Raw genomic sequence first — 144,179 nt, 5'->3', positions numbered from 1 at the left:
TGCATCCAACATTGCTATTTTGTGTCCATGAAGGCTAAGGGGACATTTTAAATCCAAGCCATTACCTCTACTTGTGGGCCTTTATACCTTATGGCTACCTCACAATGCAAAATACATTTACTCCATCTACAAGAGTTTCTATAATCTTAACAGTTCCAGCATGACTCAAAAGTCTCAAAGTAAAAAATCTTCTCTGAGATTCAAGGTAAACTCTTGGCTGTGAGCTCCTGTAAAAAACAAAAAGCAAATTTCATACATCCAAAGTATAATGGCACAGAGTAAACATTTGCATTCCAAAAGGGAGGAATAGGGCCAAAAATGAAGGAATGAGACCAAAATAGGATCAAAATTCAGCAGGGAAAGGATTTCATCCTGCAACTCCTCTTCTAGCATCTGGGTTGATTGCAATGGGCAGCGTATTGGCTCTTCCAGCCTGGCTCCATGGTTCACAGCTTGTAGTCTTTTCTCACAGACATTCTACATTTCTGGCATTTGTAAATCTCAGAGGTTTTCTTACAATTTTGGCTTCACCCTCACAGTTTCATAGATTGCCCCATTGTACCTGCTTGCAGGAATCCTGCCACATGATACCTTCCCAGGTCTTCCTTAGAAATTTTGGGGGAAAACATCATGACCCCTCTTTTCCAGCAAAGCCAGCATTATATGAGGACTGAGATCATCTACCAGCAGACTATATAGCACATGGGACACATCACAACTTCAGGAACTCATAAGAATTTGCTTGGACCTGCCGATTGTATAGAGAATGGGACATAAACAACCTTAGAAACTCATTGAGCAACTTGTTTGGACATGCCAGCATCTGGCTCAGACTAAAACACCAGAGCAGCAGTTAATAACATATCCTTGGATTGTAAATCTCTTTCTTAGTCTGATGGACTTACCTCATTAATACATTTGTGGTTACTGATAAGTATCTGATAAGGTTTAATAAACCTGCCAAGGATACTTGAAAGCGCTTATAGAAACCGTATAAAAGAGCAGCCTTTTCAACATGCAGCAAGCTGAGCTATTGCTTATGCTATAATGAGTCCACCATGTTTACAACTCCAATCCAGTGACTTTGTGCTGGTCTTGCTTTTCATTAACCAAGGATCAGTGCAACTCTTGAGCCTTTGTGGTGACTGGGCCAACTTCATAATCTCCTCTTCCATTCATGGACTTGGATCATTATCCTCTTCCTCCTGTTTGTAGTTTGTTGTTGGCTAATTATTTGAAGTGTTTGCATTATAGAACTTGTATATTGTTGGATATACTTATTCAACATAAATTGTTATATTTGCTAGTGTACTATATTGTTTGATGCTCATTCGTAGTTAATTGGCTTTTGGCAACACAGCTCTCCAGAATCCCAAAACTAGCCTAACATTGCTTTGAGAATTTTGTAATATTTTCCTGTATGCATAACCTTCAAGTCTTAAATAAACCTTAAGACATTGTAGAAAGACATAAATTTTGTGTGACATGACTTACTGGTTTTAGGATCTTGTAACTGTTGCTCTCAACACATACCGTCTTTACAGTTGCAGGTCCTTTCAATCACTGCCACTGGACTGGCCCCTTTTTAATCATGGTTGCTGCTGTGCCTGTCTTAATCCTGGAGGCTCCTGGTTTATCTCAATCCTGGCTGCCACTGGCTCTGTTTCAATCCTGGTTGCTTCCAGGCCCTTTTCAATCACAATCACTATTGCTGGGCCCTTGTTTTCATGGTTCTATATTTGGAATTACCCTGACCACATTCCTTTCTTTGTTCTTCTGTAAAACATTTGACCTCCATTCAGCCATCTTGCTTTCCTTCTTAGCACCAACTCTCTGGGACTCAGACTTATACAATGAATTTCTGGTAAAACTGCAAATCTATAAAATCTAATTCTTTGCCAGAATGCAACAAGTGTGACCTCTACTCCATTTCCCTATGGAGATCTTTGTCCTCCAAAATTTCCTGGGCATAGTCTCTACTATCTGCCTTCTGATCAGTTTTTTTTTTCCCTTTAAACTTCCTCTCATAAAGCAGTTCCAAAGACTCACAAAACACATGGTCAGACTTAGATAGAGTAATAACTCCACTTCTGGTATCAATTTCTGTCTCAGTCATTCTCACTGCCACAATCCAAGACAACTGACTACATAATTTAGAAGAAAGAAGATTTATTTGCTCACTTTTTTTGAGATCTCAGCATTTCAGTCTATATCAGGCCAGTTTACATCTACAGGTCTCGGGGCATAGTGGTAAGAAGCAGGTAGAGAGGAAAAGCAAGGGCTCTGCTTTCACATCATGGAGGTGGAAAGGAGAGATAGAGCAGGGGCAGGAGGAACTTACAAATCAAAGACCACATTCCTAGGAATCAGGGATACCTCCTTAGCAACCAATACCCCGCTTCTGACATTGCTACCTTGTTTCTTTGAATTCTAGGGGGCTTTCTAAATCCAAACCATTATGCTGACCTAGTCTAATGGCTACAAAACTGAGGATACTGACTGGGTCTGTTCTACAGAGTTAGTAAATGCTATATTTTATTGAATCACGTTCAACATGTCTTTACAGTATATAATGCAGTAAGTGAAATCTTTATTAAACCAGGCCTGGACAGTGTACATAGCCCTTAATCAGAAGGATCAGTAGACACAAAGTCTCAAGCAAAAGACAATGGCTCTAAGTCATCCCCAAAGGCACCTCATAAAGTATATTTTTAACAACTACTGTGATTATAGAGAGCTGGACCATGGAATTAGATTGGGTGGATCTGAGTCTTCCAAATTCCTGTTTCCTCTGCTCATTTACTTTTGCCTTTTACTGACCTTTACTTTATAGTTCCTGACTCTTTACTGGACATTTGAAGACTTATATTTTGGTACCTACATATTAATTTATGAAGATTTTTAAGATGAACCACAGAATGAGGGCTAGAAAAAAATAGCTTTAACATTATTAACATATACACATCAACTCATGCTTTGTGGTAATTGGGAAATAAACCCACATGTAGTAGATGTAACATGTTATCAGGATTTTATCAGAGTGTGACCACAAAATATGGTTACATTTACTTTTAGTGGCTAAGTTATGGTAGTTAGAAACATTGCTGATCAGCTGCCTCAAATTAGCCTCTTCTAAATTCCTACTGGTTATTTCTGTGAGACTCAGATATGCCCACAGACCAGTTTGGTATTTGGAGAGGACTTATTGACAGGCCTTGTTATCATATGTCAGTATCACTAACATTCTCAAAGCGCTTCATGTCTTTGGCATGCCAGGGAATGTCTGGATGCTCTGTTGAGCAGGGAAGTCTAGCACATACTGATCATCACACTTTGTTGCCAGGTTCTAGGAACTCTCTATTGAACAGTTCCTGATGTGAGACCTTTAGCTGTGATTTAAAAAAATCTCATACAAAATAAAAAGTTCCTTGCTGGGCATGGTGGCGCACGCTTGTAATCCCCACGCTTGGGAGGCAGAGACAGGAGGATCGCGCAGGTTCAAAGCCAGCCGTGCGCGCTGGCTTAGGAGACCCCGTTTCCAGATAAAAATGTAAAAATAGGTCTGGGAGTGTAGCCCGGAAGTAGAAGGGCTTCCAGGAACCCCAGTACCACCAAAAAATAAAATAAAAAAAGCTCCACCTGTTCCTAATGCTCTTCACTCTTTTCTCTTTTCTCATCTCTTTAAGCCATCAAATGCTACTTTGTACCCCAACTTTAAAATAAAGCTGTTGGAGAAACAAAACAAAAGAAAATAAATACCCAGAGGGATAGGAAGTATGGGAAAAGAAAGGTGAGGTACTGTTCACCTTAACAATATCTGGCCTCCAACTCAGTGAAACAGAAATGCCCTGACAAGCTAACAAAAGGGACTCGGTAAGATATAAACCCACACCTACATTAAAACCTTTTCTTTCCTTTATTTTCAGCTTTTCTTGGTTGCTCTGTTTCTTTAGAGCTGACCTTTGCAGCAGGTAGGCTAACAGCCACCATGAAGTGACTCTAGGAGAGGTGAATGTCAGGGAGATGGATTTACCAGATCCTTGCATCTCTGGAGCTGAGGGCACAGTGCACTGCAGAGATCAGGCTGTTGTGGACATTATTGATGTGCTTCTGTGACTACCTTTGCCCCAGTAGAGAGGAGAAGCCAGTTAGTTGGGAAAAAACAAGAATGAGAAATTAAGAGAGATAACACTAATGGGAACAGAGGTCCCTTAACTATCTGCCTGAAATAGGGGTTTCACAAAACAAAATGAACCTTTTTTTTTTTTCTGTAGGGGATCAGATGTGACATGATTGGAGTCATATCTTCTATCCTGCTTGTGAAGGGTGATTGCCAGGGTAGCTACTTGTGAGTCTTATTCTCACAGTGGCTGGATGTGTGTATATAGCTAATCTAATAACTTGAACTAGATTATCTTGTTTCATGAGATTAAAATTATGAGATTTCAAAACTTTTGTATCTGTGCTAATAGTTATAGAGGCACATATGAATGCCATGTGGCATGTTTAAATACACATTTCACAGAGAAATTACAGATTTGGACAGCACACTCATAATTGAAGATTTGATAATATAAGATGATTTGGAAGGCCATTATCCTTTCCTATGTTTTACAAGGTAATCATGAATCTCATATAAGGTCCTGAAGCTAAAAACACAAATAGTATATTTCTGTGAAGTTTAACTTGAAAACCCTTCCTTCCTTCCTTCCTTCCTTCCTTCCTTCCTTCCTTCCTTCCTTCTTTCCTTCCTTCTTTCTTGGCACTGGGAGGAATTGAACCTAGGGTTGTTCTGTCTCAGAACTACATCCCAGCCCTATTTTATTTTTTATTTTGAAACAGTGTCTTATTAAAATTGGTGAGGGCCTCTCTAAATTGCTGAATCTGGCCTCAAACCTGCAATCTTTCTGTCTCAGTCTCCTAAATATTGGGATTACAGCTTGAAAACATTTTTTCATTAATTGAAAACTCCCAACTTATATAATACAGTTGAAATTTTATCTTTATTACTGAAAGATGTCTATGCCACTCACTTCTTTAAAAATGTTCAAAAATCTTGCAAATGAAAATATAGCAATTCTAAATTTAATGCATACTGTTTTCCAACATAAAAATTTATAGAAATTGTATAGTTATTTTATACTCAATTGAAAAATTAAGTTGTAATTATTATATAATCAATAAAAGACATTTTAGTTTTTTATTTATTAACATACCTAATTTTTAAAAGGAATTTCATTTATGTTTTTAAAATTTTTTATTGGTGCATTGTAGTCAGACATCTTAATGGGGTAAGAGATGCTAGAAGCATACACGCAGCATGAACAACATTTATTAATATGGGTAACATTAAGACTTCCCAATTTTATACCCAATATTGTTTGTATTTTAGAACTTGTGACGAAGGAAAATGTTTTTTTTTTTTTTAGTAGAGAAACAAACTATGTGGTATGGCTAACAAGATTGAAACTCATCTTGACTCCAAGAAATAAACAAATCAATTTGGTTTTAATTGTAATTACTGATTGTCTTTTTCCTGCTACCAATACCTCAATTATTTTTCTCTAAAACTTTTATAGAAAAGTTTCAAGAAATGCTTGTATTTGCAAGTTATCTGGTATGCAATATACCATAATGATTTAGGCCATAGGTTTTTATAGACCTCACACCTGGCTTTGAAACCTGACTCCACAACTTACTGTTTGAAATAGGCAGTTTCCCCCCACATTTCTGAGTCTCTGTTTTCTTATTCACAAATTAACATTTACCTCAATGGATTTTTGAAAAGAGTGGGATATTCTGCAGAGCACATCTTAAGCCTTTGTTAAATGGCAGCTATTTTTATTATGACCAGGTATCTCAAAACCAAGCCACTAAAATGGGACTGAATGCTGTTTTCTTCAATGTTATAAAATCTGCAAAATAACCTAGAGTTAAACCTCACTCATTTTGAAATATAAGTAATTGGAAGAGAAATAATTTTTATTCCAAGAACATATAGTGGGTTCATACTATGTTTAGGTGGTATGTATCTATTCCAGGTGTAATCTATCACTGGTTCTTGTCTACTTTGAGATATTGACCCACTACTGCTTGATTTTTAACTACATATATCTCCATTGCTATCTCCTTTTAGATTACAACATAGTACTTTTAGCTTTCTCCTATTATTAAAAAAGAAAGGAAAAATAAAAAGATAAAACACTTCCTTTTTGATTTTCTACCTTTTAACTGTACATCAGGTTTTCTATGAAAGAAATATGACATCCTAAATCTGATTCCTTATCATCTTCAGCATCCAGCTGATCAGTTAATTACTATCTTCTCAGTGCATCTTCTCTTTATATCATGAAGGCATGGCTTTAGGATATGACATTGATTGCCTAGCTACTGTGATAATTTCCATTGCAGTGCTGTTGAACATTTCATTACAAATGCATATCTGATTCCAATTACCTTTCTTTAAATCTCTCAGTTCTCTAGGATAAAGTTAAAATTCCTGGAGATAGGACATAAGACACTGTACAATTTGGGCCCAACTTACAAAGACCTTCTTAATCTTTTTTCATCTCTTTTTTCCCATTGTATCTGAATTATACTGTCTTGTTTGGTTCTCTCATGGTGTCTGAAAACATCCTGGTTAGTCGACCAATCAAGATAATTAACATATGTGTCACCTCTATAGTCTCCATGTTATACATTAAGTCTCTAGAACTTATTTTTTTTCTAATCTTATTTATCTTATAAACTACAAGTTTATACTATCAACATGTCTCCATGATCCCTGCTCTTCAACCCATAGGGCTTCTTATGAAATTTCTTACTTATTTCATTTCCAATGACTAACACAAGTGAAAAATAAACGACAGTAGCCAGCAAATAGGTACAAACTGAATCTTACCAGGCCTTGTTCATTCTTTGCTGATAATTTCATAGTGAACATTTTTTGAATGATGAAAGCTAAAGCAATGATGGTATGCAATGTAAATTTCTGACATGACTAAAGAAAAATTCCCAGCAGATAGACATCTTGCTATTTCATCAGTGTTTATAGTTGGCAAATACCTCGTGTGTTTGGTATACTATGGTGTTACTAACAGAATTTTACTTTTATTATGTAACATTAAAAACAGAAATAAAAACAAAATTGAGAGGCCTAAAATTTTAATATAAGGTGACTATATGGGAAAAAACAATCACATTTGAGCTCCAAGTGTTCAATGTAGTAAATTATCTTGAATGCATTAAAATATAAGCAAGCTGACTGTGAGCAGTGAAATTTAATTAGCAAAAGAGTTAAAAAATTCTTTTCTAGTGGAATTCTGGACTGGATTTTGTGTCTTGACAAAGATATTTACACCCATAGGCTAGATTTCTAAGTGATCTGAAATAAATAATAAGCAGAGAAGTACTGAAATGAATTAGTTTGTAATATTTTATTGATTAGGATACTAGTTGGATACTTTAGGAGGGATAAAAATACCTTCAACAAAATAGAAAAATTTTCTCTGATATAAAAGTCTGAGCTGGAATGCAGTACAGGGTGTCCAGGCTTGTTCTCCCCAACATCCCAGGGACCTAGCATCTTCTAACTCACGACTTCATGATCTAGGGTATTTACTTTGGCTGCATGTTCTAAGCTGGTTCTCCACCAACACACCTGAGTTCAACACATCAGAAAGGGAGAAAGGAGATGTGAAATGTGGATGGCTTACATTGCCTTTACTTCATTTTTGGGCATCCAATTGGTTACAGAGGATGATGGGGAATACAAAGTTTAGTCCACACCTAGCTTCACACAGGCTGGGGGAATATAGTCTCTAGCTGGAAAGCAAATGCCCACCTAAAATTTGGGGGATGTTAGTAGTAAAAGATAAAATGGAATAATGAATATGGAAGGGAAGTTAACAGTCTGTTTGTGCAACTTCAAAGACATCAGGATTTTTGTTGCTAAACAAATCTTGTCTGTACTTCTTTGGAGTAAGTAAATCTTTAGTTCTGAAGTCTAGGAACAATTCAGAACTCTTTCCTATCAGAATTAACAAGATGAGGAGAATAGAAGCATCTTGCCCACTGTTGGATGATTTAAGTCTATAGTTCTTAGGTAGCATTAACAATGGAAAGACAGGATAAAGATGAGAAGAAGCAATGGTAGCGAGGTCTGGCTTATTAAATCATGATTAGATGCAGTACAAATATTTGTCTTCAAAATGCTCAAATGGCAATGGCAATGCCCACGTGGATTCCTCATCAGCTACCTGCAGTGCTTAAAATCAGGGATGCAAACCTCTCTGGAAGTATGCCTCGAAGAGAAATAGCCTGTGTTGTTTGGCATTACTCATCATCCCTCATAGTCACTTCCTAACAAACTTTCATGTCTCTCCCAATTTCATTGTAGTTGGTCTTTAGGAAGAGAAAACAACTCCCGGGAAAATAAAAAATTTCAAGTTCTCTAGCAAGCTTCTGTTGACCTAGTTACTGCTGACCAGGTTTTCCTGCCTGTTGGTACACATTCTCCACCACCTGGTGACTAAAGCATCTTGTCTGATATTTCACATAGATCATTAGAAACACCTTTAGGCAGTGAGTGACATCAGAATAATTTATATGAGAAATCCTACTATTTACTGAGATTAATTAACAGTATGGCATTCAGGGAATTAGCAGCACAACTCCTCCTGATGCTAGTTGCAGTTTCTGTCCCCTGCAGGGATGACACGGAATGAGATCTTGCAAGCCATTTCAAAATAAAATAACTCTCGGTGAGAAGTAAATGTGCACTGAGCCAGTCCCAGAAAATGTTTAAAAATTGCTTGCAAAGCTCCCTTGTTTGCATGTGTTAGATTTTGGTTAGCTTTGCTCTAATTATAACTTTATAACCAACCTGAAAGTGAGAGAAACTGCATTGAGAGCTGCATACAAAAACATTTTCTCCTAAACTCTGGCCTCGGTAAGGAAATGCATTTGTGAACTCCTGGGAATGTAGGTCGTATATTCAGTCACATGGCTTAGTTTGCCATGGTCATATCTGGTTTATGCCTGTTGCCTTAGTATAATTATTAAGAGTGTCCTCTTTAACTCTTCAGAAATTTTCCAAGTTCATAAATTATATGGTCTCATTAACTAGAGTGGACTTTAAAGTTAAAGATATTTCTCTTTTATAAAAAGCACATGTTCTAGCTAGACATGGTGGCACATACCTGTAATCCTAGCAGTTGGGAGGGTAATAGGAGGATCGCAGGTTCGAAGACAGCCTCAGCAAATAGATTTTCATGAACCTAGGGAGACACTGTTTCAAAATAAAAATAAAGTAGAGCTGGGGATGTAGCTAGAAGGTTTAAAAAAAAAGGCTAGAGGAGCCCCTCAGTGGTGGAGCCCCTGGGCTCCATCCCTAGAACTGTAAAAAAAAAAAAAGTACATGGTTTTGGATAAGTTTAGTAATAATCAGATGCAGTAATAGTAGTTTTAGATTTTATCACTTGATGAGGAATATGAAATTTGAGCAGTGGGAAATGTTCCTTCCTCTCTCCAAGCCCTAAGGGGGATTCAAGCCTATATTTGTGAATTTAGATTTTTATAAATTTGACATTTGAAGATGTGTGGCATATAATGATTTATAATTTTTGGTGAGAATCACACAAGAATTTTGCAGCTTTGAATCCGTGCCACAGCCACATTTTAGTGAAACTTAGTTGCTATGAACCTCCCTGAAGTCTCAAAAACTTTCATTTTTGTTCAAAGAAGTTGCCCCATATTGATATCACCAGAACTTGGAACTTAAGAACTGAGGTGGTATGTCTGTGTGTACTAGATTCTCAATAAGTATTCTTTTATTGTGCTTATGGGTGACAAATTATTTAATTTGTAAACTATATTCTGATAAGAACTGTGAAGGGCCTAGTGTGGTTGCCCGAACCTATAATACCAATACTTGCAAGGCTAAGACAGGAGCATTGTAGGTCAAAGCCAGCTTCAGCTATTTAGTGAGGCCATCAGCAACTAAGCAAGACATTGTTTCAGAATAAAATAGGACTAAGGGTGTAGCTTGGAGGTAGAATATCTCTGGGTTCACTCCCCAGAAATGTGCTCATGCAAACACACACACACACACACACACACACACACACACACACACGACAGGTTTGAGATATTGTATTACTTGCAGATTAACCAATTAGCCTGCCATCACTTCACAGGTATCAACCAAAGGCATGAGACTTCTTAGAAAAAACAAAACACAAGAAAACAACACTTTCTCTTGGTACAATAGGAACCAATAGGGCATGTAGAAAAATATCTATTATGAAGGATTGGCTTATGGGCTTATGGGATCTGAGGATTTCTACAACCATCCATCTACAAGCTGTAGGTGCAGGAGAAGCCCATAGTATAGTAAGAGTCTCAGCCCAAAGGCCAAAGAACCAGAGGAGTCAACAGTATAAGTCTCCAGTGCAAGTCTGAAAGCCTCAGAACCAATACCATCAATGTCTAAGGAGAGAAGAAGATGGATGTCCCAGCTCAAGAGAAAAAACTGAATTTTTTAGTATTCCACTTATTTTGTTCTATTCATGTCTTCTAAGGATTGGAAGATGCTCATTCAAATTGTTGATGAATATCTTTTTTATTCATTCTTTTGATTCAAATGTGACTTTATTCCTGAAACCACCTCACTGAAACACCCAGAAATAATGTTTTACCAGCCACCTGGGCATTTTTTTGTCCGAGTCCTGTTGACAAGTAAAGTTAATCATCACAGAATGCCTCACAGCTAAGAAACTCAGAGCTGAGAGGATTCCAACCTCATATGGCAAAACTGGCGCAAACAAAACTGTCTAATCTTTATATTGGAGGGAAACATTCTCTTTATTATACTAGACAAAAAAAATGGATTGTGTATATATACCATATTTTCTTTATCCATTGACCCATTAATGGACAATTTGTTTCTACGTCTTAGCTATCGTAAATAATGTAACTCAAGTATAGAAAGCTATTTTTACATATTTATTTGATTTCTTTTGAATTATTACTCAGAAGTGGAATTGTGATATAAGATAAATATGTTCTGGAGACCAAATGTCGTGAATATAGTTGACGTGAATATAATTAGCAATACATTGACATGAGTATAGTTAACAATAATGTATAGTATTCTTGAAATTTATTAAGAAGATAGATCTTAAGTTTTTCCACAGTATGCATGGTATGCCTGCACACTAGAAAGAAAATGGCAGCTATATGAGGCAAGCAGTATACTTGGTTGATTGTGGTGATTATTTTGCAGTGTATATATACATATCACAATATTCAGTTGCACATCTTAAATATAAATAATTTTTGTTTGTCAACTTTACCATATGGAAAAAGAGAATAAATATGGAAAAAGAGAAAGTGCTGAATTATTTTTAAAAAACATTGGAAAAAGTAGTCTTAAACAATAGCTATTAGTGCTGGTGGTTATAAGACATGCAGAAACCTGAGACTCATGGAGAAGTTTCTTCCAACATTTGTATGTAATGTATTTTTGAGTTTCTAAATACATATGTAATTTTATGTATAACATTAACTGTCTAATTGCTAAATTTTCACTTTCTAGTTAGCTATAGTCAGAGACTGAGAAGTTATTCTTTTCTCTTGGCTGTATTTTTATTTTACTTTACAAATAAGAATGCACATAAGAGCTTGCAAGACATTATATCTGTTTTCATTTCTTCCTTTCATATTATGTGCCTACTCTTTCAAGTATTGCATAGACATGTGGGAAACATGGGTGCTATTTCTGGGTAATTTATGTACCATGAGGTAAAATAATAACCACTGTAGGCATTTATTTAGCTATGGAGTAATTTCCTTTGCTTGCATAGTGGGAAAGGAATGTTAAAGATGATCATGATATTTTATGCCTGGAAGAAGCCTCCAGCAGGAAGCATAGCTCAATGAATATTTTCATTCGATGACTGAGGTTGCCAGATGTCTTTGAATCCTTCATTTCCTTATACATTTTCTGCTTTATCATGTTTTTGCTTCTCTTCATTTCCTCAAAACCTGTAAACTCCTATTGATTTTGAATTCAAATAATCAAAAAGCCCAAATGCTGAATATTTTTAGGGGAAAGGGTTTTTAGGGGAAGACGTATACAAAGTTTATACTATACATTTACAAGCAAAAGGAAAAAATAGACAGTATATAACAAAGCAGTCACAGGAACTTAAAAGCATAACTTCTCCAATATATTTTAGGGTCTGTGCAGATGTAGTTCAGTTAATTTAATGTTAACAAATGCAACAATTATAACTGTAGTAAATATCATTTATTAAGGCAAAATATTTGCAAGGTATGCACTAGGTACTTTTCTATGTTTTTTTCTAATTCATAAAACAAGCCTTTAGGGGAGGCTTTATCTCCATTTCCAGATCAAGAATTGAGTCTCAGAGGTTAAGGGCATTGACCATAGGTAATAACTCAAGGCCTTTTATGATCTTGCCATTTTCTTTGAATTGTCAAAGATAGAGGTCATGCTTAGAGTGGCCCTTGAAAACTAATAAGCTGAATTATGCTATACCTTACTATTTCTGTTCTAAAATATTCAACTCATTTCTACATTTTAGGTAAAAATAAGCTTAAATTATGTATTTAAAATAGATAAGTCAGGCATGGTGTCTCACGCTTGTAATCCCAGCATTTGGGAGGCTGAGACAGGAGGATCACGGTTCACGGACAGCCTCAAGTACTTAATGAGGCCCTCTGCAACTCAGTGAGACCCTGTTTAAAAAAAAATAGGGCTGGGGGTATAGCTTAGAGGTAGAATGCCCCTGGGTTCTACCCCCATTACTGCAAAAAAAAAAAAGATAAACTATGATGTATGTAAACATATATGTATGTATGTGTCTCTAACTCTACTACATATTTGCATATGCTATATGTATATATCTATATGCAATTTCAGCAGCAATTAATTGCATAGATTTTTTTTCTTTGTGGAAGCTTTCTCTGACATGTTTTGTACACTATTGCTTATCCTTCTATGATAAAGCTTTATTTATATTCTACTAGAGCACACAACACATTGCCCTATAATTAATCTTTTAGGTGACAACTCTTTCTTTTTTTAAGCTCCTGGAGACTGGGACTATTACTTTTTTCTTTTTAATTTTTTTGTGGTATTGGGAATTAAACCTAGGGGCATTCTACCTTTGAGCTATACCTCCAGTCCTTTTAATTTTTTATATTGAAGCAGGTTCTCAATAGGTTGTGAAGGATCACCCTAAGTTGCTAAGTCTGTCCTTGAACATATGATCCTCCTGTCTCAGCCTCCCAAGTACTAAGACTACAGATATGTACCACCACACCCAGCACCTATTTACCTTTGTATTTTAGGGATATAGCCAAATGACTTCATATATTTTTTTTTCTTGGTACTGAGGATTAAACAAAGGGGCATTCCATCTCTGAGCTAGACCTTTGGCCCTGTTTGTTTTGAAATGGGGCCTAAGTTGCTGATATAGGCCTTGAACCTGTGAGCCTCCTGTCTCAGCCTCCCAAGTACTGTGATTACAGATATGCCACAACACCTGGCTAATACATATTTTTCAGTACAAGAAAAAGTGATTAGTTTACTCAGTATACATTTGATACCTCGTTGGTCTTTCAGTTTTTCAAGTAATTTCTAGAAAGGGTGGTTATAATTCACCAATGTTTCTTTAGTAGTATTGAAAAGTCACCATTAATCTTAAAATAACTAACATTCTGTAGACATTGCTGACTAACCTAGAACATGAGCCATATTGTTTCTTTCTGTGACCTATTTCTTTCCAGCCATGGCATTATTCTAAAGAATGTAAAAAGGCCTGGAGGAAACTCGAGTAGTTATGTAATCTATTGTCTTATCATTAGGCAGCTTGAAACCTCAACAGGGTTAGACACTATTCTCAAACACTGCACAAAAGACAATTCCATAGCTTTATGTGGCACCACATTCTGTGTTTTGTTGCTGAGAAAATGTTTCTGAATACATAATCTGCATCTTCTTATTTGGAGTTCAAACACTATCGGTCAGGTCAAATATCCTGCAGGTGAGTAGGAACCCTTTAGTGTCTGTATATTGGTCAAGGTAGTTAGTGCATGCTCCTTCAACAAAAAAGCCCCAAGTCTCTGTGGCTTGAAACCTTAAGAAGTATATTTCTCATTCATCATATGTGTCTGCCAGGGGCAGCTTAGTGTGTAGTGTGTTTTGTGTTGCTTTGTTTGGGACCCATGTTGGGGGGTAGTGGCTATCTGGAACATTATCATTAGAGCATAAAGAAAGGTGTGACATGTGCACTGGCCCTTGAACCTTTCATATAGGAATGGCACATGTCATTTCTCATATTTTTTTTTATTGTTGCATTGTAGTCATACGTCTTAATGGGGTACAAGATGGTAGAGGCCTCCATGTACATGTCACTCATTTAGCCCTTCCCCACTTCCCACTCAATTCCCTCCCCCCTCCCCCTTTTCATCTTTGGCTTAGTGATTGACATTAATGTGTTTGTTAAAGAACATTATGTGCATTAGAGAATGTCCCTCTTTCCTCCTCCAATCCCCTCAGTTGACACCTTATTTACTCATCTAAAGTTTCTGCTTCTTCATCTAGAGTTCTTCCTATGACCCATTTTCTCTCTAGCTTCCTCATATTAGGGAGGGCATCCAATTTCTTACTTTTTGTGACTGATTAATCTCACTTAGCATAATGTTTTCCAGTTCCATCTATTTTCCTGTAAAGGACATAATTTTGTTTTTCTTTATGGTTGACTAAAATTCCCTTGTCTATATATCCCATAGTTTTGTAATCTATTCATCTATTGATGGACATTTTGGCTAGTTCCATAGTTTGGTAATTGTGAATTGTGTGGCTATGAACATAGATACATATGAATTAGTTTAGTAGTTTGTTTTCCCATATCATCCAGCAATACCAATTCTCATATTTTATTGGCAAAGGCACATGCCACTCTTAAATTCATCAAGTCATAGCACCTAACTTCAAGTTGGCAGGAAAGTATGTTGTTATATGCCAGGAGAGTAAGCTGGTATGTCTGTGACAGGCCTCACTTAAATTTTCTCTAGTCTATTGTGAAATGAATTTAAAGTAAAATATTTTTGGTTGCCCAGATATAAAGACTAGCTTTAAGAAAATATTTTTATAGTATACTTGAGTATTCTAAGACATTAAATGATGTAGAATAAAGTAGTTCTAGTTTTTCTACCTTTTTAATTTTAATGACTTCAAATTCTACTCAATTTCAGACAGAGCATAGCCACCAAATAGATCCATAATTATTCAGATCTATACTAGCACCGTGGTATCCTGTTCCATGCTTATAATTCCAAGTTTGGTTTTTAGTTATTTAAACATAACATATTTATAGTCATGATTTATATTTATTAATTATTATATCAAAAATATTGAAAAGTCTGATGATTCTCAGTGTTGATACCTTGCTTATTTTAGCTTTCAATGATACTTGAGTGTGAGCCTTTCATCTTTTTTATTTTTATTTTATTTTGCAGCACTGGGGATTGAACCCAGGGGCAGTCTATTGCAACCTATATTCCCAGCCCTATTTTTAATTCTTTTAGTCTTTTTTATTTTTTGAAAAAGAGTCTCACTGAGTTGTGAAGGGCCTCGCTAAGTGGCTGAAGCTGGCTGCACACTGTGACCCTCCTGTCTTAGCCTCCCAAACGCTGGGATTACAAGTGTGTGCCACCATGCCTGGCTCCTTTCATATTTGTTGGAATGCTAGGACATCTTAAGCTTGCATATCTGCCTGCATTACAAGTCCAGGATTATTTGAGACTTTTGTTTCAGGAATTTGCTACCACCTTTCAATTAGGTAAAATGAATGAAAATAAGTTAATAAAATTTTTTTGCAATAGTTTCCTCTTTCATATAGAATTGTGGTTAACATGCACTTTAGGTCTGTAAATAATATCAAAATAACTTTGTATTTATTTATTTATTTATTTATTTATTTATTTATTTATTTATTGTGGTATTGGGGTTCCTAGAAGCCCTTCTACCTCCGGGCTACACTCCCAGACGTATTTTATATTTTTTATTTGGAAACAAGGTCTCTTACGCCAGCGCGGCTGGCTTCGAACCTGCGCGATCCTCCTGTCTCCGCCTCCCAAGCGCGGGGATTACAAGCCTGTGCCACCACGCCCGGTGGTACTTTTGTCTTTAAATTTCACAAAAAAATTTAAAATACAGTCTAAATATCAAAACTGCAAGAGCGACAGTGTTTCTATGTATAAATTTTTAGAGCTTTATCAAAAGAAGAAAAAATAAGCTGTGCGTGGTGGCGCATGCTTGTAACCCCAGCATTTGGGAGGCTGAGACAGTAGGATCGAGTTTCAAGGACAGCCTCAGCTACTTAGTGAGGCCCTTTGCAACTCAGTGAGACCCTGTTTCAAAATAAAGAATAAAACATAGGGCTAGGAGTATAGCCCAAAGGTAGAATGCCCCTGGGTTCCACTCCCAGTACAGCGCAAAAAAAAAAAAAAAAAAAAAAGCATATATGCTCGGTTAACAAAGTTACCTAATTATCTAAAAATAAAATTGAATATCCAAATTATTAACATTACTTAATATCTTTACAACTTCAATAGTCACTTGTTTATTGACAATAAAATGGTACAGAGACAAGTGCTCCAGGGTCTGGGAGTTGAAAATGTTGCTGCAGACTAGTGTTTCCTCTTTTTCCTATATTGTTGTGTGTGTGTGTGTGTGTGTGTGTGTGTGTGTGTGTGTGTGGTGTATCTTTCTCACTGCACACAATCCTTTATATAAAGCAGCAAAGCAGCAGCAAGGAAGAACAATAGTAAAGTGAAACAAGCTAATTCTTTCTCTTTGGGATATATTTCCCTCTCTGTACATGAAATATTCAAAACCAACATAGGAAAAGGAAAAGGTTTGGAAAGAGAAAGAAAAATAATAGTCTCTTTTGTATACTCACTGAAATAGAAAGTGTGACCTGAGTTTACAGGGCCAGATTTCTGTGTCTGAGTCTTCATACTGTTCTTTACAAGTGCTTCTCCAAGGGAAGAGCAAGATAGAATCGCACTTTCACTTCAGTCATGGTTTCCAAAGCCATTTTTCCTTAACTGATGTCTCCATGTGGAGCCCTCTGAGCTCATCCTCTGCATGAAGAAGGCAATTTTTATCATTTTCTGGCTATTTCTGCCACCACATTGCTTTGCACAACCTGTGTGGCTTGTCCCCCCCCCCCCCCAGAGAGGAAAAGAACTCCCTTCCCAAGGCTGTTGTGTCAGTAGCTCTACTACTGTGCCTTCTACTTGGTTGCTAATGTCCATGAAATTTCTCAGCTTGTGACAATCTGCTCTCCAAGAAGTCTCCTTATGAACACCCTTTAGATTTTTAGAAATTCACTCTCTCTTCCTGTTAGAGGAGAGTAGCTGATCTCAAATGCAAGAATGGCTGGAGGGTCTCTGTCAAGATGTTAAAACTGGCCACTAGCCAGTTCAACTGACTTGGTCATAGAGATCAGACAGGTAAGAAGCATCCTACTTTTCTACTTATTATGTTAGCTTTTCTCACTCTGGAGTTGGAAGGTAGTGGTGAAGGCATAAGAAATAGGCTCTTATAGACCATTGAGGTCATTTTGTTGATTTGCTCCCACTTTTCCATTTGGCGAGACTCTGGTCAGGTAAGGTAGCAAAGCAGGTGCTGGCGGGACTCTGGAAAGCTTTTGGGTGATATATTAATCAAGGTTCTTGTTTTATACTTTTATTGGTGCGTTGCAGTTGTGCGTCATAGTGAGATTCAAAGTGATACATTCATACCTGCACACTTGATATGTCTCCTTCTGCATCTCATCCTGCTCCGCCCTCTTCTCTCCCATTCATGTCAGTGAGAAGTCAGAGTGTTAGATAAAGAGAATCAATATGATCTACCTATCAACCTATCTGTATAATCTTATCTCATATATCATATACATACACATACTATATAAATTTATATGTATGTTTTTAATTTTTAAATTTTTCTGTGGTGCTAGAGATTGAACCAGCAATTCACACGTTAGGTAAGTGAGCTACCACTTCTCTCTCTCCTTCTGTGCCTCTCTATCTCTTTCTCCATATCTATCAAGAGACTTTAAGGAACTGTCTTATGTGATTGTAGGAGTTGGCAAGTCTGAAATTTCCAGGGCGGCTCAGCAGGTTGGAGACTCAGGTAAGAGTTGGTGTTGCAGACTTCAGTCTAAATTCCACAGATCAGCAGGCTGGGAACTTAGGCAGGGTTTCTATGTTGTGGCCTCAAAGAAAATTCCTTCTCTTTGCATAATTTAAATCTTTGCTCTGAAGGCATTCAACTGATTGGATGACCATCCCCCCCGCTATGGAGAGTAGTATACTGCGCTCAAAGCCTACTGATTTAAATACTAATCACATCTGGAAAAGTACCTAGAGCAACATACTATTGGCATTTTGCCAAACACCTGGGTACTTAGCCTAGCAAAGTTAACAAATACAATTATCCATTAGTGGGCAATGTTTCAGAAGGTTGTTTGGCACTACATAGGTTTTTCACATTCTAGAAGGAATACTAACGGGTTAGCTCAGTGGAGTTTGTTTACTGGTTTCTTTGCAGTATAACATTCCCCCCTTTAATATTTTTCTTCTGATTTCTGCGTGCATTTTTTTCTTAAAAGGCAGAACTCTTTGGGGAAGGATAGATGCCACAGCAGTGTTGAAGCATCCCACTGAAATCCCTGTCATACTGGGTTATGAGCCTGCAAAGGATCACTCCCCACATCCTGATTCTCTGGAGTCTAGCACATGATTCTTCAGAGAAAACGGAGTCCAGAAGTTTTAGCAGAGCATGGAGATCAGGACAGAAATGTCCCACTCTTAATGAACCTACCACTCTGAATTTACCTGTTCTTTAGGACGAGCTGTTCATATTTTTCTATGGAGACTGCAGATGACAATATTACTTAAATCCAGAGCAGTTCAGCACAAAAAATATTATGCTGAACTATTTAGTCTTCTTTTCTAGTGAGATGAGGCATCTAGCCCCATGCTTATGAGCCCTGAATGCAACCTCTGTGCTTCTGATCTGGGGGTACCTTGCATTAGCCTGGGGAATCTTCCAAGATGAAATTTTCCAGCTGAGTGTTTGATGTGGCAAAGCCTGAGGAGCCAGCCTCCTTGAGACAGCTCTGTCAGCTCCCTCAATTACCTACTTCTGACACTTTCCTAATTAGGGGGAAGAGAAACAATAATGGTATCCAGTCTACATTTTAAAAGGAGGAAGAACTGTAACTGTGTGCATTCCATTCGATTTCCTTGTTGAATGGCTCTATGGTGTTGCTTAATTAGGCAACACTTGGATATTTTCCAGGTGAGTGGAAACTTGACATAGTAAGGCCTTAAGCAGTAAGACAACTGGGCTCGTGTTTAGGAAACTGAAGTAGTCACACAACAAGAGAGTATATCAAAATGTATTTTAAAGGCATATAAAAATATTAGCCATTTTCAGTTGCAAGACTTTCATATGACCATGTCCTTAAATATCTTATTATTCCTTAATCCACAGCTGCTCAATTTAGTATGCATCTATGTACATAGAGTTGTTGAGAATTTGAGGATACAGGCATGAGGCTTTCTGCTCCATCCAGGTGCCGTGAATTTAGGATGCAATCCTGTAGGAAATTCAGCTTGTGGTTGCAAATAGATCTGGAACAGCAGTGGTTTTAAACCACTAAGTTAGTGGTCATTTTTTTTTTTTTTTGCCAGCCAATAGGAAACTAATAGAATACCTGTGCTTTTGCCTGCATGTCTTCACTTCCTGGAACTTTTTGCCTTCTGCTCCAGCCATTCTCTAAAAGAAAATGTGATTTAGCCATCAAGCCCTAGATCTAGTGACTTCTTGATGGTGTCAAAAAATGTGAGGTCTACTGTCTCCAGAGAAGATTTTTTCTTCTTCTTTTTTTTTTTTTTTTTCTGTACTGGGGATGGAACCCAGGAGCATTCTATGTCCGAGCTACACCCCCAACTCTATTTTGTATTCTTTTATTTTGAAACAGGGTCTCACTGAGTTGCAAAGGGCCCAACAAAGTAGGTGAGGCTGTCCGCAAACCACGATCCTCCTGTCTCAGCCTCCCAAATGCTGAGATTACAAACGTGCACCACCATGCCCAGCTTAGAGGAGGTTTTCTTGGGGGCTGGTCACAAACCTGCAATCCTCCTGTCTCAGCTTCCTGAGTAGTGGGATAACAGATTTGCACCACCACCCCTAGCTTCAAGGGGCTTTTGATTAGCATTTAGGAACATTTACAAATTTAGTTAATTGAACTCACATTTCAAACTATTTATAAACTTGATATATATTTTTATAACTACTATAATTACCATTTTTATGAACAAAATCTTCTCAAGCTCTTAATTTGTTCTATAAGTCTAGAAAAAGTATAATTATTAAAATAGTAAAGTTTTATTTCTCCTAAGAGTAAGATGCCAACTAAATTGCCAGTCTAAATTCAACTACCATTTTAAATTGGAAGTCTGAAGTATTATTTGAATAGGTCAATTTTTTTTTTTGTGGTACTGGGGATGGAACCTATGGGCATTTACCTCCAAGCTACACCCCCAGCCCTATTTTTTATTCATTATTTTGAAACAGGGTCTCACTGAGTTGCAAAGGGCCCCACTAAGTAGCTGAGGCTGTCCACAAACCATGATCCTCCTGTCTCAGCCTCCCAAATGCTGGGATTACAAGCCTGCGCCACCACGCCTGCTAGCGAGGTCAAATGTTTTTAAGATACATGTGTATAAAACTGATGTGCACAGAAATATTATGAAGGTTTTGATTCTTTTAAACATCTCTGATTTTAAGTGTTTCTGAAAATGAACAATGTTTACTCATTTGGGAAACAAGCATGTTTTCTGAAACAATTTTGGGAGACTACCTTTCAACTGGTTGAAGTTGCACAACAACAGGGGATTCTAGTTAAGATACAAACGAGATCTTTGTCATTGATACTGATGAGATAAATAACTGTAATTTATGGTCAATAATAGAAGTGTTAAACTAGCTCTTTCTCACACTTAGACTGTGAATATGAAGAGTCAATTTTCACTTGTTTTTTCTTCTTTTTCCCATCTTGGTAGAATCTCTTGCAAAATCCTTCACATTCATTGCGTCTTTAATATGGTGCCTCACAAGCTAGTTTTCTGCGAAAATTCACTTTGATAATTATTCCATTAAAAAATTCTGTTGAAAACAACATGGGCAATGCTTGCTGCTTCTCTCTCCCTCTGGGAGATTCTTAGCTAACATTAGTATAGTAAAGGCTCTTAGAAATCCTATAGTGAAGACATTTGGTTTTCTTGGTTTAATGTCGCATTTCCAAAATTGAATAAACGGAAGCCAGTTTCCCCCTTACATCATTTATTAAAACCCCACAGAACTATTGGCTTGAGAAATGCTGCTCAAATTTGTCTGCCGCTTTCCATTCTCATTACTCTCACTTTAGCTCAGGCCCTTATTATCTCACAGCTAGATTAGTCTATTAGGTCTCCTAAATAGAATCTCTGCTTCTTTTCTTTCTCATTTTCAATCTGTTCTTTAGATGTTGCTAGGGTGATCTTTGCATAATACATTTCTGAATGTGTCTTGGAGTGGAAGGAACATTGCGTTAGGAGTCTGAAGACTTTTATTCACTTCTTGGCATTGCCACTAACTAGAAGTGTAATCTTAGGAAATTCACGCTATCTGTCTGGGCTTCTGTTTTTACAACTGAAAAATCAGCAGGTTGCTCTTAGATGGCTTTATAGTTCAACTATAAAACTCCATACTTCTGTGAAAATACAAATTCCTTCTTTTGCCTCCCATGAAATTGCTTTGGCCTATCTCTTTCTAATTTAATTTCCTATTTTTTTTTCTCCTGAACGCCATAGTTCAATCAAATAAGACTGTTACTGTTCCCTCTATACCACATGCTATTGAAATGCTTTTCTTTTTATTTCACCTAATATCTTAGATTCCTTTTGTTTCCCTCTATAATTCATTCTTCTAAGACACATCTCAATTATTCTTTCCTTCAGGAAAATCTTGATTTCCTGAATCAGTTGGAGTTTCTTCTAGCTTTAATGCCTAGGGTACTTTCTACCTCCATTCTAGTATAATTCTGTCTTGAATCAGTGGCTGTTCTCTTTTTTATAGGCTCTAAAAAAAGTCAGTGGCTTCTATCCTATATATGTTTATTCTCCCTAGTACATCTATTCGTGGTACTTGAGATATTTTAGTGCTACTTTTATAATGTTTAATCAAAGAGTAAACTTGGATTCATTCGATATGTTCTGGAGTAAAATCTGAATGCCTAATGAAAATATTGATTTTTTAATTTGGAAATAAGATATCAAGTGAAGAGGACATTAAAAAATTAGTGGGGGATCTGGATGTGGTGGTGCATTCCTCTAATCCCAGTACTTGGGAGGCTGAGACAGGATCACAGGTTCAAGATTCACCTCAGCAACTTACGGAGACCCTGTTTCAAAACAGAAGAGTATTAAAAATGGGCAGTGAGGGTATGGTTCAGATGTAGAATGCCTCTGATTTCAATCTCCTGTAACACACACATACACACCATCACACACACAAACACACACAAATTGGGAAGTATATTTAATTAAAAACAGCTTTTATTGTCAACTGTACATAAAAGCACAAGTTTGAAAAAATACAGAAACTGTTGGGGATTAGGTGCTTCTATTTCTTCATCTTGTCTGGATGGCAGTCTCTTTTGTAGAAGCTCAGAGCTCTCTAATTTTCTCAATGCTTCCTTGAAAATAGCAAGTTAAGTAAATAAAGGCCCCTCTCTTGATAGGAAGAATGTAGGTGGGGTAATCTCATCAATTTGGCTATTCCATTACCTCCAAATTTGTCTTTGTCTGAGATCTGAGTCCTTCATTTGAACTTCATTTTGAAGGCACTCCTTATATATTACATTCCAAGTCCCACAGTGCTCAAATTAAGACAGAATAATTGCAATTCAGTGCCTAGGTTCTACATATTGCAATCGTAACAAAATAAAACAAAAGATTGAAAGCAGCACTTTCTTGTGTTTTATACACATGTGTATACGTTAGAGAAACAGAATCCTGCCACCTTAAATTTCTCCTCATAGATTAAACATGATTTTCTTTTTTTCCAAGAGCCCTGGAATAGCTTCTGTGAGAGGATGGCTGCTGTGATTAGAGAAGGGAACAGTGCCGTGCCTGCCATTTGAATAAGGATTTACTGAGCTCTGTAATGCTGAGCCAGTCAGAGGAGAAGCTTGAAATATACATCAAAGGGAATTTAATCTAGGCAAAGCTAAAAATAAAAAAGCCCATTTCATGGAGACATGCTAGTAAAAAAAATTGTGGGATGTGAAAAAGAGACTTATCTGCAAAAAACAACCTGGAAAAAGAGGACATAATGTTAGCTGGTGACAAACAATGTCCAAGTCTTCATGTGTCTCAAAAGACTAGTGTTCACACTGAATTCACACTGTAGATGTATGTGCTAAGTTAATGTGCTTTGTTTGGATCTTTTAGAAGCTATCAGTGTTTATTGGTCACTAGTGCTATGGAATTTAATTTTTAAGTAAGACAACTGTGATTATGATATTGCTATCATTGGGTACCCACTGGTACCACCGGGAGCATCTATGATCATGCTTTTGAGATCATACAGGGGTATCCATATCTCACTCAAACTTGTGCATTCAAAATGCAGTCTGTTGAGTTTTGAATAGTGCTTTAGATTGTTGTGTACATTACCCCAAATTCATATATTGAAATTTAAATCCTCAACATGTGGTATTTGCAGGTGAGACATTTAGGTGATAATTAAGCCACAAGGGTGAGGCCTTTATGAATGGTTTTAATTCTCTTATTTAGAAAAAGACCTTAGCTGAGTATGGTGGTGTATACATGTAATCTTTGTGGGGCTGAGATAGGAGAATTGCAGGTTTGAGGACAGCTTAGCAACTTAGATCTTCAGCATCTTAGTGAGGGGAATAAAAAATAAATAGGGCTGGGTGTATAGCTCAGAGATAAAATGCTCCTGAGTTCAGTTCCCAGTAACACACAACACACACACACACACACACACACACACACACACACACACACGAGAGAGAGAGAGAGAGAGAGAGAGAGAGAGAGAGAGAGAGAAGAGAGAGAGAGAAAGAGAAGAGAGAGAGAGGAGAAAAAGGGGAAAGAGAGAGAGACCGAGACCCAGAGAGCTACATCATCCCTTCTACTGTGTGAGGACACAGAGAGAAGACTTCTCTCTATGAACCAGGAATTGAACCCTCAAAAAAACCCAATTGTCAATATAGGGAAGAATTTAGCTCTAGGCTTTTATTTAACTCCAATGGTTTATATATCTGCCTTTAGAACAGTACTACACTGTTTCAATTATTGTAGCTTTATGTGGTTTGAAATCAGAAAATATATATCTTCTAGCTTTGTTCTTTTTCAAGATCGTTTTGGGTACCTAGAGTCCATATTCCATATTAGGATAGAGTTTTATTCTGAAAAATAAATATATAAATATATGATAGTTTCACCTAAAAAATAGAAAAAAAATATTCTCTGGTAAGAAAGAAAGTAAAAAGAAATATTGAAATGTTATCTTTAAGTCATCAAAAGCTTGGTATCAGACAAATGAAACTGTTATGTGAGATTATCATTTTTAATTTTGGATAAATTGCTATATTACTAGATGTCAACCACTAAACCAAGCATGGGAGGGAGGGATGGGGAGAGAATGGGGTGGGGATCGGGTTGGGGCTGACTGGGCGATGTGTGCATGTATGTCTACAAAAGTTTGTATCCCACTATGATGTATGAATACAGTGCACCAAAAAAAAAAAAAAAACCAATTGGCCAGTACTCTGGACTTCCCACCTGTGAAAAATAATTGTTTTTTTATTATGCCATGCAGTGTATGTTGTTTTTATTATAGCAGCCTGGATGAACTATGACAGTATATCTTTAATGGCAGATATTTGGTTGTAACCCACTATTCATAGGCATCAACTCTATTCTCTCAAATCTCTGTTCTTTTAGGCAGAAAAAAAATCTCTATTATGTGGCTATAGAAAATGCTAGAGTTTTAGGTGGGTCACTTGCCACTGACCATGGTTGTCTAATAGAAAACCTATTTTCTTTCTTGGAATAACAACTCAAAGTGCAAGTCACACTGTTAGCAGCTTAATAGTTTCATTTTCATACATAAACTAACAATGCATGCCTTATTATGGAAGGCATTTTAAATCATAATATGGAGAGTCGGCTAATTGTGCATAGGACATACACAGTTCATTCAAATAAAGGGGCTTTCTATTATCATAATATTTATTACTAGATGTTATATTTTAGCACAATGTTAAGGAAAGACCATTTTATGATAACTTGAAAAATATATATCTAGTATATTTAAAAATTAAAGATGCATAGCAAGATTGAGAAAGGATAGTGTTTGTCCCTTTAACATGCATATTAATTTTACTTAAACAACTGATCACTAGCTAGTTGTTCAAGTGATTTTCAACAAATGGAAATGTGCACTTTTAGAGGGGTTTAACTCTGGAGGGCATTTAATGAAATATGTATGTGTTTTTATAGCACAAAATGTCTGATATTGTAAATATATTCTTAACTAAATTCCAATTTGATACAAGAAAAGTAAGTTTTATTGCAGTTCCAGTTGAGTTTGGTGTGGGAGTATGGGATACTACCATACCTTTTGTTTTAAAATTCTTGGAGTGTTTGTTTGGTAACAGTTACAGCTAAGATCATTCCTTGTAAATTACATGACAGCAACTTAAAATTAATTCTGGCAGAAATAACAAATGCTGATGCACCACATGTTCTGATATTAAGGCTAAAAATCTTTATCATTGCGTAAGATAAATCTTATCTCTAATACAATGGAAATTGATATGAGACATTTTAAAATATGAAGAATGTAACAAATTAATAAAAGTTAAATTATATTTTATTTCAGTTTTGGAATTGGTGTATTTGATTGTATTCTGTTTGACAACTGATTATTTATGTGTGGTGAAGGAAGCGACTTTCTATTTCCCAGAATAGAGCCTATAAAACTTAGGAACAGATTGAGTTCACAAAATATATTTGTATATCAATTTTTTTGGAGCTAGAAAAATATGTTTCTATGAAAACAATGTTATATTGTTTATACAGAAAAGTTTGTTGTGTATCTATTATGTGCCAGGCAGTACAGGAATAAAGAAAAGATAACTAATACTTAAAGGCCTTGCAATCTCATGGAAATGAGAGAGAAGTAATAGGGATGAGTGTGGTAGAGGTAAAGGCAGAATGTTTTGGGATACAGACTAGGTGTATATAAATCATTCTAGGGCCCACGAGTGGCTTTCCTCAGAGGGCAATGCCTATGTAATTTTATAGAATAAATGAGTATTAGCATATTGGTTGTGCAGGGAAGAAGGAGGTTGTGCACGAAGAAGGGACAGCTGTGTGTATTCATGGTGGCATAAAACAGTTGGGTATATTAAGGTGCTTGCCAGTAGTTTTAGGTAGCCAGGGCATTTGGATACACAGAAAGAGTAGGATAGCAAGTTGGATGTATCTCTTGAAAATTATGGGCAGCTTTTTGACATTTCACTTACAGGGAATGAAATGATTCTGTTAATGCTTTAGAAAGACTACTTCTAGTAGCTGTTTGGAGGGTGAAATGAAGTGGTATTACCAGATATAAAATCAGGTCATAGATAAATGCAAGTGTCCAGCATGAAGTGGTGAGAGCAGAACTGAAAAGTCTTGTAATCACCTTCATTAAGGGAGCATTGACCTTGGGGTTTCTGCTTACATCGTTCTCTATAGAGGTGTCGCTCTGTCTCTTTGAAATGCTGGGAAAAATAGATACCATACTGCTCTCAATTTCCTTGGTATTTCACCATCTCACCCGAGTCCTGGCATCCCAAGTCCTTCCTCTTTCCTTTAGCCATAAAAAGCCTCCCCAAAGTTTAAGAAAAATAGATTTCCATGTGTGTAGGAAGAGGGGAGAATGTGGGATGGAATAGAATAGAGTTTTACTCCTGATATTATATTTCTGATGGGCTCTGCTTGTTTACTATGCTTTTATTGGTACATGGTAATTATACATCATAATGAAGTTCAGAGTAATAAAAATAATATCCACGCACACAGCATTTGGTGTGTTTATCTCCACATCTCCAAGATTTATTTCCTGAATGGATGTTTGGGAAGTGGGAGATAGGGAAAAGTTCAAGAAAATTTTGTTTTTTGGCTCAGGTGATAAAGTGTTATTTATTGGTATCATTCTTACAAGAGAGGTATAAAATATAAGGGCAAGACAATAAGTTTGGATATGAATCTTGGGGATAGCCAGAGAGGCATCCTAGTAGGCAGTTTATGATACTAGAATTTAGGAGAGATGTGGCCAGTGGGGCAATCCTATATGTAGATGGAAGTCAGTATCTACATGACTCTCATCTACATATAGAGTGTTGTTGAAAACAGATCTACTCAGACAACTAAAGTAAACATGGGAAACTAAGGAAGGAGACAAAAGCAACTATGAAATTTAAGAGGGGAAGCTGGAGAGGCTTAATGGAGATGCATTCCCTTATTGAAATAGGAGAGATAATATACCAAGTCTAATCCAAATATTTGAAACAAATTACCTTGAAATGAAGTAAGGAAACACAAAATAGTCTTTACTCCCTGATAGGGAGTAAAGTATATAACTGTGCATACGCAGTATTGTGCTTACTGTGACTTGACATATGATCCATAAATTGCCAAGTAAATTTAAGATGTAAGAAATAAGCCCATGAATTTGATGCAATAAATACATAAGGCCATGTCTGTTTTGAGAGCTATTTTGCCCAAAGTAGTCAGAACAATTTCAGCTAAACTGTAGATAAATGTGCAAAGAGAAACAGCTAAAGTTAAGAGAATTCCACGGAATAAATTCACTCCTTGTTAAAATGTTTTGTTCTAACAATCACAGGATAGCATGAAATATTCCAAAGTCAGCATTTCCCGAAGATGCCTTGCCATTTTGTTCTGAAGGGCAGATTTCTTCCTGTCAACTATAGCAGAACAGAGTAATATATGCGGAAAAGAAAAGAAGATAACAAAGTTTTCCTTTTGTGCCAATTCTCTTCAGTCCTTTGCTATTTGATAAAAATCCTTTCCCTGTGTAAATAAATTTGTATGGCTGTGTTTACAAAAGAAGTTTGATGTAAACCAAGGGGTATAATACTTATTGAGGGTGAGAGTCAACTCAGAGAATCTTTGCTGTATCCTGGGGCTTGCTAATATTTCTCATTTTAGAGGCATGTGATAAACAGGATGGTTTTACTTGAGAGGTAAAAGCTAAGAATGTTTTATGAAATCTAATATTGTAAGGTTTATTCTTCACATATTTCAGTGCTTATATTTTAAGTTTGGAGGTCCATTGGATGGTTAAAAAAACTACTAGCTAAATAACTTCTACAGAAAGCTAATCATTCATAATTAATAGATAAATTGTTAAATGGTACATAAGCTTGACAACTTTTTTGACCCCCACCTCCCATGATTGAGGGTTTATGTGACAGAATCATGATCCATATTGTTGATTGGTAGCGTTCGGTATTTTATATGGCATTGTTGGCATATAACATTCTCTTTGGCAAGCTGACAGCCTTCCTTTGTGAGATATGATCAGCCCAGGAAAACACTGCTGACGTTAGTTTCTATTCTGCTGATGTTACACAAAACTGCAAGATTTCAAACATGGCATTGTTCCAGAAATACATGCTATTTTTCATAGACGGTGCAAAGTAGCACAATAAAAAGTCACATCTGGTATTGGTTGCCATCTTATTTATCAGTTCACTCCTTCACCACCACAACAGGAACTTTTAAAGTGTTACTATAAGCCTAGAATTCTATCATTTAGGTAAGTTAAGGAGTAAAAGTAGTCCCTCCAATACAGGTTTGTGTTTCAAAAATATTCATAAACCAAATGTTTGGCACATGGGGACATATTTTCTCATTGAAAAACTATCTTGTAAGTGACAGTTGCATTCCCAATCCCATTTAGCCCATAATTCAGGTGAAGTTCCAAACTTATTAAATAAATGTAAGATGACATTGTGACATAACTTTTTAAGTATCATAAAGTGTATATACATATAAGATGGGTTAAAGCTAAGAAAATATTTTTCTGGCATTTTCATGATCAATAATGAATATATTTATTTACTTATATGTACAGTGATTTATTAACTATGTCTACATAATTTATTGATAGAGTCCATATAACTCATGCCAAAAAGGAAGAGAACAAATAACACAGATAAGAGTTTAGTATTTTGTTCTTGAATCCAGTCATGCTCTCTAATTTATGCTGCTCACTTTGTTAATAATCAGTGCATACTGTTTAAGATTTTATCTTCTGCATTATCAAATAGCATATCTCTTCAATGTAGCTCTTGGCATTGGTGCTGTGCTTGGACAAGAAAGGGTCATAATTTCTAATTTCTAAAAAAAAAAAAAAAAAAAAAAAAGCACAGTAGAGAAAGCTGGGTTTCAAACTTTTCCACATGTCATTTCCCTAGGCCACATCTGACCGGGTAGGTGGTCTGGTCTCAGTCTGTTGCTGAGTTCTTCCAAAAGATACCTTAGAGAATACAAAGGACAGGTAGACTGAGAGCACAGGCGAGGTGCCTGGGAAAGGCATGGAGCCTCAGCGCCCCCTGGAGGCAGTTCTTCCCAGAGCCTACCCTGGTCAACACAGGCTCTGAACCTTTTTTGTTTTATTTTGAGACTTCATTGAATAGCCACAATGTATTATCTTTGCTCATTGGTAATCAACTCAACCTTTAGCCTCTGTCGCCTCCCCAGTGGTGTGGAGAGTAGATACTTAGAAGAAAGCTGGGTGTGGTGGTGCACGGTTGTAATCCCAGCATTTGGGAGGCTGAGACAGGAGGATCGTGGTTCACAGACAGCCTTAGCTACTACTTAGGCCCTGTTTCAAAATAAAGAATAAAAATAGGACTGGGGGGCTGTATCTTGGAGGTAGAATGCCCCTGGGTTCTATCCCCAGTACTGCAGCAAGAACAACAAAAACAACAACAACAACAATAACAAATGAGAGAGAGAGAGAGAGAGAGAGAGAGAGAGAGAGAGAGATAGGTTTAAAGTTGTTTTTACCCACCTGAACTGTATTGCTTATGAGAAAGCAGTTTTGACTAGAAAAAGAAGAGGTGGATAGAGATGCTTGAGATTCTGAAAGGCATTTCAAAAGGAATTTGAAAAAAAATGTACGGTATCATTTCTGTATGTAATTCAACTTCAGTTTTTACTTCTTAATAAAGATAGACCATTATCACTTCTCCCATGCATAGAATTAGGTGTGTGTGAGAGAGGGGGGATTCATAAGTGGAATAAATCTACAATTCTTGAATTAAGAAGCTAACAATCTTTCTTGTATCCTTATACCAAACTTCATTAATTTTTGATTGTTTATATTTTAAACCCATGGGCTCTTTTCTCTCAGTAGGTTGACTCTCACTGTATCTCAATTGTAGTTCACTTTCTCCCCCTCTTCTCTCTCCCTCGGTCGGTTTCTGAGAAGACAGTTATTATTTTAACTTTCTTAGACTAACTCCTTATCTTCATTCCTTTTCTGTACTAATATCTAAATCATTACAATATTTTAACTTCCTTCCTCCCTCCCTCCCTTTATCTCTCTATCTTCTTTCTTTCTTTCTTTCTTTCTCTCTTTCTTTCCTTCTTTTCTTTCTTCTTTCTTCTTTCTTCTTCTTTTCCTTCTTTCATGGTATTGGGGGTGGAACCCAGGTCCCTTCTACTGCTGGGCTATAACCCAGCCCTATTTTTTCCTATAAATTTGGAAACAGGGTGTCACTAAGTTGCTGAAAGCCTCCCTACTTTGCTGAGGCTGATTTCAAATTTCCTGTCTTGTCTCCCAAGTACTGAAATTATAGGCTTGTACCACCATGCCTGGCTACAGCCTTAAATTTTTTTTTTTGCATTTTGTTTTGTAAACATAAATAGTGTTCAACACTTTATTTTATAACTACTTAACATTCTTTAGCTTTCTTCCTATTGTTATCTTCCAAATTCTGCTACCTATATTATGCACACACTCGTGTATGTATATGTCTATGTGTGTTTGTGTTACTAGTGATTGAATTCAGGGGCATTCTACCTTTTTCTACAGCCCAGCCCTTTTTATATTTTATTTTCTTGAAAAATAATTTTTCTAGATTGATACGAGTCTCACTAAGTTGCTGAGTGACCTTGAACCTGCCATCCTCCTACATCAGCCTTCCAAGTACTGGGATTATGGTCATGTGCCACTACATCTGGCACTGTTACCTGTTCTTTTAAGTTGTCAAGAAAAACATGTAACAAAGACCAATAATTGTCAACCAATATTTATTTTTCCCTTCTTCCTGAGTAGTGAAATCTTTATTTACTTGGACACATGGCTGCGCAGAATAGAACCTATCTTTCCCAGTTTTTTTCTTCCCATGACTAGGTATGGCTTTGTGGTTAGCCAATAGGAGATAAGTAGCATTGATTGTGAATTCCAGGAAATATCTCTAAAGGGAGGAACTGCATTTCTTTTCCACATATTCCTCTTTCCTATTATCTGAAATGGGAGTCTTATGGTTACTATTTGTGCCTCCTGATGTGTCCAGGGCCAGACTACTACAGGTTCTGTTCACACAGTAGGACAATAAGCCTCTATCACGTTAAGTCACTTATTTTGGGTTTTCCCTCACAGTTGAATCCAATTTGACCTAATAATAGTTACAATCTGTTTTGAAACCCAGATGAATTCTTCTACAATTAATCTATACGTTGATTTAAAAAGTTGAAAGTTAGTAGTATTCACATAACTATAATTCACATAACTACAAAGTCAAGAAGTTCTTTTTATGTTTACAAAGTTACCCTACACCCTACACACACACACACACACACACACACACACACACACACACTTGTCTCAATCTTATTCCAACTTCTCCAAAATATCATCTGATTTTTTGTCCCCTTTCTTCTCGAACTCTCTGAAAACCCTCCTTTCCCAGAGCCCTGTGTCTCCCTGATCCAGTTTTGAATGTGATACTTTCTCTACTTGCTGAACAGCTGTCACACTGGGACTTCCATTCAGTGCTTTCAGGAGAAGTCTATTAAAAGGCCAAATGTGGCAACATCACATCTGCCATTCATCATCTGACAGTTCATTGTGGAGGAGCAGCTGATACATGGGAATTCCTTTTTTATCTATAGGACACTGTAATGGGGAACCCCCACATTTTTTTATCAGCAACCATTTCTAGGTTGTGTCTAGTTTCTAGCACAGTATTAGGCTGATGCCATTTATAGATTTTCATTCTTGATTTTTTTGTCTTAGATTCATGGACTCCATTTCTTCTGCAGAAGTTGTTCTATCTCACTTTCTCTGTATTTCTGAGCTAGTGCAATGAAATGGTCAAGTGCACAGCCTTGTGGTCTATGGCCTTGGTGTTATTTGAGCTCTACTACTGACTATATAATCTTAAGCAAGTTAATAATTATTTACCTTTACTCAGAGTCTTAATTTACTCATTTGTAAAATAGGGATAGTTAGCCAGGTGTGATGGTGCATGCTTATGTAGCCAGGCGTGGTGGCACATGCTTGTAATCCCAGTACTTGGGAGGCTGAGACAGGAGGATTGCAGATTTGTGGCCAGTTTCAGCTACTTAGTGAGGCCCTCTGAAACTTAGTGAGACTCTGTTTCAAAATAAATAATAAAAAATAGGGCTGGGGGTGTAGCTTGACAGTAGATTGCCCCTGGGTTCCATCCCCAGTAGTGCAAAAAAAAAAAAAGTCTGAGATAGGAAGATCACAGGTTCAAGGGCAGCCTCAGGAATTTAGGGAAACCGTTTCAAAATAAAAAAAAATAGGGGGCATAGTTCAGAGGTAGAATGCCCCTGGGTTCAATCTCCAGCACACCACACACACACACACACACACACACGCACACACACACACACACACACACTCACAGGAAGATAATAATTGCATTTACTTTTTAGGTTTGTCAAAGAATTAGGTGAATTAATTCATGTAGATTAATTTAAGCGAATTAATCCACAGTGACTAGAATATAGGAAACATTCAGTGCTACTTGTGATCATTACTATTATCAGTAGCATAAAATCTACTGATAATAGTGTCTGAGTTCTCTCATACAGGAGTCTGAGTTCAAAACCAAACTGATGCCGGGCGTGGTGGCGCACGCTTGTAATCCCCGCGCTTGGGAGGCGGAGACAGGAGGATCGCGCTGGTTCGGAGCCAGCCTCGCTGGCTTAAGAGACTCTGTTTCCACATAAAAATGTTAAAAAATAGGTCTGGGAGTGTAGCCCATGGGAGTGTACACCGGAGGTAGAAGGGCTTCCAGGAACCCCAGTACCACCAAAAAAACAAACAAACAACAAAACAAAACAAAACAAAACAAAACAAAAAAACCCAACCAAACTGACTCCACCATTTTAAAACCAAAGTGACTCCACAATCTTGAGTTTTTGACAACTGTGCTATTTTGTTTCATGTAGAACACAGCCTTGAATGATTCTATTAGGGAGGAAGCGTCTACCTAGAACAGTGATTTGTGGTTGCCTGTGTGTATGGTGTTTGGGAGGCAAGGGCTTGATGTGATATGGAAAGCAGAATTCCCTGGCCACTTGGGAACCTTTTTAGAGTACACATCTAGCATCCTTTCTAGGACAGTTTGATAAGCCTTGCAGGGTGGGCTCTGGCAGGGATATTTATTCTTAATAAGCTTCCCTGTCCATCTGAATCACCCTCTGGTTGAGGAGAAATCTGCTTGGGAAGAGGTTGTTGTATTTTGCTTAAGTGAAATAAGTCTACCAACAGAAATCTTAGGAAATTATCCAAGAAGGGAGTCAAACAAAAAGAAAAAAAAATATTCTTAGGTTCAGTCTGTGGGCCCTCTAGAAACATTCATAACAGTTGATATCTTTTTAATGTTTTCACTACTGTGACTCATATTTTTAGCATGCAAAACACATTCTAGCAGTTTCATCATCACTATTATTATTTTTAAAAATCAGCCAGTTTTTGTTCGGCTAGGTTTTTCTTTTAGGAGCTTCAGTTAACTCTGACAGTCCCAAATCTTTATTAAAACTTCACACCCAAAGATTCTGATTTAGTGGCCTGGAATAGGACCAGAGAATTTGCATTTTTTTTTTTTTCAGAATTGGGAATTGAACCCAGGGGCATTCTACCTCTGAGTTACACCCCCCCAGCCCTATTTTGTTTATTCTATATTTGGTCTCACTAAGTTCTGGAAGGCCTCACTAAGTAGCTGAGGCTGGCCACAAACCTGCGATCCTTCTGTCTCAGCCTCCTAAGTACTGGTATTACAAGCATGTGCCACCATGTTAGGTGAGAATTTGTATTTTTAATAAGTTCCTGAGTAATTCTGATATAGCTTACCCTATTGCACTTGGAGAAATATCAGCCTAAACCCATGGAGATGAGAGGGTAAAACATGAAAGCTGTGTCTGATTTCTAAGATAAGGATCATGAGAATTTTGTAAGCAAATAAAAATATTTAAAGATTTGCATACTGTTACACCTATCCACAGGACAATTTGTTTGATGTTAGTTGCTCATCTCTTTCTTCTTTCTTTCCTCTTCTGCTTCATACCATCATTCCATTCCTGCTCATCTCCTTTTTGCCCATTCTCTGGTCTATTCTTCCCCAAACCAGGTTTCATTAATAAATTTAGTAACTGTTTAGTGAACATGAGGATCACATTTCTTGACTTTCCTCCAGAGATCAGGGCTCATACTCTGAGAAGTTATATCACTGGAGCCCGGCTCTTGATGGGAGGCTATGAGATATCAGAGATATTTGGATGCACAATGTTACCTTTTTACTGAGATTCCACTAACAATACAGGAAAGGAATAAGAAAAAGCATAAGCTATAAAAACAAAGAGAAGAGGAGAAATGTTTAGTGGTAAAAGATTTCAAAGCAGGTACATAGCCTGTACTGCCTAATGCTAATGAGCAGAGATGAGGAAGCCCAACCCAGAAAACATTTTAAAAAGGGTTTGCAACCACAGAGTGAATAGATTATTTGTTTGAATAACTGGAGAGACCTAAGATCTAGAAACACCAAGTATAAGAGGTGAGATTATGATGTGGGATCAAATGAAATTCTATAGACAGAAAAATAGACATGCCTTTCCAGCCCAGCATACTGCAAAATACAGAGATCTTCAACTGAAGAAAAAAATAAAATAAATGTGGTACATATACATAGCTGTACAAAAGATGTAATCCTGTCCTTTGTGACAACATGGCTGGAACTGGAGGTCATTATGTTAAGTGAGATAAGCCAGGCACAAAAAGACAATGCCACATTCTTGCACTCATATGTAAAGTCTAAAAAATTTGATCTCAATAGAAATTGAGGGTGTAGTTAGATAGGAGCAAGAGGTCCTGGTGTGTTGTTGTGCATCAGGGTGACGATGGACAACAACAAGGCACTGTATGTTTCAAAAGCTAGAAAAATGATTTTAAGTGTTTTCACCATATGAAGTTATAGATATTTGAGGAGATAGACATGCTTACTTTTATTTAAACATTTTGTAATGTACACATCTATTGAAACATCACATGGTACCCCATTAATCTGTATAATTTTTAGGTATCAGTTTAAAAAACTTTCAAAAGATTATAAACAGGAATACTTTCCTTATTTCTTATAATTGAACACACTGGGGAAAATTAAGGTAGTGAGCAAGCCCCCCTGTATTCAAACTATCTGACCACTTAGGACCTACAGTCAGCTTTTTTCTTGACACATTCTTAAATAACTGTAGAAATCAAAGGATCTCTAGAAATTTGTGGGAAACTGGCAAACTGAGATATAATAAGCAGAGTGTATAAATAGTATCATGTTGGTCAATCTTGCATCTTGCTCCAAACCTGTAGCCTCCTACTCTCTCTAGCCTCCAATAAAGTTTCCAATAACCAACATTATCTTACCAGAGACTAATCATGTCTTCCGGCGTCTGTGAAGTCCTCTCCTCCCTTGTCTCATTGTCCTGTTACATTTACCAGCTTCCACTGCATATCTGAGTCCTGGTAGGAATGACAGATGCTCCTTCTACAATAAGACTCTAACATCTCCTGTGAGATCCTCCAACAATAGGTTGCTAGAGAGAATGCCATAAAAAATTCTGAAGCTTCAGGAGACATTGGCAGTCAGCAGATGGGAGGAGCCTGGGTCCCTGAGTCACTGATTGGTACAGACCCTCTGCCACCCTTTAGGCTGTTAGCTGTCTCCTTCATCAACCCACATTAGGTTGTCACAAGGCTAAGAAATAAATCCTTGTTCTGATGTATTACTAGATTTTGAAATTGTTAGAGCATTTCATCTATCATGTTAAAATACTATTGACAAAAAACAGTTCCAGAAAGAAAAGGCAGATAAAGAATGGGAAAACTACTAAAGAAATAATAGGAGAGAGTTTCCCAGAGTTGAAAGACACAAGACCAGAAATCTGATGGTAAAATTTTAGAATACCAATTTCATGAACTGAACTGTTTACCTGTCCCTAATTTCATCTGTTGATGCCCTGGGTCTGCATATAGCAGAATATGAATATATTTAAAAATAGGTCCTTTATAGAGATAATTAATTCAGATGAGCAAAACATCTGAACAAAAGACTAAGAATCATAAGGACCTTGGGTTTTTTTTTAACACTAATACTGGATGGTAGAAGACAATGAAGGAATGTTTCAAAATTCCAGAAATTTTTTATTTCTCCCCTAATTTCTGATCTTACCCCCTCATCATTCAATAGTGTATCGTTCAATCTTTCTTTCTTTCTTTCTTTCTTTCTTTCTTTCTTTCTTTCTTTCTCTCTTTCTTCTTTGTTTCTTTGTTTGTTTCTTTCTTTCTTTCATGGTACCAGGGATGGAACCCAGGGGCATTTTACTTCTGAGCTACACCCCCAGCCCTATTTTTTAAAATTTTGAAACAGGGTCTCATTGAGTTGTAAAGGGCCTCACTAAACAGCTGAGGCTGGCCATGAACCATGATCCTCTTGTCTCAGCCTCCCAACTGCTGGGGTTACAAGCATGCACCACCACACTTGACTTCAATCTTCATGTGTTTAAATAGTTTCTTTTTTTTGTTAATTTCTACTTTTATTTCATTATTATCTGAAAATATGCAGGGAATTATATTACATCTTTTGAATTTGCTGGTGTTTGCTTTGTGGCATAGGATGTGATCTATTTTGGAGAAGGTTCCATGGGCTGCTGAGAAGAATGTGTATTCTATTCTTCCTGATTGAAATATTCTGTATATATCTATTAGGTCCATTTGGTTTATAGTATTCTTCAGTTTTGAAGAGTCTTTACTCATCTTTTGCCTTGAAGATCAATCTTGTGATGTGAGAGGTGTGTTGAAGTTTCCCAATATTATTGTATTTGGATCTATTTGAGATCTGATGTCCAGAAGGGTTTGTTTTACTAATGTGGCTGCCCCCACATTTGGGTCATATACATTTACTATTATATCTTCTTGGTGGATTGTTCCATTAACAAAAGGAAGTGACCTGTTTTGTCTCTTCTGATGTGTTTTAGCTTAAAGTCTGTTTTGTTGGATATCAGCGTTTCTACCCCTGCCCTTTTTTTTTTGTCTCCATAAGTATGATATATCTTTTTCTGTCCTTTTACTTTCACTCTGTGAATATCTTTGGCTGTAAGGTGAGTTTCTTGCAAACAGCATATATTTGGATTATGTTTTTTAATCCACATTGCCAGTCTATGTCTTTTGATTGGTGAGTTAAGTCCTTTGACATTCAGAGTTATTATTGAAATATGATTTTTGTTTCCTGTCATTTTGTGTTCTATCTTCTGTTTGGTATAATGTTATTTCTTTTTTACTTAGATGCTCCGCTGGTCAACTTCATCTCTTCTCTGGTTCTGAAATTTGTTTCTTTTATCTTCTTTATGCTTTGATTAAGTATTTTCTCTAGTGTTGGTTTTGTATTCATTAATTTTTTAAGATTCCACTTATCTTGAAACACTTTTGTTTTTCCATCAATTTTGAATAATAACTTTGCTGGACATATCAATTTTGGTTGGAAGTTGTTTTCTTCCAGGTTCTAGATCACATCATACCAGTCTCCTGGCATTCACAACTTGTGTTGTATAGTCTGGGGTGATTTTTATTATTTTTCCTCTATATGTCACCCATTCTTTTGTTCTCACTGCTTTTAAGATTCTTTTCTTGGCCTCTATGTTCGTCAGTTTGATTATTACATGACATGTGTCGGGGTCCTTTTTTGATATTGTCTTAACGGTGTTCTTTATGTCTCCTGCATGTGGAAGGCCAAGTCTCTTTCCATGTTTGGAGAATTCTATGAGATTATTTCTCTGAACAAATTACGAACACCCTTGGTCTGTACCTCTATCCCTTCTTCAATGCCTTTTATCCATAAATAGGACATTTCATGTTGTCTAATAATTGTTGGATGTTTAGATTTTGTTGCTGTAATAACTTGTGTATGCTGTTGATTGTACTTTTGGTTTTGAATGAACTGTATTCTAATAGTGTATTCTGTTTTATATTTCTAATCTTCTAGAATTTTTTTCTATTGTTGTCTTCATTTCATTTATTGACTCTTTTCATTTCATTCCAGAACTCTTTCTGATTCTTTCTTAGTGTCTTCATTTTCTCTTTCATTTCCTATACACTTGCTTTGAGGCCTTTCATCATATTGAAGATCAGGATTTGGAATTCTCTTCTTGCATTTTTTGTAGGCCATTATTCGTGATTTCCATTATTTCTTCACTGTTCCTGTTCGTATATTTTCAGGATTCTCAGGCTTGTTTTTTTTTTTTTATCTTTTGGCATCTTGTCTTTTGTGGATATTATGTCTGGTCCAATTTTAGTAGTAGGAATTTAGAGGTGTCAGCATGTAAGCAGAGGAGTCTCTGTTTTCCATAGCTAAAGCTGGGCTGGTCTCACTTCTCCCTATTCACCTCAACTGGGAGGTCTATAGTGATCCAAGAGATCCTAGTAGTTGGGTCTAGTGTTAAATGTAGTTCTCCCCCACACTTTCCACTGATCAGAGCCTGAGTCTGTCTGAGCCTCTGCTCTGTCCAACAGCAGACTTTATTTCCATCTCTCCAGGTTGTAATGCAAAGTCTCAGATCCAGGGAGTTTATTGGGACTGCGGGAGATCCTGGGGGTGCCTGGCTGGATGATTTCCCATGGAACTGCGACTTCACTTATGGTGTTATCGAGAGCTGCTCTTGATATATGGAGAGTGTGGTACTCTCAGCCACCATTACTCATTCACTGGATTGAGCCTCAAAATCTCAGACCCAGGGAGTTTATCATAGCTGTGTGAGTCTCTGGGGGCGCAGCAATGGGTATTCTCCTGTGGGGACCGCAGTTTTACTTATGATTTTGGTGTGCACTGGTCTGGATCTCTGGTGGGTGTGGTGAGCTTGGCTGCTGCTGGTAAGATGGCACTTCAGTGGTGCCCTCGGCCCTGAGGGGTGAGGATTTCTTTTCTGGTGTTGAGCTCTGCTTTGGATCCCTGGAGGGCTTGGTGAGTTCAGCTGCTGGAAGTTGTAGCTGGTATTTGTGCAGGAAGAACTGATGACTTATAACCCGTGGATCTGCAGCTGCTCACTTCAGGTCCTTGTTTTCCTTTTAGTCTCTGGAGTCTGAAGCTGTGAGGCAAGATGGCACTGGTGTGGCACCCGCTGCCACAAAGCAGGCGGGCTTTATTTCTGTTCTGTGGTCAGTCTTCTAATCTTCTCATTCTCTGTCCCTTGTATTTATTGTTTTTATTCCTCTACTGATAGTATTTTCTGGCTTTGTCAAATGTTGATTTTGAGGCAATGGAGATTAGGTGTCAGCAGGACTCATAAGTACTGCTTCTCTTGGTCGCCATCTTCTCAGAAGTCCCCCTAAAAATATTATTTAAAATTAAACTTCAGAATATGTGTACATGGTGTGTATAAAACATAATTAAATTTTGTGTTTAGATTTAATTCACATCTCCATGGTATCTTATTATACATATGCAAATATTACAAAATGGAAACATGATGATTCCAAGCCTTTGGATCAAGGGATATTCAACCTGTATAAGGATAATGTAGGATTTAAAAATATTTCCACTATAAACTGTAAGGAACTTTTGATGAATTTAGAATTTTTAGCTATTTTATGTTTCTATATAACTTCAAAGCTAGAACATGATCTAACATATCTCATAAAATTCACATTTGTTTATTCATATACTTTTATCATTAAACATTTTAATACACACTGAGTCCATATATATTGTATTTGTTATTTGCTCTAGACCTAATATTTATGTTTTACAACTTTATAACATTGACTTTTACTTTTGGAATTTCAGTTGAAAATACATTTCTTGTATTGATTCGTTTTCTCAAGATAATTTAAAAGTACATGTGCTCTGTTACATGAATTTGAAAGTTATGCATGAAATTCTAGCCTACTGAAAAAGGAACAAGAACAAAATTTATTGATCAGTAGGGCCTAATTTTGGTGCATTATTTGGAATTACTGCAGTTTTATTCTTTAGAGATATGTATAACAATAGAAACTTACTGTGTTTATCCTTTGGAAATAAATTTCTTGTTTTTATTACTTGTTTGAAGATGTGTTAAAGTGATAAATTAAAATTCACAGCTTATCAGTATGGCAGAAGATTAAAAATAGAAGAATTTTAAAATAAATCTTTACATTTCTAAAAATACAAGCATTTCTTTATGAAATTTGTACAGTTTGTTTTTTGTTTGGGAAAGCCCATATTTGATATGCATATGGTTGACTGCAAGGCAAAAGTCAAGTTGGTCTAATTTAAAGTGACTTGCTCTTATCATACAATGTCATCTCTTATTTTCAGCAGATAGAAGAAATTGAGTGAGGAAAACTGAAAAATCATTTTAATGCTCCCCAAAGAAATTTTAACATGAGCTGGAACATATGGGTAATTTGCGAGGTAAAGTCAGAGATAGAACTTAATCATTTTCAATATAATTTTTTTTTGTGACTGAAATGTTCTAAAGCCAAGAAAAGCTCTTTGTTTTTTAGACAAAACTCTGATTACAGTTTTTCAAACTTTTTGTTTCATCTGTAATTGGAGTATTGAACAAACATGACTCATGACATATGATAAAACGCAACTTTACTTTTGCTTCCTGTTGCTCCTTTAAGATCTATTTAGTAGAATATTTTCTTTTTCCTCCTGTTTGAAGCATTATTTCCATTATATTGTTTTGCTCACATTCAGGTAATATACTATACTAAAGTCACTTTTGGTCAAAACCAGTCTCAATTCAAATATTAGCCTGTTTACTTCTCAACGATGGTTAAAACATTAGTGCTAAATTTTTCTATCCTTCCCTGCAGGGTTATTTTATTGGAATGGAGAGGACCTTTTTTCCTCACCCTGCTGATTCTTCTCTCTTAGCTTGCTACTGCATTTTGTTTCTCCACTGTTAGGGTCTTTCTCATCTCCGGGAGGGTGGGGGGAATTAGGAGGAAAAATATTGTCTTAACTGGTGGGTAGAGTTGGAATTAGCCATATGGTTTTTAGTAAGTAAAAGTCAGGGTACCTTGTTTAAAAAGCAAGGAGGAAAATATTTCAAAATGCTACAATAGAAAGCTTTTTCCTCTCAGTTTCTGTTTTTATTTTTCTATTCAATATTCATTTTAAGAAAAACGTTAAATTAACATGATTTCATTGCTTGGTTTTGTATTTTGCAATGCCAGTTTTCAAAGTAAATACTAACAGCATTTAACTTAGAATTAATGAAGGAAACACTTCCACTGACATGTACATATGTGAGAATATCAATGCCAATCTAAAGATCATGGTTCAGAAAGGAGGGAGTGGGGAGGGAGCCGGGGAAAAGCTCACCAAGTGCTGTGTGTATGTATGTCACTATCATTGTGATATATAACTATAATGCACCAATAAGTGTGTGTGTGTGTGTGTGTGTGTGTGTGTGTGTGTGTGTGTGTAACTAGCTATAAGGTATTAGGGGAAACAGCAAAAAAGTATTTAACTTGTGTGTACAAGTTCTGAAATTACACAGCTTGTAATAGCTGGGCCTATATGTATAGAATAGTAAAAATTCTGGACAAAACTAACTCAACTGTTTTATCTCAGGTCTTGATGACCTTGGGCTTAATTGTGAGCAGGGAAAGCTTGAAAGATGCATGAACTCTTAGTAGCTTTTTTGCCCCTCTACTTTGTTCTCCCCCCCCCCTTTTTTGTGTGGTGCTGGGGATGAAACCGAGAGGTTTTCTACCTCTGTGCTACACTCCCAGACCTATTTCATATTTTGTTTGGAAACTGGGTCTCACTAAGTTGCTGAGCACCTCACTAAGTAGCTGAGGCTGGCTTCTAACCTGTGCAGTCTTCCTATCTCAGCCTCCCAAGTGCTGAGATTACAAGCGTGCACCACCACGCCTGGCTATGTTGTCTTTCTTAGTGTTAATGATTTCCTGACTGAAAGAAGTAGAATGAGTAAAAATATAATGGACTTCCTTAGTTGTATTCTTTTGAATATCATTGCTATCTTCTGTTTAAAGCAAATTCTATTTTGCATGTAGAGCTTGGCCTCTGGGATCTGTTAGCAACCTTTGCTTGCTGGGTGAGAGGTTCGAGACATATACATTTACCTTGTCCTCATTGCAAGTGTTGCTAACTCCAACTCATTGGGACTCCATTTGAATTCTGTGTCATGGCCCATCACAAATATTGTGTGATTGTAGCAGAAGGGAATGGCAGACACACATTGTCCCATTGAAATTATGAAACACAAGTTCAAAGTTTGAATTGGGAATACCCCCCGAAGGCCCATTTGTTAAAGGCATGGTCTCCTATTGGGAATGTAAGAAACTATAAGAGCTGTTGACTACTGGGAGATCTTTGGCAATGTGTCCTCAAAGAAGACTGTATCCATCTATTTCTATTCAAATCCCAACCATAAGGTGAATATTTTTTCTCTACCATAAGGCATGCTCCCCCATGGGATGCCTAACCACTGAGCCCACTGGATCATGGACAGAAATCTCAAAACTGTGAACCAAAATAACTCTTTCTCTTTGTAAGTTGATAAATTCAGAGTTTTATAACAGTAAAAGAAGCTAACACACATTGCTGAGAATTTCAATAAAAAGAGCATTAAACCAAGGATTGGAAGTGGCTGGAGAGCTTCTAAGTGTGGGGTCCTGTGTGACTGCTCAGGTTATAGCCATGGAGCTGATCCTGAGCACAGTGTCCCTTTTGCACAATTTCTAGCTTTAGAGTTCCATTGACCCCTCCAGTTAGTTGGATTAGGCATGGTTTCAGCTAGTTCCTGTGAGGGCCACCTCTGATCTACAGTCAATTCTCACTCATGGGCTGAATGCCAATGAAGCTACTTATACAGCAACAAACAGCCTTTACCACCAAAGCAGCTTCCTGGTTTTCTGGCTCTTTAAATGGTCTCAATGGAGTTGGAGGTTAAGGAGCAGAAGCCTCTCCATCCTTTTGTGAATTGACAGTGAGAGCTAAAAGCACAGCATCTCCATTTATTCAGTCCTTTTCTCAACCTAATGTTCTCAAATTCTTTACATCTCCCTATGGGTACAAACTAACTTCAGGCTTTGATCTGGTCTTGAAAATCCTTTTATGGTTTTTCTTTCTCCTCTCTAAAATCACTTGGTATGTGACATCAATCCTATCTTAAAGCCTTAGCTGAAACTTCCAAATGAAACATTCTGCTTAATGTAAATTATCTAAGTGCTAAGAATGATCCAGGGCATAGGGATCCAGGGTGCTAAATATTAGGGTTTTCTTTTATTTTAAGTTCTTAAGGTGATAGAGAATTTGGATGTCTGTGAGGGTGCTTCCTGAAAACAATGTGCTACTAAGCTTTTGTTTTGAAACACATAAAATAAGTGCTTGATTAAAAACATGCTCATTATACATTGATCTGAGCAGTTTAAGCATTTTCTAATGCTTTGCCTAATCCAAACTATTTGTATGGAGATAAGATTCTGTAGGAAAAAAAAAAAACCCAAAAACAACAGTGCTCTACTTTGGCATCAGACACTCAGATAGGATTTCTGTGTTTTCTGCTTCTTATTTTATTATCTCTGGAAGCCATGTGGCCTCCAATGTGAAAATTCTAGGAACTTGGTGAAAGCTGCTTGCCTTTATGAACATAAGTAATTTGGTGGAGGGTTTTACACTAGTTTGATAGAGGGAACAATTACTATTTAAATTTCAACTGACAGGAGCTTCTTCTTATAGAAGTGGCATATGTTGCCTTTGGTGTAGTAACAAAAATCATGATAAGGCTATTTGTTTATGAGAATACAGGTCTCAGGTTTTGAGAAGAATTTGGAGAAATAAAAGAAGGAAGAACTAAAGCAATTGTATAATAAGGAATTTGGAGTTTAACTTAAACATGGCCACAGCATCCTTTTTACCCTTATCTCTCACCAAAGAAAACATATGCCAGTGGAGAGTAGTGAGAAATACAGATTTTTGCTGAAGGTTGTAAAGGAAAATGTTGGGATATTTTATATCTCAGGTGAATAGTATATATTTTTCCTTTTTTAGATAAGTCCACCAGATAATATTGGTTTGCAAAGTTTCTTTTCTCAGCCTCTGGTTCCACACTCTTTCTGGTTCCAATCTTCTTTGTATTCCTTTCTTTTATTTTCTACTTTACTGTGATAAAACTTCAATAAAATTAAAGTTACCATTGTAACCATTTTAAAGCATAAAGTTCTGTACTATTAAGTATATTCATATTGTTCTTAAATAGGTCTTTAGAACTATTTTGAATTTTGTAACACTGAAATTGTATACCCACAAACACTAGTTTTGTTTCTCCTGTCCTCTGACCCTTGGCAATCACATTTATAGTTTTTGTTTTTATAATTTTGACAGATTATGTAGTTCATAAGAGTGGACATTATATGTAGGGAAAATCAATACATGTCATCCACCACATAAATAGAACTAAGGACAAAATTCACATGATCATCTCAATAGATGCTGAAAACACATTTGAAAAAAGTCTGACACACATTCATGTTAAAAACACTGCAGAAAAAATCAGAATAGAAGAAATTTATTTCAACATCATTAAGGCAATATACAATAAATCCAAAGCCAACATCATATTGAATGGAGAAAAATTGTGGAAATTCCCTTTAAAATCAGAAACAAGACACTATCACCACTCCTTTTCAATATAGTACTTGAGACTCTAGCCAGAGTGTTAAGGCAAGAGAAGGATATCAAAGGAACTCAAATAGGAAAAGAAGAACTGAACTTAAGTTTATTTGCAGATGACATGATCCTATATTCAGAAGACCCCCCCCAAAAGCTGTAATAAAAGACTTCTAGACCTGATTAACAAATTTAGTGAAGTAGTAGGCTATAAAATCAATCTAAAATATCAGTAGCTTTTCTAAATATCAACCATGAATCCACTGAAAAACAAATTCAGAAAACAATTCCATTCACAATAACCCCAAACCAATAAATCTAACCCAAGAGGTAAAGGCCTCTACAATGATAATTAAAAAATATAAACAAAGAAATTGAAGATGATCTTAGAAGATAGAAAAATCTCTCATGCTGTTGAATAGGCAGAATATATAAACTCATAATGGCTATTCTTCTGAAAGTGGTTTACAGATTCAATGCAAACCCCGTCAAAATAACAATGTCATCCTTCATAGACCTAGAAAGATCAGTCCTAAATTTCATATGAAGGAAAAAAAGATCCAGAATAGCCAAGGCAGTTCTCAGCAATATGAACCATGTAAGAGGTATCACAATTCTTGACTTCAAAGTAGACTACAGAACTATAGTAATAAAACAGCATGGTATTGGCACAAAACAAGGGAAGGTCAAAATAAGTGATGTGTGCATGTATGCCTCTACCATGTTGTACCCTATTAAGATGTATGATTATAATACACCAATAAAAATTTTAAAAAATTAAAAAGGACAAAAGACTCAGACACATAGACAAATGAACAGAATAGAATATTCAGAAGCAAATATACACACTTATAGCCAATTGATTATTGACAAATATGCCTAACATATATGTTTGAGAAAAAACAGCCTTCTCAATAAATGGTATTGGTTATCCATTTGTAGAAAAATGATATCAAATTCCTGCCTTTCAGTCCGTAGAAGAGTCAAGGTGTATAAAAGACCTGGAAGTTAGACCAGAGACTTTGAAGTTACTGGAGGATGGCATAGGTCCAATATTCTAATATATAGGCACAAGTATAAACTTCCTCAACAAGTAACCCAAAGCTCAGGAGATTAAAACAAGAATTAATAAATCAGGTGGCATTAAACTAAAAAGTTTTTGCTCTTGAAAGGAAGCCATCAAGAGTCTACAAAAAGGGAGATCTTTGCTAGATATTACTCTGAAAAAGGACTAATAGCTAGAATATAAAAGTACTTAAAAGACAACATTAAAAAAATTGTAACATGATTAAGAAATAGATGATTGAACTAAATAGACACTTTATCAAGAAGAAATACAAGTGGCCAATAAATACATGAAAAAATCTTCGCATCATTAGCAATCAGGGAGATGCAAACCAAAAAGACACTGAGATTTCATCTAACCATAATCAGAATGACAATCATCAAGAAGTCAAACAATAAATGCTGGGGTGAGGATGTGGGAAAACAGAAACTCTACTACCCTGTTAGTGGGATTTATAAATTAGTGCAGCCATTATGGAGATCAGTGTAGATATTCCTCAGAAAATTGGGAATGGATCCACCATATTATCCAGCTTTACCACTCCTGGGTATTTTTCCAAAGCAACTAAAATAAAAATATAGTACTGTATGCATATCCATATTTATAGCAGCATAATTCACAATTTATAGCAGCATAATTCATCAACAGATGAATGGATTACAAAATTATGTCATTTACACACAATGGGATCTACTCAGCAATAAAGAACAAATGATGTCATTTGCAGGAAAATGGATGAACCTGGAGAACCTTGTTAAGTGAAATTAGCCAGTCACAGAAAATGAAGTAATATGTTTTATATGTGGAGGCTAGAGAGTGATTAGGATACCAGAGGGACTTCAGATAATGGAGGAGAAACTTCAGTGGAGCCAGGGAGGTGGTCCAAGGGAAGGGGTATGGAGGGAGGGAGAATTAATGAAGGAAGCATTTTCATTGACATTATGTACATATGTGAGAATACCAATGTCAATCTCAGTATCAAATATGGGGAATGAGAAAATGAGGAGGAAACTGAGAGAGAGTTCACCAAGTACTGTGTGCATATATGTCAGGATCACTATGAAATTATTGTGATGTGAGATTATAATGCACTAATAGAGTATAAAAAATAAAAAGAAGAAAGTGAAATTAAAGAGAAAATAAATTAGGAATCAAACTGTTGACCTTGGAGTAGTCATCTAACAGTTGTTAAAGTTCAATTTCTGTGGTAGAAAAGTACACAGTGCTGAATGCTGCTGCTTCAGGTTGTAAAGTGTAAATGTCACATTTCACATATTAGCAGTAATTCACTGACATAAACAAGTTCTCTTCAGGGTAAATTTTCAAACAAGGTTATGTGAAGAGTAGAAACTGATGACTATTTTGGGTATAGCCATCTTGAGTTGTAAAAGAGCCTTTTGTGTGTGTTCAATAAATGTTAGTTATTTTCATCATTAATGTTACTAGGCATAAGAGTGTTATTACTTATATTGCTGCTGGCCCATCTTTCATAATAGTGGTTCATAGGGATTCCATAAATGATTTGTTGTGCAATCATCTTCCATATGAAGTTCACTGGGAAGTTATCTAATGGTACCTCTTGATTAAACCACATTTAACATATTATGACTTAATAAAAAATTTTGGCTTGTGAGTCTGCCTCATTACATGTCACAGAAATTAAAAGCATAACTTCTAATATAAATGTACTGTCCCTGATATGCTGGCAGGGGACTTTTTGCTGATAGGGTCAGCAGACAAAGAACATGGCTGCATTACAGTATCTGCAGGTCAGTTCAGAAGTTCTGAGTCTTGCTTAGGTTGCAGCAGAGTGTCTTATATTTGATTCCAGTCTTATAAAAGTAGAGTGAAGATTCTGAAAAAAAGATGGCAGACAGTTCTAGGAATAGTTTGTAAGGAGCAGACATTCAATAAAGGTTGCTTGAGATTAGGTACATTTATTTTAAGTGTTCAGAGAAACCTCACAACATTTCAGAATGTAATTGTTGGCAGTAATCAGTTCTTATGAGACTGGAAGTTCATCAGGTGGGTCTTTCTGTCTTGTCACATGGTCTTCATCTCTCATCTTGGAATCTGCATAGCAGGCAGCTTCTAAGATGGTCCTCAGTGACCATTTTCTCCTGATATTCATGACCTAATATAATCTTCTCCCCTTGTTTGTGGTCTGAATTTTTTGAACCATTTCTAAAAGTAGAAGTAATAAGATGCCACTTTTGAGGTTGGGTGACTTTGCTGGGCGTGGTGGCACACACTTGTAATCCCCGCACTTGGGAGGCAGAGACAGGAGGATCGCGCAGGTTCGAAGCCAGTCACGCTGTCTTAAGAGACCCTGTTTCCAAATAAAAAGTATAAAAATAGGTCTGGGAGTGTAGCCCAGAGGTAGAAGGGCATCCAGGAACCCCAGTACCACCAAAAAGAGAAAAAAAAAAAGGTGACGTTGGTCTTGTCTGTTCACTTTTTCTCTCTCTGAATATCTGTACTGAAAGAAACAAAATGCCATATTTTGAGCAGCAAGATAGAATGGTCTCCATGATATGGTGAAAACCTAGGTCCACAAGCCAGCAGTTTCTGTGACAATGAGCTCTTCAGTCTAAAAGTTCATGAGTATCTAAAGCCTTCTGATAATAACATGAACTTGGAGATGGGTCCCATGATGGGTTGCATTCATGAGTCTAGAGATGGGTTGAAAGCCTTGCTGATAGTCTGACTGCAACATCATGAGCTATTCTGAGCCAGACTTACCTAGCAAGACTGCATCTGATTCCTGACATACAGAAACAGTGAGGTAATGCATGCTTATTGTTTTAAGCTTCTGATTTTTCTTGTAGCTTATTATGCATCAATAGAACTAAATATAGATTGTGGTGCATGGAAGTTGGGTCACAAAGAAAGCTAAAGTGTGGTAGTGGCTTTGGAATTGGGCACTGAATGAGTTTTGAGCAAAGTGTTAGTGAAATTTTATAATGCCTTCAGGACACTGTCAATTGAAGCCTCTTGTTCCTTTATAAGCTGAGAGTGAATGCTAGTAAATTAAAGGAAGGAGGAATCCTTATTATGTACTGGCAAAAAGCTTAGTGACCTTGTTGTCTACAGTAACTTCAGAAGGAGAAAATGTGCTACCTGAATGGGAAGGTTTCCCAGCAAAGTGTTAAAGGTAGTGACTGGTTTCTTTTTGCTGCATATAGTAAAATAGAGGACAGATTAAATTGAGGTGAGGACTTTTAAGTAAAAAAAGCCAAGACTTAAAATAATTAGTCTTTAATAGATAATGACAATGTTGTATATATACATAGTGGAATTGTACTCAGCTATAAAGAACAATAAAATTATGTTATTTTGTCAGGGGGTGAAGGGTCCATTTGTCACCTCTGAAACTCAGAATCGGTAGGGTCCTTGTCTTCCATGACAGAAAAGATTCTCAGCATATGCCAGTCAGAGACAAAGACAGAGGTTTATTTAGGAAAGATGGGGGATACACATTCAAGGAAGAACATGGGCCATCTCAAGAAGGAGAGAGCGCTTGGGGTCTTTACAGTCCTTCTATTCATAGGGGACTCTGAAAGGGGGTGGCTAGAGAAGCATGGCAGGGACATGGGGTGACTGGTCTCCTTTGAATCCTTAGGTTCTTGCCATTTATTGGTGGGTGCCAAGTGATGCCTGGGCTTGACAAACAGCGAGACTTCCTTTTTGGAATTTTTTGTGTTTGTCAAGCACCCCAGGAAGTTCATGTTCATGAAGATAGGCCATTAATATTAAAAGTGAGCATACTGAGGGCTTTAGCCTAAGAAAGAGCTGCTCTGTAAGGTGAAGTTAAGGATCATGAAGTTTCTAGATTTTAAAACTGTATTTTCCCTTTTCTTCCCAGTTCATCTTCTTTTTACCTAATCTTTTAATTTTTCTATTCTACCTCATTTTCAGGAAAATGGGCAGACCTGGAAAATATCCTACTAAGAGACACAGTCAGTTACAGAAAGTCAAGGGTTGACTTCCACATATATTTTCTCTCATATGTAGAAGCCAGAGAGAAAACAGAAAATAAAAGGGACTTTAGATAATTGAGAAGAGAGACCTGTAGAATAGTGGAAGCGAATAGGGTAAGGGAGGTTGATTAAGGAAAGGGAATAACTGATGAAAGAAACAGTTAAAATTATGCTACACCCATGTATGAAGGTCTTACTACCTATCTCACTGTTATGTATGGTGAGTGGTGATAGTGGGTAGGACCTAAAAGGAATCAAAGACCTGTCTGTCCGTGTATTTTTTTTTGTATGATTTTGATCCTCACTAAGATGTTTAATTAAAATTTTTTTATTGGTGCATTGTAGTCATACATTTTAATGTAATATAAGACTTGTATAGATATAAATGCACATATCATTCAATTAACCCATACCCAATCACCACCCCATTTCCTCCCCATTCCTCTTTCCCATGCTTGGCTTAGTGATTGACTTTGATATGTTTAAGTACATCATGTGCTTTAGAGAGTTTCCTTCTTCCCCCTCTCATCCCCTCAGTTAGTTCACCTTATTTGCTCCTCTATAGGATCTACTTCTTTCTTCATCTAGAGTTCCTCCTGTTACTCATTTCTCCTTAGCTTTTGCATATTAGGGAAAGCATCTGATTTCTTCTTCTTTTTTTTTTTTTTAATGTGGAGCATATTGAAAATGGCATACATTCAAACTATGCTTGGACTCTTCCCCCTTCTCCTTCGACCCTTTCCCCCTCTCAACAAGGATTGTCTAGGTTAACCATGTTATATTTATGTTTTTACACAAATTTGGATGTAGCTCCTTCATTAATCAACCTCAGCCTTCTTCCTCTCCTATCCTTCCATTCTAGCTTTGATGAGGTCTCTCCTCCATTGTCTGGAGTCCCTCTGGTATCCCTAATACTCCCTAGTTTGGGCATATTAGAGAAAACATAAGTCCTTTCTCTTTCTGTGCTTGGTTGCTCTCACTTAACATAATGTTCTCTAGGTCTTTCCATCTTCTCGCAAATGACATGATTTTGTTCTTCTTTATAATTGAGTATAATTCCTGCTTTATCTCTTCTGATGTGTTTTAGCTTAAAGTCTGTTTTATTTGATATCAGTGTTGCTACCTCTGCCCGTTTTTGGTCTCCATTATCATGGTATATCTTTCCATATCCTTTCACTTTCAGTCTGTGAATGTCTTTGGCTGTAAGTTGAGTTTCTTGCAAACAGCTTATATTTGGATTGTGGGTTTTTTTTTTTTTTTGGTGGTACTGGGGTTCCTGGAAGCCCTTCTACCTCCAGGCTACACTCCCAGACCTATTTTATACTTTTTATTTGAAAACAGGGTCTCTTAAGCCAGCGCTGCTGACTTCGAACCTGCGTGATCCTCCTGTCTCCGCCTCCCAAGCGTGGGGATTACAAGTGTGCGCCACCACGATCGGCCAATGATTGTGTTTTTTAATCCACATTGCCAGTCTATGTCTTTTGATTGGTGACTTAAGTCCTTTGACATTCAAAATTATTATTGAAATATGATTTTTGTTTCCTCTAATTTTTTGTTCTGTCTTCTCTGGTTCTGATGTCTACTATTTTTTTTCTTCTTTATGGTTTATTTCTTTAAGCATTTTTATCTAGTGTTGGCTTTGAATTCATGAATTATTTGAGGGTCTGCTTATGTTGAAACACTTTTGTTTCTCCATCAATTTTGAATAATAGTTTTTCTGGATATAGCAATTTTGGTTGGAAATTGTTTTCTTACAGGTTCTGGATCATGTCATACCAATCTCTCCTGGCATTCATGACTTGGGTTGTATAGTCTGGGGTGATTTTTATTGTTTTGCCTCTATATGTCACCTTTCCTTTTGTTCTCACTGCTTTTAAGATTCTTTCTTTGGTCTCTATGTTGGTCATTTTGATTATTATATGGCGTGGGTAGGTTCTTCTTTGATCTTGTCTTAATGATGTTCTGTATGTCTCCTGGACGTGAAGATCCAAGTCTCTTTCCATGTTTGGAAATTCTCTGAAATTATTTCTCTGAAGATTTTATGGATGGCCTTGGTCTGTACCTCTATCCCTTCTTCAATGCCTTTTATCCATAAGTTAGGAGGCTTCATGTTGTCCCATAGTTGTTGGATATTTAGGTTTTGTTGCTGTAATGACTTCTGTATGCTGTTGACTTTGCCTTTGGTTTTGAATGAACTGTCTTCTAACAGTGATATTCTACTTTCCATTTCATCTAATCTTCCAGAATTTCTTTCTATTGCTGTCTTCATTTTATTTATTGACTCTTTCATTTCAGACCTCTTTCTGATTCTTAGTATTTCTAGTTCTTCTTTCATCTCCTCTAGACTTGTTTTAAATCCTTTCTTCATATTGTAGGTCAAGATTCAGAACTCCCCTTCTTGCATTTCTTGTAGGTCAGTATTCGTGATTTCTGTTGTGTCTTCACTATTCCTAGTTCTTATATTTTCAAGGTTCTCAGGTCTGTTTTTCCTGATGTCTTCCCATTGTTTGTGAATATTATGTTTAATCCAATTTTAGTAGTAGGAATTTAGAAGTGTCAGCAGGTAAGCAGTGATTTCTCCAATGAGGGTTGGATATTGGGGAAGAAGCTGGGTGGTGGGTACAGGATTTGGGTAACATAGAGGATATGATTAGGTTAAGTATGAATTTAAGTATAATAAGGTAGTATCTGGATGAGAATGAGAGGTTAGATAGTATGACTCTTGAAGTTAGTATTCAAGTATGGAGATATGAAATACCTTGAATATCAAACATGGAGATACAGTAAGGGAAAATAAATTTTTGAGAGAGAGAGTATATAGGCTAGTGTGAGAAAGTTTGTAAAAGAAATGGGGGGAGGAAGGAACAAATAAACAAGAATAAAGTAACAAAACAAGATATAAAAGCTAACAATTATACTTCAAGGACAAAAAAGAAAAGAAAACCCCCAAAGAAAAAAAGGAATAAGAAAGAAGAGAAGGAAAAAAGAAAAGAAAGGACAAAAAGGAAATGAACTAAGAAGAACTAGCAACCATGTGAGACAACAAAGCAAAACAAACCACCAAACCAGCAAATAAAAATCTGAATAAAAGAAAGAGAAACAACAACAACCCCCCCCAAAAAAAACCCCTCCAAAATATAACAACAAGAAAAGCAAACAAATAAAAGGTCTTACTAATTTACAAATATGGGGCTGGGCCCATATAATATTTGTATGTCTGATCACTGGTAGATTCTGGATTATATTCCAATGTCTCTTATTTGCTCTGTATCATGTTGACAGCTTTTGACCTAGTTTCTGTATGATCTCTTCTCTAGCTTCTGACTACTTTGTGCAGAGGGCAACTAATATAGACTTACCATGCCCCCCTGTGACTTTGTGCAGGTACCATGCCTTGAGCACCTTTCCTGTGTCACTGTAGGTTCTAAATGGACTCACCCACTGAGTCCCTTCTCTGATCGCACACTATTACCTGGGTGTGGTCCAGGCCAGTGGAAGGCTCACTGTGTTGCTGAATCCCAAGGCTTCCTGTGTGCACAGGGTTCCTCTCCCAGATCTCTGAAGAGCTGTACCACTGCAGGTGCTGCCTTTGGTGGGCAAATGGGATTTGGCTTGGGCGCTGCTCACTACTTAAGATGTGGGAGGTCTGTGATGCATTCAAGTGCTTGGATTATTTATTTGGATTTCTTGAAGCTGCCGCACCCAGGTTGGCGGTTTGGGCCCGCTGCCTGCAGCGCCAATGGTGTTGTCGGTTGGTCTGCAGCAGATCAATTGTATGCTCACTTTTTTTGCAGGGATCATGGTTCCTATTTCTGCTTTGGTTCGTGAGCTGTATTTATTTTGCTCATCTAGACACTGCCTTTTTGGTTGTTGAACTTTATTTTGTTTCAGCTACTGAGATATGCTGCGTCCTGCAGTCGGCATTTTGAATTCTATCATGATGTTTAATTTTAATTCATAAATAAAAGTACTAAAAAAGGAAATGATCAGTCTTTATAGATGGCAAATGGTGCCAAAATTAAGAAATGACTTTTGATTAAAGATGAGATCAAGATCACTATTAGGAGAATGGTAGTGTAAAGGGGAAGTGAAGGAGATGCCTGCCAAAACTTTTGTTCCTATTACAGAAAGATCAAAGGCTATGCCCCAAGGTACTATTCAGTCACACAAAGATCCTTTACAGAGATTATTGGTGTGTGAAATAATAGTGCCTCTAGAAACCTTAAGAACTTCTCCCCTTGGCTGCCTCAACCAGTCTCACAAAAGAGAAGAGCTTATTTCTTGATTTGTAAGTATGGCTTTTGTCTAACAGAGAGAACCTCAGTATTATTTATAGGAGATCTTCAATGTTCTTAAAAGATTTATATCTGCAGAAACATCAAGTTTAGACTCAGGTGAACAAACAGTACAGGATGAGGAGTGACCTTTGGATCTGAGAATTCTGCTGCAAGGAAGGAGACATGAGAGCTGCTCTGCTTAACACACACCACCTTTCATAAGAAGGAAGGAAGGCAAGACTGAGACTCAGAGGGAACTGAGAAGGTGGTGCTACATCAGGGCAAACTATTATTTCAATTCCTTGAAGTCAAGGTATCAAGAGGCATTTGCCAGCTGGTTTTCTGAACTGCAATGGAACAGTGACTTTTTTTCATACTCAATTTCTTTCCTTTTTGACAGTTTGTGAATAGAAGTTTTCTAATATCTGTCCCTATTTAATGGCGTTTGTGTGTGCATGTGTGTGTGTGTGTGTGTGTGTGTGTGTGTGTGTGTTTGTGTTTAATTTCATTTCTATAAACCAAATAAAATTATATTTGAAGAGGTTTGCTTAAGGAATTACACCTAAGAAGACTCATCAATACTTGGCTCTAATTTAGATGACAGGAATCTGGACTTTGAGCTGATGCTATATTGGATTAAAACCCTTGGGGCCTTGTGATGGGATGAGGGCATTTTTTTGTGTGTAGGAGAGATAAGAATTATTGGAGGCCACTGGGCAAACTCTGGTAGGTGGCCTTTGAGATGGTTCTCTCTGATTCTCCTAGTATTCATGCCTTTTCCATTGAATGCAGACAAGACTTAATGACTGACTTCTAATAGGTTTAATGTGGTAAATGGATAGGCTGCTACTTCTGAGAGTAGATTAAAAAAGACTTGAGCTTTCATCTCTGCTGTGTGCTCATTCTCTCTCTTGGACCACTGGTACTTGTGGAAGCCAGCTGCCAATAGTGAGCAGACCTATGGAGTATTCCAGATTGTGTGGAAAGGGGCCAAGACCCCTTATAGAGTTCATCCTGTGAGGAACTGGAGCTTGCCATCACCCACACGAGTGAGTTCGGAAGTGGTTCCCTTAGCCCCAGATTGGTTTCAAGGTGCCTGTAGTCCCATACAACAGTTTGAGGACAGCTTTTTGAGAGATCCTGAACTAGAATCACCAAGGCAAGCTGTGCACACACTTCTGATTCTCAGAAACGGTGAGATAAAAAATGTTCCAAGTCACCGAGTGTTGGGTAATATTTATGCAGCAATAGATAACTCAGTCCACCTGTTCCCTGTTTTTCTGGACTGGCTTATCTGCTGACAAATCTGTATTTATAGGAGCTTGCTTCTCTTGCTAACCATAATTGACTGACTCACTCTCTGGGTCCCAGTCTCAAATTCTTGGAGAGGAAATTTTATTGGCCCAGCTTGGGCAAGATGTCCCATCCTGCTTCTGTTTTCTATGCCTGGGAATGGTGGAACATGATGTTTATAGAGCTCTCTCTCCCAGGCTATTGGTGGGGTATATATCCTTATAAAGACAATAGAAAGTAAATTCTGGACCTCTCCAGTTACCACTTTGAGAAAAGAAACACCAGAACTGTTTTTGTCCCTAGCAAAGTGAACTGAATTATCCATAGCAATGAATCTAGGGGCTATAGTGTATTCAGAAGATTCTGTGAAAGTGTCACATAATGCTACATACTTATCTGTGATACTTAAAAGTAATGCATACAAAATAAAAAGTCAACTCTGGGTGAAATTCAACAGTAATTAATAAAACTATTTTCACCATATTTTTCACTAGTGCTGGGGTGACCGTACTTTGTTCAAGGTATAATAACACAGGTGATAACTAGAGTTATGTGGTAAATACAAGGGGCGACTCCTCCAGACAGATATTCTCATTCATCAGGAATGATTCAGAAGTCTGTTAGGAAGGAATTGGCTCACACCTCTGTTGTGGGGAAAAAAGACTGTTATGTGCACCTAGGGGAACCAGGAGTTACTGTGAGCATTTTATGTTTCATTGGTGCTTTCTAGTGGCAAACTGCAGTGATTCTTTTAGAGCAGGCTGAGTTCAGAATTGTATTACAGTAATAAAGGACTGTCTTGTTGAAGAGTTTTCCTCTCTTTCTTCTGTTTTGTTAAGGCCATCCTACATACCTCAGTGACTTGAATGTTCAAGAGGGAATCGTAAATTGTACGCTGAATTAAAAAAAAACACCTATGTATGTTTCAGAAAAGTTAAAGTATAAGACAACTTGGGTAAAATGTTTAGAACAAGGGAAAAACACATAATAGTTTCAAAATGGTTTTATATTAATTATTATTATTATTATTATTATTATTATTAATTATTTGGTGGTACTGGGGTTTCTTGAAGCCCTTTTTCCTCCGGGCTACACTCCCAGACCTATTTTTTATATATTTTTATTTGGAAACAGGGTCTCTTAGGCCAGCAAGGCTGGCTTCAAACCTGCGCGATCCTCCTGTCTCTGCCTCCCAAGCATGGGGATTACAAGCGTGCACCACCATGCCCGGCTCAAAATGGTTTTAAATGCAGTGTGTAGCACTAATATTCATTTGTAGCTGACAAACTAGTTTGTATAATTTTTGACACTGAAGCTTGTTAAAGTTAAGATGTATGTGAATTTGCATATGTGTCTCATAAATTCTGGGATATTGGGTCAGGAACTAGGAGTCCTAGTTCTTTGAGGGCTACTCAGTGGCTATAAAGACTTGGGACCTAGTGATTTGAATCACAGATATTAGACTTATAACTGTTTAAAGAGGAAAGATAAAAATATATGCTGCTCTAAATATTGACAGAGGTTCCTAGGATAAAAAGAAGTCACTTTAAGATGGGAGAAAGTTGAAATAATGAGTTCTTTACAAATATTGAAAAGCTGAGAGTATGAAAGAAGGAGGGCATCAACTCCTGGCCCAGTGTCCTGGAGGCTGGTGTAGTTCCCACACAGAGGGCTCAATGACTGTCTTTATGACTAAAGGAACTATTATTATGTAGATCAAAGCCATCTATGATTAATTGAAAACAATGTCATCTTTTCTTTTATCCATTTGAAGATAAAGTAAACTCCCAAGTCAGGTGTCACTGGCAGGGTTAGAAAAAGCTTAGCCAGATAGCAGTACCACCTGAAGGGCTGGGGTGAGGGACTAGCCAATCACACAGCACCCTTCTTCCTGATTAGGGTGGGATGTGGCTCAGTGCTTTTCCAAAAAGCATTTGTGTAAATTACAGTTAAAGGTTGCATGGATGGGTGAGTCGAATAAACAAACAAAAATAAAAACAATACTGGGACAAGTTACTCTATTAACAGTCATTCAATCCTTTAAGTTTGTCCCTTTGAAAGTTGACCTGATCTAGGGGAAATGGTCTAGGCTTGTCAAAACTTGCTTTTTTTCTAGTAAGATACCACATATTGTTATTCAAAGTACTAAGAGATTTTTTTTTTCTTTTTGGAGTACTGGGGATTGAAACTAGGGACATTCTATCTTTGAACTATACTCTATAGCCTATCTTAATTTTGAATTTTGAAATGGGGCCTCACTAAGTTGCAGAGGGTCTCACTAAATTGCCAAGGCTGGCCTCAAACCTATGATCCTCCTCTCTCAGCCTCCCACATATTGGGATTATAGGCATATATCACCACATCTGGCTGAGATCTTGTTTTAAGATGTATTTCTAAATGGAATTCACCTACCATACTCATGTTCAAATTTGTACCATTGTCATGAAGCAATAATAGAGGCAACCAAAACATGGTCTGAGTGGAGCAGGCGGCTCTAGGCTGTGATAAGTAGGCCCCTTCTACATGGTCCGGGTAGGGCAGGTTGGCTCTCTCCAGCCAATAAGTAAGCTTCTTTTGAGTTTCTTCCTGTTGCAAAACACACAGGCTCTAGTAATTTTCTCCCAGTGGCAGTAAACTTCTGACTCTTCATCTTGCCATTATTGCAAAAGAATTCCACTTTGGGGAGAAGAGCAAGAGAATTACAATTAGAAAATGATGCAGTGCTTTTTCCTCTAACTTCTTGCAAAAAATATAAAGCATATACTTTTTTCAGAAGCGTATAAGCACAAGAAACGATCAGTAGTATTCTGACACATTTTAACTTGCTGCACCTATCAAAATTACAAATAATATTAAAATCCACGTGAAAAGACTTTACAACTTCAATTCTTCAGATTTATTCATGTATAGGATTGTATTGTGGCTTGATGAAATTAAGTTGAAATGCACAGTGAATACTAATAGAAGCTGTGAGAGCCAGCCTGATGACAATGATGTTATTAAAAGAGTTGTAAGTGTGTCACTAAAATGAATGTTTCAGATTATTAAATTTCAGCACTTTTAAGTGCTGAATTAATTACTTATATTTCAACCACTTTTCGAAGGGAACCTAACATAAACGTATCATCTATTTTTCTACTCCTTGAACTAAGAATGCTACATATTTTATTCATTTACTAACAACCAGGACTTAGGTTAACATTATGAATAATTTTTGTTTTATATGTTAATACAGAGTTTTCCTCAGGGGCAGTTGAGTTATGTGGGTCTGTTTGATTAATTACCTTAGGTATTTAAATACCTAAGGTATTAAATACCTTGGTATTAAATACCTTGTGCTTCTTTTGGCTGTATTGTCTCTTCCGTACTCTAGGCTGTTTTCAATTTGACAATTTTCTTTTCTTGATACTTTTAATCTACTTTTTATTTGTTCTATAACTCTCACTACAGTATAAATCAGATAAACATTCAAAACAGATTAAATTATATATTGTTATAACTGAGCCCTTTGCCCAAAAACCTGAGCCCTATACTTCTTCCAAAAATATAAGAGAGTATTTGTTCATGCAAAATGTTTTGAGTGTCAACAATCATATTTCATTGAATCTAAGATTTCAGTTATAATACAGACCACTGTTTTCTGGGCTAGTTACAAAGGAAAGAATTTTTTATGTTACAAGATAAAGTCCCAATAATGCATAAAAATGCATAAAAATGAAAGTCAAAATGCATAAAAAATGAAAGTCTTGGAGGAGCTGAAATATGAGATATGTATGAGATCATATTCTGGGTGAAGGAGGAACACCAGTGATTAAAGCAGGTTAATTTCCCTACTCTCATGGAGTATATATGCTAATGGTTGAGGACAAATAGTTATGTCAGATGATCATTAGGACTCTGAAAGAAAAAATAATTGCTTGGCCAGGGGAAGGAGAGTGACAACTGAACAAGAGTGGGGAATATATATATATAATTATGGAGAGTAGGCAGGAGTCAGGGAAGGCATCTCTGGCAATAGGATATGTAGGAGAGACCAGAGATAAGGGAGGGGATTTGAGCCATGAAGATAGAAAAAACAGTTCTAAACAGTGGGGACAATGAGTGGAGAGGCTCTGGGATTGGAAATGTTTGAGTTGTTGGAGGAACAAGAAGGAAGTCTGCATGGCAGCTGTTATGGTTTGGGCTTAGAATATTCCTCAGACCTCTGAAGGCAAAGTGTAGCTAGAGATGGCTCTCTGGGCATGTGGCCTTGGGGACTGTATATGTCCCTTCCCCTTGTTTTATCTGTTTCCTCCCCTAAAGCTGTGAGGACCTCCAGTCTGGGCTCCCACTTGAAAGCCAGTCTAACATGGACTGAAATCTCCAGAACTGTGAGAAAATACATCTTCCTTCTTCTAAGCTTATGTTGTCAGGTATTTTGAGTAATGGTGATAAGAATGCTGACTGAAACAGCTGTTATGAAAGAAATGAGGAAGTGGTAGGACATGACAGCTAAGAGATGGTAGGTTCCACATTGGGTCAGGCCTTGCAGACTTGATAAAAACTTGAGATTTTTATTCTGAGTTGTGTGGTAAGCTGTACAAAGGTTGTGAGAAGATAAGTGATATGACTCTCCTAAATATATTTTAACAGAAAAATTATGACTGCTGTATAGAGAAAGATTATGAAGAACAAGGGAGTGGAAGTGGGAAGACCAGTTAGGAGAGTATTGTGATTATCCAGATAAAAAATAACCTAAGTTTAGACTAGGGTAGCAGTGACTGAGGTGTGGAGAAGTGGTCATATCTGGGATATATTTTGAAGGTCAATATTATGGAACTTGTTAATGAATTTTGTAATGGAATATGAGAGAAATAATTGAGCCCAAGGTAACTCTAAGGTTTTTGGCTCATAAGAGAATGGAGTGGACTTTTATTGAGACTAGGGAAAACTGAGCAAGAGAGAACAGGGTAAAATAAGGAGAAATGAAGACTTTGGTTTTGCAATGTTGCTTGAAATACCTTTGTTATCAAGTAGAAAATTAAGTAGGCAGTTAAATATATGAATATAAACCTTGTGGAAAAAGTTCAGACAAGAGAAAGAAATTTGGGTGTCAAAAAATAAAAGGAACGAACAGAGGTGCCAATTTTTGTACATAGGTTGAATAAAATAAAGGCTAAACTTGAAATAAAAGGAATGAACAGAAGTGCCAATTGTTGTACATAGGTTGAATAAAATAAAGGCTAAACTTGATATTAGATTTGTCAAAACAGAATTTGTGAGACAGAACAGATTGGAGTGGGTTCAGGAAAAAGGGGGAGATAAAATAGAGGCAGTTCTTTCAAGGAGTTTTGTTGTAAAGGGGTTCAGAAAATTGGGATGACTGCTACTTTATATAAGTTTGACACCTTTTTCAATTACTTTAAATGCATTCAGTTGGAAGGCATAGCAACAAAATATTCTGGCTGCCAGGTACATTAATTCTCTGATATCACATCTTAAAAGACTATGTCAAGAAATAAAGTAAGATCAAACATACTCTCTATTCAAAGCAAATCCATGTACTCTCTATAATTTGCATTGCCTTTTGAAAATTTAGAGTAGTATTGTAAAGGAAAAGATTTGTAAATATAAGGTTCAAAAATGCTGACTACGTTATACATTATAAATATCCACATTACAACAAGTGGAGACATTTGTGTTAATAGGTGCCTAGGTAGATTCTAACTTGGGATTTGGGTACTATTTGGATGTATTGATACTTCAGTGACAACTTGTCTAAAAGGAAGGTTGAGGATTCAGTAAGAGCAAAGATTGAATACTTGTGATTCAGTAATTTGAAATATCTAGGAGGCATAAATATTACCCTCTAATAGGCAGTTCCAGATTTTCTGACTGATTGACCCCCAACATGGTAGCATGGAGGCAAGATGGCACCTCATTCCCCTCTTTTCTTGGTCTCTGGACTCTCAGCATGTCTCTATAGAATGCCTCACAAACGTTCATGGGTCACTGGCTAGCTGCTATCACTGTTCTACTGGCTACCACTCCATCCACTCTGCTCAGAATGGCAACGATGCATCCAGGATGCAACTCTAGGCTGCCGGGACTCACCTTACTTATGTGTAGGGGCACTGTCAAGTTGCCTTTTTGAGGTACCCGTGGTTAGTACTTTCTTGCTCAGTCTGATTCAACCTGTCAGATACCTTTGAGCTTGGCATGACTTCTTTCCCAGGTATTTAGCATCACTTCCAGGCAATTCACTTTATCTTCCCCCTCACCCTTTTTTTGGTGAGATGGGCCATCTGTTTGTGAACTCGAATCTCTGGCCACATTTGAGTTCTTTGCTTCTGGGGCTCCTCATTTGTCATGTAAATCAGTAGATGTAAAGAAATAACAAGGGCTGTGATCCAACTACATAGGTCAGATGGATCCAAGCCTCATTTGTTTCCAGAGTAGCCAGAAACCCTTTACTGCATGGATTTTGAGAAGTGGAGAAATGCTATTGTATGAGGTCTCTGTTCTTTCCTCCTTATCTAAGCTAAGAGCTCAGGGTTTTGGAAAAGCAGAGAGAGAAATAGAGTTCAGATTCCCCATATCACCATAAAATCCTATTTTAGGAACTTAAGTTGAAGGTGGGTATTGCTGGAACCTGAAAAAAATAATGTCTGCCAGTGTGTGTGTGTGTGTGTGTGTGTGTGCATGTGTGTGTGTGTGTGTATATATATATATATATATATATATATATATATATATATATATATTGCAAATGCACATAGATGACTACCTGATAGTCTTGAAAAAAACTTTTCAGTTTCTTTTTCCTATATTGAGTGTAGGACATGCCTCAGGTAAATCTTCCAACTGATTTTGCTTGGAGCATCAGGAGTTCAGACGATAGGGAATGTGTTGGATTTTCATTTTGAATTGCTGTTGAAAAGCCTTTGTGTATAGACTATGATGCTTCTCACACATACTGTTGGCAAACTACATGTTTAGTGGATGTTTTTGTTCTATCTAGCTGCAGGGGTGAGTTCTAGCTGAGACTTCCCTACTCTTCTCCAGGTCCCCATTTCTGAAATGGCAGGCTGCTTCCAGGGAGGAAGGGGATGGCTGGGAACCATTTTCTCCATGCAATGTTAAGCTCTTCTTTTGGATGGTGCTGCCAAAGGGATGAGGAAAATGTGGCAAATTACCATTCATCTCAAGCAGCTCCTAATGTGCTTCCCTACTGAGGGGAAGTCAAAAAGTAAAGGAGGTTGCAGCCAGCAGGTGCTGATGCCTTTCTCTCTTGGCCAGCCTCCAGCTGCTGGGTCCTGCTTTTGTGGACTCAGTTTCCATGCAAACAGTGCAATCTGTGGTATCAGATTCTGCTCACACACCAGCAGAGGTAGCAGGCAGGTGCAATGCTAAAAGGCTGTGCTATAAAATATTTAGAGAAAGCTGTGCATTTAGTTTTCTTTTGATTAGTTCTCCCAATCTATACTTCAGTAGTTTTGCTGAAGGGCCTGAATCAAACCAGAGGTAGCCCCAGAGCCCATTTAAGTACTTCGTGGTATTTACTTAATATTTTAAAGATAAAAAAAACACTTTGGAACATTGAGCAGACCAAAAGAACAAAACCTATTTATGGACCCTGAGGGCATTTCACCTTTAAGACAGCAAAGCCATCCGGAAACTGAAGTCTCTTTCATTTTTATAGCACCAGATAAATGATGTGATAAGGCAGCTTCAGTGGTGTCTTTTAACTCTTTCTGTTCTGCTTTCTGGGGTGTGCAATATGACCACTAGAGGAAATGCCTCCTTTTGCGATGATGTGTTTCAATGTTTCCCCCACCCCCTTAGAATGTTTGAACAGAAAGAAGATGATCAAATGTGTTTTGCCCTAATATAGTGCTTAAAGTGAAAATAAAAAGATTTCCCCCAATCCAGAATCAGAAAACCCAGGTTCTAGTGCTGGTTCTTGTGTTTTCTGTTTATGTAACTGCAGAAAAAATAGCTTAGCTATGCCAACCACTAGCTGTGTGACTGGGCAAGTTACTTAAGCTTTCAAGACTAGAGCCTGTGTTTTCACTTCTATAGCATAAGGAGAATTAGTAATCCCTTACTGAGCTGTTTTGAGAATTAAGAAGAGCATAGATATACTACCTAGCACCGTCTTGCTTCTTACAAGTGCTGGACAAATGTTGGATGTTACTATAGTTGCAAAGAAATCATTCAGTTTTATTCCAACCCCATTTTCTTTATTTGGAAAGTGGTAAGTATATATATAACATAGAATTATTATAAAATTTAAATGGATATGACATATGTGATAAATTGGTGCACTGAGTACCACATTAAATGTATAGTATACTTATAATTGTTAGAAATAGGTTTTAGGGCAGCCACAAATAAAAGAATTCATGAAACCAAAAGTCACTTGGCAAAGAAATTTACTTCTGTGCAGAAAGGTGCAAGCACCCCGTGCCGGCAGTCCACTCAGCCTTTTATTTCTGAAGGCTGTTCCCCATTGACTGGAATATGGCTTTTACCATCTAATCCAGTTGGCTAGTTTTTACTGGTGTTACAGTGCTGTGAGTTTCCCTCGGTTCTTATCTTCCCAAAAGAAAGATTTCATTTGGGGGACACAGTTAAGATAAATATGAAAAGCTTCATTGGGCTAGTTCCACAATAGGGTCATAGAGTTGGCTAGTTTGGGAGTAGACTAAAGAAGAGAGAAAAAGGGCCCAGTCTGCCACATGGTGAGTCTTTATACTGTCCAGAAATTCTACCCCTCCTCATGCATAGTAATTGGGGTGATTACTTTGAGGTTTCATACCACTGCTTAGTATGACTGTGTATGATTGTGTCATATAAAAATTTAAAAGCTGCAGTGCAATAGGCTGGAAGTCTTTGACCACAGCTGCTCAGGAAAATCTGTCCCATTTTTTCCCCTGTTCTGCTCATAGTTAGCTAACTACCTAACATTCCCCCCTTAAGAGATAGAGGCCTTGAAACCATTTAGGGAACATGGGCAATAGTCTGTCTTCTGTAGTTTCTTTGAGCTGTATAGGGAAGTAGTCAGGTAAGGACCTCTTGATCTTGCTATCTGTCAGGGAAGGGTATGTTGGGATAGGATAAGCTTCTTCCTGGAAGCTGGGTTGGTCCAGGGGTCCCAGATAGTGGTCAGTGTCCACTGTCAAGTGGAGTTGTCAGTCCAACTTGAATCTCATTTAAAGTTTGGTATCCTGGAGTTGGGAAGAAACAAACTTCATCAAAAGCTTTAGGAGAAAAAGGCTAAAGAGTAAGAGTAGAAGTATTTTGGCTAAAGGCCGCCTGGAGGGAAAGAGTGAAGAAAGCCAGGACCATGTTTCCTTCCAGGATATCTATCCCTGGGTAGCTTGCTCTCGGGTTGGACACCCTTTTTTTAAGTGTCAAATACTTTTCTTCATATGAACTGATTTGTTGACATAAAAGCAGCATTTTTTGAAATATAATATATACTCTCCCTCTGGCCACTGGAATTAAGTCCAATGCTTATAATTTAAACAGCCAACAGGCAAGAGCATAGGAGTTAACAGCTTATAGTAGCCTTTGAGCTGCTTGTGTTATAGGAAGATAGGAATGATGGATAGAATCAGAGGGTGCTAAGTAAAAGGGGATTTATCTGTTTTTCCTTTGAAAAGGAACCTGAGGTCTTCTATAGATGTTCAAGTATAGTTAATTGTGGGTGATTTGGGGGAATGAACAGCTTCATCTGGTGTAGTCCATAGCTTAACCCTTGAGTACTGGATCCAGCTGGCAATTCCAAGTACCTTGATGGCTGTAGGAGTGGAAAGCAGTACGGGGGGGCCTTCCTAGAGGTATTAACTGGGACTTTGAAGATCTGCTCTTCCAGGCCTTAATAAGAATTTGGCTTCAAGGTTTACAGAGAAGCTGTTACCTTGTTGATTTTATTTCCTATTTTTCTGTCCATGTATTGCCTGTTGGAATTAACATAGAGATGTTACATATTTGGTTGGGTCAGGTTTTTTTTTTTTTTGTATCAAGCATCAGGTCAGTGTATAGGAAGGACCTTGATATTCCATTTGTATATTTTGTCCTGGTGGGAAAGGCTTCTATTTAGCCTGTGAAGGTATTGATGATGACCCAAAATAACTGACATCTTCTGAAAAGGAAAAAATATGTGAAGTTTAATTTCCAGTTTTTTCCTGGAGAAGAGCTGTTATGCCATATGGGCTAAACCAGAGCAGGGGGAGCCTGGAACCTTAGTAGTTGTTTTGGGGCACAAAGATGGTATGTCTGATAAACTATTATATTAAAGAGTCCCTTACCTATAAATAGTCTTTTATCTATGGCTGGGGAGACCAGTCCAAATGAGCTCCCAGAAGTTGAGGTCTATATATATTTTGTCCCAAGAGAGGGCTAGGTAATTTTGGTATAAATAAAGATTAGTTAGAAAGCAAAGTTTTCCCATGAATAGTACAAGAAGGTATAAATTACTGTTCTACTGGTCCTTTATTTGCCCACATTCCCTGGCAGGATACAGAGAGGAAAGAACATCAGAATAGGAAGTTAACACAGAATTGGCAGGTCTTGAACTTAGAGGAAATTTGGGGTCCCAAACTTGCCAGGTCCAAGGTTGCCCTGGGTTCAACCCCTTTGGTGGTGATCTCTGATATGGGAGCCAATGGGAGAAAAGGGCCCATGGTGCCGATGGCCTTCAGGACAGTCTCTTCTCCAGCAATCTGACCTTTGCACAGAGGACAGAGAGCTCAGGGCCCTTCGTTTCCTCCAGGCATTTGGTTGCCAGTGTCTAGGTGTCCCACAATATCTGGCAGCTTCCTTGTGGAAGGATTACCCCATTGTGCTTTTTTGGGGGGGTCAACCTGGAATTGGCTGTCAGACCTTTAAAGCAGCCGATTTTTGGCTTGTCTTTCTCTTTCCTCCTTTTCCTCTATATCCTGTTCTTGATTATAAAAGGCCAAGAAGGCTGTTTTCATGTCCAAGGGAAATCTGATGAAAAATTTATTATTTAGAACTAATGCTTCTTTAGGGAAGTTAGGTCTCAGGGTGGTGATTTAATAAAAGCCCTTTGAGATCTCTTTGAAAGCTGTGGACTTTCTACTGAGGCTTTGATCTATGGTAGCCAGTTTGTTATAGTTTACAGGCTTACCTGGCTATGTTATATCTCTCAATAAAAAACAGGTGATTTCCTGCCTAAATTTTCCCCAGTGAGATCAGGTGGAGAAACCACAGTAGTGAAACTTTAAAACTCTATAATATATTTTTTAGGGTCACATGATAATTTTTTTACATCCTAGTTTACCTGAGATAATGCAAAGAAAAGGGATCTCTAATAGATTGTCCCTTTGGGCCTGTTACCTTCCATAAAGAACATATTTGAAAAATAGAGGAGAGCCCAGCATATTGCGGAAGAAGGCACTTGTTAGACTTCATCTGTGGGTCGGTCAGAAGAGGTGCAAAAGGCTTTGGGGGTGGGGTTTGGGTGCTAGTAGATGGATTCCTGGTGTAGTCCTATTAGGGATTTTGTTCTATCCCCAGTGTTGTAGCTGAAAAGTGGAGATAGGAGGCTTACCATTGCTATAATGAATCTAATGTACAGGTTTTACAAAAGTTGAGGTTGTCCTTCAGGGTTATAAGGCCTGGATGTATGGAACCAATATCCATATTTTCTGATCATGCCAGAAAAGAGCTAGCTAGAGTATGGTGCTAACATCAAGGCTACTATTTAAGAGCCTTACTTCTTGATTATTTAACTGATATTAGGGTCAACTTGCATTACAAAAGACCATGAACCTCTTTTCCTTTCCTAGAATATATCCTGGAGGAGAATCCAGAGGTACTGTGTCCCTAGGAGAATACACAGGGACTTGAGAGAGTATGTGTCCCCTCCTTCTCTTAAATATATGTCCTTTGTACTTAGGGTGCTCAAGGCATCCCCTTGGAATCCAGACCAGGGACCTGTTACACTAGCAGCCTTGACAGATCTTGAAATCCTGCTTGCCTGGACTTCTTCAGTTTTTCCTTTGCCATGGGAGGAGGTATAAATTTGTTAAACCTTTTGATTTTCCCAGGAAGTATTTATTTAAATTGAATTTACCTAATTTAGGCAGTTATTTATAAATTGCCCCTGAAAATCAAGATACCAGATGAGCAATACTGACATTTAAGCAATTTTTTTTTCTATCAGAGAAGTTCCCCCAAAGCAATGAGCACTGTAGTTTAAAATATCTTACATAGGCAAATGACACTTAGATTAGCTAGCCACCTAGGAAGAGAAAATGTATATGTTAACGATTCTAAGTACATCTTAATTTTTATCTTATGAACAAATTTAAGGCCACTAATTTGTCATGGATTTAAATTACATGAGGTAAAAGGCATTTGGGTTTATGATTCCATTGTTGTTGTTGTTGTTGTTGTTGTTGTTGTTGTTGTTGTTGTTGTTGTTATTACAGTACTAGAAATGGGAACCAGGGGCATTTTACCCTGAGCTACACCCCCAGCCTTATTATTTTTTTATTCCTTATTTTGAAACAGGGTCTCACTGAGTTGCAAAGGGCCTCGCTAAGTAGCTGAGGCTGTCTGAGAACCATGACCTCCCTTTCTCAGTCTCCCAAATGCTGGGATTACAAGCATGTGCCACCACACCAGGCTATGATTTCTTAATTCATGAGCACTCATTTATGTATAATTCAATTTGTTATCCTGTAGACAATATACAGAACATAATAAACAATATTCCTGTATACAAATATATATTCCTGTATACTAAAATTTTATGGCTTTCAACTTTAAGGTATTGTATCCCCACAGATAAGATATAAGACAGTTATAGGTGCTCTCTGCAGAGAGTGCCTGTCAAATTTAGAGCTTCCAGAAACCAAAACATATCCTGTTACAGATTTTATTGCATGGCACAGGCATGAGATGAACCCATGAAATGTGGTGTGCTTGGGGCAGAGTTATTCAGCTATCAGTGACAATCAGCTGATTTTAAGTGGCCACCTTGTTTCCCATGGCAGGCAGATCCAAACAAATACTTCCATTTTTTATACCCTCTGAAAGTTCCCAAAAGGGATTGTCTCTGTTCTTTAAATCTAGGATGAAACTGAGCAGTAATCTCAGTAAGGACAGCAGGAGAGAAAAAAAACCCACAAAAATCCAAGAGGGACAAAAACCCTCTAGTTGGATAAAACAGAAATAAGTTAAATTTGCATGTGCAAAACCAGGTGAATCTGTCAGAAAAATTACTATGAGCTCAAAAAGGCAAAAGAATTTTTTTGAGGGGGAAAGTAAGGCAAACTAATTACATATGTATGAGGGCATAGGGTGCTATGATGGCCGCATAGTTGGAGCCAAAAGTGGCACATGGAGGACTGCTGCTGGTGGAATGGCCCCACAGGTGATGGTGAATAGCTGCATACGGCTGGCTCATTGCACAGCACTCTGCGCAGGTCCTTAACAGGATTCCTACAGAGAGAGGCTGTACTGAAATTTTGCACCTGGAGTACACTACATATACATCATGGCCCCTCACACACCTAGGTAGATGTCTGCCTGCCTTGTTTACCCAGGAACCAGTTTCTGGGCTGGTTACCATGCTTTAATTTTCTCTTAAATTTAAGTTTAACTTAGATAAAATTACTTTTTCCCCTCACAAAGATAATATACTGTATGATTTTTTATAGTTTTTTCATCAACACATTTTATAATCTTGTATATAAAATTGTACATTGACTAGAAACCCAATTTCTGGCAGCCTGAGTTGCCTTTAGTAAAGACCCCAAGCAAAGTCATTCTGTCTATGTTATCTTAGATTTTAAGAAGCCAAGAACATTTTGAAGCATTCATTGTATTTTGCATTTACCCAATTTAATTTTAACAGTTATAGATTGTCCCTGAAATTAAGACATTAGACAAAAAGAAATAGTATCTTAAGTCATTTTTTTCTGTTAAAGACATTCTGCAAATCATGAATTTTACTTGCTTGTTATTGAGGGAGAAAAAGCATTGCATTAGACATGTAAAGGCCCACTAGCCTGGGTGATTTAAAAATGGTGCTCTCTAGCTGAGCATGATGGCACATGTGTGTAATTCCAGTATTTGGGAGGCTGTAACAGGAGGAGCTCAGGTTCACAACTAGCCTCAGCTAACTAGTGAGGCCCTCTACAACTTAGTGAGACCCTATTTCAAAATAAAGAAGAAAAAATATAGGACTTGGGGTGTATCTCGGAGGTAGAATGCCCGTGGGTTCAGTCCCTGATAACACACACACAACACACACACACACACACACACACACACACACACACACACACACACACGGTGCTGTCTATGGGGAGAGAAGTTTTTCTTCCATTAAGATAGCTTTCCTTGACTACCAAAATGGCATCCAGCCAGGGAGGTACTGGCCTGAGAACCACACAAACAGGAAGTTGGATTTACCTGAGTTTGCTTTCCTGCCCTAGCAGAGGACTGGGTAGGGAAAGGAACTGCCCACTGGAACTCCTAAGATGGGAAAATGTGGATGGAAGAGCTGGGCACATGACACTCTGTTCATGAAATCTGACAAAACAAAACAATATAAAACCAGCAGGGAGTTTAAAAAGTGGCAGAGGGAGAGCCAGGGTCAGGGAGGAAAGGCCAGGAGCATGGCCACCTGATTTTAGGTGAGCCAACATCTTATATTGTATATATCTAAATTATGGCACCATTTACGTTATAGGGCTGTGAGTTTCTCTTGGTTCTTGTCTTTGCAAAAGAAAGATTTCATTCAGGGGACACAGATAAGATAACCATGAACTTAATGGGCAAGTTCCACAGAAGGATCACAGAGCTGGCTAGTCTGGGAGTGGAGTAAAGAAGAGAGAGAAGGGTTCAGGAGAGGCATGGTGAATCCTTATACTGTACAGAATTTCTAACCCTCTTCATGAAGAGTAATGTGGGGTGATTACTTTTGGCTTGGTGTGACTGTGCATGATTGTGTCATGTGGGAAATCTAAAAGCTGCAATGTAGTCTGGAAGTCTCTGACCACAGCTGGGTGTAGCAATCACCATCTCATTTTATTTTTATTCTTATTTATTTATTTATTTATTTATTTATTTATTTATTTATTTATGGTATTGGGGTTCCTGGAAGCCTTTCTACCTCTGGGCTACACTCCCAGACCTATTTTTACATTTTTATTTGGAAACAGGGTCTCCTAAGCCAGCGCGCGTGGCTGGCTTCGAGCCTGCGCGATCCTCCTGTCTCTGCCTCCCAAGCGCGGGGATTACAAGCGTGCACCACCACGCCCGGCTTATATTTTTATTTTATTTTATTTTATTTTATTTGTGGTACTGGGGTTCCTGGAAACCCTTCTACCTCCGGACTACACTCCCAGCCCTATTTTTTTATATTTTTATATGGAAACAGGGTCTCTTAAGCCAGTGAGGCTGGCTTTGAACCAGAGCGATCCTCCTGTCTCTGCCTCCCAAGCGTGGGGATTACAAGCATGCACCACCACACCCAGGTATCATCTCATTTCTCATACCCCTCCCCAATCTTGCTCCAAGCTAGCTTGTTACTCAGCATTGGTTAGATATTATAAAAGGAAAAACATGAAATATCAAGGAATAGAACAAACAGACACATGTACAAAAGTTAAAAATGGATGCCTAGTCTACAGTTGCAAAATGATAGGCCTGACAGTTTCTATGTGGTTTTGACAGAAAAGATTGTTTTTCTTTCTTACATAATTATAAATGAATTTTGAGAGCTGGCTGACATAAAATAAGAGGAAAGAAAAAACAGACATCAGGAAAGTGGAGCAAACTTGTGGCATAGTATGTTATTAGAAGTGGAAAAACGGAAGCCGGGCGTGGTGGCGCACTCTTGTAATCCCAGCATTCAGGAGGCTGAGACCGGAGGATCGTGGTTCGCGGACAGCCTTAGCTACTTAGTGAGGCCCTCTGCAACTCAGTGAGACCCAGTTTCAAAATAAAGAATAAAAAATAGGACAGGGGCTGTAGCTCAGAAGTTGAATGCCCCTGGGTTCTACTCCCAGGCCCCCACCACACACAAAAGGAACAATCCACCAAGAGGAAATAATGATAGTCAACATTTATGCCCCAAATATAGGTGCAGCCACTTTCATGAACTCTTGACAGTAGGTCACACATAGATCCCAATACAGAAATACCGGGAGACTTCAACATTTCTCTCACACTGCTAGACTGATCTGATAGACAAAAGGTCAGTAAAGTTTCATTTGTCTGATACCAAGCTTTTGATAACTTAAAGATAACATTTCAATATTTCTTTTTGCTTTCTTTATTACAAGAGAATATTTTTTTTCTTTTTTTTTAGGTGAAACCAGCATATATTTATATATTTATTTTTCAGAAAAAATCTATCCTAATATGGAATATGGACTCTAGATACCCAAAACAATCTCGAAAAAGAACAAAGCTAGAAGATATATATTTTCTGATTTCAAACCATATAAAGCTAAAATAATTGAAACAGTATAGTACTGTTCTAAAGGCAGATATATAAACCATTGGAGTTAAATAAAAGCCTGGAGCTAAATTCTTCCATATATTGTTAAGTTATTTTTGACAAGGTTTCCATGAACATTTGGTGGAGGAAATAATATTTTTAACTAAATATTGTTGAAAAATAATAATTACATGGAAAAGAATAAAATTGGACCCTTACCTAATCCCATATACAAATATTAACTCAAAATAGACAAAAGACCTAAATATAAATCTTTTTTTTTATTGGTGCACTGTATTCATACATCATAGTGGGATACAAACTTTTGTAGACATACATGCACAGATCGCCCAGTCAGCCCCCACTGGATCCCCACCCCATTCTCTCCCCATCCCTCCCTCCCATGCTTAGCTTAGTGGTTGACATCTAGTATTATAGCAATTTATCCAAACTTAAAAATGATAATCTCACATAACAGTTTAATTTGTCTGATACCAAGCTTTTGATGACTTAAAGATAAAGATTGTTGATCCCTTTGGTTTCACCTTCTTTTCCCTCCTCTGTTCCAATTATTCTTAGGTTAGCTCTCTTAAAATGGACCCATATTTCTTCAATGTCAGATTCCTGCTGTTGGATATTTTTTTCTATATAAGAAACTATGTGTTTATTTTTGGATTGATCATCTTCTAAGAGTGAGATTCTGTTCTCCATGTGGTCTAATCGGTTATTTGTACTTTGAATTGAGGCCTTTACTTCATTAATTGCATCCTTTATCTCTTTTTGGCTCTCTCTGAATTCTTTTAGAAACACCTCTATTATTTCTACAGTTATTTTCCTGATTTGATCTTCTAGAAATCTCTGATTTTCTGTTTTATCAGGTTCTGATGTTGTGGGGTTGTGGGCATTCATTGCTCCATTGTTATTCCTCTTTCTCATGATTTAGGAAGTTTGTGCCTTCTCTGGGTTCTTCCCTTGGGTCACTACGACTTCACTTAAGGTGCTCTGGATCTTGAGTCTGTGGTATCTCAGACCCCACTACTCCTTTATTGGGTTTTATCACAGAGTATCAGACCCAGGGAGTCGATAGAGGCTGCTTTAGACCATGGGGGGTGGCAGGTTGGGCGTTCTCCTATGGTATGATATCTCTGCCACCGCCACTCCCCCACTGGGTCAAGTCCCTGGGAGTGCAGTACTGGAATTTCTCCTCTGGGGCCCGCAATTTGACTCACTGTTGTTGAGTATACAGATGGAGCTGTAGTGGACTCGGTGAATTCTCTGCTGCTGCCGCCGGTGGCAATATGGCGCGGCTGCCATGCCCTTGGCCATGAGGCTGGCGTATTTCTTCTCTGGTTGGCAATATGGCGCGGCTGCCATGCCCTTGGCCATGAGGCTGGCGTATTTCTTCTCTGGTTTTGAGCTCTGCTCTGAGTCCCTGCAGCATGTGCTTAGCCCAGCCACTGGGAGCTTTAGATGCTCCCTGCGCCAAAAAATCTGCCAAATCCCGCATGGCTGTTCTGCAGCAGCTCACCTCGGCTCACTGTCCGCCGCTTCTCTTTGGAGTCTGGTGGGCTGTTGAATGCATTGGTCTGTAGCCATAGCCGTCTGGTGAACTCGCTGCTGCCATCGTCAGTAAGTCGCTGCTGCCGCGTCCTCAGACTTGTGGCCGGTGTGTCTCCTCTGTGGCTCTGAGCTCCGTTCTGAGTCCCCCTCCTCTCTGGGGCCTGGTGCTGCAAGGAAAGATGGCGCCTGCCACTCCACGCTGCGGCTCCAGCTACAGCACTGCAGTCTGGTTTCTTTCTGGTGTCCCATTTTTCCAGCCCTCTTTTTCTCTGTCCCTTGTAATTACATTTTTTTGTTTCTCTGGTGATGGTGTTTTCTGGCTATGAAAGGTGCTGATTTTGTGGTAATAGAGATTGGTTGTTAGCGGGGCTCTTAAGCCCCGCTTTTCTTGGTCACCATCTTCCCGGAAGTCATGAATTATCTTTTTCTTATGCTACATCCCTTAATACATGAGACCTTACCTGTGTTCATGCATATATGAGAATCTTTCCTCCAACCCTGTCATGATGGGGCAGATATTACCTCCATCTGTCTTAAAATCATTTTTCTTTCTCTGGTCGCATACATAAATTTATAAATAAATCCCAAAGAGTACTTGTGTGAATAGAGAGTTTATGTGAGCTGGTATAGAGTAAACTGTTAGGAGGTAGGGATAGACTTTTGAAATCAATGAAGAGATGGATGATGAATTAATCACTATAAGTTATCCCAGGCTCACAGAGCAGGACTCCAATAAATCAAGCTGGTGGAAGTTAGAAATTTAACAACATGTAAAATATGTCTCACAATGGTAGTTTGAATGGTATTTCTTCAAGCTTCGGATTTCACTACTATGAGCTAAAAGGGCCTGGAAGGGATAGGGAAATGTTTGGGACTTGTGTAAATTTTTGCAGAGTAGGAGTTTTTGGACTAATTCATAACAGATTCTACTATGACATTCTTTCTTGAATATCATGCTTTCAGATAGATTTTGTTTTGCTTTATATTTGTGGACTTTGGTGAGCCCGACAAGTAGGTTGTATAATGTGGGTGCCCTTTAGAGTAGATGGATTGTCATTCCAAAAGTCCTGGGAGCTCTGAAAAAGCCTCCTCTTTTTACAAATGTCTGGAGACTTTGTGGGGGTTTAACTGAACAAACATGAGTACTATAGATATTTGATACTAAATTAAAAGATAAATATTAAGGACCATTTTCTCACTTATTAATCATCAACATTATTCCCTGTATTCCCAGGGAAGCCTGACACATATGGCCAGGACCCAGAACTATTCTAAAAGATAAAGATGGAACAAAAGTATTTACAGAAATGGAGACATTCATACCTATGAGAATAAAACTGGGATGCAGGACACAGGTAGCACACTGTGTGTGTGTGTGTGTGTGTGTGTGTGTGTGTGTGTGTGTGTGTGTTGTTAGCAACATGTTGTCAATGGGATCTTTCAAGACACATTAGCTTGAGAATGAACAAACCAGCCCCAAGATCTAGCATTAGAATCTTTCTTTCTTTCTTTCTTGCATACAAGGAAGATTGCAGATTATTGTTTTAAAGCCCAAATCTGAAGTTTGGCATTTGTGTCTCTCAAATTCTAGATCCTTTGTTATAAGCTTTCTTTTTTTGAAGTGTTAGAATAATTCTCTGAAGGACCATGATAATACAGATGCTTTCTAAGCCTTTGGAGATAGAGCGGGGTGTGGAGTGATTTAGGGGCAAGCAGACAATGCTTCATTACCCAGGAAACTGACCCTTCTCCGATCTGCTGCAAATGAGATCTGAAAACTTTCTCCATCCTATTATCTTGTCAATTCCTAGCATCAGTTTCTAACAAGAGAGTTGAAATGCAATATAGCTTTGGCTGGAAAAAAAAAGTACTTAGGATTTAGTGGACTGTAACTTGGCTGAAAATCCAAAATGGGTAATATTTAGCTTGTAATATGATTTTCCATATTGCAGATAGCAATGTTTACATCTTGTAATGAACCCCAAATTTCTTTGTTTCAGTGGTTCTCCAATGGAAAACACTGGAGAGTGGCAAGATGAATCTAAAAAGGGGTGTTTCCACCCACAAATGTATGAACACTCTTTCCAAAGTAAAAATTGAATATTGATTAATTACACAATCAATTTTATTTTGTCACTTACATTTACTGGTTGTACTATATTCTTTCAAAGTGTGCTAATAAAAATTTTTACTTCTCCCCAAATTAATTCATTCATTTAAAAAAGTCCCCCTGCCCTTGCGGGAGGCAGATAGGTGTGTAGGTAGATGGGATAGTTTTATTTAGAAAGGAAAAAAAGAAAAAGATTGCACTTATATTTTTCATGCAGTGATCTAGTTAAGACTTTTGGCTGCTAAGAATTCAAAGTGAATAAAACGGAGATCTGTTGTAGGGCTATGTATAGGATTGGAAGATGGGGAAAAACTAAGAGTTCTCTAATAAATGTGGCTGTTAAGGGCCTTTGTAGTCCTGCTGCACAATTCCTTTCAGCTTCAGCTCTGCTCTGTCTCTTGTGCTTCTGCATTCTTCACATTCCTGAGCAAGGACTGAATTGTCCTTAGTTTATGTTCATATTCCATATCATGCCCTAAGTCTTTGGCCATCCAATAAATGGAGTGGTATATTGCAAAGGAAACTTAATTCCCTATCCCTCCCTATGACCACACCCTTGCAATATGACTTTAGGGTTTTTCTCACAAAGAGAAGGTGTCTATTTCTCTATCTTTGAATCTGGGATGGCTTTATGACTTGCTTTGGCCAGTATAATAAAAGAGAAATGATGGTGTGCAGTTGTATGCTGGGTCCTCCAGAGGATTTCAGTGATTTCTGTATCACTCTGAGAAACCCTCTTTTTGAATATGCCTGGGCTAGGCTTCTGGAGGTTGAGAGACCAAGGGAACAGAGATAAGCAGTTCCTGCTAAACCATCTAAGGCCAGCCATCCCCCAGCCACCTGATAGCTCACTCCTAATGTGTGAGTGAGCCCAATCAAATCAGCTAACTCTCCCCCACACTGCCATATGAACCAGCAAGTTCAGCACAAGTTGTTGACCCATAATCATCTCAATGACTGTTGATTTAAAGCATCAAGTTTTAAGCCAGTAATCTACTAATTTTTGTTTAATTGGCCGCACTAGCTGTTATTCTGGCATTATGGTACAAAACATGGCTGCCTGCTGCCTCTTTCTCAGGGCTATGGAAAAGGCAGTTCTTTTTAGTAAAGTATATAGGCTTTCATTTATTCAACAAATATTTAGTGTCTAAAATGTCCCAGGCACTATATACTAAGCCAAATAAAAAAGTAATCATTTTTTCTGCTTAATAGTATTGAATAAATGAAATTTATGCAATAAATTTCACTTATGCAGAAGGCAGATATTAATTACATAATCATCCAGAAGAATGTTTAATTACAAAATGAGATAGGGCTCTTAAGTGAGAATGATACCAAGAACTGGATCTTGAGGGCTTACAGGGCAAATGACATTTTAGCTAAGATAAAAATAAGTACTTAGGAAAAAAGAGTCAGGAAAGGAGCTTGTGTTCAAAAGGCTCTAGACTGTGAGGAAATAAGTGTCTATTGTTTAAGCCACCCAGTCTGTGGTATTTCATTATGGTAGCTCCAGCAGACAAATAGAGCCCCCATGCCAAGACACAGGGTGCCTCTATAAGATGGGTTGGTTTCATTAATACTCTTAAGTTTAGTAGAATAAAATAGCATGGTCATTATGATTAGAGGTATTGCTCCTCTATTATCTTTAGTTTCATGTCTTAGATTTGTCTTTCTTGGGCTCTGGGTCTGAGGCAGTAGTTCCCAGACCTTATTGTCCACCAGAATCATTTAAACAAAGATATATTACTTGTGTTATAGCTCTGTAGAATCTGATTCACTGAATCTGTGTTTTAGTACAGATGTCCTTATCTTTACTTGCCATATATGAGACCTTGGGTTCGCAGTGGTTTTTCTTTTTTAAATTGTGAAATTAATTGGGTCATAGGAGTATAGAATGTATTTAAAGTATCTTTACTGAGAAATTCCAGGGAAGGTGTTTTTTTATAGATCACTTGTGAAATGCTTCATAACTACGTCTCCAACCTCGGTTGGCACTTCCTTTATTAGACAATCATAGTTAATATTGCCAGGCATGGTGGTACAAGCTTGTAATCTCAGTACTTGGAAGGTGGAAACAGGAGGATCACATGTTTGAGGTCAGCCTAAGCTCCTTAGTTAGGTCCTCGGCAACTTAGTGAGATCCTGTTTCAAAACAAAGAATAAAAAAGAGGGCTGGGGTGTAGCTGAGAGCTAGAATGTCCCTGGGTTCCATCCCTAGTAGTACAAACAAAACCAAACCAAACCAAAAAACCCAGTTAATATTGATTGAGAATAGGTTCAATGCAAGGCTTTCATTGATCTTTGATGCAGGTACAGATAAGAAAACTTGAGTCCCGCCGGGTATGGTAGCGCGCTTGTAATCCCTGAACTTAGTAGGCAGAGACAGGAGGATCACGGAGGTTTGAAGCTAGCCTCGCTGGCTTAAGAGACCCTGTTTCCAAAAAAAGTCTGGGAGTGTAGCCTGGAAGTAGAAGGGTTCTAAACCCAGTACCACCACCAAAAAAAAAAAAAAAAAAAAAAAAAAAAAAAAAAAAAGAAAAGAAAAGAAAAGAAAACTGAGTCTCAGTAAGGATAGAAATCGCCTAAGATGCAAAGTTAGGAAGTAATCAAGCTGAACTCAAATCAGTGAGACCATGCTCTTAAACATTATTGTGCAAAATCTCAGCTTACGCTGTTTCTGGACATACCATGTGCAGTTTCTTGCTGGCTTGTACCATGCATCCAGTTTCAAATTTAGTACCCATTTTTCTCCACTTATTACAGTCTCCACTTATTTAATCTCCAAGGATCCTCTTTCACAAAGTATCCTAACTGCCCCGGGCCACAATCATCTATTCATCCACTGAAATCTTAAAATATTTAATCTATGTACCATAAATCAGAGCTTTGGGGGCAATAATATCTCCTCAGTGACATTATGTTTTTGGTTCCCAAAGCCTAGACAACCTTTGTCACAGAGTTGCTTTGGAAATGTGAATGGTGACTAGGAAGAGTCCTAAGAATGGAAACATGAGAGAAAGTAAGATCTAGAGGATCTGGTCAGTGATTCACTTTTATTTCCTTATATATTTTCCCTTTTTGTTCTGGTGTGTGTGTAAATTCACATACTTTATGGAATCAAGAACAATAGCAGGGAGATACTAAGTTATTGGGAGGTCCTTAGGGACATGTTAAATTGTTTCTGACACATCCCTCACATTGCATTCTGGTACTCAAGAATATGCATGGGATGTTAATAACAAAACTGGAAAAATCCCGATATAAAAATATCAGCACAGTTAAAATGTCCACTATAATTCAAAGGAAACCAATCAAAATCCTTTGTGTATTCAGGAAAAGTGCCTCATATCTTTTATTTTGGGCCACAAAGTTTGCTAAGCTTGTGACTTCCGTGTTGTCACCTGTGTACAGCTGTCATGGAAATCTCATACTTTATTTAGCCAACTGCAGTTTCCTTTCAAGCTAGTATTGATTTCATGGCATTTTTTTTTTCAGTTGGCATATCTTGAAATGAACCATAGATGGTATTTTGAATTCTCAATGCATTTCATTTTATTAAATCTTTAAATCAATTACTACTAATATGATGAGAAATTCAAAGTTTTTAACCACAGGCACTATACTCAGAACTTCAACTTGACAGCATATGAGATTGGAAAATAGATGAATTGAGCCCAAGTTTTCTGACTCCTAAATCAGGTTTCATTCCGTGAACTGTTCTACTTAATAGATGATAATTCACTTTGATCCCCATAAGTTAGGTGAATTGGAGATCATAACATGACCACTTTACCTCAAATTTACATGCTTCTGTGAGAAGAAAATCTGAGCTAAGGGAGAAGGTTGAGTTGTGGAGACATAAGCTCAGTCAGGGTTAAGAGGACTTGGGTTGTTTTCACTGTAGTGCAAATTTGTACATGGGCTCATGTCCATGTTTATTTTTCCTTTTCCTATTAAATTATTTTATTATATCTTTCTGTTCTTTTTTCTTCACTCCCCATTTCTCTTTATTCTGTCATTTATAAAATCAAATCATTTTTGTTTTTTAAGTTAATGGATAAACTACATCATTTGAATTATAGCTAAACAGTAAGTTCAAGAGCACCTGTTTTTTCTTCTTTCAAAACAAAAACATAATCTCTTTTTTGAAAAAAGTATACAGTTCAGAGGGTTTTTTGTATAACCAAAGAATTGAGCCATCATCACTATCTAAATCCAGAAAATGTTTATTACCTTGAAAAGAGACCTCATCAGATATATAGCAATTTTGCTTTTGCTTATATACCTTCTAAGGGTCTTAAGAAGATATCTGTGCATCCATGTTTATAGCAGCATCAATCACAGTAGACACAGGTAGAAGTGACCCAAGTATCCATTAGTGAATAAATGGGTAGATAAAATGTGGTATATACATACTATGGAATATTATTAACCTTAAAAAAGGAAAGACATTCTGACATATAACATAGATGAACCTTGATAATACACTTAGTGAAATAAGCTAGTCACAAACACACATGCAGTATGTGAGGCAGCAAGAGTAGTTAAATTCATGGAGATAGAAAATAGAATAATGGTTCCCAGGAACTAAAGGAAGGGTAAATTGGGAATTAGTGTAAAATAGGCAGAGTTTCAGTTTTGAAGATTCAGGAGTTGTATTTAATACCACTGAACTGAGTACTTAAAAATGGCTAAGGTAGGAGGCAGAACCAGATGGCAGCTGAGTAAAATCCTTCAGCCACCATCTCTCCACAGACACACACACCACAGTTCAATAGCTATTCACATGCCACACCATTTTCACAAGAGCCAGCGAAACAAAGTGAGAGACCTCAGCACCTGCTTTTAGTATAACAAGAAGATGTATTAAGGAAAGCTGGAGAGAAGACCCCTGTCAACTCCTCTCCCATCTTCTCTCCAGCTCCAGGCAGTGTGGAGAGAGATACATCCCACTTGGGAGAGAGAGAGAGAGAGAGGGAATTAAGTCCAGACCTTAAACTTGAAATCCAGTATCAGGATTACCATGGTGAATCTCAGTGCTGGGAAAAGCTGTACAAGGCCTAGTGCCAGGGTGATGCCCATGGACTATGCCACTGGAACATTAGGGCACTTGGTTTCCAAAGTTCCTCTTCCAAACTTTGATGGCAGAGTGGGGAGAAAAACTGTATCCACTGGGGAGCGGGACATGAGGGTTTGCCCAAGTGTCTTGAAGCTCAGTGTCATGCGAAAATAATGAGATCCAGCACCAGGTAGAAACCAAAGGCCTGGGACCCAGGCTGGGGTTTGCAGATGGAGCCCAAGATCTGCCCCCACCTCACATGGAGACCTGCATGCCAGTGGGGAAACACTCAGGTTTTTTTTTATTAATTTATTTTTTAAATTGGTGCATTGTAGTCATATATCAATCACATTGGAGTACAAGACTTGAGAGGATATAGAAGCACACATCATCCAATTAGCCCTCCTCCAGCCCCCATCCCATTCCCTCCCCCTCCCTCCATCCCACGCTTCTTTGGTGATTTACTCTGATACATTTGTTTATGTACCTCCTGCGTTTTAAAGGGGCTCCGTCCTCCAGTATTACATACCCTCTGATTGGTCACATTAGTTGCTTCACTATAGGGCCCTTTCTATAGCTCAATCTCTTCCTGTTGCCCTTTTCCTCCTAGTTATTGCTGATTAAGAGAAGCGTCTGATTTATATTTTCTGCGATATTTCTCTGTGCATGCTGCGTTGCAAGTACCGATCCCACTCTTGATGGTCCCAGTAGTGGCCTGTCTACTCAGTGGACCGATCCAGACCTCGCTGGCTCAAGCAGCGGCCTTGCCTCATGGGAGGCCCCAGTTCTGGTCTCGCTGGTCCCTGCACCAGTCTAACCCCTAAGCTGGCTTTGGTCCCGGCCTTGGAGGCCGCAGGAGTGAACTTGCCTCATGCCAGGCTCCGATGCTGGCCATTGGCCCCTGCACCAGCCTAACCAATTGGCAGGATTCCAATCCCGGCCTCGGAGGCCCCAGCACCAGCCTAGCCTCACGGCAGGCTCCAATGCCGGCCTTGTTAGCCCCAGCACCGGCCTAACCCCTCCGCAGGTTCCTTTCCCGGGTTAGGAGGCCCCAGCACTGGCCATGTCTCAAGGCAGGCTCCAATGCTGGCCTCGCCTCATGGCAGGCTCCAATGCCAACCTTGCTGGCCCCAGCACCGGTCTAGCCCTTCGGCAGGTTGTTATCCTGGCCTTGGAGGCCCCAGTACTGGCCTTGCCTCACGGCAGGCTCCAATGCCGGCCTCGCTGGCCCCAGCACCGGCCTAACCCCTCGGCAGGCTCTTATCCTGGCCTCGGAGGCCCCAGTACTGGCCTTGCCTCAAGGCAGGCTCCGATGCTGGCCTCACTGGCCCCAGCACTAGCCTAAACCCTCGGCAGACTCCGATCCTGGGCTCGGAGGCCCCAGCACTGGTCATGCCTCACAGCAGGCTCCGATGCCGGCCTCGCTGGCCCCATCACCAGACTAACCCCTCCGCAGGCTCTTATCCTGGCCTCGAGGCCCCAGTACCGGCCTTGCCTCAAGGCAGGCTCCGATGCTGGCCTCACTAGCCCCAGCACCGGCCTGACCCCTCGGCAGGATCTGATCCTGGCCTCAGAGGCCCCAGTACCGGCCTTGCCTCAAGGCAGGCTTCGATGCCGGCCTCACTGGCCCCAGCACCAGCCTAACCCCTCAGCAGGCTCCAATCCCGGCCTTGGAGGCCCCAGCACTGGTCATGCCTCACGGCAGGCTCCGATGCCAGCCTCGCTGGCCCCAGCACTGGCCTAACCCCTCAGCAGGCTCTTATCCTGGCCTCGCTGGCCCCAGCACCGGCCTAACTCCTCGGCAGGCTCTTATCCCGGCCTCGGATGCCCCAGTACCGGCCTTGCCTCAAGGCAGGCTGATGCCGGCCTCGGAGGCCCCAGCACTGGCCTTGCCTTATGGCAGGCTCCGATGCCGGCCTCGCTGGCCCCAGCACCGGCCTAACCCCTCAGCAGGCTCTTATCCTGGCCTCGGAGGCCCCAGTACCGGCCTTGCCTCAAGGCAGGCTCCGATGCTGGCCTCGCTGGCCCCAACACCGGCCTAACCCCTTGGCAGGCTCCGATCCCGGCCTTGGAGGCCACAGCACTGGTCATGCCTCATGGCAGGCTCCGATGCCGGCCTTGCTGACCCCAGCACTGGCCTAACCCCTTGGCAGGCTATTATCCTGGCCTCGGAGGCCCCAGTACCGGCCTTGCCTCACGGCAGGCTCCGATGCTGGCCTCGCTGGCCCCAGCACCGGCCTAACCCCTCAGCAGGTTCTGGACCCGTCCTCGGAGGCCCCAGCACAAGCCTTGCCTCATGGCAGGCTCCAATGCCAGCCTCGCTGGCCCCAGCATTGGTCTAACCCCTCGGCAGGTTCCATTCCCGGCCACGGAGGTCTCAGTAGTGGCCTTGCCTCACAGCAAGCTCCGATGTCGGCCACTGGCCCCGGCGCCCGCCTAACCCCTCAGCAGGTTCCGATCACTGTCTCTGTGGTTATTATTTCAAAGGTTCCAGGTGTACTGTATCCAATCTCTGCCTCCCCTGAGTATTGGCCACTGGCATTGCCACTGCCTCCACCGTTTCAAATCCTTCCCAGGCTCTTTTTCCACTCTGAATGTTGTCCAGTGTTCCTAAGCATGCGTGATGGTAGCATTCGACATTTGGTGTAATTTCTCCCAAAAAATAAAGTTGGTAAGATCCGGTTTCTGCTTCTCCTGAATACAAGTCTCCACCACCATCGCGGAGAACTCTTTCAACACCGCATTCCTCCTTGGTCTCTGCTAAACTCTCTCCTTACAGGTGATGTCTGAGATTCTTAACAATATAGAGAAATAGCAGTCCTCTTTCACGGTGAATTTTTCCATAAGTTCCAGTGCATTTAGATAAGTTTTGTCTGCATCTCCAGTGTCCTGGCATCCATAACGGCTTTCTTACCTCCTCTCCGATATTTTTCTTTATCTTTTTCTGTTCTGGGCCCGGTTTCTCCAGGGGTCTGGCGTGCTACTCGCAGTTCAGCCGGGGCCCAGAGTCCCACGACCCAGGCCCCAGCTGGCGTGCCCCGCGCGCGACCCCCGCACAGAACCCAGCGTCTTACTGGGCCCGGTTTCTCCAGGGGTCTGGCGTGCTACGTGCAGTTCGGCCTGGGGCCCAGAGTCCCGCCAACACTCAGGTTTTGACCTACATCATTGCTGGCTTTAGAGTAGGCCTGGCACATACATACCTTCATCCCCCCGAGACTGTGCAGGTCCTTACGGTTGTGAGACTCAGTACTGTCCAGGAGTTTATAGTTATGAGTAAATGGAATTTTCCCTTACTACAGGAGGAAGTCATTAATTATATAATTAGCCTGGTGGCCAAGGAATTGTTTCTACCATCCATTCCCCAACCTCAAGTAGTACAGCTAGCCCCAGACATTTATTTTTAGAAAGATCCTCTAGACCTACCCAGCACCAGACTGAGACCTGGACCTCAGCGGGGTAGGCTGGTGCACCTGCACCCTGCGGCACCTGCAGAGACACTGTGGGTCTCAGTACATCCCTGAGAACATGCAGCCGTGAGATCAGGCATGGCCCGGCTTGGATCAAATTGCAGTCTTGGATTCAAATCTCAATTCTTTTATTTACATGCTTCGTAACTTTGGGCAAGGTACTTAATCTCTATAAACCTTAGTTATCACATGTATATTAAAGGTATTGTAGTAATATCTAACTTATAGTTTTGTTATGAGGATTAAGTGAACGAATGAACATAAAGTGTTTAGCAGAGTGCCTAATGTTACTGCAGTACAACTAAATAAAGTTGATCCAACTATCTCATCCCACTGTGTAAGCAATCATGGCACCGGTAACACTATACCTTTCTATATTCTGAATTATCTTCTCTTCAACACTGTCCTGGGGAATTCTGGTTACTTACTGATACCACTTAATTAATATTCCTCTTCTTTGGTATCCTAGTCTCCATCTCCTACTTTAGCAACAAATTAATTAAAAAGTAAAGTGGCTGATGATAGTAGTATCGTATGTATTTCCACTTAATTTCATTCTTTTAGAAGGGTAGGACTATTAAATATTGGCTATGTCATTGGGATGTGTCCTCAAAGGGGACTGTGTGACCCAGGTCCTTTCTTCTTTCCCTTTTCTGGCGTGGCTTATGATATGAACAATTTCCACCCAATCTTGGACTGAAACCTCCAAAAATATGATCTAAAGTAAATCTTTACTCTTTATAAGTTAATTCTCTCAGGCATTTAGTTACAACGATGAAAGGCAGACCAATACAGCATCTATGCCTAGTTACTCTCTAGCTCACTGTTTCTTTACTTTGAGTCTATACCCTAAGTATGTTTTAATTTGTAGCCACCCGTCTTCCTTTGTTGCTATGGCAACAATTGCTGTTTTTATTAAACTCTTTTCATAATCTATTATTTCACTTTTCTAAATAGGCCACAAAGCCTTTATTCAAATTAATTCGATTGTCTTCTAACCAGTCTCTTTGGCATCAGTTTCTTCTCATATGACCAGTTCTCCATACTAGTAATGATATTTACTTTCTATAGTGCATAACCTCACTGCTTAGAACCTGTTAGTGGCTTTTGGGTAAAGCCCAAATCACCATCTGCGCAGCACTGCATGTAAGGTCTTACAAAATTGGGGCCAGATGTGGTTTTCTAACTTTTTTTTGCTTTGGTGTCAATCTCCTGTAAGTCTTATCTTTGCCATTAGTTTAGAAGAAAGGGGAGTGAAGTGTTGGATAGTGTGCTATGGGCTTTGCCTGAATTGGTTGTGAGTTTCAGAATACACCCTACTTTTTCATGCCTCTGTGTCTGGCATGTTATATTCTCCACTTGGAGTCTTTTTAATTCTGTGTGCTAAGGTGTTTATGTGACTTTATTCTTCCAAGACCTCTAACTCTTATTCATCTCTTATAGGTCACTGGAGTAACAATGTTTTTTAAGATAATGCTGACTTTCCCCCTAGCCTACAAATGCCTTCAGAACAAGGATTCAACCTTATTTCCCTGTTTCTCTATATTCCAACAATGAGGTGCCCGGGACACTAACATATTAATAAATATTTGTTGAATAAATGAATAAATGAGAGAGCATAAAGCACAGGGTTCACCTAGTAATTTATATTCTGCTGATTACATTGTGATAATGCTTTGTATGGTTTTAAGTGGAATGTGACCAGGGTTTTTAAAGCTTCAAAAGACGGCTACATGTATTCTTGTGATAGTTGACATGTTAATCTTATGGAAATGGATTAATTACAAGTGCTATTTCAAAGGGCTTACTTTCTTATCATAAGGTCATTGCTAAAGGATAAAGTTGATGAGATTGTGCTGAATAATAATGTGCAAGTAACATTTCTCTGGATGATCAAGCCGTGAACTGTGAGGGAAAGGAGAAAGACTTGATATTACGGGTTTGAGACTCTGTTTATTGGTGGTGCCAGTTCTGGTAGCACATGGATGTAGATTAATATTTTTAAGTTTCAAGTGTACTTCAAAGGGTGGCATATACAAAAATGGACAAACATATGCATGCAAACCATGTTTAACTTTTTTGTTGCTATACAACCTCATCTTCATCCATGATGTTGTATAGGTGAAGTTTACTTTGTATCTTTATTTTACGTGTAACATGAAAGATAACATTATGTCCATGTTCATAATAATGAAATAAGCCATAGGATAAATAATACTGGTTCTTGTTGTGCCAGGTCTAGCCAGTTTTGTGTGGAAAACAGAACACAGTCACTAAAATATTGTGAACTCCCAATTTTTTGAACTCCAATATTTAAAATTATATCTGAAGTCAGGCATGCTGACATAGGCCTGTAATTCTAGTACTTTTGAGGCTGAGACAGGAGGACCTCAGGTTTGCAGCCAGCTCAGCAACTTAGTGGGATCTTACCTCAAAATAAAAAATAAAATAGGGCTGGGGGATATAGTTCAGTAGCAGGACGCCCCTGGGTTTAATCTCTAGTACCAAAATTAAAAATCTGGGGAAAAGCCAGGCGTGGTGTCGTGCGCTTGTAATCCCAGTACTTGGGAGGCTGAGACAGGAGGATCGTACAGATTTGAAGCCAGCCTCAGCTACTTAGTGAGGCTCTCAGCAACTTAGTGAGACCCTGTTTCCAAATAAAGTATAAAAAATAGGTCTGGAAGTACAGCCCGGAGGTAGAAAAGTCCCTGGGTTTGGGTTCCATCCTCAGTACCATTAAAAAAAAAAAAAAAAAAAAAAAAAAAAACTGTGAAAAAAGAAAAATAATTTGGCACAAATTTAAGTAACAGCAATGAAAACAGACTCATTTCTGTTTCAGATGGACATTATTCTGATGGAGTTGATTTTAGAAACTCAAATTTATGAAATATTTTGAGTTCTGCATATTTTGATTCATATAAGACTTCTCCCTTTCTTTATATAAGAAGAAACATTGAAATATACATTAACTATCCTAGAAATTTGTAGGGAAGAACTATAATGATGTAGAAAAAGAACTAAACTAGAGGTCAGAAGATACTGACTTTCTTGTCAGAATTTTTTTTGGCTCTGGGCTAGTTTCTTTATCTCTGAGCTTTTCCATCCATGTGAAATGGGCATGCTTGCAATTTGTACCTACACACTCCCTCTCTCCCTCAAGTTCTATTGTTGAGATCAAGTGAGATAATGAAATCCATCTTATTGTTCTCTATAACATTTTTCTACAGTGTTCAATAGGCACAGCAAAGAGGCTGTGCTGTGACTACCAATGTCTTCAGGTCTTGGGGAGAGAAAATGAATTTGAATAAGTAGTTGGATGACACATGATAAAGAAAACAAGGAAGACAGCCCGCAGAAAGCGAGTGGAATCTTCCAGAAAAATTCAATGCTACATGTTTAAAAGTCACTTTTTTTCTTCAAGGTCTGTGAGCTATTGTATCTTTTAAGTATAGGATAAGTATCATTTTGAAATAGTCTCTATTTTCTTCAGCTATACTTTTAAGAGCACTTAAATTTTTTTTTAAATGACAAGAGGATTTTTTTTTAAATAGAACAACCACAGAATTACAAATGTGAATCAATTCTATTATAATTTCATTGATTTGGAAACTGAGAGAACAGCTCGAGCAGAAGATGAAAAGTGGAGAGAATACGTTGTTGACAATATATTTTGAAAATCAATGTTGCGAGGATATTTTTTCTTCTCTTAGCATTTACTTTTTATAGCAGTATGTCATAGAACATTAGTGCCAAAATTAAGAAGGTATATCTCTGAAGTCTTTAACTAGTGGACAAGTTAAGTTTCAACAGCATACGTACTGAAAAATTTCAAAAGGAAATTATTATGGGAAGAAAATCGGTAAAAATCAAGACCTTACTCTATTTTTTTCCAAAATGTGTTGGCGATACATCAGGTTTCCTTCCAGAATGAATATTCTGAGCTGGTTTAGTGTCTTTACATCACATTGTTGGAAAGAAAAAAGGCATGCTTTTGTGGAAAGTGTGATTGTAATTCGACCTTTAGTCCTGAGAAATTGTTAAACTGGGAAATTGGGTAACTTCAAATTATACAGACATGAAAACCTATTCATTACAAAAGAATTGAATAATTTATTTTCACTAAGTGCTTCTGTTTATCAGCATTTAGATGAATATTAATATTAAGAGGAGCTTTATATTTTAAAAAAGAGAAAACCCTGGATCTCTGATTGCTTTGCAAATGTCAAGGATCATAGACACTTAGATTCAGCTCTGCTCCTTGACACTTTAAATAGTTTCTAATTTTCTCCATGATAGCATTCAAATTGATTTCTCTTTGAATTCTTTTATAATTCCTTTTTCATATTTCAGAGTGAATTAAGTAAGGATCTTATAAACCTGTGATTTATGTAGCGATAGGTAAAGGGAAAGAGAGACAAGGGTCAAAGGTTGGCCTTTAATGGTATGGTTCCTAAATTGTGTGCCCAGAACCTTTAGGATGGAGTCCTGAACCCATCAGATTATCAGGCTTCCCTGCTTTTGTAGCACTGAAAGCCAGAGATTGGAGGATAAGTAAGGACACTCTTACAGTTTAGATATAGAATGTCCCCTGGAACCGCTCATTTTTGTCAATGCAAAAATGTTCAGGTGAAATCATTGAATCATGAGAGTTCTAATCTCATCAATGGATAAGTCCATTGAGGTATTAATAATGTGAATAAGTTATTGGGTGGTAATGTAGGTAGGTAGGGTATGCCTGGAGGAGGTAGGTCACTGGGGGTGTGGCCTTGGGGACTATATAAGTCCTCCATCTCTTCCCCTTGCTCTGACTCTTCTGCCAGGCTCTAGGATGGGAGTTCCTCTGTTCACCCTGCTGCTGTCATTGAAGCCAAGCCTATGGTCTGAAACCTCTGAAACTATGTGTCCAATAAGTCTGTCATTATTCATTTGTATTGAGTTGCCACTCTGTATCCTATAAGTATGTACAATTTTTGTCTCATGGAAAGGTAAGTAGGTGAAGTGATGGATGTGTTAACTACTTCAACTAAATAATTGTGTAATGCCTACATATAGCAACACATCACATAATACCCCAGAAACACATAGTTATTGTCAATTGGAAGTCAAATAAAATTAATTTTTAATATTGAAAAATAATTCTGTTATTGTGAAAAATGACAAGAGAGAATTATCATTGGAGAACTCTTGATTTCATATTAACACAGGTGTTTTCTGAATTAAAATTATTACTTGATAGGACTATAATTAAAAATTATTACAGTTTTATTGAGTTATAATGTACATGCCATAAAATTTGTTCATTTTAAGCATACAATTAAATGAATTTTATTAACTTTAAAGAGCTGTGCAACCCTTATTGCAATGTAATTTTAGGACATATCATTTTTAAAAGAAATCTCCTGTCTATTAGTGGTCATTCCCTTTTCCCTCTCCCAGCCTCAGGCAACCACAAATCCACTCCTGTCTTTATAGATTTGTAAAATATAGTCTCTTGGCACAATATATTTGAGCTTCATCCTTATTGTATAAGTATTTCAATTTATTTCCAAAGCCAAAGAGAAAATTGGGTTGATTCCCTATTCATTTTTTATCTATATATATTAGAGTTTAGACTATCTGAAAAGAGACAATAATGTAGATAATATAATCCTTTTCCTGAAATATTGTATATTAATTATCTAAATGTTCAAAACTAAAGTTTTTGGATTTTACTCTTTTTTTAGGGTTACTGTCTTATTTCTCCAGGTATTTTTTATGCCTGGACATAACATAATTAATTTCTGAGGAAAATGATAGTTGCTGGGCTGTTAAAAAAAATCAAGATTTTGTAATCCATTCATCTGTTGATGGACACCTAGGTTGGTTCCATATTTTGGCTATTGTGAATTGTGCTGCCATGAACATGGGTATGCATACGTTACTGTAGTTCTCTGATTTCAACCCTTTTGGAAAGATACTGAGGAGTGGTATAGCCGGATCATACGGTGGGTCCATTCCCAGTTTTCTAAGGAATCTCCACACTGATCTCTATACCGGCTGAACTAGTTTGCACTCCCACCAATAGTGTAGAAGAATTCCTATTTCCCCACATCCTCACCAGCATTTGTTGTTATTCGATTTCTTTATGCTTGCCACTCTGATTGGGGTTAGATGAAATTATGGGAAATACACACAATGGAATTCTACTCAGCAATAAAGAAGAACAAAATCATGTCATTCGTAAGAAGATGAAAAGACCTGGAGAACGTTATGTTAAGTGAGATCAGCCAAGCACAGAAAGAGAAGGGACATATGCTTTCTTTAATATTAAGCTCAAGCTAGGTAGTATTAGGAATACCAGGTAATAGAGGGAAAACCTCATCGAAGCCAAGAAGGAAGGGTAAGGGAGGGAAGGCTGAGATTCATTAAAGGAAAGGTTACATGCAATTATGTGTACACATGTGAATATAGCATTGTTAACCTGTACATTCAGTATCAGGAGGGAGGAAAATGGGGAGGTGGGGGTGAAGGCACCAAGTACTCTGTGAATATATACTATTGTCAACACGATCCATCTTATGATGTAAGACTATAGTACACCAATAAAAATAAATAAATAAAAAAATTCAAGATTTTTTTTTTTTGGCATAGGCTCCCCTGATCTGTTCTGCTAGTGGCCACTGCAGTCCAGATTTCATTTGTCTTTAGGCAAAGCCTGTAATGAAACTATGAAAATCTTTTTGATACCTGTCAGGCAAAGGGAATGAAAATGAAGAAAGATAATCAAGCTACTTCCATGCTGAGAGGAGTCAAAGTGGGAGTGTCCATGGCTGTCCAAAGGGCTCTGGCAGATGTTTATCTGGGATATTATCTGGAACATCATCTGGACCTTGATAGCTTTAAGTCTGTGAAAGACAAAACTCACAATACCAGACATGGCCCCAAAAGTGGGAACCATGCCACCCATAAGAAACCACATAGATTTTTAGGTAGCTGTGATGAACTGGGATAGCTAAACTGACTGGTGTTATGTCTAATATCCATTCATATGTTTTTAACATTTGGGAATTGCAAATATCACATTACAGTTGCACAGGAGTTAACTTTCACTTTAGAAGTGAAAATTTGAAAACCATAGAAAACAGAGACAGTAGAAAATACAGAAAATTATCTTAATAGAACCTCACTGTAAACCTTGTAAACAAACTTTAAATATAACCATCTGTATTACATGCAGTATTTTTGTTTTAAACTTTAACCTATACAATCATTTTTTAACATGCTCAAACCTTTTGCGACTTGCCTTTTGATATTATCCTATTTTTTTCCTTTCCCATATGGGACAAATCTTAGGATAAACTTTTTTTTTATCTTAGGTTTATCCTAGGATAAACCATGCAAGACACTTCATTTATTTTTTCTTTCCTCATTTTCTACCCCAAAATTTTATACGCATATACCTTTTTATATCTTGTTCTCTTCCCTACATATTTGTTTCATCCTGCCATAATTTTCTGATGAATAAGCAAGTATGAGCTCCATGTGAAGGCCTTTTAAAACCATTACACATGTAGGGAAGATCTCTGCTGTGAATCCTCTAGTGGATGATGAGGCAGGAATGCTGGCTGAAGGCTTTGCTGCATTTGGTGCTGTCATAAGGCTTCTCTGTGGAGTGGATTCACTGGTGCATGATAAGTTGTGAGAAGGTGCTGAAGGCCTCACACTCGCTGCACTTAAAGGTTTTATTTTTAAGAAGTGGATTTTTTTTTTGGTGGTTCTGGGGGTGGAACCCAGAGGCTTTCTACCTTTGGGCTATACACCCAGACCTATTTTATATTTTATTTGGAAACAGGATCTCACTAAGTTTCTGAGCGCCTCACCAAGTAGCTGAGGCTGGCTTCGAACTTGTGTGATCCTCCTTTCTTAGCCTCCCAAGCGTGGGAATTACAAGCGTGCACTACCACGCCCGGCTAAGAAGTGTAATTTTTTTTGATGTACAGTCAGATTTGAACAGTTAATGAAGGCTTTTCTCACACTTTGCACAAAAATAAGGTTTCTATTTTTAGCCTTAGACAACATCTAATAAAACAACGTAAGAGTATACTGATGCAAAGTATACTGGCCAAGAAAATAAAATTGTTACCGCACCCACATGTTACCCAATCATTTTTGCAAAGGGGGACATCCACCGAGGTAATTTAGATGAACTGGAGGTGGATACTAATGCAGAAATTTAAACTTATCTTGATCCAGTGTTCTTTTTTTATTTTTGAATAATACTTTTAAATCTTTTAAAGGCTCACAGTAATAGTGTTTACAGGGCTTGTCAGCATCTGAAGGCTTACTCCTAAATTTAGGGCCTTATTTTTTCAAAGTCTCCAAAAGGGACAGGTTTAATTTTAGACATATGAATACAGGAATTGTGTCCCTGTAGTTAAGAAGATGCAGGAATGCTAGACCAGCTGTACGTAAAGAAACTGTCTTCCTCATTTTTGGAGCCAAGGTGGACCAGTCCCTGGGTGATGGTCCTTGTCACATCCACCTCTGTTAAGGTTGCTGAAAAATCAGCCTGGATACATTGGACACATGTAAAGCCAGAACCAGAACAAGATCCTGCTAAAGACAAGATATAGAAGGTGGCCCGGCAAGCAGACCCGCTAAAGATAAGACTCTTAAGATCCCGACTCTGGTCATTTCCAGCCACCTTGTACTTCCAGCTAAATGTTGGATATGTAGCAAATGTCTGTATTCAGGCTATCCCTCTCTATTCTCCTTTGTCAGAAAAAAGTTGTTATTATTCAAAGATCTCCTTCTCCACTTGAGCGTCGCATATTATTCAGCTATCCTTATTAGGTGCAATACACAGGGCTGCCCAGGGAGAGTGTACCAGATAGATTGTTGGGAGCAACACTTACATCCCCCTCCTTCTAATTCAGGGCCACCACCAAGCAAGTGTAGCAATGCTAATAATATATATGGCCTTATGAAAGTAGGCTGCTATGAAGTAGCCCCAAAGTGTGTTAACAACTGGAGCAGGGACTGGGATAGTGGAAATAGGCACCTCTTTGTGATTCTATATGACCCTGTCTAATAAAATAGATGATATACAACAAAAAATCGAGACTATTCTAGATCTACAAGCCCAGCTAGATTCCTTTGCTGAGGTGGTTCTGCAAAACAAAAGGGGCTTCGATCTTCTTACTGCTAAAGAAGGAAAAATTTGCTTGTTTTTAGGAGAAAAATGCTGCTTCTATGCCAATAAGTCCGACATAGTACATAATAAAAAAAAATTCAGCTTCTCAGCAGTGGGGAATGTAATACTCTGTGTTAACTGGCTAAGTTAAGATTACTCCACAAATTCTTGTGCCTGTACCAAATGTAATAGCAAAAGTAACTCCATTTTGTTTCTGTCAGCCCTTCTACACTTCATTACCGCCCCCTCCCTTTCTTCCCCACTGTTCAAAAGTAGCTTGTGCTGCTCAAGGTTGAGACATTAAGCTTTTGCTAAATAAGATCTAGATAACTACCAGTTCTGCTTCTGCAAGATGGCTTGCTTGCTTTGGCTCATCTCAAGGCCACCTGCCTGTGTTCTTTTTTCTCTCTTTTCTTCCTCCCTTGTGTAAGTCCCTCTTCCCGGCAGATAGCGTGCCCCTCCAGTCAGGTTTCTAGAATGAGGGTACTGCCACTGGCCAGCTAATAAAGGCTTCAATAGGCTCGCTCTTTCTTTCTTTCTTTCTTTCTTTCTTTCTTTCTTTCTTTCTTTCTTTCTTTCTTTCTTTTTCTGTGGTACTGGGGTTGGAACCCAGGGGCTTTCTACCTCTGGGCTATACTCCCAGACCTATTTTATACTGTATTTGGGTCTCACTAAGTTGCTGAGAGCCTCACTAACTAGCTGAGGCTGGCATTGAACCTGTGCAATCCTCCTGTCTCAGCCTCCCAAGCTCTGGGGTTACAAGCGTACGCCACCATGCCTGGCTTCAATTGGCAGTTAAAAAAATAAGCCGAACGTGGTGGCACACACTTGTAATCCCAGTATTTGGGAGGCTGAGACAGGAGGATCGTGGTTCACGGACAGCCTCAGCTACTGAGGCCCTTTGCAACTCAGTGAGACCCTGTTTTCAAATAAAGAATAATAATAGGGTTGGGGTATAGCTTGGAGGTAGAATGCCCCTGAGTTACATCCTCAATACTGCAAAAAAAGCTTTTTTTTGATGTCTCATAATTTGAATGTTTTATAATTTTCCCACTGATTAATGCTTCTTGCTCTTGCCTCACAATGAAAAATTTTTAGTTTTAAAAATATCTGTATTTATTTTTCTGAATTCCTTATCATTTTGCCAGGGTGATGTGTTGAGATGAGTGGAAAAAAATGATACAGTACCATTCATTTCTCTGTAAATGATATAATTGTGTTTTTCTTTATGGCTGAGTAAAATTCCATTGTGTACATATCTCACAGTTTTGTAATCTATTCATCTGTTGATGGACATCTTGGCTGGTTCTGTAGTTTGGCTATGGTGAATTGTGCAGGTACAAACATAGATACAAATGCATACGTTTGGTAGTTTGGTTTCCTTTCTTTTGGGTAGATACCCAGAAGTGGTATTGCTTGATCAAATAATAAGTTCATTCCCATTCTTCTGAGGATCCTCCATGCAGTTTTCCAAAGTGGTTTCACTAATTTGCAGTGCCACCACATCCTCACCAGCATTTGCTGTTGTTTGTGTTTTGAATGATTGCCATTCTAGTTGAAGTTAGGTGAAATCTCAAGGTAGTTTTGATTTGCATCTCTTCTGATTGCTAATGATTTTGAACATTTTTTCATGCATTTATTGGCCATTTGAATTTCTTCCTTCTTTAATTCACTTGCAAAAGCTAGGGAGAAATGGGTAACAGGAGGAACTCTAGATGAAGAAGGAGATTCTATAGATGATCAAATAAGGTGACCTAACTGAGTGGATGGGAAAGGGGAAGATGGAATCTCTCTAAAGCATATGTTGTTCTTAAGTAAACATATCAAAGTCAATCACTAAGCCAAGTATGAAAAGGAGGGAGAGGGAGGGAATGGGGCAAGAATTGGGTAAGGGCTAATTGGATGATGCGTGCATGTATGTGTACACCATCTTTTATCCCATTAAGATATATGACTATACTGTATCAATAAAAAATTTAAAAAAGAATGATACAAAAGTTAGACACTGTAGAGAAATAGAGTATCAACAACTAAACAGTAACTTCTGCTGTAGCCTTCCAGTTTTTTGTTTTTCTTAAAATATCCAAATTGTTTTCAAGCATAAAAATAATATGATTAAAATATTAGAAAATGAGACATGTTTAAAATAGAAATTACTAGCTTGTGTAAGAGAAAAATATTTCTCTTTATCCAGTTATATATTTGTTGTCATTTATATTGACCTAGGGTACTTCAACTCTTGCCTTAATAACTATAATCTGTTTATTTCCATTTGCTTGGAATATTAATGGCTGTTGGTGATTATCTTTCCTTGCTTTGCTAAAAATGTTTATTAAAAGTACTAAATGACCCTAATTTTAGCCTTTTCTTTTTCTATTGTTAAGAGAATCATATTGTTTACTTTCCCAATAGCTGCTAGGATGACTATTTAAGAATTTGCTATAAATAATTTTTAGCTTATGGGACATTTGGCACCTTATGCAGTAATTGTTAGACAGTTGTCCTGATAACCAAAAAATAAGAAACCTTTACATATAAGGAAAGTTATTAGAGTAAAATAACTCTGGTCATAGAGTCAGTTAAAGCATTTATTACCTAACTTTCCAGCTGGGTATCATGGAAAATATCTCTGAGCTTCAATTTCATCATTTTTTTTTTTTACTGTGTGTGTGTGTGTGTGTGTGTGTGTGTGTGTGTGTGTGTGTGTGTGTATTTGTGTGCTTGAGGGGGTACTAGGGATTGAATGCAGGTGCATCCTAACTTTGAGCTATACCCCCAGTCCTATTTTTTTTTTCTTATTTTAAAACAGGATCTTGCTATGTTGCAGAGGGCCTCACTAAGTTGCTGGGGCTGGCCTTGGATGGGCAGTCCTCCTGTCTCAGCTTCCCAAATACTAGAATTACAGACATGAGCTACCATGCTTGGCTAGAATTTCTTCATCTAATACCATCTTACAGGATCAAGAAAAATAACCCAAATATTGCACTTAAAAAGTCAACAGGCAGTTTTGGATATAAGTATTTAATTAATTTATTTTTCTTGGTGTATTTTGTTTCATCTTTCTTTTTCTCAATGCTTGATTCTATATTGCTTTCAAATTTATCCAGTACTACATAAACTTGGAACTATATTTCAGTTTCACTGTAATTATTGACCAAAGCTGTGGTGACTATCAAGATCTGTGTCCATTATCAGTCAAATAGATGCCCCATTGGTCCACTTTTGAAAGTAAATAAAAATCATCTAGGAGCCATGATCAATATTCTTGATCAATACTTGTGCCACAGAACAAATTTAGTGACTCTTTTGACTGTGTGGTTTAATAGCCAGTGCTCCTAGAGGAAGTGGTGTGAATTCAAAAGGCTTTTGGTCTCGCTTATTCTTTGCCCACTCATTATCATGCCAGCCATTTCCCAGAATCAGTTTCTTAGTATCTTTAAAAATGTGACTGGAAATACTAGAATAATAAATAACAGTATTTCATATTGATAGCACTGTTTGCTGTCCGTTTTCACCAGGCTGTTCAATATAGTGTATCACTATGCTATATGACGGGTCAACAGGTGCTCTGATCATTCTATGTATGCAGCTTCTACCAACTCCCATGTCAATGACTTTTGATGAATTTCTTTTTTCAAAATTAGTTTTCTTCACATAGACCTTTGATAATCAGAGCTTCTGCAGAATCAGTTATAGATGTGCAGACTTCTTTAACTGCAGAAGAAGAGAGAGGAAAAAGCAAACAGGTGAAAGCCAAAAGAAATCTTGGTCTTGGCAGTTCCAAATAGGCTGAGAAATAGAAACAGTCAACATCCTTCTTTCTGTAATTCTTCTTCAAATAACTCCCAAAGAAAAGAAGAGAAAAGAGTGAGCATGGCAGAGAATACAGTATACATTAGTTCAGGGAAGCATTGGGGCCATAAAGACTCATCAGAGGCACACAATTAGGCAATCAAGAAGGAATTAAGAGAGAGAGTCCCTTCATTTGTTAACTCTAAGGACCTGATATGTGCTATACATTTTACCTTTCTTTGTATAATATTTATGACATTTAAAATGTTTTCACTTGCTGGGCGTAGTGGCGCACACTTGTAATCCCTGCACTTGGGAGGCAGTTGCTGGGCGTAGTGGCGCACACTTGTAATCCCTGCACTTGGGAGGCAGAGGCAAGAGGATCACACAGGTTCGAAGCCAGCCTTGCTGGCTTAAGAGACCCTGTTTCCAAATAGAAATATAAAATAGGTTTGGGAGTGTATCCCAGAGGTAGAAGGGTTTCCAGGAACCCCAGTACCACACACAAAAAATGTTTTCACTTATTTTTCCTATTAGATCTTCACTAATATCAAGGTGGGCTGTGGTTGGTATATTTCCTTACATTTTCCATGTAAAGAACAGATTCAGAGATGCAATGCAAGCCCTCCTACTGTATTTTCTTGTCTTCTCCTTGTTGAAACATCTTGAGAAATCGTATCTGTTATGGCGGCCAGTATTTCTCCTGGATCCATCTAATTTCTGTGCTATTTCTCTTCTTTTCTTTTTTCCACCACTGTGATCAAAGGAGCATATTGCTGTGTCAGGATGTCTCTGTGGCAGGGCAGCTAGCCAACTTGGGAAGTAGGTGAATTTTTTCCAGTGCTTTGGTTGTGATTTGTTTGATTGCTATCTCTTTTTATAACTGTCTCTCCATGTTCACTAAAATCACAATGGAAGAGTTCAAGTCTGCTAAATAGTTATTCTTTTAGTATGGGATAATGAAACATGTAAACTTTGTGGGAATATTTTTCCATTTACAAATGGACTCACAGAGGTTCCCAAACTTATTTGGTTTATTAACCCCTATTCAGAAAAAAAAATATTCATTGACCCTTGGGAAATCTACTGTCTTTTAACAAATAGTAGAAAGATGCCAAGGCAAATTTGACTTCTTTTGCATATCAATATTTCATTCCAGTGCTCCCCCCAGGACTGTGGGAATCTTTGTACTAGAACATGAATGCCCAGATGTAGAATTTCAGAGACTGAGTTCATAAGTCAACGAGACCGTTTTTGATTCCAAGGATTTCCTGGAGCACCTCAAGTCTCACAACTGAGCTGAATGCCATTCCACATAAAACCCCAGCTCATCATTCAGCACTTACGAGCTGTAATATTATATGCTTATGGGGATCTGAATGGCAACCTAATATCTGAGGCTACTATTCCTACACTGGGTTACATTTTTGTTGGTAGGAATGTTGGGACTGCACTGTAAAACTTACCATAACAGAAATGCAACAGTGAGAGTATGACAGAGACTCACCCTCCCCTGCAGCCATATTTCTTAGCTCCTCTTAATTTTTTTTTTGTTTTGTTGTTGTTCTGGGGATGGAACTCAGGGTCATTCTACCTCCAAGCTACACCCCCAGCCCTATTTTTTATTCCTTATTTTGAAACGGGGTCTCACTGAGTTGCAAAGAGCCTCACTAAGAGGTAGCCGAGGCTGTCCTAGAACCACTATCCTCCTGTCTCAGCCTTCCAAATGCCGGGATTACAAGCATGAGCCACCACGCTCAGCCCTCTCCTCTTAATGCATCTTTTATGTTGCAATGAATCCATCGATAATAACTTAAATGGGGACATCTTGAGTTTGGGGTTCCTAGACATTCTCTCTATAAAACTGTATTCTGTACTACCAGTTCTGCACAGCAGTATTAGAGTACAGTCATGTTAAAAGAAAAATTGAGACCTGTTAAATTTTTACTAGTTTATTTGAGGAACAAAAGATTCTGATATTGGGCGACATTCCTGACCAAAGATGTTCAGAAGTATCCACCCTACATGTACAGGTGCTATTTATAACCAGGGAAGAAGTGACACCCAGAAACATCACAGCTGGCATCACAGCTGGCATTTGTCTAATGTGGACACAGTCTGAGCAGTTGGCTGTCTGTGACTAGCTGCAGCTACACTGCCTTGATTGTCTGAGGCTCAGTTTCTTGGTTACAAAGGCATGCTCTTAAATTATGTTTGATTGTCTTACACACCAAGATAGAGTACAGTTCACAATATGCAGAGGCTACTTTGATAGAACTTATCTGCCAATGACAGAGACTGATTCACCTCAAATTGATTCTAGTTCAAAGAGTCATATCTAAAATTCTTGAAACTTTGATAAATTAGTAATAAAAATAGTTTAGACAATAAATTTTATTTCGAAATTTTATTTTGAAAATTTGGTTATTTTATCTTCTATCATGTGATTTTCCAATTCATTATTATATTATTATTTTAATAGACTTCTATTGGTGCATTGTATTTATACAACATAATGAGGTTCTGAGAGATAGGAACATATGTGCACACAGCCATTGGTATGTTTTTCTCTGGAACTAAAGTGTTGGTAATAGGGACATATCCAGAAGATGTACTTCTAATGTCCTTCCAATACATTTCTCTCCAGAATGAGTGTGCATTAGAGTTTCTAGAGTAGCAAAGAATTGCTCTGGTATAATGGTATAGCATTGGGCTGTTGGCAGACTTTCCCACATAATGCAAATGACAGATGCCTCTGAAAGGGTAGAATAACTATAATGTCAGGTGCCACAGACTCTACAAAACCCACTTCAGGCAGTCTGCTGTCCTCAGGGTCTGTTGGCTGAGTCTGTTGCCCTGTGGGATCCAAGAGACGCTGAGGAATCAGTGCAGGTGTTACATATGGTCATTTACTCTCCAGATGAACACAGCTAAATATTTGCTTCTTTCTGCTTTTTTTTATGAGTTTGTTTGCTTCTATGGAATGAAATTTCTAACCCTTCCAAGTGTCAGCTCTACAGCATTGTTGGAAAGAGCCACATTTTTATATAAAAAAGTAATTTTATATCTTCAAGAACTTAAGACAAATACTTGGCTGTGAGCTCTGAATTTTTACACCTAAAAGCATCAAAGATATTACTTCAACCTAAAGATATTCAAGGCTAAGTATTATTTTGCCATAATAGAACTTTAGTATAATTTCTGCTGAAGATTGAATTTTTTTTATTCTTTATTTTAAAACAGGATCTCACCGAGTTGCAGAGGGCCTCACTAAGTAGCTGAGGCTGTCCACGAACCTCAATCCTCCAGTCTCAGCCTCCTGAATGCTGGGATTACTATCATGCACCACCACACCTGGTGAGGATTGAATTTTTATGAGTATATATTATTGGCACTACCAAAATTAGCTAGCTACACAATATATACTTGTAAGAGTGAGCTTATTGGATGGAATTATGTTGGTGCTGTTTTATTTAACTGTAGGGTAATAAGACAAATATAATAGATTTAAGTCTAATATTATTCATTTTTTTGTGGTACTGGGGTTCCTGGAAACTCTTCTACCTCCAGGCTACACTCTCAGATCTATTTTTATGTTTTTGTTTGGAAACAGGGTCTCTTAAGCCAGAGAGGCTGGCTTCGAAACTGCGTGATCCTCCTGTCTCTGTCTCCTAATATTATTCATTTTTTAATGACAATTAGCCAAGATACTGCCTCTTTTTTCTCCTATCTCCATAGGAACTTTTAACATTTTTAAATTTCTTAATTTTTTCATTTTTGTTCTGGGGATTAAACTCAGAGGCATTCTACCTCTGAGCCTCACTTCTAGTCCATTTTACTTTTATTTTGAAAGAGAGTCTGGCAAAATTGCTGAGGCTGACTTTGAGCCTGCAATTCTCCTATCTCATTCTCACAAGTACTGGAATTACAGGTGTGTACCACTGTGCCTGGCCAGAACTTCTAGTTTGTGATCATATGTATATATCAGAATGGAGAAGGCATATTGTTATATTTTTAACACATGCAAGGGCTGGGCTGGTAGGAGGCAGAGAATGGAAGCATCTTGGGGGCAGAACCCATTAATTTCTTTCACTAGTACCTGAAGCCTCCTAAATGTTCAATAGAAATTATACCTGCCATTTCAGCACCTTTATCTTCCTTTAAATGGATTCTAAGCTAATTATGGGAACATTTTAGAACCATTTTGTTTGTACTCTTGAGACGGTCCTTCTAATTATTTCATGGCCCTCAGTTTTTAAAAATTAAGTTTAATATTTTTCATTCATTTGTACTCTGGCACTTGGTTAATCTTATCAGTTGGGTTTCCTTGTCTCCCACCCATTTTCTGAAACCTTTCAAGGACCAAAATAACATTTGTGTTTTCCAATGTCCTCATAATTATAAAACCAATTCTCTATTCTGATGAGAGGAAGGAAGAAAATATTCTTTTGCTTTTAACTTTCCACACAGGTACTAAAGCAGGTAGGGCTCTAACTACTGAGTCCCTGTCTGCCTGGCCACATCATTTCTTTGGCCCTAACAGACTTCTAGTGGGGTGCCTCCCTGGCATAGATTGATAATGCTCACCTATGGGTTCGAGTTAATTCCACCACCAGTCTCCTCCTTGCTTATTTCAATCCCCCATATAAGCTGCATTTCCAAAAATAGGAAGCCCTATTGTGTGAAGTCAGCTTTTATAGCCAAGGCTAGCATTGTCTCAGTAATGGTAGGTGGGGCAGTTTTGGTAGGTGGGCCATTTCATTTCAGAGATTCGTGGGTACTCACTAGCAGGGCAGGTGAAGTTCACTGCAACACAGGAAAGCAAATGAATCAAGGTTAGACTTGAAACATGGTTTCTATTGGATACTTTAGGGCTAGGGCTGGGGAGTCTAGTCTGGGCCCATAGTGCGGCTAGTAGGATTGGGTGAATCGAGACATAGGAAAAATAAAGGGTAAATCTTGGGTTGAGGTAGTGGGCAGATCTTATTTTACTATATACTATAAGAAATCCAAAATGAACATTCCAAAGACAGAGGTTATAAAAAAAGTAAATTGTAGGACAAAAAACTCCCCATCATCTCATCCATTAAATTGTTTTCTTTTTATACTACAAATACTAAGCCAAATAAATGAAGAGCTTCAAATACTTATGACTTTTACTTAAAACATTTTATAGTTGGCTCTTTGTCAGGGGAAGGTATTAGTCATGGGAATTAACAAAATAGGTCATATTTGAATCACAGCAAAGATATTTTCAGTTCAAGGCAAAAATTTTAAGCTAAATGGGGCAGGTATAAAATGAAAATAAACTGGAATTATTTTCCTTGTTATTTTCAAAGGACTGTTTTTCTTGACCAAGAGAACATTTTTGTCTTGCTTATGCTAAATTGTTCAAGAGAACAAAGCAATCTGCAGAATTTAAGACTTTGGGAGGTTTTTCCTTCTGGATTAAGCTTTTTTTGAGATGAGGCACTACTGTCTCCATAATCTCCAAAATGAGCTCAAAGATTCTCAGGGTTTTCCTTGAGGGCCTGTGTGTACATTTTTGGGTATTGCTCATAAGTCTCCTGAGCCTGTTCATCCAAGCAAAACATGAGGAAAGAGGATAAAGTCAGTACCTGGGACTCCAGCCGTGCACTGGGATCTTCTGCAGACTATAAATACTCTGTTGCCCAAATCCCCTCGTAGGAGGTTCTAATTGGCACTTCTGAGGAGTTTGTATTTTACCAGGCGACTGTGCTATGTTATCAAAGGTCTAGGACAACTTGACTAAATGATCTCTTATGCTTTTAAAAGATGGAAATGGATTTGTTCTGGGGAGAACAAATTAGGGCTGCCTATGACGACCTCTCTGAACTTTTTCCAAGAATTCACTACTACGAACGAGATTAGAAGAGTTTGTTTTTCTGACCTGGTAACCATGATCAATTCAAAGCTTGTCACTTGGCCCACCTCAGTGACCAGGTTAACATTGTCATTTCATGACATGACACTCCTGGCACAAAGGTTTTGATATATACTTGTTTATATGAACAGAAACAAGTGCCCTTGCCTACAAAGAAAGGAGTTCTCTATTAATATAAATTGGCTTAGAGTTTCAAAGGAAGGGCTCCCATTGTTAATGTCAAGATATGAATTCTCATCTCTCTTTTAATGCTTTCATTGTATTACTGGTTAGAAGTGAAGTTTTGGTTAGGGTTTGGGACCTGGGCTAAGAAAATAAGTGCCTTTCCTTTATCTATCTTTCTTTCCAGCATTGATTTGTTAAAAAACAACAACAACAAAACACTTGCATTGGGTGAATGTGTTCAGTTGGTGGCAGCAAAGTGCTATTAGAGGAAAATTTGAGAGGGTTTGGTCTTAGATATTTTCAAGAGAAAACAGAAGGAACAAAAGCAGCATGTATAGAAACATCCATGTTTTCCGTTCACCTGCACAGCCATAAACTTATTGCATGTGCTCAGGAAAAAGAAAAATGTGTAAAAGGAAGATCTCTTGCTGTCTTTGTCTGAATCTAATCCCCTATTAAATAGGTTCTTTGTTTCCAAATACGAAAGTACTACATGCCTCTGCTTCAGATGGTAGATTGAGATAGGTTGTGATCCCAAAAGGCGGGCATGTGAGGATTTATTGTTGGTTGTCATGTAAATTTATTAAAATGGCAGCTTTGATCTTGAAATACATCCAGGCAAGATTAGTGATTTTGCATCTGGGGAAATCAAGTATTTGATGCAATGAATGGATAACGAAGGCTTTACAATTTCACATCAGGAAAGATAAAATATTCAGTGTTAAAAAGGCTATTTTAAAATTTTAGTTTAAGGGGATCTGTAATAAGTGCTAAAGAACATTAGGCAGTATCTTACTAATATAGAGAAGAGAAGGGTTTGTAAACAATGAACAGATGGAAATAAATGAACAAAAATGAAATGATAATTGGAAAGTTAGCACTGTGGATAGATAGAGACATTTTATGGTTTATACCCACACTTTTCTGCCTATGCCCTGGTGAATTAATCATTATGTCTGTAAAATTGGGTGCTAATTCTGCTAATTCAGGGGCAAATGGATAATTAAACCCTAAACTGGCCCACTGATTGTCTTGCAGTTGTGGAACTAACTTCATCTAAGTGATTATCATCATCTAAAATGATTTATTCTTTTGGAGAAGCTGTCATCAGTATTCACACTATTGTTGGGAGATATAGGGGTGGAGAAGAGACATGTAATTGGAGAAAATGCATGCTCAGGCAGGGGCATCAGAAAAACTTTTAGATGTAATCAGAGGAACACCGATCTCCTAACAAGAAACCACCATTTAGAAAAATGGCTAAAATGTGAAAACATTCAAAGTTAGCAATTTAAATAAATATAAATAGCCATATGTGGTATATATATTTGGTGGTACTGGGACTCCTGGAGACCCTTCTACCTCCAGGCTACACTTCTAGACCTATTTTTTATGTTTTTATTTGGAAACAGGGTCTCTTAAGCCAGCGAAGCTGGCTTCGAACCTGCGCGATCCTCCTGCCTCTGCCTCCCAAGTGTGGGGATTACAAGCGTGCGCCACCACGCCCGGCCATATGTGGTATTTTTATTCTAATGTTAAGCATTAGAGTAACAGATGATTACTAATATTTCTAAATTAAAATTCAGATTGTAATACTTTCCACATAATGTTGATTATATAAAGTTTTTAAAAACTTTTTGCATTTTTCTAGTAAAGTAGTTGTTACTTAATTATCTTATGTTAAAGTTGAGTAAAAGCTTACACATATTAGATGACTATTTCTTAATTTCAAAATATTGAGTGTTGAATGGCAACTTTGTAAATTATTCTGCAGGTAAGTCAAATTGACACCACCAAAGCTGAACATTCTAGGTTAAATTTTCCAGAGTTTGGAATGTAACATGCAAATCCCATTTAAAGTAATAGAATTTTCCAAACTTTAAATGTCATCGCACAATTTTGAGAATATGTCCTAAAATGCTATTTTCTGTCCCTGTCATCATACGGGCATACCGTTATCTGAGTTCACCTATTCCCGTCCTCAAGACTTTTCCCTCCCTATCTCACTTCCTCACTATTCTACTAGTCTCTCTCCTCATTTAACTGAAGTCGCTTTTGTTTCCTATTTTTTAACTTCCACAAATGAGGCTGACTGATCTCACTTAGATTCTCTTGTTTCATCCATATTCCTGAAAATGATATAATTTTGTTCTTTATGCTGAATAAAAGCCCATTGTGTGCATATCCCACATTTTCTTTAGCTATTCATGTAGCGAAAAACACCTAGGTGGATTCCATAATTTTGCAATGGTGAGTTGTGCTGCTGTAAAAATGAGCGTGCATGTGTCGCTATAGTATTCAGACTTTAATTCCCTTGAAAAGATGCTGAGGAGCAAGCAGTAAAGCTGGGTCATGTGACGGATTCATTCCTAGTTTTTTGAGGAACCTTCATATTGATCTCCATAGTGATGATACTTATAAAAATACACAATACTCAAAATATTAGTTCTTAATTCCTTTATTACTTTTAGCTATTATCTCTACTGTTGAAATTACATATGTTAATTGGCCGATAAAAGGGATACTGCTCCAAAGCTTTTCCAAACTTGTCCCTCAATAACTTCATGTTGGTAGCTTGAAATTGGCCAAGTGGGAGTCTTTATACTACAGCAATCAGCAAATGATACAACTGTCTCATTGTCTAAAATCTTACGTCTTGTTGATTGTTTAAATTTCAAAAGTGATACAGAAAGTAATGGACTTAATGAATTAAAAAAAGAGCAAATCATACTAAATTGTAGGTATATTGAACTTATAATAAAGATATGGCATATCTTTTTTGTGAATTATTAAATATCTTTTCTATCTGCACAATTTATAATAAAACATATATATGTGTGCGTGTATGTATTTTATACAAATGCTCAGATAGATATAAGAACATTTTTATATATAATATATGTATATATTTGATCTTCTAAGTATTAATTCCCAAATGGAAGTGTGCTTGTTGGGAACAACAGTTTAAATATAATTTTCTGACAACACCCTCCCGCACAACCTATAAAGAAAAGAGAGTGTGTGCTCTGGTGCATACCTGTAATTCCAGTGCTTGAGAGGCTGAGACAAGAGGATCACAGGTTCAAGGCCAGTTTGGCAATCTCGTAAGACTCTCAACAAGTCAGAGAGAATCTGTTTCAAAATAAATGATAAATAAAGGGCTGGGGGGTGTAGCTGAGAGGTGGAAGGCCCCTGAGTTCAATCCCCAGTACAAGAATAAAAAAAGGGTATTTAAAAATATTTCTCATAATTCTGGTGTCTATAAAATCCAGTATCAAGGTTTCATCATCTGTGAGGGCTTTCTTACTATGTCACTCCATGACAGAGAAGAGAGACGAGGCTGTAAACTTGAGTCTTGCTTTTGTTTTATGTAAAGCCACTAATGCCATTGTGCAAACTCCACCTTCACAACCTCACTAACCCTAATGACAGACCAAAGGCTCCCCTTTTGAGTACTATCAACATATGAATTTGAGGATTAAGTTTCCACACAAGAACTTTTGGAGGACATATTCAAACCACAGGAGGAACCACTGATTGAATCTTATTTCACATGTAAAGAATCCTAACAGAACAATAAAGTAACTCAGCTGCTGTCCTCTTTAGATATTATTAACAAGTAGTGAAGACTAAGACCACGTGGACATCACATCCCCCAGGAATGTAAGGCTTGGTGGAAAAACGAATCCCGGTAAAAGGCATGCCAAGCACAGCTGAGCTTATTGTAGATGGAAATTCTCTATACACATTAAACTATCTGGAAAAATATTAGAACAGAGTCTTTTCACTCCCTTGGCTTCATTACTCAGGCAGGATATATACTGTGTCTTCAAGTGCAGTGTTATGAAAATCAGGGATTGCTCATCCGTTATGTGTGGGCCATCTATATGGCTTCCCAGCATGCCTGCCCATCTGTCCTGCCATAAAACCTTTAATTTTCTATGCTTGTAGTTTTTACAAAACCACTGGCAGAGAATGAAATGATCATGATCCTGTATATTGGGTTGGTCATTTTGAGCCCATATTGCTCTATTCTGAAAGTGGTACCCGGCCCTCTACAGGGCTTACCAGGTGTCCAATCTAAATCGATATGAACAATCATTCTCTTTCTAAACTGACATATCCAGTTTGCCTGGAAACCAGCAGGTTTTCTTTTCAACCATACAATTAACATCTAATTGCCTCTCTTTCAAGAAGGTGAAGGTTGCTAAAACTACCAGGTAGTAAGTTTATCTAACCTGTACTTCTTAGATATAAACTTGTATATATTAAGTAATGGATAAGCAATGAAACTATAGATATTTCTACTTCTTGAGTGACTGGGTAAGTATAATTTAAATTATATGAAGAATGTAAATTAAGACAAAACCATGCCTATGTATCTCCTTTCTTGCCACCTAGATGAAAACTGGACATATTTGCTGATGTATACATCTAACTTTAACATTTTTAGTTTGTGTTTGATATCACAGTTGTTTTAAAACTTTTATTTTCCAAGATAAGTGGGATTTCCTGGGGGGATTGCTTTTATGATGCTGCTGTCAGGAAAACATGAGATTTCTGAGAGAAATGAATTGTTCCTCTATGTTAAGCGAAAGTAGGACAGGAGGATTTGTGGAGAGAATAAAGAGAATACCAGGGTCTATTGGGGTATTAGGAGTACACAATACATAGTATTAAGAAATAGAGAGGTTGAAAAAGGAAGAGACAAAGATGAAGAGCGTGGAGTGTTAGCACGTCAGCGGTTCTTGCCAGGATAGGCAGAATTATGGTTATTCAGTTGCGGTGCCTGACACAGTGAGACTGTGGCCTCTTAATATACAGCTGTCCATCCAGGCATGATGGTACATCACTGCGATCCAAGTACTTGAGAGGCTGAGACAGGAGGATCGCAGTTTTGAAGACAGTTTCAGCAATTTAGTGAGAGTCTTAGCACCTTATTAAGATCCTCTTTCAAAATAAAAGATAAAATAGGGCTAGGGGTATAGCTTGGAGGTAGAACACCCCTGGGTTCAATTCCCAATGACACACACATGCACACACACACACACACACACTCACACTCACACACACTCTGTCTATAATTAAATCCATAGCCAGCCCAGCAGAAGAGATCATGTGAGATACTGTGTGACAGATGAGAAAGATGGAATAGAAATAAATTGTTGACCTATACTTGTTGACCCAGATACTGGTGGCTAATGTGCTTTGGGCAGAGAAGTTAGGAATGTAGGTAAACTCAGATTTGTTCAGGTTATTTATAAGCAGAGATGTTTTTTATTTTTATAATAGTATGGAACATTTTATTCAAGTGTTCAACAAAGTTTTGATATATTTTCACCTATGCTCTAAAATATTTTTAGCTCCTGTCTCTGTTTCTTAGTATTTGTACTCTTTAGATGGTCTATAACTTTCTTAAACTATGAACTCACCTTTTATTCACTTGAACTCATCCTCTTACTTGGCTTTTATGTTACAAAGGCCCTGAGACTCGGTTGAGGATAGGTTTGTGAAATAGTGAGATAGAAAAAATGCCAGTTTGGAAAACAAAAGGAAATGGAGGAAGAGAGATTGTGTGTATGTGTTGTGTTGTATTATAATCACAATAGGTTGCCACCAATTAAGTGACTGTATGATTAGGATGCTACACCCTTTCTCAAATGTATTAAGTGTCACCAGCAAAAGGCATCACACAGTCATGGGAGCATTGCAAGTTGGAGAGTAACATCTTTTGATTTATGTCTTAAAATGTGTTCTCAGCCGGGCATGGTGGCAGACGCTTGTAATCCCAGCACTTGGGAGGCAGAGACAGGAGGATAGTGCAGGTTCGAAGCCAGCCTTACTGGCTGAAGAGACCCTATTTCCAAATAAGATATAAAATAGGTCTGATAGTGTAGCCCGGAGGTAGAAGGGTTCTATCCCCAGTTCCACCAAAAAAATAAGATAAAATAAAATAAAATAAAATAAAATAAAGTGTTCTCTTCCTGCTCTGTGAAGAATAGATTGCAAAAGAAAATCATGGAAGCAGGAAAGCAGTTAGACCACTGAGGCTGTCCAGATCAGAGATGATGAGACATAGATGAAGGCCAGTCACAGTGGAGATGGAAATGGACAGATTGTAATGTTCTTTAGAGGTCATGAGCTCCATACTATCAAAATTGTATCTTTTATTTAAAATTTATCTTTAATTACAAAGTTATGATTTTTATTTTGAAACAAACCTTTCGAAGCTGTTATGAGGATTATCCAAGGTAGTATGTATAAGTTGTCACAGTAGATGAATTTTTTTAAATAAATGGGCTTTTAGGTAAATTTGGAGAAGCCGAATGGTGAATAGAAAGAGTATATACTTCTGCAGTGCGAAAAATCAGGTTTCTGGCCTATTTTGCCACTTAATCATGGAGTCCTACTTTCCCATTGTCTACTGCTGTTCTAGATTGCCTCAAACTTTAGCAGCTTCCACAGTAATGCTTATTTTCTCACAAATGTTTATACTGAAGTGAAGGTAAAACATTTAGATGGAACTGAGGCGGGTAGTTCTGGCTCAGGTCTCTCATGAGGTTGCATTTAAAATATTGACCAGGAATAGATGAAGAAGGAGAAACCATAGATGAGCAAATAAAGTGACCTAACTGAGGAGGGTGGGAGGAGGGAAGAGGGAAATTCCCTAATGTACATGATGTACATTCACGAACATATCAAAATTAATCACTAAGCCAAACATGAGAAGGAGGGAGGGGAGAGGGAATTGGGTGTGATTTGGGTAAGGGCTAATTTGGTTATGTGTGGAGGTATGCCTCTACCATCTTGTACTCCATTAAGATGTATGACTACCATGCACCAATAAAACATCTAAAAAAATAAAATCAGGAACAACAACAACAAAATACTGACCAGGGCTACAGTCATCTGAAGGCTTGGCTGGAGCTGGGAGAACTGCTCTGAGCTGGCTAACTCACATAGCTGTTGGCAGGAACCCCAGTTACTTACTAACTTATAAAATCAGGCTGCGTTAAGAACTGAATGTTTATGCCCTGCCCCATTCATATGTTGAAGCTCTAATCACCAACATGACTATATTTAGTAATAGATCCTGTGAGGAGGTGAAAAGGCTAAGTGAGATCTAAAGGGTGGGGATCTAATCTGATAGGGCTGGTGTTCTTATAGTGAGAGGAAGAGACGCCACATGTCTTCCATGTGAGGATATAGCAAGAAGGTGACCAGAAAAAAAGCTCTGATGCAGCGGGCGTGGTGGCGCACGCTTGTAATCCCGGCGCTTGGGAGGTGGAGAGAGGAGGATCATGCAGGTTCAAAGCCAGGAGGTAGCCTGGAGGTAGAATGATTTCCAGGAACCCCAGTACAACCAAAATAAATAAATAAATAAATAAATAAATAAATAAATAAATAAAATATATGCGCATATTTGACATGGCAAAAGTAGAATTTAATTTTCTTCCCCTTGAGTGAGGGTGAATTTAGTGACTTGTGGCCTAAGTGCCAGGTTGCCACTTCTTAGACTAGGTCCCAAAAGACCTGCCACTTCCCCCTTGTTCTCTCTTGGATGGCTTATTCTGGAGCATACTAGCTACCACGTCTTAAGTACACTCAAGCAGCCCGTGTTAGCAAGTTTATAACAAAATACCAGAGATCGGGCCGCTTAAACAACAAAAATTGATTTCTCACAGTTCTAGAGGCTGCAGAGTCCAAGATCAAGGGCCAGCCAATTCTATTTCTGCATCAGTGCCCTTTTTTTTTTTTTCTTTCTTTCTTTGGTGGTACTCGGGTTCCTGGAAACCCTTCTACTTCCAGGCTACACTCCCAGACCTATTTTTATACTTTTTTTATTTGGAAACAGGGTCTCTTAAGCCAGAGAGGCTGGCTTCGAACCTGCGCGATCCACCTGTCTCCACCTCTGAAGCACAGGGATTACAAGCGTGCGCCCGGCTGCGAACATATTTTAAAACCACCAAAAGAAACTTATGTAATTTTTTTTTTTTTAGTTTCAAATAACTAATAATAAAGTAAATTAGAAGGATTAAAGTAATTGGACTGGCTAGGTGGCTGGTCAATGAATATTAGTATACTTCTTTGATAATTTATAGATAATCTGGAAACAAAAAGGGGCAAAATAGGAGAGCAAAGTTCTTTTGGGTAGTTTCTAAGTATGACTCTTATCTTTCCTATTTTTTTTTACATTAAGTGAACACATTTTAAATTCAACTAAACTAATTTAATTAGGCACATGAATTTAATCATGAACTATATTATTTTTCTCTTTGAGATTAAAATATAAGACCCTCTTAGGAATTTTCTGAATGAAAAAACTCTTATATATGTCAGTGATCTATTTTCTTAATTTTCTATATATAGAAATTTTAAGAAGTAAAGATTTAAATTAAAAAAATCTTATCTGTAATACAAATAAGCAAAGATCAGTACTATCTAAAAATAGGAAATAATTTCATAATTAAAATAACATTTCAAATGATTGCCTTATTATTTTAGCATGTTTCCAGCTGTGAGTGACTTTACATATCTTCAGGCATAATCACATATCAGTATGCCTAGACCAAATTTTTTAATGTTCTTTAATTCTCATAAAATCTCTTTGTATAAATCTATGCCAATCATGATGTGACCAGAAACTTATTGTGCTACAAAATAACCTTTGTTGAAGTGTGATTTAGGAATAAATTTTGACTTTTACCAAGTTATTATTAATGTTATTATTTTTATTATTTTTATTATTCTTATTTGCAATTCTAGGGATTGAACACAGGGGTATTATACCTCTGAGCTACATCCCCAGTCCTATTTTTTATTTTTTATTTTGAAGCAGGGTCTCACTAAATTGCAGAGGGCCTCACTAAGTAGCTGAGGCTGGCTGAGAACCTGCCATTCTCCTGAGCCTCACGAGTACTAGAATTACAAGTGTGTGCCACCACGCCTAGCTTGTTTTTGTTTTTTAAAAAAAACATTCTCTGGCCAGGCGTGGTGGCACACACTTGTAATCCCTGTGCTTGGGAGGCGGAGACAGGAGGATCCCGCTGGTTCGGAGCCAGCCTTGCTGGCTTAAGAGACCCTGTTTCCAAATAAAAAAAATATAAAATAGGTCTGGGAGTGTATCCCGGAGTTAGAAGGGCTTCCAGGAACCCCAGTACCACCCAAAAAACCCCAAACAAACAAACAAACAAACAAACAAACAAACACATTCTCTGAACTAAGGATTTGAATGAGACAATGATGAATAAATACCTTCTGAAGTAGGAAACTGATCACATCAGGAAGCCTTTGTATTAACTCTTTTGGAGTTGACTAGTTATTGTTTGAAGAAAATATTTGAAAAGTTAGAATGACTGGAAGATTTGAATAACATTTTTTCAATGCTTGACATGATTATTTCAATTTTAGCAAATAATTAAAAAATTAAAATAGGATGACATACATTAAACTGAAAAAAATTACCCCAGTTCTGGACAAGGTCTTTTTGGCCTAAGATATTAAGAGTAAAGTCAGAACTTAAAACATATTTCCTTTGGTATTGGATTATATTAATTAGCAAATATATAATAAGTATAATATATCAATGAATGAAATCCAAGAAAAAAGAGAGACTTTGATTTTGATAAATGGCAAGGTTAAGGATGATGATATAGTTTTACTTGTAAGAAATATATTGATTACTTTTAGGAGACAACCAATTGCCTTAGTGACTGAATGGTTCTTAGTCTCTATTGGGCAAATATTCTGCATATTAATTTCTAAGTGTGATACTTTTGTGTGGTTTCCATTTCAAAGGGTGATTTGGAGGGAAATTTTTACTTTGAGCACTACTATAAGTTTGACTGTTGCAGTCACCTTACTATGATTATATCCAAACATTGCAGCATACGCCTTAGTTTGTACAATAAAAAAGCAGTGCAGGCCATCTCTCCATAAGCTATTATCTGTATATCTTATCTGGCCCTTCTGTTGAGATATTGACCATATATGATACCTTTCTGTTTATCTGCAATAGGATATACCACACACTGTTCAAATTCAATATTTCCAAAACAAACTCTTTATATTGTCCTCCAAACCTTCTAATGGTCCCCAAATCTTTTAATTCACTGAAGTCAAAGCCATACTTTATCTTCTTATGTGGAATCCTGGATATCATTCTTGATTATTTTCCCTGTTACTTTACCCTCGGCCCTGCCTTTGCCTTCCACATACACATTAATTATTTGATTCTATTTTAAATTTTTTAATTTTTAATTTACTTTTTATTTTTATGTTGAACATATTGAAAATGGCATACATTCAGACTATGCTTGGTAACCCCCCCCCACTTCTCCTTCCCCCACTCCCAACAATGAGTGTCCAGGTTAACCATGCTATATTTATATTTTTACACAAATTGGGATGTAGCTTCTTCATAAATCAACCTCAGCCTTCTTCCTCTTTTATTCTTCCATTATAGCTTTGGTGAGGTCTTTCCCCCTGTCTAGAGTCCCTCTGACATCCCTAATACTTCCTAGTTTGACACATAATGGAATTCTACTCAGCTATAAAGAAGAACAAAATCATGTCATTCACAAGAAGATGGAAAGACCTGGAGAACATTATGTTGATTGAAATCAGTCAAGCACAGAAAGAGAAGGGATTTATGTTTTCTCTAATATGATTCTATTTTTTTAACCCTCCTAAATGTCTCTCTAGTCTGTCTCTTCTGCTACCAACCACCCTCCCTCTGGCTGTCAATAGGATTAGGTTCTTATTAATTCTCCTAGCTTGTCATCTGGTTTCTCATCTTACCTTTGTCTACTTTTCTATTAATGGTTGAGTGATTTGGTTGAATGCAAGTCTAATCACGCCAGTCTGCTGCACAAAGTCCTTTCATGGCTGTCCATTTGTCTTTGCAGTTTAAAGATCAGTCTATAGCCTGGCACACAGTTCCATTCTAGGTTGTGACCTTGCACTTCCCCTGAGTGATATTTTCTTCACTCAATTATATGTATATCATAATCTAGATAGATTGTTCCAGGCCACAGCACATGTAGTTTCTTTATGAATTTCCCCAGTTCCTAGGTTGTCATCCAGACAAGCTTCTAACCATCCTTCAAGATGTGGCTCAGATGTTACATTTCATCTGAGGATTTTTTTAGATTCCATCAGGCAGATAGATAAACCTCTTCTGAGTTGCAGTGTGCCTTGTGTTTATTTTTGCTAGAGTATTCATCAAATCATATAAAAACTATTTACTTGCTTGTTTCCTCCATATACTGTGGGTTTCTTGAGAAGCTGGACTGTATTTTACTTACCTTTTCATTTTGAGTGGCTAGCAAGTTGCTCTAAAGATAATAGAAATTTGGCAAATGCTCATTAAATAAATGAATAGATGGAAGTGTCTTATTAGCAAGATAAATAATATCAGTCCATAGACAAACAATTCTACAGAAATGGGACATGCTTATCATAGGCCATTTATTATATGTGCCCTTAATAAGAGCATGGACGTGTAAATTCATCACTGCTAGAACTATAATAAACAAATTTAGGATTATTAAATTATTATAAAATATTATTATACTAATAAATAATAATAGTTATTATTATTTATAAGAAACTTTGATTATCTGGTACCCTCAAGTATTGAATGGCACTGAACCCAGAAACAAGGAAAATAAAAATTGAAAGTATTTTTGTTTGGAAAAATATTCTAAATCCATTTATACAATGAGCAAGGACAACTGAAATATTGACATAGTAATGACTAGTCCATTTCCTGTGTAAGTAGAAGGTAAGGAAGTTTCAATAGAATCACAGTTGTTTGTGGAAGGCAAATTTTCCTGATATCTGAAAGTCACAGTACGTGACAGGTTATAGAAGAGAGGAGAGGAGGGAAGAGGAGAGAAAAGAGAGGCATAGATCAGGTTAGATCGTTTGGCCTGGCTGTAGGAGAAATTACAGAGAAGCAAAGTTGACTCAGTATTTCTGGTCTTTGTTAGGCTTCCTATCAGTAAAACTAATCTTTCTGGCATTTTTATTAAAATCTATCCACCAAATTAAGTCCACTGGAGTTATTTCCACTCATCACTGCCTTTCAGGATCACTGTTAGTGGGACTTTATTATGCCAATATTTTCAACAGTGACAAATAAATCAGGCTAATTAAATTGTGAATCAGGCTCAGGCCTCCCCCGTCCTCCATCAGCTGATCATAAGAACTCACACCAAACCACTGATGTGAATTAAGAGATTAGAATCACTGCAACAGAATCGGACCATTTGAGCGTCTGGATCTGTTTGTATAAAGTACTTGTGCCTTTTGGTCCTGCTCAGGTCAGACGGTGAGAGTGGTATTTCTATCAGTGATCAGTGGTTGCTGTGTCATTTCAGCCTTATCACTTGGTGGCTGATGAAAACTACCTCCTGACAAACATCTCCAATTGCACAGTGGCTTGATGACTCCTCCTCAGACACTCAGTGTATATCGGGGCTCGGTGTCTTGCTGGGGACTGATTTTCTAATAGAGAACTGTTTTCTGTTGCAGAAGCAATAGAAGAATCCTAGTGTCTATACTGTTTCTCTATTTGGGGTTGGCTGGAAAATCCGTAGGTTATCCTTTTGGATCATGAATACCCCTGGCACCTTTGATCTTTTAGCTCACATAGCCAAAGTGACAGGGCTGTTTGAATACTAAATGTGAACCTTCTGCAGGACCTAGAGGACCAGCTATTTCTCTGGGCCCACTGGAAACTGTTAGCATCTCTAGTTACTCAATAAGCAGTTTGAAAGAGTTTTGTTAAGTGTGTTCTATAATCTCTAAATTTCAAATAGATAATTCTACTAAGTGCTGTGTCTCTTTCTTAATGACAAACAAAACAAACTTATCTTTTATTTTTTTAAATTATCTTTTTGCTTTTAAAAACCACTTATTTTATATTTTATACAGTTTTAATAAACTTGCTCAGGGTTCCTCCTTGAATGGATCCATCTCCTCTTCCATGTTATTTTTTTCAATTTACCACAAATTAAGTCCTTTGTAAATGTGATGTTACACCATGCCAAAGGTCATTGTTTATCTAGGCCTAAAAATATGGTTATTGTTACCAACTGGCAAGTAAGTGCTTTAATTCTAGAATCACATCTTGAAGATTGCTTTCTGGAACCACTCTCTAGGGCTACTATTCTTGGTTGGATTCTATTAGAAGCAAATGCCAAGACAAGAGTTCATCTATAGATTTTTTATTTAGAAGATGAAGGAAATACTAACAGAGGATTGAGGGGAACTGAGACAGGGAAGGGAAGGTAGCCAACAAAGTATACATTAGCAAGCCAGTTACCATGGTGGGTAATTAGCCATAACTCCATTGGGAGAAACTCTGGGGCCAGTGTTGACATATGTCTCAGGAGGAGCTATAGCTGCATAAGTCATTGGTTGAAAGTCTCTGGGGCTAGTGGGATATCAGTTCCCTAGTGCTTCTGGATTGCTGGATAGGTAGACAAAAGAGACCTATGTCCAAAGTAGATCCTCTTTGACACTAAATCGATGCATGTTTAAGTAGCAAGGACAAGGCAATATGGACAGGATACTGATAATGTCTGTTACAGTGACCATTTATAACTACAGCAAAATGCTTTAGGGCCTATATATTAGAAAATATCATATTCTCAAAGCTAGAGCCGTCTAGTAGATGATTAAATAGGTAAAGAATTATATGTTTTTTAGCTGATTCAAAAAAGCAATAATACTACTGAATCATTCATAGATCATTATGTCACTTTTTTTTATCTTAGAATAAATAAGAAACATTTAAAACTTATTACAGTGAGTGACCAGATTAAAGAACTATGCAACCTAGAAGGTTAAAAAAAAGAAGGGAATGTATTATAATGCTATGTTGACTAAATGAATAGCTCAAATGGATGAAATTAATATGATCATAGGGATATTTGAGTTTCTTACTATTTCTACTAAAATAAAAATTCTAGGGAAAGTTGCATATCAAGTCTTTAAATATTTTCATACATTGAGCTAATCCTTCATATAGTAGTTCATTCCACTGAAAAATTTCCACATTTCCTTTCACTTTGTTATTTGTTAGTCTGCCCATAACACAACTTTAAACTTAGTTTTGTCCTAAAAAGCTGAGGTAATTACCTCCAAATATTTATAACAATAGCATTTTTCTTATAAGTAAAATTTTTATATTTTGATATTGAGTTGCTAGGAATATTTTGATAATCAGAATTTATATTTTCCTCCAAGAAGCCGAGTGTGGTGGTGCACGCTTGTAATACCAGCATTCGGGAGGCTGAGACTGGAGGATCATGGTTCGCGGACAACCTCAGCTACTTAGTGAGGCCTTGTTTCAAAATAAAGAATAAGAAAAGTTGGGACCTTTTTTTTTCTTCAAAATGGCGACTGAGGGACACAGTACTCCTCAGTAGCTGAAGCAAATAAAACTTCAGATACTTAGAAAGCTGTGTCTTAATCAACAAAATAAATACATACCAGGAACCAAAACAAATCCTGGTACCTCGGGGGAACTCTGAACTTGAAGAAGAAGAAGAACATAGACCCGGACACCGGACCAGCTGCAAACGCTGATCGGTGGCTGCAGGCTGCTTTCGCGGGCCCGTGGAGCTGCCTGCCCGATAGCCCAGATAGTCCCGCAGCAAGATAATCCGGGACTGAAAACAGCGAGCAGCTCCCACGTCAGAATTCTGTGTGCCCACCAGCGACTGGATCACAACAGCATAGAGACTCCCACGAATCCTGAACCAAGGAAGACAGGTACCTGCGGGCAACGGGAAGTGCGGACCCTAGTGTGCGCTGCACTCCAACCCCCCAGCACGCCCAAGCCTCAGACCTGAGCACTCCCCTCTGCGCACCTTGTCGGCGCCCCGGTTCCCTGCTAGCAGTCATTGCCTGTCCCACTCTCTCCACTAAATTGGAGCCTACCTGGGTGTCTAGCCCCCCCCCCCCCCCCGCCACCTTGCCAGAGACTGCCTTCAAGGCTGCGAAAGCCCTGTGTAAACCGGAAATCTCCTTGGGGCACCCCCAGTTTCTACGTCCCGCGGGAGGCAGAGGCCTTTACTGGGCACCACGCACTGGATCCTTGAGCACCTATCCTGCACTCCTGGCCCACCGCTGGGTGTTCCCACCCTCCTGCTAGCCAGAGGCTTAATTCTAAGCGAGAACTCAGCTCAATACACCTTGGAAGAGCATACCAGCAGCAACAGACAGCTGCATCCACTCACTCCTGGGTCCAGTAAAAGCAGCACACCCAGCCTGCACCCTTGGAATAGGCAGAGCTCTGGCAGCAAGCGTGGGCACCCAGGAACCAGCACCCATTTGCCCAGGGTACATCTTGGGACCACACCGGCTAACCCAGCTGGAATTTCCAGAGACACAGGAAAATCCATCGGGCCACAATATCTGCACAGGACCTCAGTGGGAGGTTCTAATTATACCTTGGTCATGCTCCACCCGTGTCGTAGGGAAGCACAGGCTGGAGTCTAGGGTGGTGAGTGCAGAGGTACTGACCACAGGTTAGAATTTCGCAGAACCTGTGAATTGTACAGAATCAAATAAAAGTGAAACCAGACATCCGGACACATAAACCTAAAGCAGCTAAAGGAGAGAAGGTGTCCAAACACCCAGAGTGACCTAAGAAGATAAAAAAATAGAGTACAAAGAAAACTAAGAGACATTGGATGGTATTCTGAAAGTTACTAAAGCAATCACATACGCACATATTATATAGGCCTGACCCCATATGCATAAATAAGGAGGACTGTTTATTTTACTTTTAATGTGGATGTTTTGTTTTATATTGCTTTTACAGTGCTTTTGTTTTGGTATGGTTATTGCTGTGTTATTTTTTTTTCTTTCAACCCACACTTCTCTTACTCTCACATGTTGTTTTTTTTATATATATATTGGATAGTTTGCCTTATTTTTTTATTTCACACAGCTGCTAGCTCCTTTTATTTTATTCTTGTTCTTTTGTCCTCTTTCTTCCTCTTTCCTTCCTTTATTTTCATTCTCCTCCTTTGATTGGTCTTCCTCCCTTTTTCTAGGATTACATAATAGTCTTGGTATCTTGTGTGGATTTTTTTTTTCTATTCTTTTTTTGTGTCTGTCTGCTCCTTCCATCACCCCTATTTACAAACCTTCCCACACTAACCCTACATACTTTTCTCCCCCAAAACTTTTCCACATAATATACCTCCTGGTCTAATACTCTAAGTATTTCTTACATTCATAATTACTCCACGAATGACAAGAGTCCTAGTAGTTAACTCTCTCTCATTCCTAGCAAGATTTCACCTTACGATACTCAAAGTCTTTCTCAACCTAAACATATCCTCTACCTAATCTGACTCCTTTACTAATCACCCCAGCTCCTCCCACATCACCCACCCTCAACACTGGAAAGGCTCTGCTGACTAGCCGATACCCCAACTCCTAATATTAAGATTTGACTAAGCATAATACTCACGAACGATGGGTAGAAACCAGAAAAACAGGACAGAGAACGCTACAAATATGAGAACCAGGAATTATGAAGAGACAGCAGAAATCACGAATACTGACCTACTAGAAATGCAAGAAGGGGAGTTCAGAATCTTGTTGTTCAATATGATGAAAGGATTCAAAACAAGTATAGAGGAGGTTAAAGGTGAATTAGAAACACTAAAAAAGAATCAGAAAGAGGTCTGGAATGAAATGAAAGAGGCAATAAGTGAAATGAAGACAGCAATTGAAAGAAACTCTGGAAGATTAGATGAAATGGAAAACAGAATATCAATATTAGAAGACAGTACATCCCAAACCGAAAACACAGTCAGTGATATACAGAAATCTTTACAGCAACAAAACCTAAACATCCAGCAATTATGGGATAATATGAAGCACCCTAATCTACGGATAATAGGCATTGAGGAAGGGATAGAGGTACAGACCAAGGGCATCTGTAATATCTTCAAGGAAATAATCTCAGAGAATTTTCCAAATATGGAAAGAGACTTCGATCTTCAAGTCCAGGAGGCATACAGAACTCCACTGAGACAAAACCAAAGAAAAACCACTCCACGCCACATAATAACCAAAATGACCAATATAGAGGCTAAGGAAGGAATCTTAAAAGCAGCGAGAACAAAAGGACGGTGACATATAGAGGCAAAACAATAAGAATCACCCCAGACTATACAACCCAGGTTAGGAATGCTAGGAGAGACTGGTACGACGTGATTCAGACCCTGGAAGAAAATAACTTCCAGCCCAAACTAATCTATCCAGCAAAACTACTATTCAAGATCAATGGTGAATCCAAAATCTTTCACGATAAACAGAATCTCAAAAAATTCATGAATTCAAAGCCAACACTAGAGAAAATTCTTAAAGAAATAAACCATAAGGAAGAAAAAAGAAGCAGACTTCAGAATCAGAGAAGAGAGGAAGTTAATAAGTGGGCCACTTAAGTAAAGAAGAAAGATCACACCACCCAAGAGTAGACAGAACACAAAATGGCAGAAAACAAAAATCATATTTCAATAATATCTCTTAATGTCAAAGGACTTAACTCACCAATCAAAAGACATAGATTGGCAATGTGGATTAGGAAACATAATCCAAATATATGCTGTCTGCAAGAAACACACCTCACAGCCAAAGACATTCACAGGCTGAAGGTGAAAGGATGGAAAAAGATATACCATGCCACCAGTGACCAAAAAAGAGCAGGGGTAGCAACCCTAATATCCAACAAAACAGACTTTAAACTAAAACACATCAAAAGAGACAAATCAGGGCACCTCCTTTTACTAAAAGGAACACTATACCAAGAAGATATAATGATAGTAAATATTTATGCCCCAAATATGGGTGCAACCACATTTGTAAAACAAACCCTTCTGGACATAAGATCCCAAGTAGACCCAAATACAATAATTCTGGGAGACTTTAATACGCCTCTCACACCACTGGATCGATCTTCAAGGCAAAAGATGAGTAAAGACATTTTAGAACTAAGGGAAACCATAAACCAAATGGACCTAATAGACATTTTCAGAGTATTTCAACCAGGAACTACAGAATACACTTTCTTCTCAGCAGCCCATGGAACCTTCTCCAAAATTGATCACATCCTGGGACACAAAGAAAATACCAGCAAATTCAAAAAATGTAATATAATTCCTTGCATCTTTTCAGACCACAACGGAATAAAAGTAGAAATCAACAACAGGAAACTCGAAAGAAAGTATTCAAATTCATGGAGAATGAATGATACACTATTGAATGACGAATGGGTAAGAGCAGAAATTAGGGAAGAAATAAAGAAATTTATGGAAACAAATGAAAACAGAGACACAACCTACCAAAACCTATGGGACACCATGAAGGCAGTACTAAGAGGAAAGTTTATTGCATTGAGTGCCCACATAAAAAGGACGGAGAACCACCAAGTAAAGAACCTAATGACACAGCTCAAGGATCTAGAAATTCTGCAACAGTCTATTCCCAAAGCCAGCAGAAGGCAAGAAATCATCAAAATTAGAGCAGAAATAAATGAAATAGAGAACAAAAAAACAATTCAGAGAATCAATAAAACAAAAAGTTGGTTCTTTGAAAAGATTAATAGAATTGATAAACCCCTGGCCAACCTAACCAAAAGAAAAAGAGAATCAACTCAAATTATCAAAATTAGAAATGAAAAAGGAGATATCACCACAGATAGTGAAGAAATTCAAAATATTATCAGAAACTACTTTAAAAATTTATACTCCAATAGACTTGAAAACCTGGAAGAAATTGATAGATTTCTAAGCACAGTTAACCTTCCTACACTTAGCCAAGAGGACATAGCAAGCCTAAACCAACCAATAACAACCAAAGAAATAGAAATGGCAATAAAAATTCTTCCACCAAAGAAAAGCCCAGGCCCAGATGGGTTCCCAGCTGAATTCTACAAAACCTTCAGTGAACAACTAATACCAATACTGCATAACATGTTCCGGGAAATTGAAAGAGATGGAACTCTTCCAAATTCCTTCTATGAGGCCAGTATCACATTAATCCCCAAACCAAATAAAGATACCTCAAGAAAGGAAAACTACAGACCAATATCCTTAATGAACATAGATGCAAAAATTCTAAACAAAATACTAGCTATACGCATTCAAAACTATATCAAGAAAATAATACATAATGACCAAGTCGGTTTCATCCCAGAAAAACAAGGCTGGTTCAACATACGCAAATCAATACATGTTATTCACCACATAAATAGAACCAAGAATAAAAACCACATCATCATAGCAATAGATGCTGAAAAAGCATTTGACAAAATCCAACACCCATTTATGTTAAAAACACTGCAAAAAATTGGGATAGAAGGAAAGTACTTCAACATCATTAAGGCAATATACTGCAAACCCAAAGCCAACATTATATTGAATGGGGAAAAACTGCGAGAATTTCCGCTACAGTCAGGAACAAGACAAGGATGCCCACTTTCACCACTCCTTTTCAATATAGTCCTTGAGACTCTTGCTGCAGCAATCAGACAAGAGAAGGAAATCAAAGGAATTCACATAGGAAGAGAGGAATTAAAATTATCCTTATTCGCAGATGACATGATCCTTTATCTGGAAGACCCAAAGAACTCAACCAAAAGACTTCTGGACCTGATTGACAAATTCAGCAAAGTCGCAGGTTACAAAATCAACCTAAAGAAATCAGTGGCTTTTCTTTATGCCAACAATGAATCCACAATGAAAGAAATAAAAACAACAATTCCATTCACTATAACCTCAAAACCAATAAAACACCTAGGAATAAACCTAACCCAAGATGTAAAAGACCTCTACAACAAAAACTATAAAACATTAAAGAAAGAAATTGAAGAAGAACTTGGAAGATGGAAAGATCTCCCGTGCTCATGGATAGGCAGAATAAATATCATCAAAATGGCCATTCTGCCAAAACTGATCTATAGGTTCAATGCAATTCCCATTAAAATACCAGTGACATTCTTCAGAGACCTAGAAAAATCAATCATGAATTTCATATGGAGAAAGAAAAGACCTAGAATAGCCAAAGCAATTCTCAATAACAAGAAACACGCAGGAGGCATTACAATCCCAGACTTCAAACTATACTATAGAGCAATAGTAGTAAAAACAGCATGGTACTGGCACAAAAACAGATATACTGACCAGTGGATTAGAATAGAAGATACAGAAACAAACCCACACATCTTTAGTCAATTAATCTTTGACAAAGGGGCCAAACACATACGCTGGAGAAAAGACAGCCTTTTCAACAAGTGGTGCTGGGAGAACTGGCTAACCATTTGTAAAAAGATGAATCTAAACCACTATATCTCACCAAACACAGGAATCAACTCAAGATGGATCAAAGACTTAGAAATTAGACCTGAGACTGTGAAGCTAGTAGAGGAAAGCATAGGTTCAACACTACAACATATTGGCACAGGCAGTAACTTTCTCAACAAAACCTCCAAAGCTCAGGAAATTAAATCAAGAATAAACAAGTGGGATAACATCAAACTAAAAAGTTTCTTCTCATCAAAGGAAACTATCAATAACCTAAAGAGGAAGCCTACAGAATGGGAAAGGATCTTTACCAGCCACCATTCTGATAGGGGGCTAATATCCAGAATATACAAAGAGCTCAAAAGACTCTACACTAGCAAAACAAACAACCCAATCAAGAAATGGGCAAATGAACTAAATAGACACTTCACAAAAGAAGAGATACAAAGGGCTAATAGATACATGAAAAGATGTTCTTCATCACTGGCCATCAGGGAGATGCAAATCAAAACTACACTGAGATTCCATCTAACCCCAGTCAGAGTAGCAAGCATAAAGAAATCAAATAACAACAAATGCTGGCGAGGATGTGGGGAAAGAGGAACTCTTTTACACTGTTGGTGGGAATGCAAACTAGTTCAACCACTATGGAGATATGTGTGGAGATTCCTAAGAAAGGTGGGAATAGATCCACCATATGATCCAGCTATACCACTCCTGGGTATCTTTCCAAAGGAGTTGAATTCAGAGAACTACAGCAACATATGCATACCTATGTTCATAGCAGCACAATTTGTAATAGCCAAAATATGGAACCAACCCAGATCACCATCAACAGATGAATGGATAGCAAAACTATGGGAAATACACACAATGGAATTCTATTCAGCCATAAAGAAGAACAAAATTATATCATTTGAAAGAAGATGGAAAGCCCTGGAGAACATTATGTTAAGTGAGATCAGCCAAGCACAGAAGAAGAAGATACATATGTTTCCTCTAATATGCCCAAACTAGGAAACACAAAGAATACCAGAGGGACTCCAGATATTGAAGGGGAAATACTAGCTAAGTTTGGATGGTAAAATAGGAGAGGAGGAAGGCCAGTCTCGATTAATAAGGGTCTACACTTGAACATGTGTAAAATTATGAATAAGACATGGTTAACCTGGACAACCATTGGTGGGGGGGGGAAGGGAAAATGTGGGCGGGGGGGGGAGGGCACCAAATATAGTGTAAATGTATACTATTTATGTTCAATAAAAAAATTGTTATAAAAAAATAAAGAATAAAAAATAGGGCAAGTGGTGTAGCTCAGAGGTTGAATGTCCCTGGGTTCCATCTCCAGACCCGCAAAAAAAAAAAAAAAAAAAAAAAAATTCCTCCAAGAAGGTGTTTAGAAAAACAGAAATAATTAGAGATGATTCTTTGACTTAAATCTCTAATTATTTTCTAAATAGTCTTGTAAATGCCAATTGTTTCAATTAATAATAAATATAAAAGCATTACATTGTACATTGATTCCACTTTAGAATACAGAATTAATAGCTTCATTTTGAAGCTCTCTCGGAAGATTTCTTTGGCCAATTGGTATGTGAGAGTGAATTTTGAAATAAAGACAAATTCAAATTCCTGAAATAATTAGTATGAAATAAAAAATAAAGACATTTGAAAGAAAAGATAAATTCAAATTTGAAAAAATGGTTAGCAAGCTTCTTGATTTACCAGCTACCTGAACTATCTGGATATTTAAATACAATTTGCTAAAACATGTAATGTCTTTAGTCACCAGAAATTTTTTTTATTACTGGGAATTGAACTGAGGGGTTTTCTACCTTGGAGTTACACCCCTCTTCTTTTTTTTCTTTTAATTTTGAAATGGTGTCTTGCTATGTTTTTGAGGGTTTCACTAAGTTGCTGATGTTGGCTTTGCACCTGAGATTCTCTTATCTCAGCCTCCCAAGTACCAGGATTACAGGTGTGCACTGTGCACTACCATGCCTGGCTCATCAGAACTTTTAAAACCAGTTAATAATGCATAAGGTATAGTCCAAAAATATTAAATTTGACCCATGTAGCTTCATGGATAGAATGACTTTGTTCCTGTTTAGAAAATTTTAAAAAGTCGTTTGTGATTTTATCACTTTAATAACCAAAGAAGAGAGTGTCAGGATATTGCTATGCTTGTTTCTTTTTTTTTTTATTATGAGACTCACATTCAAAATGTTAAAGTTTTGCAACTTATATTTCCTGGTTCAGATTGTACAGTAAATTAGAAGTAATTTGGTACAGGTTAGCATGACCTAGTCTTAGTTCTGTAATTATTAAATTTTGTGTTCTTAAGCAAAACAAAGGCAATTCTTTGAATTAGTCTGAAGAATAAATAAGCTGAAGGAACAAACCCTGTCTTGGAATTCAGTAGCCTTGGGGAAGCTGACGAGGGGCCAGGAGGGTAAATGCTCTCGAGATGAGATTTCTTGAGTTTCTTTTTAAGTCTTTCAAGTGATGGTTTAAGATAGATCCTGAACTTCAATCACAGGACCTTCTTCTTTCTCTTCCTCTGCCTCTCCTTCCTCAGTTATTCCACCCTCTTCTCTTGTTCCAAAATGATTGTTGTTCCATAGTTTCACAAGCACATATATTTTTTTTCTGAGTTCTCACTACTAAAAATGTGGGCTGTGACACAGTGGTAATGACATCAGTTGGGAGCTTGTTAGAAATGCAGCCTCATATTTGTGAAATCAGAATTTGCATTTTAACTTGATCTCTAGGTAATTTTCAAGTGTACTGATATGCAAGAAGCATTTTCTGTCTTTTCCTTTCATAGTTTTAATTCCCATTTTTTAAGTTTTACCTTCCAACTTTTCTATTGGACTTAAAAGAGAAATTTTGGCAAACACATATCACACACCTTTGTAAAGTAATTTAAAAATTCTTTGTTGCTCCATGGGAAAAAAGTCTGATTCTAATCTGAATATGAATTTGTTTTTTATTTTTATGAATTATTATATCCTTTGGGTTAGTCATTTGTTTGCTTTGGTTTTTTTCTTTTGTGTATCTTACTCTGATATATTGAACACCACACACACACACACACACACACACACACACACACACACACACACACACACTTATGTATCTATGTACTGGAGATTGAGCCTAGGGGGCCATTCTACCTCTGACCTTCACTACTAGCTCTATTTTATTTTGAAATGGGGTCTCATTAGGTCTGTGACAGTCTCACTAATTTGCTGAGGTTGGTCTTGAACCTGCAATCCTGTCTCAACTCCCAAGTACTGGGATTGCAGGCATGCACCACCACACCCAGCTGGAGATCTTTAGGCAGAGAGGAGCACCCTGCAGGAAAAGTGCAGGAACCATCCCAAAAGGATAAGGGCCTAACTAATGGGCTCCAGCTAAAGATAATTTCTTTAGAGTCCATGTTCTGGTTTTCATATAAAAGTAAATGCAGCACCTCTCTCTGGAGGTGGAGGGCCAAATGCTTGGGGAGAAAGAGGTAAAGTAGGAAGGACATAATTTCATAGGCAAGCTTTTATAAACCGTGCAGATTTCTTTTCTTCATTGTCATCCTCCTTCCTTTCTGGCTTGACTTTTGAGCTTTGTCTGGGCTCCTTTAGATGGACTAGTGACCTCTTCTATGGCAACAGGGGAAAAACTTCAAGACCTCTATTCAGTGAAAGTTCTCTTTCCTAATATTACTGCTTGTAAGTTTTTTGTTGTTGTTGTATGTAGTTTTTTTTTAAATTATTTCCCTGGGAATGTTGGAAATTATGAGTTAGATAAGTACATTTGGTTCCAGAAGATTAAGTTTTTTGATGGTGACAATATTTTTAATGCAAATTGTATGCTTCTTAACTCACTGGGTAATCTGATAGAAATTTTTCTAAAAATGGTAGGTTCCATATTGACATAAGTTTAAGACAATCATACATGCCAAGACAGAAACTACAGCTGTTCCTGACCAGAATATCAAGCAACTGAAGCAGAGTTAAATGATTTTGTGTGTGCATCAGCAGGAGCACGTATGTGTGCACACACTCACATTTCTGTGAGCAGGTCTAATGCATGCTGAGTGGTGACTGGAACTTGAATGATAACAAAGTGATTATGTTTTGAATTTTTGCAACAAGAGGTACAATTTTTATAACATCTCAGGCATAGGCCTATAACTTCTATTTTAAAACTTATAGAGTGTATAAACTTTTGACAGTTATTTTGTGTTTCTGACATTATAATTTCTTTTTCCATTGAGAAGTTGCATGTTGGCAGGCTCTTTTCTCTTTCCAAGATTCCAAGATAAATCACTGGAATCCTGTCCTATGCAAGACAATCTCTCTCTCCATCTTGAGGTTGTCTCTGTGGGTCTCCATTTTTTCTTTACCATTCATATCTTCAGTACCATTCATATGGACTTCTTATAAAATCTTTCTGGTACTTGTCAGAATGCTTTGACTAGGTTTCCATCAGTTGCTCTCTTTACCTGTTCAAGTTTGCTTTAAGTTGCCCACAACAAAATTACCCACATGTATTTTTTTTTTATCTACCTCACATTTTCCTTTTCTCTTAAGGTTCCAATATTTTGTGGAACCTTAAGAGAAATATCATGCCTAATATCATTCTTCGTGCTTAGGCTTTGTATATAAATAATAATATCTTCAAAATTATGGTAATTCTGTATCTTTAGTTAAAGCTGATATTAAAGCCAGTTCTGAGTCCAGGTAAAACTGGAAGCTTATATATAGCCACAGACTTATTTTATAGAGTATGTATTTACTATATTTTACTGATCAAATTTTTTTCATTTGACAAAAACATTTTATGACTTAATTTGAAGAATTTAAAAGATAGTTTTCTGGGGTTAAAGAGAAATGATAAGGATAGAAAGCTGAGATTTGTACCTATTTTCTGAGCCTGGGAAAATCAGATGATGGTTAGTTTTCTAACTTCTTTATTATTATTACTATTATTTATTATTATTCTTTTTATTATTTTCATTTAAAATTGTGTTCTTTTATTTAAAAATGCCCCACCCTACTTTATCTAATTTACTTTTTTATGACATTCCCAAAGTGGCATTTTAACTTTATTCTTTTAATTAGCAAGAAGAAAAAATCAAGTTTAGCTCTAATGCAAAGAAAATATTGCTTTTATATGCAGAGACAAATAATTGATAACATTGTGGTATGTTTGGTCATTTTAAATATTAACATACAGTTGGGCTTGTTTTTATGATCAATTATTTTTGTCTCATTTAAATAATCTTTACCTAATAATAGTTAAGATGATATTCTCAAATAGTATCTTCCAACTTGGAGCTATCCAATACAAATATAATGAAACCCACATATATAACTTAAAATCACCCACATTTTAAAATGTTGAAAGAATCAGGTAAATTTAATTTTCATGATATATTTTATTTTCACAAATATATTTCAAATATTATCATTTAAAATTTTACATATTGAAAATCTTGTCTTTGTAATCTAGTACATATTTTATACTTACGTTTGTATAATTCACACTAGTTCATTTCAACTAGTAATGACATCTATCTAGTGGCTATCCTATTAGGCGGTACAGTTCAAGAGGACATCTTATTTTGACACCCAAATTAATATTTGTGTATAAAACAATATAGAAGTCAAGTTTTATTTTTCACTGTATAGAAATCTAATTGTTCCAGCCACAGAAATTGTAAAGAATATTTTTCCCTATTGTTCTGCAGTACCATCTTTGTAGTAAACGAGTACGTATATTTTGGCCTTAATTAATGTTTATTTTCTATAACAGATCTGATTTTTCTCATGAATCCCATCATGTTGGCTGGTGAGGATAAAAAGAAACAAACTAGATTTTTCCAATCAGTTTTTTTTTTTTTTTTGTGGTACTGGGGTTCCTGGAAGCCCTTCTACGTCCGGGATACACTCCCAGACCTATTTTTTACATTTTTATTTGGAAACAGGGTCTCCTAAACCAGCTCATGCAGCTGGCTTCGAACCTGCGTGATCCTCCTGTCTCTGCCTCCCAAGCGCGGGGATTACAAGCGTGCGCCACCACGCCCGGCTTTCCAATCAGTTGAATCTGATTCTCTGCCACTTTAAATAGTATCTCTTCGGACACTCACACTTTAGTGTAAATGTGCAGTCTCAGTTTTCTTTCTATTCGTCTTTATTCTCCCCAAGATGGTTCCTTTGTATGCAAGGGCAATAGCATGACCTTGTAGAGCTGAGGAAGAAGAAGGGCATTAAATGTACTAGTAGGTCCTCTGCTGCTGGTGTGGCTTTTTGGTCCTTATCTATATACATCATGTTTTAGTGCTTGGCACCATGGAATTGTTTGTGCTCACATGTGACCAATAAAACTGCATCTTCAAGAGCCTGATCACCTTTGCAGGCTTTGCACCATCATTGTTCTCATTAAAGTATAATAATTTCTGAGACAGAGGCATGCTCTCCACCCATCTAGTGGTTATTAAATCTACTGCCTCTGGAAGAGTCCTATTGCTCATAAAGAGTATACTTTTTAAAGAGTTACACAGACTCTCAACTCCTTGCCCTGGTCTTGTGTTAACTTTGAGGAACCTTTTATGTTACTCAACAGGCAAGGGATGCTAAGAAGTACTTAGTCCGGTCCTCTTTCTGCTTGTTTGGTATTGTTTTGCTATAGCATCTTGAATTGATATGAGGCTTTTCTGTGGTCTAGTACCTCCCAGAGTTTCAAATCCAGTATATCACACAAGATACCTAAACTCTACTTACATGTCTTCTGGGAATTTTGTACCAGGAATATCTGTCTGATTCTTTCCTTTATTTCTGTCTTCTATCTTCTTTCTGCAGTCCATAGATCTCAATGGGCAGGGTTTCCTTTTTTCAAGTATGGTGGGGCAGTTTTATATCACAACTAGGATTACCTCTACCCTGGCTCTTGATATGTTAATTAGAGTTTTAAGAATTTATAAAATGTTTCTCTTTCAATCAAAGTTGGCTTTCATAAGTATTCTCATGTTGAAGGTTTAAAAAATAAATGGAATTTGACAGTCAATGCTGAGCAGTGACTATTGTTTAGCTTGGTTTAAGCCCTTTCTCTGGCAAGGAGGGGCCAGTGAGTTATAGAAGACCATGATTTACAGGATATAAAAATGAATCTGAAAATATGTCAAAAATATTATCCTTAGTACACTAAGGAAAAAGAGGTAAGAGAACACCCTTTAGCTTATCATATATGAGTGTCAAGTAAGTAAAAGTGAACACTAAAAGCGAAGCCTGGAAACAGCATTGAGTCTCTGATCTAAGCAAGGACATCCGTGTGGGAGTTCATTTCTACACGACAGCAGCTGTAGAATAATTTTAAATGGCCAAGGAAACAGGAAAATCACCTGTGAAAATGGGCCAGGCTGACTAGATTTAGGAGAGATTAACGCCCAGTTATACATAGGTATGAAATAATACTGCATGGTCATACATCTGTTAAGAAACATTGCAGTGTTAAACATAAGTTTACAAAATCGTGTTTGTTACAGAGAATTTAGAAAATACAAGTAAAAATAAAAAGAAACTACCTATAATCTTACTAGGCAGAAAACCTGCTTCCGGTTCCTGTTCTGTTCTATTATAAGGTTGAGAGAAATGGTTGAGAGGGAGCTGAAGTGAAATAGGCTAGCTCATTCACATAAGCAAACTGTTGGTAGTAGAAAATTAGAGACATAGAAGTAGGGAAAACAAACCTGTTTCCAGAGGAATTTGGGGATATTTTACTGGAAAGCTTATAGGGTAGTTGAAAAAAGTTTTTTTCCCCCCTAATATACTGCTGGAGGTTTTTGAAATCGAGGCATCCTGTATGCCAAGCAAATACTCTACCGCTGAGCTATATTCCACCTAGGAAAGAGACCTTGAGGGCAGCGGCCATTTGTATAACGAAGGCCAGGGAAATGGAATTTGGAAAAGTGTTTCTTTTAATTTTTAGTCCCAGTAAGGGCAGATCTCAGTGTTTGAAACAGCTTTCCCACTGAGGAATACTGAATTAGCTGCCCAATTTTCCATGTATTCTTAAAGGCATCTCAAAGCTTAACAGGAATTGTGAAGAATTATGAGACTATGACCGGGGAGAAGATGGAAGCCCAGAGAGATAAGTAAGTAATTTGGGACTACTCTCCCTCTATGTGTCTTTGGCTTTTCAGAAGGTAGTATTTTCCTAAAGAGAGGAGGGAAAACATTAATGTTTAGGTCTAACCAAGTGGGGGCCCTGAAAATTATATACTTTGAGTAGAGACCTTGAGATTTTTTTTTCTCCTTTATATAATGAACAATAGAATAGATACGTTTTTGCAAGGGCTACAGATAAGATTTGAATAATCTCAAATTACTATAATTGAATTAAGGCAATCTTGGATTGTTAGCTTCTTCAACCACATTTTGCAAGTAAGTATGAGTATTTTTGGGGAGAAAAATATAATTTATGTCAAAACTTTTCTACCATTTTTATTTAAGAAGTATAAAAATTTTGTTGATAAAATTATATCTCATCAATATCTTAATTTAGGCTTTTTTCTGATTGAGGGTCAATATCTTCCTACTTATGTATACACATTTGTATTTACTCTTTTATAAAACACTTGGTTTTGCTTTAGTCCTCCCTTTTTTTCTACTGGGATTTCTGTCTTTATTGATTTGCGAAGATTCTTTATACTGTATGCTAATTTATTGTCAGTTATATATGTTGTTAATATCTTCTACTTGAAATTTACTTTTTATTTGGTGAATCTGGATGGATAAGAAATTTAAATCATGTTGTAGTTAAATTTATCAATCTCTTATGATCAGTACTATTTGTGTCCTTTCAAAGAAATCCTTGAGGATCAGAACTAAGATATTCTCCATATTGTTGTGTGCTCACTTTTATGATTTTATCTTTGATTTCTTTAAACACTTTATAATAGCCATTCAAATTTGACAGCTTGTAATTCCCCACCTGATTTCTTAGCAGGTCCAAATATAAGATTTACCATTTCTCCTTTCCCTCTTGATGGCTTACTGCTTTTTGCCATTGTCCATTATTGATTGTGAACTTATATTTATTTGATAGTCATCATGGACATTCCAAAGACTTAAAGTGGTGATCTTTTGCTGACAAATATTTATGTTGCTTCTACAGAGATTTGGGGGATGCTATCCAATTAGTGAATTTGGAGTTTCAGGATTAAACCATAGAGTTTCAGGTTTATCCACTGTACCACGGAATGATTTTCCTATTTGCCAGTTTTTGCCTTCTGGACAACACTGTCTTTCTATTCTCCTTAAGCTTGCTGTGTTAATCTCTGAACTGTGTATGAGTATACATGATGTAATAGGGTTGTGTGTGTGTGTGTGTGTGTGAAAATTCATCCTTAATGATCACGTTCTATTAGCCTAGAAATGCATTAAAGAGTATTAAATACATGAAAAAGGAAATAGTTATTTTGTAACTGAAGGACCACTTAAAGTAGTCTACAAGGCTGCCAGAGGTAGATGTCTCCCTGTCTCTTTTCTACTTGAATTTTTTCTATACTAATTGACCTCTGTATTATTCCCTAAAGGCATTTGTGCTTTTATTTCTTCATTCTTTAATTCACACTCACCCAGGTCCCCACCATCACCCAATGGCATTCAGAAATTCTATTTTGCTGGTAGGCCCTTCTTTTCTATAAAGAATTTTCTAACAACTCTGGCATAGAGTAGTTTTTTTTTTTCCTGTTTTCTTATATTTTTAGTGCTTATCTTTAGCACTTTTATTCCATATATTTTGCTTCTTACTAGTTCTTTTGTATAAATTTTTGTATATATCACACCTTCCTAAATAGATAGTAAGACCTTGACATTTAGGTTTATCAGTTTGAGTATATGAGTTCTCATTCTTGGGAATGGACGGAGGTAACTCCTTTACCCAGGTTAGTTTACTTTCTCCCCTTTTCTACTATTCTAAAAATTGTTATTGTTTTAAGTGATTTAATTTTTACGAGGAGCAAAGGAAAAAGGGTATCTTAGTTCTATGGATATGTATTTGAGTGCCTGTCACAAGGAAAACATTTTTCTGAGTGATACTGAGCAAACAACATAAATAAACTTGCTCTTGTGCTTCAGGATCTCAGAATCAAGTGAGGAGGCTGAATTTACTAAGAAGGGAAATCTGTTCTCACTTGTAGCAGCAGGGCAACAATTTGACTATGATTGTGCTTAAATCAGAGAAAAACTCATGAGTGTGTGTTTTAAAGGCCTGGTATTGCTACAATTCTGTAAGAATATAATTAGAAATATGAGAAAGTATTGGTTTTTATGGGTCTTCCTGGGTGGGTTACTTCTAAAGTGATGAGTAGGAACATTAAAAGAAGTAGTACAAATGACATTTTGTCTAACATTTTATACATAATTTTGAATTTAGTTTATGCATTTCTACAGTAGTTTATGTTGGACTTAAGGACTTTATATCATCATGTTTATTGCAGTGATAATTTTATATTTCAGGGAATATTTAATATAAATTTAAGGAATAAAAAGTTTTATAAGAAATTTTCAAATATGCCTTCTAAGGCAAAGATATCAATAGACTGATTTCTTTGGATTTGTTAACTGAGAAAAGAAATATAATTGTGTGACATGAAGAACACTTCATTTACCTGGGGTTGGTGGTACACACTTGTAATCCAAGTACTTGGGAGGCTGAGACAGGAGTATTATAGGTTCAAGAACAGCTTCAGCAATTCAGTGAGACTCTCACTAACCTAGTGAGACCCTGTTTCAAAATAAAAAAAAATAAAAACAGGTCTGGGGATGTAGCTCAGAGGAAGAATATCTTTGAGTTCAGCCCCCAGTTTCTCTTTCACACACACCTCTCTCTCTCTCTCTCTCTCTCTCTCTCTCTCTCTCTCTCTCTCTCTCTCTCTCACACACACACACACACACACACACACACACACTTAATTTGATGATTGCTTCTGGGGATATCTACTAATCAGGCTCTTTGGAATGGGTGGATGGAGAGGAAAGGAACAGCTGAGGGATACTCACATAAGAGAATAGGATATTAAGCGCTCATGTAAATAATTAAATTTAAATTTAAAAGAAAGGGTATTTACTGCTCTTTAAGGAAACAAAAATAGATAATTTTCTAGAATTATAAGATAAAACAACTAAAATACAGTCATACAAGGACATCTTGCCAGGCAAACTTTTGATCAAGTATGGGCTTGTAAAATAAAGTGGCTGACAGTAAGGTCAGATTCAATGCAGGACTCATATCTACTGAACAAACTAAAGTGTTGTACATTTTCTCTGTTAAAGTAAAACAATAGCAGCTACAGCACTATGTTGAAATTATGAGTACATGTCAGTAAAAATGAGGAACAATTCAAGTACTGTTTTTGGATCAACAGAAACAAGACTAATAATTTCATATGTCCAGTTTTCTAATTCTTAGCCTTCTTGGGGCAATCCGCTAGTGAGTGATGGTGCTACCTGTTACTCAGCTGGGGGTCATTAGACCATGAGCTCCTCATAGGTGGTAATAATATTTGATTGTGCTCCTTGTTGTATCTCTGGTGCCCAGTAGAGTGCTTGGTATACAAGAGGTCCTTAACCATCCTTTTAGAAAGAATAAATGTTTAGCTATCAGTGGTTTGACTTGAAGCAAGATATGAGGCCAAATAATTTTCCAAGTCTTCAAAAATTTTCATAAGATCAATGCACATTTTACTATCAGAAATGGAGACCATGTGTGTTTAATCTGAATTTATCTATGGATTCAATAGCCTGTCATTTTTTATTTTTGTGTCCATATCAGAGTAAAAGCAGCAAATCAGAATTAGTAACCATTTGATAGCCATTTTCTTCCTGCTTTTTTGTTAACTAAACTTCAGTGTTTCACTTGTACTTCGCTAACTCTTCCCAGGTAGATAAGTATTGATTGTCCTGGTCTGTTCTTGGTGGCTTGACAGCTTAGTCCTGGGCCAGAGCTATGTACTGTGACAGAGGTGGACATGTCTTCAGGAGAGGCTCTTTGGAAAAGTTTTTTTTTTGAAACAGGACCCAAGACAGGAAAACTGAAAATTTAACCTGTAAATAATGTTATTTGCCTGTGATGAGGTATCTGGTTGGGTCCCCTTGAAAGTATAAGGGAAAAGTCAAAAGAATTGCAGAGAAATCAAACTGAATCTCTGACTTTGCTAAACCAGTGAATTTATCAGCCCTGGAGATTACCTCAAGGTTTCTCAATTGGTGAGATAATAAGTGTCACTGTTGTTTAAGTCACCTTTAGTCAGGTCCTGTTACTTGTAACAGAAAACATTCATATTGATTTAGGAAGTTGAATGACATTAGAAAGAATTATGACCAATAACAAACCTTAGAAATAATTTACTCTAATCCTTTTCCATTATTTCATGTAGGAATCCTCTCCATAACAGTTGACACCCTGATAATGAGGGAGAAGTCAGAAAATGCAAATAAACAAGTACTATCACCCATAAAGCACGGGTTTCTATACTCATTTAGAGTGGAGGCAAATATCCATGTCTTGTTCAGTGGACTCAGAAGGCAACTTGTTCCCAAATACTTCTGTCAACATAGGACTAATTTTTCTTCAAACTTGTGTTGATAAGGCAAGAAAAAGCTCTAAAAGGTTCTATTTAGATGAAAAAAATAATTTGTTTTTAAGGCTATAAATTTAAGTCTTCAGAATAATTTTTTGAGGGGTTAAGTTAACTGTATTACATAATTTTAAAAATACAAATGAAATATAAATGTGAGGCATAGGAAATTCATAAATTGAAAATCTGTTCACAGAGATAATTTTATGGTGGTAGTTTGGTACTTGAAATGTGCATGCCTGTAAATATCAAGATACCAATATTAGATGGTTTTCAGGTTTTATTGCAATATGAATTTGCCTCCAGGGAAATACAAATATACATATTTATGCATATATACACATATATTCATAATAGGATAATATTGATAATTTTTGCTTATATTATGGAAGTAACATTTCTTGTGTTTCTTTTACCTCTTGATTTTTTCCTTTCTCTCTTTGTGCCTTTTTTTCTAACTTACTTTTAACTTAAATTTTAGAGTTCAGCTTATTCTTGTCTTACTCTTTATCAGAACTGCTCCATCTTGCAGGAGAGCAGCAGAAAGGGAATATTATATAAGCAGAATGACTTCTTAGCTCATTTAATTCTCTATTGAAGTCACAAAGATATAACTTTCTATGTGTATCATGAATATTACTGAATTAGAAAAAGGCAATTCTCTAAAATGGATGATTTAAGAAATTTGTTTCAGCTGGGCGTGGTGGCGCCTGCTTGTAATCCCAGCATTCGGGAGGCTGAGATCAGAGGATTGCGGTTCGTGGACAGCCTCAGCTACTTAGTGAGGCCCTCCGCAACTTAGTGAGACCCTGTTTCAAAATAAAGAATAAAAAATAGGGCAGGGGGTGTAGCTCAGAGGTCAAATGCCCCTGGGTTCCATTCCCAGACCAGCAAAAAAAAAAAAAAAATGTTTCAATTATGTTGTATTTTTTATTTAGCTACAGCCAGTTACAGAGCAATGTTTTTGAAGAGGTACTTAATTGGGAAGCTTGGAAACTGGAATGTGCTATGACTTCTTCAACTGACCAACTCGGTGTCCTTGGGTAAGTCATTTAAATTTTTTAGTCCTCAGTTGCTCATCTCTAACCTGGGATAATATCTTATTTGCTAATCAGTAAATATAGTAACTGTCTGTCTTAAGGGTTGTTTTTCTAGAAATATAAATATTTAGTGAAATGTAGTCTATATGTTCTTTTCATGATAATTTCTTTGTGAGGAAATATGTATTTTTAGATTTTTGTTGCATTTCAAAAGAAAGGGATTTTGAAAAGTTGGTTGATATTTCAAAGACAATGTGATCATCAGACTTAACTCTGTTTTAAAGATGTGTGTGAACCATAAGCAATTTGATTTCATAAATATTATTTTATTACATACATGTACTGGTCCTCTGACCTGTATATTTCTCTTTAAGGTTGGTCTAGGTCTCCAAATTCCACCTCAGATAAGCAGCAAGTTTACTTGAAATATCAATCCATTTATTGTAATCAGAAAATATCTTCAATTATCAAGGAAACTCTTTCCTATAATTCTAACATAATGGACTTATTAAAAAAAAGAGTTACAGTCACCTCAATGACCTATACTGTTTCCCATAATAGCTAGAAGACAAATTTACTAAAACTACTCTATTTCTTTGCAACATTCAGCAAAATATATTCTTGGAAAGCATGTTTTCACTTAAAAGCATAGGTTCTTTTTAACAGAAAAGAAATTTGCCCAATACAGCTCATTTACTAAAACTTTTAAGCTCTTTACTCTTTTTTCTAAGCCTCTTTTTTGGTTGTTTGTCAGGGAAAGTATAGAAGAAATTTTGTTGAGTGTGAAAACAGTTTATTTTTAAGCGATAACATGTTTATTAGTCAAGGTTGTAGATGAAAGTAGTCAAGTCTCCATAATTCCATTCAGTAATAATGCCTATTCAGAAACTTTGCAACTCAGAACATACAGCTTGAATTCTTACATTATCCTGTGCTTTTTAAATGGTGTGCTAAATAAGTAAAAAGTAAAGAGACCTGCATTCAACTGTTTCAGCATGTTAGTAAATTCTTTTACTGGATCAATAGCAGAGGTAATCAAGGTGGCGTTTAAATTAATTAACTTTCCTTGAGTTTAAATGAGACAATGAGTTTTGTTTACTAGACAAACCAACCATGTTTAAATGAGGTTTAAAAGCTTTACTTTTGTGAGTGATGAATTTATGAAACTTTGCTACATATATCATTTCAGATTCAGGGTTCAGCACACAGAGCCCCTTTGAGAGTAGTAATAAGAGTTGTCACATAAACAAAGATAAAAGGAAATCTCATCGAACGTCTGTCACGGCTTGTGTACAGATCAAGGCTAATCTTGATGAGTTTCTCTTTTCTAAATGGATTGCTCAAACTGAGCTGGATTCTGCCCTCACTTGGGCATTTGCTTTGTTTTCTTCCAGGGTAGGATTTTTATGCAGTTTATTTTAGCTGGCCAAATGCATTTTTGATACATAGTACTATTAATTTGTCCTCTCCTAGAAAAACAATCCCTGAGGGATTGAGCCATCAAGCATTTAGTTGTATTAATTAATGTTAAAATCATTAGCCTCTCAGTCCCCCATGGAGCACATTTTCTGGGAAGGTTGGTGCCATACCAATAAAAGTTGCTACTATTTTGTAAAGAAAGAATTATACTCTGGTGCCCAGTTGCCTGCCACGGGGGAGAGTGTGCCTATGGGTCTTGAAAGGCTGCTGTGCTCAGAAATGTGGAACCACTTGGTTTTCTTCTCTCAGCACCCGTCTAACAATACATTCTAGAAGATATGCTGGTAGATGAGTCCAGTAATGTGTGTGTGTGTGTGTGTGTGTGTGTGTGTGTGTGTGTGTGGTGGTCTATCTCTGAGATACATATACCCCAGTACTATTTTATATTGAAACAGGGCATTGCTAATAAGTTACTGAGTACTGGCCTCAAATTCGTGATCCTCCTATCTCGGCCTCCAAAGTACAAGGATTACAGGTATGTCCTAGAAAGAATCTATGTTTAACAAGTGTATTAAATATTTGGCCACAGCCAGGCATGATGGTGTATGCCTGTAACCCAGTACTGGGGAGGATGAAACAGGAATATCAAAGGTTTGAGAACAGCTTTCTCTCAGTGACCTAGTAAGACCATTAAAAAAAAAAAAAAAAAAAAGCTGGGCTGGGGGTGTATCTTGGAGGTAGAGTGCCTCTGGGTTCAATCTTCAGTACAACAAAACAAGAAACAAAGAAAACACCAAACAAAACTTGGCCATAATTGGTGCTTTTTCTTTCGTTAGCTTTGGTTCATAGTTTGAAACCTACTTCTCCTGCCCCCAGGCCTCCAGTCATTCCCATGGAATGTGAGGGAGAATTATAAATCTGCTTGTGCTCATGGACGTCAGGGAAGACTGGGGAAGTGGCTACTGAGAAGAGCCTGTGGTGCTCTAGAAAACCACAGTTCTCCTCTGTGTTTTCGAAATCTTGAGCTAACTTCTATCTTCCTTCTTCCTTACCCATCCCAGTCTCCAGTGACCACTAGTCCATTCTGTTGCTTTATGAGATCACTGATTTCCATAAATGTGTGAGAACATATATTTGTCTTTCTATGTCTGGCTTATTTCACTCTAACACAGTGACATAAAGTTCCTTTATGTTTCTTTAATGACAGAATAATTTCATTCTTTTTTTAAATGGCAGAATAATATTGCATTTATATATGTACCGTATTTTTCTTATCCATTCATCTGTTAATGGACATCTTGGTTGAATCCATACATTTTTTTTTTGGTGGTACTGGGGGTGGAACCCAGGGGGTTTTCTACCTCCAAGCTGTATTCCCAGACCTATTTTTTTCTAATATACTTTTTTGGAAACAGTAAGTTGCCAAGAGCCTCACTCAGTAGCTGAGGCTGGCTTCGAACCTGTGCGGTCCTCCTGTCTCAGCCTCCCAAGCGCTGGGATTATAAGCGTGCATCACCACTCCCGACAACTCCATACAATTTTTTAAGAGATGAAATTGTTTATCACCGTAATGTAATCATGCACATTATATACACATATTGAATGTTATAAAAACTCACAAAATATACAAATATTTTCTTAAAAATGTTTGCTTCTGTGGTATTCTTCCACAGTTCATACCCTCAGTTGAGTAATGACAAAATATTAAAATAATAAAAAATGAAGAGAATTTCTACAAAGTTGTTGAGCAACACACTTTAGTTTCTAATTTGGGGAAAGCAAAGAAAGACTGAGAGGCCATCACAGATTGGTGATGTTAAAGAATCATGAAATCATGAAAACTAAATGCAATATGAGGTCCTGGATTAAAATGTGAAATAGAAAAAAAGGATATTAATGAAAATTTTGATGAAATCCCAATAAAGGATGGACTTTTAATTTGCAATATCGCACTAATATTAATCACTTAGTTTTCACAAATACAGATAGCTACATAAAATGTTAATGTTAAGTGAAGCTGACTGAAAAGTACAAAAGAATTCTATGTACTATCTTTGTAACTCTTCTGTAAATCTGAAACTTTATTTCAAAATTACAAGTGAAGGAGCTGAGCGTGGTGTAATCCCTGCACTTGGGAGGCAGAGACAGAAGCCAGCCTTGCTGACTTAAGAGATCCCATTTCCAAATAAAAATATAATATAGTTCTAGGAGTGTAGCCCGGAGGTAGAAGGGTTTCCGGGAACTCCAGTACCACACACACACACACACACACACACACACACACACACACAAAAGGTAAGAAAACAAAAACCAAACAAACAAAATTACAAGTGAAGGAGGATTAATTGAAGAAAAAAAATCCTGGAACATCTTGAGCATTAAGGAGTGATGTAGATTTAGAGCAATTTTTTGAAATGTGGGGATGGACTGTTCAGCTAGATAGTTGAGATAACTGTATCTTCACTATCTCCTTCACCTCCCCTTCTAAATTTGTAACAGTTGTACATTGGGGTAAGTGGAGAGAGGTGAAGAATGGCCATACCTGAAATTCTATTTGGAGGGTGTCCGGATTCTTTTAGCCTTAACAGGCTAATTACATTCTCTTATTCCTGTATCCAGAGGATAAAAATATAAGCCAATAAGTGAATACTCTCTACAATGGATTAGAAGATAGTCATAACTAAATTAGGACTATTGATGTGAAGTGATGCTTGCTGGATATGAAAAATCAACACTTTCTTTCCTGGATGGTGTGATTTTTAATGTGTGCAAATGATGCAGGAAATTTTTTGTCATCACAAGAAAACAAAGACATTGGATGGTGACGATTGGGAGAAAGGCAGAAGGGGGAGGAAAAAAATAAACCAGACCTTTGATGTTGTTGAGCTGATAAATCAAGACAGCTTCGAAGTGTTCCATTCCCCTGAACCTTCAGTTGCAAGAGTCAATAAATCTTCTTTACTATGTAAGCCAGTTTAAGCTGGTTTTTCCATTACTTACAATATGAGGAGTCTAAGTTGATATGGAATGATAATTTTGGAAGAATTAATTATTAATAATTTTGGAAAAATAATAATTTTGGAAAAAGAAATGGCTTTAACCATTTTGATTATCCCATTTTAATATTTAGTAGAGAATAAAATACAAACTGTCATTTTACTTGATATTTTCAACACTATACTGAGTGAAACCTAAAATTATATACTAGAAAAATAAAATCTTGCCCACTATCTTTCAATGTAAAAGGCAAAAATGAGTAGTTTGCCAATGGAAGAGATAGTTATCATTAAAAGGGTAATGTTTTTTTTTTTTTTTTTTTTTTTTTTTTTTTTTTTTTTTTTTTTACTGGTTAGAGATTTCTCTTTGTTATTGATACAATCTTGTTTTGAAAGCATTCCTTCAGAGTAAATTCTTTTGCATGTTTGGAAACCAGAACCAAATCTTTATTGGGGAGTTTTACATGACTAGTTTTCAGATGACTTCTTAATCTGAACATGGCTTAGAATGATGATAATATCAGTATCTGGCTTTATGTATGGCCAAGCACTGTGGTTGGATCTGAAATGTCCTCCAAAGACTCCTGGGTTGAGGGATTGGTCCCTAATGCAGCAATGTTCAGAAGGATTTAGAAAAAGTGGGAACTCTCACTTCAATGGATTAATAGATGCAATTAATGGATTTATTGAGGGATTCATAGATAAATGGACTATTGAGAAGTGAAGAAAACTGTAGGAGGTAAATCTATGTGGAGTAAGTCCTTAGCAATGTGCCCGTGGGGACTGTCTCCTGTCTGTGACCCCTCCTTTCTCTTTCCTGCTTTCTCTCTCTTTCCTGGTAGCTATGAGTGAGGAGCTTTGTTCTGCCACACTCTTCAACCCTGTTATTTCTGACTCACCCCAGGCCCAAAGCAATGTTGCTGGCTGATCTTGAACCGAACTCTAATCCAAATACATCTTTCTTCTGTTAGATGTTTTCCTCAGGCGTTGTGTCACAGCAACAACAAGCTGATGAAACTGCTGAGTGATACAAACTGAATGTTAAGCAAGGAGAATAAATTAGAGAAGAAACTTACTTATTCAGGACAAAGATAGAAGCAATGCACTTAGAAAATAGATTCCTAAAGTTAAATGCTCTGTACCATGCCTACTTTTATTAATTCAGCAGGAATTTATTAAAAATCCATTCTGTCCGTAGTCTGTCCTCAAATGTCATATGAGATTGTTATCACCTAAGAGTTACACCTCATATTCCAACTCAACATCATTCCTTCCTTGAAGTCCTTCCTTCTTGCTCCAACCCTTCTCCTTTTGCATTTATGAAAGGTACCACATCATTTGATTTTGTGTCATGCTCTTTGTTGTATGTAATATATGCAAGGTAGTAAATTGTAGGGATTTTGGAGACTGCATACTTTATGCAAATCCCACTTCCTCTACCTAAGAGTTGTGAGAATTTGTCAGATCTCTAGCCTCAGGTACTTTATCAGTAGAATGAGGGTAATGATTCCTATGAAAGTTATGGTTATTGGGCGTAAATGACATGGGACATGTAAAGTACATGTCACAGCAACCAAGTGATAATTAGCATACATAATAAAATAAAATTAATCATACTTTATTTAAAATTAAGAGGTGGATTTTTATCTTTGTCTAATCAGGTTAAGCCAGATATATTACATTGAGTTAATCAATAAATAATTATTGATTTGAAATCACTTTTAATTTGGACTGTCAGGAAACACAAAAATTTGAATCGCTGCTATTTTAAGCATATAATACATAATTTATAATCTCAGTTTGCTAATAATCAGCCACATTAAACCCATAAGGTATTTTGCTGCCTTTAAAATAACTTTTATGTGTTTGGCATAATTTGGTTTTATCATTCTGTGATCTCTGCTGGATAGGTATAATTGCCTCTGTTTTATAGGTATGGTAATTTGAGATCGGGAAAGAGAAAAGATGGCACTGTCAGTAAATGGAAGAATTGAACTAGAATCTACATTCTCCCACTGTGATCCATG

Source organism: Muscardinus avellanarius, assembly GCF_963383645.1.
Source record: "Muscardinus avellanarius genome assembly, chromosome: 12".
NCBI classification, from domain to species: Eukaryota; Metazoa; Chordata; class Mammalia; order Rodentia; family Gliridae; genus Muscardinus; species Muscardinus avellanarius.
The sequence above is the reverse complement of the archived record's forward strand: the minus strand, read 5'-3'. Positions refer to the sequence as shown.